Source organism: Adiantum capillus-veneris, chromosome 26 (genome assembly GCF_014529385.1).
Source record: "Adiantum capillus-veneris isolate H3 chromosome 26, ASM1452938v2, whole genome shotgun sequence".
NCBI classification, from domain to species: domain Eukaryota; kingdom Viridiplantae; phylum Streptophyta; class Polypodiopsida; order Polypodiales; family Pteridaceae; genus Adiantum; species Adiantum capillus-veneris.
In genome coordinates, this window is record NC_140956.1 from 84,517,555 (window position 1) to 84,661,733 (window position 144,179).

At 42.0% G+C, this 144,179-nt stretch overlaps 2 protein-coding genes and 2 pseudogenes across 2 annotated transcripts; 1 reads left to right on the forward strand and 3 right to left on the reverse strand.

The window, feature by feature from the left end:
- Positions 1–13,690: 13,690 nt before the first annotated feature.
- Positions 13,691–25,957, reverse strand: LOC147423756 (uncharacterized; annotated as a pseudogene).
- Positions 25,958–28,205: 2,248 nt separating this feature from the next.
- LOC147423757 (uncharacterized) lies at positions 28,206–31,004 on the forward strand. Its single transcript, XM_086501659.1, has 5 exons — positions 28,206–28,343; positions 28,417–28,453; positions 28,834–28,900; positions 28,992–29,015; positions 29,152–31,004. The coding sequence occupies exons 1-5, from the start codon at positions 28,206–28,208 to the stop codon at positions 29,237–29,239; spliced, it is 354 nt and encodes a 117-aa protein (XP_086357785.1). The 3' UTR covers positions 29,240–31,004.
- A 7,961-nt stretch (positions 31,005–38,965) lies between these two features.
- Positions 38,966–77,711, reverse strand: LOC147423758 (small ribosomal subunit protein bS6c-like). The gene is made up of 5 exons (XM_086502102.1): positions 77,220–77,711; positions 39,594–39,817; positions 39,331–39,361; positions 39,151–39,251; positions 38,966–39,076 (listed from the first exon to the last, which is right to left on the reverse strand). The coding sequence occupies exons 1-5, from the start codon at positions 77,532–77,534 to the stop codon at positions 38,986–38,988; spliced, it is 762 nt and encodes a 253-aa protein (XP_086358228.1). The 5' UTR covers positions 77,535–77,711; the 3' UTR covers positions 38,966–38,985.
- Positions 77,712–98,801: 21,090 nt separating this feature from the next.
- Positions 98,802–101,494, reverse strand: LOC147423759 (uncharacterized; annotated as a pseudogene).
- Between the last annotated feature and the right edge of the window lie 42,685 nt (positions 101,495–144,179).

Below are 144,179 nucleotides of genomic sequence, written 5' to 3' on the forward strand. Positions count from 1 at the left end.
GCCTCCCTCTCCTTGCATTGCATTGGCCTCCATCCCCACCTTCTGTCCAAGCCACTACAAGGTGCTTTAAAAGTACTAGAGCTTTGGTCTATCCCACTCCATTGCCTTCGACAATAGTTTGGGTTAAAGAGAGGTATAGATTCTTGCATGTGGACACACACACATCCCTAACTATCCCAAAACTGGACTGTTTTAGCAAATGTGAAATTGGGGTCTCTCTCTCTCTCTCTCTCTCTCTCTCTCTCTCTCTCTCTCTCTCTCTCTCTCGCTTCCCCCAACACCCTTGCCCCCGTCATTTGGAGGATGGGAATCACACTCAATTTTTCTAATTTCCTCTTATCTATATCTCAACACAATAATATAGTGCCATCCTCTATTGCCTTAGCAAACTTGAGGCACGATTTGACGCTGTGGTAGATTTCACTACAAAGAAAAGATCATCCAAGCTCACTCGGCAACACACAACATCACCAAGAAGAATACACAAGCAATCTTACAAGAGCGTCTTCTACAAGAATCCCTTGGCCTCAAGGTCAGGATTGGGGGACTTCCCTCACAATGGTGCACCGATGAGGACACCTTTGAAGAAGCCATCACCAAGCTCAACAATATCCTTCAACCAAGTCACATAAATCCCAACAACATTTCCTGGATGAATGATACACATAGGGAGGTGCCACCTAAGCATTGTACCCTCACCTTCAAGGACAAAGAAGAGAGAGTGAGGTTGCTATGCCAATCTCACCTTTTCAAGGGACAAAATCTTTGGATCACTGAAGAACTGACTACAAACTGTTGGGTATTCAAGCCCAGGTTTCAGTGGCATCTACCTGTGGGAACACCACTTATGCCATGCAGATAAGGTAAGTTAGAAGTTGTGTTTCTGCATGGAAAGGTCTCTATTATATGTAAGATCTCACAAATTAAGCTAGAATAACAAAAAGCGTGTGTTTTTTGCAATACTGTATCGACTTCTCTCTCTCTCTCTCTCTCTCTCTCTCTCTCTCTCTCTCTCTCTCTCTCTCTCTCTCTCTCTCTCTCTCTCTCGTTCTGCAAGTTCTTTTCTGCACTCGCCATGTCTGCAAGGCAGCATCCTCCCTAGCTCCACCCCCCCATCAACTGGTATCAGAGCCTTGAGGGCTTGTGCTCGAGGCTTTGCAGGACCGGCGGGTTGCAGAGGGGGACATGACCATGACGACCTGCATCAAACGACCTGCATCAAGCCGTGCATAGCCAATATCAATATGGTCTCCCGGGATGCTGATAACATCTTGTCATTGCAACTCTAGCCAACTCGGCCTGTACATGCTACTACTTCATCAACACGCCATCGCACTGTCTGCGTTACAGAGAGTTTAAAAAACTCGTTTTTCCTTTTGTTTTCATACACAAGGTTTTATTTGTTTACAAGTGGCCACTCCAATTTTGAGCAACCTTCTTATCTAAACCGTGTTTCCCACATACAAGCTCATATTGCTCCGATTTGCTACATCTCTGTGCATATTTGAGTTGAGCCTCTTGTTCCGGTGCGCTATGACTACACTATTTTGCTAGTGTGCAGAATTTTTCAGTTTTTCAAAAAATTTCAGAAATTCAATCATCATCAAAGTTGCTTCTCAGACATTCAACAGCTGCAAATTGACTCTTGAATTAAATTCAATTGTTGCCGACTCTTCAAAGTGGTGCTGAAGGTCGACGAACATTACTTACCTTCTCCAGCATAAAGCTATCATTGGCATATCAAATATGGCAACAAAGGTGGATAAATACAACGGATCCGGTTTCCACACTTGGAAAATTAAAGTAATGGATATCTGATGTGAAAAAATCTTTGGAGTGTGGTCAAGCCTCTGTCAAACTGACGAAGCGGGCACATCGACTGCAGTTACAAGAGCTTTATCTGCCGAGCAACAATGCAAGGAGGAGCAAGCATTAGATGAAGATCTTATAGTTGTTTTTCTGAATAACCTACCTGCAAAATTTTGTCAAATTGTCACTATTTTAAAGGAGAAGGATCTTTGGATGGTATTGTTAACTCATTGCAAGAAGAAGAGAAACGAGTACCACAAATTAGCTCTTTCGTACTGACTGCATATGTAGGTCGTGGTTGCACTTCAACCAGGCCTACTACCAGCACTAGACCTTGTGTGTATGTGGACGCACCAATCATCAAACCAAGGATTGTTTCAACAAAAATCCTTGCACCCACTGTGGAAAGACCAATCATCCTTCGGATAAATGCTTTAAGAAGAATAAGCGACAGATCAACATGGTTGAAGGTGATGAAGATGGTGTAGCACAAATGCTTCTCGTAGAAAATGATGTCCTGTAGTTTTTAGTTTGTCTTTATGTTTCCTTGATGTCAGTCATTTGTCAATAAAATGTATGGGTTATAGACACTGCCATAAAAATAAAAAGTGGTAAGACCGCCCTTTTGTTGTTTGGTCGAGTTCTGGTATGTCTCATACTGATAGTTGTTTGAGAGAAGTGCACACACACACAACTATGTTATTGTCAAGGGGGGGACTTCTACTCATAGTTCTAGGTGATTGGACTCTACCATGGTCTGTATCAAGTCCATAGCCAGTGGTTTGGGCTTGAGGGGGGGTTGTTGGGTATTCAAACCCGGATTTTAGTGGCATCTGCCTATGGGAACTATGCCATGCAAATAAGGTAAGTTAGAAGTTGAGTTTCTGCATGGAAAGGTCTCTATTATATGTAAGGTCTCACAAATTAAGCTAGAATAACAAAAAGCGTGTGTTTTTTGCAATACTGTATCGACTTCTCTCTCTCTCTCTCTCTCTCTCTCTCTCTCTCTCTCTCTCTCTCTCTCTCTCTTCTTCTGCAAGTTCTTTTCTACACTCGCCATGTCTGCAAGGCAACATCCTTCCTAGCTCTGGCCCCCCATCACAAACCAGCTGAAGACTAAAACAAGCGAGCTCAAGAAGATGCACGAAGCACACAAACAAGGCAAATGATCAGTCTATCAAGATGGTAAAGCCGTCATTTAGGAGTGTTGAACTCCCCAACCGGCTTCCCCCTCATCTAACCCCTCTTCATTTTTGTTCTTTTCTTTCCTCGTGTTCTTTTCTTTGCTCTTCCTTAACTGATATATACCTAATGCCTTCATTTAGAAGCACTGTTGTAATGCATTGTTTTTGGTACCATAGGTCATATTTGACCTCCATGGATGATAATTCAATCTCTCTCTCTCTCTCTCTCTCTCTCTCTCTCTCTCTCTCTCTCTCTCTCTCTCTCTCTCTCTCTCTCTTCGTCGCCCTTGCCCTTGTCATTCGAAGGATGGGTATCACACCCGCTCTTTCTAAATATCCTTCAATCTATATCTAAATCTAAACTTATATAATGGTAGCTGGAGTGGCCTCTTCACATTTTCAAAACTGCAACCAATGTGCATGGCATATTGAATTTCTTTGCAAGATGTTGTATGTAGATTTGACTACACTTGGAAACCTGCCCATGCTTGGTATATATATTATAAACCTCATTAATCCACTCATCTTTGAGCCAGTTCACATGGAGCAATGGTTTGCAACCCATCGCCAGTTGGAAACAAACAAGTCTTGAGTTCACATGGAGCACAAATTTTTTGGCACTACATAAAAAATGGAACTCTGTGTGTGTGCACGCTCTTTTACTTGCATACAACTACTTCCAGTTCTACCGATACCCACTCCCTCGATGTGGCCCCCTAGAGCCCACTTTCCTCCTTGCATTCAATTCTCAATCCTTACTATAGTTCTCAACTCTGCATTAGAGCCTTTACGCTAGGCAATGTACTACTGTCATGTTAAGGTGTAATGCACCATTAAGGTCATGGGGCAGGCCCTCCTAGCCATTCATAGATTTTCCTTTTTGAGCATGAATTTTTTGGCCCATCGTCACATGCTTGCCATGTTAGCACTGAGAAATTTGGAACCATGCAACCAATCATTGGATTTATAATTTGAACATTGCTCCGTAATCTGACACTGTGACTGAGCGATTGAGTGCAACTAAGTGCCATTGACTTGCCACATGCTTCCTAATAATCGCCCCCCTCCCCCACAACACTTGACAACTGCGAAAGGATGCTTACTTTCCTTTCCTGTAATTAGTGCCCTGCAATCACCCTAATTACTGGGAAAGGACAATAAGCATCCTTTCCCTACATTATCCTATCTGCGAGCGCGCGTGTGCGAGAGAGAGAGAGAGAGAGAGAGAGAGAGAGAGAGAGAGAGAGAGAGAGAGAGAGAGAGAGAGAGAGAGAGAGAGAGAGAGAGAGAGAGAGAGAGAGAGATGGATTGCTATGGTGGCCATAATTCAAAAGAATTTTAAAAAAAAAAATGACACTAGGGCCTCTCTCTTCTTGCATTGCATTGACGGGCAAACCCCACCTTTGGTCCAAGCCACTGAAAGGTGCTCTAAAAGTACTAGTACTTGCACGTGGAGACACACATCCCTAACTATCCAAAAACTTACTATTTTTAGCAAATGTGAAATTGGGGTTTGGTTCTCTCTCTCTCTCTCTCTCTCTCTCTCTCTATCGTCCTCACCCTTGTCATTCAAAGGATGGGTGTCACTTGTTTTTCTAAATTTCCTCCAATCTATATCTAAATCTAAACTTATAATATAATGGTAAATGAAGTGCCCTTTTCACGTGTCCAAAACTGCACGAATGTGCATGGCAAATTCAATTTCTTTGCAAGGTACTGTCTATAGCTTTGAATACACTTGGAAAAACGCCTGATTCTGGTGTATATATGTAAGAGAATCTAATCCTTACTTTTAGCTTCAACGGAATTTAGCTATGAAAGGAGAGAGTTTTTCTGAAGAGAGGAGACTATAGGTTGTGCCACGCTGATTGTTTTACACAATTACACATTAAAAACACTAAAATCACGCACATAATTTCAAGAGAATACCCAATTAAGATTGACAACTTGATGAGGATTGGCTTTTCTTGGAGCCGGTCCCCCCTCCAAAAGGTCTTTGTATTATAGTTCTCTCTTGAAGAGAGCTTTGATTACAACACAACTTGTACTCTTGAGGAGCTTTCCTTTGAACCAAGAAGATGGTGCTCTTCAAGAATGCATGGTATAACCCTCCTTCCCACGCCCTAAACACGCCAATAGGGAGAAAGAACTACGGGGTAAGAGGTAGATGAGGGTGGAAGAAGTATTTTCAAGCAAGAGAATTGGTACTCCGTATATCCTTGCTCATGGGCAAGCTCTTAGCATAGCTTAGCATAATAGAATAATAGCATAGCTTAACATAATAGAATAATAGAGATGATGAAGGACAAACTTTCACTTGCTTGGATTTGCATCCATGGGAGATCCATAGCCAAGTGCCATGAGATAGGGGAGAGAGAGAGAGAGATATCTTGCTTTGCCAACTTGGGCACTTGAGAGAGTATGTCCCTGCTTATATGATTATGCAATTAGGCAACTAGTATTCAATTGGGTTCCTTACCACTTGGCCAATGAGGTGTGAACACTCCATAATGCAACTCAAGCATGCTCATACACTTGTCCCCTCTAGCCATGCATGAAAAAACTTGTGCCCAGTCCCCCCCCCCCCCCCCCCCCCCCCCCCCCCCCCCCCCCCTTCTCTGGACTCTTCTTGGAAAGTGTACACCATACACACACTCACACACACTTGTTGAGTTCACACAAAGAAAGTATGTGCTACCTTGGACATGTGGCCTAGCCAAGCTTAGTAAAGAAGGATTAGAGTCAACTTACTAAATGAGGAAGGGTTGATCTAACCTTAGTCTTTAGCGTTTCCCTTTCATTTATTAAAAACGATAAAATTACCCTTTTATTAATTAGATGGGGTGCAAGACCTTTGCATAAACCTTGGACGCTTATGAAGTTGAGACGAGGCTATAGCCTACCTATTAATTTAAGACCTGCTAAATTAGGGTAAGCTTTGGTAAAAATAAAACTCACCCTTTGGGCTTTAAAAATTCACCGCATAGGCTTTAAAAATTCACCTCCTATGCGGAACCATAGCACAATGCATTGGAGGTGTCACCAAGCTTTTCCCAAAATCTGCTAAATTTAGATCTCCTAAATTTAGACAATTTGTGGCAAGTTATAATTTTATCGTAAGGCTTCCCAGACTTCATACTTGAAGTCTAAAGAGTTATTCTTATGACTCAAATTTAGCACAACTACTTTCTATTTTTAGACCCCTATAATTTCTCTCGATCATCTCCTTTGTCTTGTACCTTTGATCAACACTGCTTGGGATACATTTCTCCTTCCTTCATCTATACTTATGACTGAGATAACTAGATAGAAATTACCCTTGTTCTTTTATGGACTTTTCCTCTTTTGGTCCCAAGCCTTGATCGGGTTGGTCCATCCACACTTGATCAATTTAACTTTATTTTCCCTGGACTTAAGTGGCCAAATTAAGATGAAAAATACTTTAACAAGGTTAGAAATTAATATTCATGACATTACCTATCCCTTGAAATCATAGTCATCTTCGACTATGGGGTAGGGAAAATAAAGTCATAGCTAGTCCTGTTGCTTTGGGTAGAGGATACCTTTTTACCCATTGTCGACATTCTTCCACAATGGTGATTAACTCCACTTGGTGCTTGGAAGGATGAGCTATCATAAGCATGTATTTACTTAGCTCTGATATCTTTTATAATAAATTGGCAAGGTCTACTAGATACTTGAGGGACTAAGTTGTGCGCAATCTTGATTCAGGGTATTCATAAAACTAATGAACATTTGCAAGAAATCTTAGAGACAAAACAAGACAAAATTATTTATAAAATATACTTGATTTTTACCTTTGATAGGAGTCATTGTAAGTATTTACAAGATTTACATTATCCTTTAGCTGGATGTATTACATCCATGTTGCATCTTCAAAAGCATAATTTTTAAATTTGACAAGATATCATTGGATAGTTTTACCACTTTTTAAAGCCTTGTGTTCATGTTGTAGGATGCTCTGTGGCTGCAAAATCTCTTCTTGACCCTCAAACTTGGGTGGTTCTTCAATTACTTGTTCTTTGGGTGGCTCGCCCTTATAAGGTTTCAGGAGGCTCACATGAATTTTTTTATGAATGAGCCAGGTACTTGGAAACCTTAACTTATAAGCTATTTCACTGATAGGCTTAAGAATTTGAAATGGACCATAATATATTTTTGCTACCTTAGCATAATATTTTTGGTGACCCATTGGCCATCCTTGTGTTCCCTTGCATGTAGTGTGGCTTAGGCATGCTTTTGGAAAATTGAGCAATGCCCAATCATTTCCTTTGAAGGTCAAGGCTCGTCTATGCTTATCAACAATAGCGTTTTGCTTCTCTTGTGTGAGGTGAATATAGTTTCCTTAATCTTTTGGAAAGATTCTTTAAGGCATCTACTAGCAAATATCTTCCCTAGTGTCTTGACTATCAATGGGAGCTTGGGTATTCCTTCGATTACCTCGAAGGGTGCCTATTTTATAGAAGTATGGACAATGTTATTGTACGCATATTCAACTAAGGGTAAGTAGTTTTTCCATTGATCTCTTTGATCTACTTCCGTAACAAAGGCTTTAAGTAGATCAATATCTTACTCTGGCCATTTGTTTGTGGGTGATAGGCCGAAGAGAAATCCAACTTAGTACCAAGATTCTCAAAGAGACCCTTCCCAAAAATTTCTAGTCATTCTTGGATCTCTATCGGATACTATAGATGTTGGTGAGCCATGATACTTAAAGACTTGTGAGGAGATAAAGAGGGTTACCATATGGTGTGCTTTGATAATCTTTTTGACCAGTATGAAATGCGTTTCCTTTCTAAACCGGTCTACTATTGTCCATATTCTTGTATTCCCATGTATGGATTTTGTAATCCAAAGATGAAATCCATGGATATGCTTTCACATGGGGAATCATGTATAGGAAATGACTGAAGTAATCCAAGCTGCTCCCCCTTTCATACTTTATCCTTTGACATACAACACATTTGGCAACATAGTCCGGTATGTCTGCCTTCGTTGTTGACCAATAAAAGTACATCTCTACTCCCTTGAGAGTGGCTTGAATCCCTCTATGTCCCGTATAAGGTGGAACATGAGATTTGTAGATAACCTTTTCATGTAAACTATGTGTAACGCATAATTTGATGTACCCTATAACTTGGAGGACATGCACAACCACACGCTTATCGAGATAAGGGGTCATGGCCTCATGTGAACCTCCTCCAAAGAATAGTAAGAGAGATTGGCCAAGTCTCAATCAAGAAAGGGTTGGCGAGGTTGGAAGGAGGCACCGTCACAAGACATGAAAGGGGAGAGACTGATCAGCTTGATGTGTGTGTGTGTGGGGGGGGGGGGGGGGGGGGGGGGGGGGGGGGGGGGGGGGGGGGGGGGGGGGCTGACATTACATCTTTGAAGTTTTGATCCGCAGCGTACTCATTGATCTAGAGTATAGATCATTGTGAGTAGCTATTGATACAACATTCACCCTTTGCTTTTGTCAAAGAGCATCGGTCACTTGGCTGTGCTTACCAGCTATGTGAGCAATATGAAAATTAAACCTTATAGAGTGTTTTCCCACCTCATTTATTTATCACTTTATTTAGTTTGCGTCAAAAAGTATTTAAGACTTTGATGATCTGTGTGCAAAATGAATCGAGTGCCTAGAAGATAATGCTTCCAAGCATCTAGGGCATGTAACATAGCTAAAACTCTTTTTTATATATGCCTTGGTTCTTTCCTTGGTCATCCAATCTGCTACTTTTGTATGCTATGACATGCTCTTCTTGAAGCAAAACAACTCCAAGGCATTGTCCACAAGCATCACATTGGACTTCAAAAGGCTTTGAAAGGTGTGGTAATATTAGAACGGGTTGAGAGGTAAGCTTCGCCTTTAAATTTTCAAAAAGATTCATTCTCTTTCAGAGTCCATACAAATTTGAAATTCTTTTAGTCAAATCATACAATTGCCCTCCTATGAACGAGAATTTTCCTATGAAGCGTCTATAGTATACATACTTCTTATAAAGCTTCTCAACTTATATAGATTCGTTGTATAAAAATTTCTTTTATTATCTCCAACTTTTTAGGGTCCATTAGGATACCTACTTGAGAGATAATATGATATGAATACTGAATCTCTTTCAAGAGAAACTCACTTTTCTTTTGATTAATGTAAAGCTTATTGTCTCTCAAAACTTGAAATATTACCTGAAGATGTTGCTTATGTACCTTGATAGACCTTGAGTACATGATAATATCATTGAAGAACACACCCGTGAAGCTTTGATGAGGTCTAAAAAGTCTCTCCATCATTCAATTAAAGGTAGCCAACATACTGGTAAGTCTAAAAGGGAGTAGCAAGAATTCATATAGGCCAAAAGTTTTATAAAAGACCGTTCAATGGATATTTTGAGGCATATTCTTATATGATGTAACCACTTTTAAGATCGATTCTACTAAAGTAGGTAGACCCTTGTAGCTAATCAAATATATCTTCTATCATGGAAACATGAAATCTATTCTTTATGGTTATCCCACTAAGGGTCCAATAGTCCACACACATTCTATAAGTACCATCTTTTTTTTGTACTAGTAAAATGGTGAACAGGATATCAAAACCTAGCTCTGATACCAATGTCAAAGAATCTAAGTCCTTACTTTTAGATTCAATGGAATTTATTTATGAAAGGAGAGAGTCTCTTAAGAGAAAGATAGAAAGGAGACTATAGGTTGTGCCGTGTTGATTTCTTTACACAATTACACATCAAAAAACACTAAAATCACGCACATAATTCAAAGAAAATACCCAATTAAGATTGATAACTCGATGAAGACCAAATTTGCTTGGAGTCGGTCCCCCCTCCAAAAGGACTTTGTATTATAACTCTCTCTCTCTCTCTCTCTCTCTCTCTGAGCTGATTACAATACAATTTGTGCTCTTGCAGAGCTTTTCTTTGAACCAAGAAGATGGTGCTCTTCAATATTCCATGGTATAACCCTCCTTTCCAATCCCTAAACATCCCAACAGGGAGAAAGAAATACGGGGTAAGAGGTAGATGAGGGTGAAAGAAATATTTTTCAAGCAAGAGAATTGGTACTTCGTATATGATTGATCATGGGAAATCTCTTAGCATAGCTTAGAATAATAAAATAATAGAGATGAAAAAGAAAAATTCACTTGCTTGGATTTGCATCCAAAGCAAGTGCTTTCGGAGCATGATGGTCTCCTCTTGAGCTCCCATATAAGAGAGAGAGAGAGAGAGAGAGAGAGAGAGAGAGAGAGAGAGAGAGAGAGAGAGATAGAGATCTTGCTTTGCCAACTTGGGCACTTGAGAGAGTGTGTGAGAGGAGCAAGAGAGAAAAAATCCCAACGAGCCCCTCCTTATATGTTGAGCAATTGTGCAACTAGTCTTCAATTGGAATGCTTCAATTGGAATCCCCAACAAGCCCCTCCTTAAATGATTATGCAATTGTGCGACTAATCTTCAATTGGAATGCTTACCACTTGGCCAATGAGGTGTGAACACTCCATAATGCAACTCAAGCATGCTCATACACTTGTCCCCTGTTGCCATGCATGAAAAAAATCCCCCCCCCCCCCCCCCCCCTTTGGACTTTTCTTGGAAAGTGTACACACTCACACACACTTGTTGAGTTCACACAAAGAAAGTATGTACTACCTTCGACATGTGGCCTAGCCAAGCTTAGTAATGACTGATTAGAGTCAACTTACGAAATGAGGAAGGATTGATCTAACCTTAATCTTTAGCTTTTCCCTTTAATTTATCAAAATTATAAACTTACCATTTTATTAATTAGCTTGAGTGCAAGACCTTTGCTCAAACCTTGGAGGCTTATGAAGCTTACTTGGGGCTACAACCTACTTCCTAATTTAGGACCTACTAAATTAGGATAATCTTTGGTAAAAATAAAACTCACCCTTTCGGCTTTAAAAGTTCACCTCATGTATGGAACCATAGCATAATGCTTTGGAGCTGTCACCAAGCTGCTCCCAAAACTTGCTAAATCTACACAACTTGTGGAAAGTTAGAATTTTACCCTAAGGCTTCCCAAAATTCATTCTTGGATCCGAAAAAATTATTCCTATGACTTGAACTTAGCACAACTACTTTCTATTTTTAGACTCCTATAATTGCTCTCAATTATCTCCTTTGTTCTGTATCTTTAATCAAGGTTGCGCAAAATACATTTATCCTTCGTTGACCTATACCTAAGACCGAGATATATCTATCAACATATACCTTAGATCACTACTTTATCATTTAACTTTAGCTATAGTATTTATTTTTAGTTCAAATTTTTCTTTTCTAGGATGATAAAGGATACATCACGTATGTAGGTTGATCGAGTTCGAGTTCAACTTCTCGAAGACGTAAAAAAAATCTTTTTTTTTTTGCTCTCTTGATTGTTACTGTATCCTACCCAAGTTGTATGACTACTAATGACACTATGCATGTTGTCTTTATGTGTCATTAGCATTGCTAAGCATGTTATTGAGGCCCACAAACAACTATAGGGGTGCAACCAAGCACGTGAAAGTTGAGGCTCACAAATTACTAGGAATGCATCATTGGTGTTGCAAGCATCACACTGAGACACACAATTTTGATGAATTGCATCCACCTCCAACACATCTAACATGTGCATAGAGGCGCTTATCAACCTCTCTAATACGAGAGAGAGAGAGAGAGAGAGAGAGAGAGAGAGAGAGAGAGAGAGTAGGTAATTAGACGAATTTCACCTTAGAGCTACAATAAAACATGAGAGAGAGATATATACATAGACACTCTATTTTTGCAACAACCCATTACTTTAACATTTAGCCAAGCAACATAATTACAAGTGATGCCATGGTAGAAAAGAAAAGAGGGATTTTTTAATAGACAAATCTTGCTTAGTGGAGGGTTTTTGTCTTCCTTGCCAATGTCTTAGATAAAGAGGTATCCTGTTACTTGCTACCATCACCCACAAAAAAAACAAGAAATTGTTAGTTCATTAGGTGGAAGGCAGGTGTCATAAGATACTCCAACAAGGGGAGGTCATTATTGCCCATGGGTACAATGGGGGCTAGGAAGGTATAGAATCTGTGTAATGCATCCCTAACCATTTGTGTGTGCAGAGTAAAGTCCAAGCCTTGCAGTCTCTTGTTAGCCTCATCGATAATAAGTGTCTTGCATATTAGCGCGATGTTATTTGGTGGTTTGTCCAAGCAAGTTACAAAAAACATATTTTTAGTTGCTCAATTTCCATGTGTAAATCAGGGTAGTTTGTGTTTCCTTTTCCTTGGTACATAGGGCTTTGTGAGCTTCTATTAACACGAGTCCGATTGGGAGTAGGATACATCCAAAGTGCTTGAGCGTGTCTAGAACTTTACATAGCTCGTCACATGCTTGCAAAAAATCGGTAAAGTAGATGGTATACGTGATAGCCTGTGACTACATATCTTCAGCAATTCTGGCTATACACATGCTTGTACATCAGTGGTTGACACATGACCATATGCGGGATTAACCCCGTTTGTAATTGTTCACAAGGACACTTATGCATAGATTTATCATGTAGAGTAAACACAGTTTGGACATTACCAAGCTTAACTTTCAAAGGGGCCTCAACCAAGTGAACAAGCATTCTCCCCATAGTGGGGTGGTTATAATGCACATACCAAAGAAGAATAGTTCAAAAAAAGCTCTCGAATTGCAGAGATCTAACAAGGGGTTGACAAACCGAATTGGAACAAACATGCCTTTGTTTTGAGGCTTCTTCAATAAATGTAATCTGCCGTATACATCCCAAACAACTTGTAGCACATAGAAGAGGGAAATGTTTTAGTCATATAGTAGAGCTTTGGCACTCATAGCGCATTGTGTGCTGAAAGAGGGGCGGGAACACAATGGTGGGGGTTGCACAGAGGGCTATGTAGAGTAGGCAAGATAGGTTGGTGTGTGGGAGCTATTAGTGGAATTAGCAAGTGAGGCTTGTGATCATCGGGATCCAGTAGCAACATAATTGATTTGTCATTGTGGGGTGAAGGGTTGCCTCCCTTGGCTACGAGACTATCTCCCACGATCCCCTCGGGCTAGTTTTCCTAAGCGTCCTTCCTCGCTGTCTCTCCTAGGCATGATAGCCTTCTAGATGAATTTGTCAACTTCGAGATTAAGGCTAGCCGCAGGGGGTTGTTGGTTGAAGAGAACCTAATGCTTGATGGCTTCCTTCAACTTCTACCTGTAAAACAGGTGTACAAGCAAAGCTTTTATTGCATCTTGGGCCGCTTTTTCAATCCAACTAAGAAATGCAATAATGGATTTCTTCAATCTTGGACTTGGAAAGAAAGCGGGGAGATGATGCATTATCATCCATAATGCGTGGTCAAACCACACCACATTCCCCTCCCTGCACGGATCCGCCTGACCCACATGCTCACAACCACACTTCAAGAAGGGTCAGTGAATGTTCCATATCTGCATTGTATAATTTGTTTCTCTATCCGTGGTGAAGATCAGCCCTTTTACCTTACAATACACCAGAATAATGCCTTGCACCTATTTGTTTTGAAGCCCGCATGGTGAATGGGGTGGCCAATAGATAGCTTTCAATGATATTAGATGCATTTGACTCAAGAATCTGTTGTAACCCAAGTTTTAAGGAGAGCCTATCTTTATCATTGAGTAGTAGCAAGATTATTTCTTCCGAGAGTGGTGCCATGCTTGTGTGAGCATCACCCAACATGATTTCCAAGTACCTGCACGCAAGGGATATAAGGATCAATATATGCTTCAAATGGTTATTTTGAGAGATTAAGAGCTGGGCTGCTGATGATGAGCTATTGCTCCTCTTCATCCAGGTGGATAGGGATGAGAAAACTACTAGATTCTGATTGCAGGGAGAGAGAGTCTTCATTGAAGCCATTGAGAAGGTGTCGCTTCCGTTGACGGACAAGGGGGTCATACCTCAGATTCTTTCCATGGCTGTCCACGAATCTCCTCATGAGATGTGGGGAATTCTCAGCCCATTCCTTCTGTTATCTTGCATCCTCTTCACTTATTGCTTTTAGGTTGGCTGCCAGTTCTCGAAGCCTTTGTATCGCAACCCTGGGGTTTTCTTACGCAAGTGAATACAATCAAAACCACGCAAACAAATCCAACAAGTTGAGAAGCAGGAGGTTTGTATGGGCATCAAGTGCCATGGCCTTGTTTTTGAGCTCAATCAGAGTGCTATGAAAGCTCGTGTCTGTGATGCAGAGCATTAGCCCTTGCACCATTGACAGGGGTGCTGGGGAAACTAGTTCATACCCAAGTTGGGCTAATGCATTTTCCCAGTTGCTTTTTGCCTGCACACATCAAACAAAGTGTATTTTTAAGTAACTATTTATTGCCTACACACATGGTGCCGTGCGAAGTGTTTGTTTTGTGTGGGGTACACGATGCGTGGTCCTGCAAAATGAGTTGCTTTTTTTGGATTGTGACCTAATTGGCCCAGGCGTACACAAGTCCCTTTCCCAATAAGTGTGTGAGTGAGTGCACCCTTATACCAAGTAAATGCACGGGTAGGTATGCACTTTCCCAGGGAGGGCTGGTCATTAAAAAAGGAAAAATAAGACGGGCAGGCATCACCAGCTGATGAGTGGTACAAAGGGTGTTGTGAAAAAAAGTTAAAAATAAGAACACTCACTCAAAATAAACAGAGGCAATAGCTTCAAAATATATTTTATAAAGTAAAGCTCTAGAGAACTTATAGGCCATAGATAGGATTTCCTAGTAATTAGGACCCCTACTAGATCACTAGAGAGTAGGTAATTAGAAAAAATTCACCTTAACGCTACAATAAACCATGAGAGAGAGAGAGAGAGAGAGAGAGAGAGAGAGAGAGATAGAGATAGACACTCTATTTTTGCAACAACCCATTGTTTTGACATTTATCCAAGCAATATGATTTCAAGTGATGCCATGGTAGAAAAGAAAAGAGAATTCCAACCCCCCCCCAACACAAATTTTTTTTTTTTTTTTTTGCTTTGTGGAGGGTTTTTGTCTTCCTTGCCAATGTATTAGATAAAGGGGCATCCTGTTATCTGCCACCATCACCCACAAAAAAAAAAAAAATTGTTAGTTCATTAGGTGGAAAGCAAGTGCCATAATATACTCTACATATTATAGATGTCCATCTAACACACAAAGACAAAACAAAAGACCTAAACTTAGTTAGAAGAGTCCATTTGGGGGTTGTGTGTGAGGTGTGATGTTGATATCACAGTAGTAAAGTGCTACTCCCTTGTTTGGAATCTTGAAAAAAGGTCACCTCATATAGGTATCTCTCACTCTTAGTTTCCCTCCAAGAAAAATGGTCAGATAGAGAGAGTGGGGCATTTCTTTTGTGTAGAGGCGTAGTGATGAGTCAGTTAGGAGCATCTTTCAAATAAGTGCTTGTATAGATTTGAAAAAAATCTCACGTTTCCTCTTTTTCCCTAGTGTATAGGAAGAAAGGGTAAGGTGTCCTATTTATGGCTTTTTGGCCCTTCCAACAAACAAAGGGGTAAGGGGGTGTTTTCATGCTTACTAGCCCTTCTTTTCAAGAGGTGTTTTTCTTGCATCATTGGGAAGTAGTGAGAGAGAATCATTATTGGTGCCGGAGTTGTTTCAACCATATTGCCAATTGTAATGTTGATTAATTAATCCCTCTCCAACAATGAGAGGATTGTAAAGTTTGTGACTCAATGGTAATTGTTACCATACTTTGTTACTTCCTTTAAGATAAAACATTTCCAAATAAAAGGTTATCTTCACACTTAACGTAGAGCGCCCTACTACCACATGATATAGGTGGCATGAATAATTGCAAAGTGCATGTTGATGTGTGCATTGTATTTTGTAATTGGGCACTCAAGTGTCTTGACACACTAAAGTGTGATGTTTTCCTTTTAGGCTTTTGGATTTAATTTGCGAAGTTAGAAACAAATTGTGTTGTTAATCAAGGAGTTAGCCTATCAGCCAAAGATTATTTTCTACGTTAAATGAGCACTATACTAAGAGAATGATCATAAGTTTGAAATTGAGATGCCCACAAAAATTTCAAGCATTCTCTAAACAAAACTCATAAAAGGCTTATAACTTCTTGAAAAAATCTATTTCTCAAGTTTGTAAATCCTTGGTTATATATAATCATTATGAAAATAAGGAAGTTAACTTTAAAGGCCTAGTTTTCATGACTATTAAATGAAGTAAGCAAAACAATCAATCTTGAAGATGTTGATAAGGGGGCAAATTTTGGGATTTCAAAGCTTGTATCATTGTATCAAATAATCAATTCAATTTTAATATAGATCTACAATCAAAACTGAATCTATAGGTTAATACCAAGAATATACATATTTTTTGGGTGCCCATTCTTACATAAACCTCAAAAATCAAGTTGCTTTTCAAAAAATTGTCATGCATAATCTATCAAGAATATAAATTTGTCACCAAAAAACCATGTAAATGAGATTAGAGGTGCTGTTTTTGTGTTCTCATTGAGGAATTAGCTATGCTTTATTGAAATTGACAAAGAGTTTCAATATTATGTTGATTTTTCTAGTTTACCTCTTAGGTGAAAATAATTTTTTTTAGTAAGTACAATTTTGAGATATAAGAATATATTATACTTATAGCTTACTTGAATGGCTCCAATACTTTGCTAATGTATAATTTGGGATTAGAGATGCTGTTTCTGTGTTCTCGTTGAATTTCAAAATAATGTTGTTTGTAGTTTACCTCTTAAGTGAAAAATGTTTTTGAGATATAAGAATATATTATACTAATAACTTACATAGACAGCTACAATACTTTGCTAATGTATTATTTGGGACATTGTACATGAAGACTTCTCAAATCATGCAAATAAAATGTTCTACTTTGTATATAATCCCATCCCGGAAACTTGTGTGTTAATCCACGTGATGCAAAAGTCGATTTCATGTGCTCAATAAATAAGCATGCTAAAATCAAATTTAACATTGACAGTTTTATGGCTTGTGTTAATCCATTTCAAATGATGCAAGTTTCCACTTTGCAAGATCCCCTTGTTGATTCTCTGGCTATCTTGAAGTGACTATATGATTCATGCAGAATGCACAAAAACTTGAAATTTTTTAATTCATGCAAGATTAAAAAACAATCACGATTTTTTCTTAGCTAGCACAAAGAAATATTTTTTCTAGATCTAGACCTCATGGGCTTGATGTACACTATAAGAATAGACTCTAGTACAAAAATGGTGAAATATGGCTGGGTGGCTTATTTAGAAAATTAGATTTCAATATAAGTTGTAGATTTTTTGAGCCTTGTACATGAGTTTTGAGCCTGTTTTGAGTTTTGACCTCATAAGGGGGCTTATAGGCCAAAGTGGCTCTTAAGTTAAAATTTTTGATGGGTGTATGATAAGCCTCTATGGGAAAAAATCACGATTTTTTTCTCAACCTGGAGATATCAGCTCTGATTGATTTCCAGCTTTGTGGGCATGTTCCCCATGATGTTTTAAGGGTACCAAACCATATGTACCATAAATGAGGTCTCCCATGGAATATTTCTGCCACCTTTGGACTTTTGACAAGGTGAAACAAGCAGATTCTTGGCATTGGGTAAGCCCGATACATTTGGGGCTTCATAGGCATTAGTTTTTGGGTTAGGGTAAAACATTGGCTAAAACAAGATCTGGCTGTTATTCAGTGGCCGTTGTTCAACATGAAGAAGGCAGAGATAAACTCGCGATTTTTTTCTAACTAGCACAAATATAAAAAATTTCAATTATGTGACTATTTTCACATGAACATATACTCCCTTTATACACATTTGATGTGTGACTCCATCTATTGGATGCCATTATTGCTCCATTATTGCTATATTAGCCATTTTTGTGTCAATGAAGCTCTGACTATTGTCTTGGATTGTAGGCTGAAACTTGGCACTATGTATGATATGGGACTTGATGTCGTAGCCATGTAGAAGCTGTGTATTGAAGTGTGACTCCATTTTTTGTCATTTGGATGAATTTTAGAGATATTGATGCTTTCAATATCAAAGAGACTCTTTGCTTGCATCACTTTGTATGTAAGTTTCTGGTGAGACTCCTTCACAGAATTTGGTAGCTCTAATGCTCTTAATCTACAAGTCAAGTTTGGTCCTCATTTGACCAAGTTATCTCACTTTGAATCTTGACCAAATGACAATTGATTAGACTTTAGAAGTTCCTGTCACTTCATAGACTCTTCATGCTTGTATCCTACTTTCTTGCAATTTTCCCTGCTTTTTGCTTTTTTTTAATAAAAAAATTATAGAAAATAAAAAAACACAATAGAAAATAGAGAAAAAACAAAAGTAAGTTAAAAAATCGAAAATATGTACATAAGTACTCACACCTAAGGGCTCATATTTGACGTTTATTACTTACTCTTCATATACCTCATCTTCTCATGGCAAAAAGTAAAAAAATGAAATACAATGCAAATTACAACACCAAAATCGATAAAACAATGCCCTTTTCTCATTTGATCAATAGGTCTGCTTTCAAAATGCTTCCCCCCTCTTAGTTGGAGTTCTCCTAAACTACGATGAGCCGTCAGGGTTGTGCTATGCATGGGCATCAAAGCAGTGCCAGGCCTTGTAATGTGGCCCTATGGATGCATACTTCAATGCATGAAAAAATAAATGTTGTGCAAGAGGCGGGTCTTACGCTAATTGCTTAAGGGCATTAGATGGTGAGGTTGACTTGGCCCTACATTAATGAGCACATACCATGTAATAAGTGCTGTAAGTTGGCAACATTTTGTTGAATTGATGAAGATTTAAACTCCTTCTTGACTTGATTTGTGTGGGAATTTTAGGATGCCACACCATTATAGTGGCTTCTGACTTTGACACGTGTTGTGGTGCCTTGGAAGCACTTCTGGGTATTGTTGTTGCCATGGGATGAATATGACTTTGTTGTTTCAAAATCCATAGCCTATGTGTTGATTTCTAAGCAGTAACCAGTTGCTTAGGTACCCATACATGTTTGCATTTGACTACTTGTGTTTTATTGATCTTTGGAGTATGGATGACTGGTGGTGGATCACGCTTGGTTGCTCATCTTTCCTTTGTAGCTTTGGATGATGTTGACCGCCGGGTCAACAACACAACATAACGCAAGTTTCGTACCAAAGTTTTATCTTTTGCAAGTTATGAAATGCTGCGGATTATGGCTATAAACGTCATTTGTAATGAGTAGTTATTCTAGTTTTAGAAGCCGGGGTGCAATGGCACTTCCAGATTGTAAATACAAAGCCATTTGACCCTTTCAACCCCATTTTTGGTTAAACCTAAGGTAGCCTTAGTATATAAAGTACCTAGGTCATTTTGTAAAAAAGGACCTAGGTACTTTATATTGACTGTAATCATAATCAAAACTTTAGCGCTGCCATCTACTGTGTGTGAGAGAGAAAGAGAGTGAGCGTGAGCTTTATCCTCTCGCTACGCCCGACTCACTCAACACATTGGAGATCCGACTGCACCATTGTTGTAGGCTCGAGGAGAGCTACGCGACAACGCCAAGCATTCCACGCGAGAAGAAGCACACACGCCGACGCATCTACGAGCTATTTGTGGCCGTAAGTGTATCAAACGATGTCTGTTTTCTGCGTGCTAGTAGTCTATAAAATCGTGGCGACATAAGCTACGCATATGTACTCATAAATTTCAGTTTCAGGCACTTTCAAAATTCTCCTCTGTCATCCTACGCGTTTTTCGCAGATGGGTTTAGAGTGAGGGTTTTGAGTGTAGAAGCGTAGGGACAGGTGTATCCTAGTGAGGGGATGGTGTTCCTTAAGTTTCGTATGAATCTGGCATGATTAGGTGAGTTACCTTCCGTATGTGTGTATGTGGCTAGGTGGTGTAGTTGAGAGCAGTGAGGTTCTTGATTGTGGTTTAGTTGGCCTTCCAGAGTGTTGTATATGTAGGATGGTCTCAGCCTGACAAGCTAAAGAGATTTCCTCTGTGTGCCTATCGTGTCATCTGTGTCCTCGATTGACATTATGTTGATCTAGGTAGTGTTTGCATGCACTTTATGGGTGTGTGAGTCGCTCTTCCAACATTGGCGCCGCTGTCGAGGACACAAGGACCTAAGTAGGTTTCCTACTAACACTCGTGTGATGGTTTCTTGATTTAGTTTTGGCTAAAGAGAGCGTTTTTCTTAAGTGGATCTGGAAGAGGATATTCCGCGATCAAGTGGATAGCCAGGAAGCGTGTGTCTTGCCGAGGGTCTGCGACTAGATAGGTTTAGTTAGGATTTGTGGATTAGAGTAGTTGTTGGTGGTCGAGTGATTTGTGAGGTGATAAAAGCGTTTACTACTCCGTGGGTGGCAGTGAAGTGTTTTTCTACTTATAGATGCAAATCCCCATATGATTTGTAGGAGTAGCTTTAGGTAAGTGATCCGATTCTGATCTAGAGCTATTCAGTACTGAATTATTTGCTAAAGTGCTTGATTGCATTTGAAATCACGGAAAAGTGTGCTTTTGAGGGTAAAAATGCATTAAACAAGCTTTTGTGGATATGTTTGTATGACTGACTGATGTTGTGCATATAAAAGAGCATTTGCAAGGGTTCTGTGAAGAAAACCCGCAATTCTGTAAACATAGACATCCTACGCGTAGGATGTCTCAAGGGGGTTCTAGAGACCAAATTTGAAAATTCTGACTACACCAGTGGGTTTAGAGGGTAGTTTTTACCCTAGTAACATATTGACTTGAGTGTTTTTTCCTATTTTTGTTGACCAAAAGACAAAAGGCGGAGTCAGAAAACGTAAAATTTCAGAAAAGGCTTAAATTGAGTGATTTTTGCATGTTTTTGCAATTGTGAAGCATACTTGCACTTGCTGAGAGCATAAGGAAGCATCAGGGACACTTTAGTCTGAAAAAATAAGCAGTAGACATCCTACGCGTAGGATGTCTACAGGGTGATCTGGGCATTTTTTTGAAAATCTGAGGTTACCAGTGTGTTTAGAAGGTAGGTTCTACCCTATTTTCACTTGGAAAGTGGAAATTTGACCAAATTTTGATACATTAAAGCCAAAAGACGAGAATTGCCAGACATCCTACCCAAATTGTGCCCAAGGCATAATTTTTGAGACCAAACCATAGGGTGACTTCATGTGCATGTTATACATGATGTTTTGAGTGCATGTGAGAGTTTTTAGCTCATTTGGGTGAGAAAATTGGGTTTTAAGCAGACTTTAGCATTTTTGACTGAAAAAGGCTAGAACAGCTAGTTTTGGGTCTTTTGAAATCCAAATTAAAAACTAAGCATAGCATTGGGTTGCTGACATCAAGGGGAAGTTGTGGCTCAAGTTTGGGGCAATTCTAAGCACTTAGACATCCTATGCGTAGGATGTCTTTTTCTAGCGGGTAGATGGGAGAAAATCGCTCATCTGCTACTGCTTTTGGCAACTTTTTTCAACTTTTTCCAATTCCCAAGTGTTTGACCTTCTTTCAAGAGTATACTCCCCAAATTTCACACTGTTTGGTCGACTGGTTTGCGTTTAGTCCCAATTTAGCAAATTTTTAGTCTAAAAATTGTGTTTTGACCTCACACTCACACTATGAGTCCACATTCAATTTTGATTCGATGGCTTGATTTTTCAGGTCAAGTTGAACCCTTGTCCCAACCCTTGGCAAGTTTTGACTCCTATAGTTGGTGGCTGGGAGAGAAAATACGATTTTCTTCCTCTACTATTGCTCATGGTAACTTTTCTTAACTTTGACTTGATAGGGGTGATCCTTGCATCAAGGCCTCCCATTGAAACAAGTCTTGGCGAAAAAATCCTTTTCTAGATAGTAATTGGGAGAAAAACATGATTTTCTCATGTCAACAGACATAATCACAGTTTTTTCCAGATTTCACTTTTTCACAAGTTTTTGCTATCACTTTAGGTCTAATGTGTCACAAGAAATTAGAAGTTCAACAAAAATTGAACTCCTTAGGTAAATTTTCCTCTTTCCTCACTCTTTTTTATGGATTTTCACATGAAGCACATGCTAACACAAGTCTCAACCAAAATGCGAATAAAATCTCATCCAAATGCATCTACTTACCCTATTGCAAAAACAAGAGAAAAGAATACTAAAAAACAACAACTTCCTACAAAAACAGTGAATTTTTCTAGCCTAGTGCAAACTTCATTTCTGTAACAACCCACAAAGACACACCCCAAGCTCTAAACCCATTCTCAACACTTCACTCTATCTTCTAACTACTCTCATGGTGAGAAACTCACCACTAAAAACACAAAGACCAAGGATGCCTTGATCTTCACTTCTATCATACTCTATCTAACTAGTCTATCTAAGGTAACTCTACCGATTTTTTGTATGTGTATACACTAGTTTAGGTACTCATTTCCCGACAACGGCGCCAATGTCTGAGGGGGCTTTCACAACATTTGTCACATCTCACAAAGAGATGACCCCAAGACTAAAATGTCAATCCAAGGCAGCAAGTGACTCAATTAGGGCAAGGAGGCATGCCAACATGTCGTCAAATTGAACACAATACACTCCATGGAAACAATGTATGAACTCTTTAACTGCGGTGAACCTAAATTCTACCTCTCAAATCTAATCACACATCCACATGCAAAACCAATAGCAAATCAACTCTGATCAACATCAAACTTGGTAGGCACATTCCTTACTAGGTCAAAACACTTCTAGACCAACAAACCTTAGATCTGCACACTGAGGAAATCGTGATTTTCTCCAGCAACAAAGTTGAAGGTCATCAAATCTGATGTCGGACAAGCCTACTAGGTGCTCCTAAGCATTGGGAATCTAGTGCAATTGACGGAATCTCAAAACGATGCTAATCCTTCGTTAGTGAGGTATGTCACCTGTAAGGTCATGGGAGTCAACGCTCGAATCTCGCAAAATCTCGCAAAACACTTGCAATGTAGATATCGACGTGAAGAGCTCCTCGAGGCTAACGTGCTGATGCTCTTTTTGAGGCCTTGTAACTTCTTCCTTTTTTTAATAAAAATTTTGCTTATCGTAAAAAAACTAATATGCCTTGATTGATTCACTATGGCAATGGTGTGAATTAAACAGGAGGAGTAGTGTTGTAACTTTCACCTCATATTGTCTCTTATTCTGAAGGCTGTATAGCATCTCTCCTTGAAGCTGTCGCTAAAAACTCTATGACCTCGCATCACAATTGAGATTTTGTATTGAAAGATGTATGGAGGTGAAAATTTGCATGTTATAATAAAGATGGAGAGAGATGCATTTCGTGCATTTTCGATGCTTGTGTCCATAAAAAAAAGAAAAAACCATATGTATGTGTGGTGTGGAGTTGGCACCATTGTCGACATTTATAATAATATTGTAAGGAATGTACCCTTCCCCCGCCACTTTTATCCCCTCCAGTGTTGGAGGGGGACTTATGCTTCTCCTCTAGTGTTGGAGAGACTTTTTTATTGTAACAATACTATAGTTGTACAAGGAAGAGCTCATTACCAATGTTTTATGAAGACATGTATCATTCCACATTGCCATGCAGTGGTGTATTGTCTATGTGTCCCTTTGTTGGGCATTACAAAAATTCTTTAGCCCTTGTCACCTTCATCTACAATCTTTTGAATAAAAATGATATAAATTCATTGATTTAATGTGTATATGATGTAATCTAAGTACTTTTGAGATCACATAGAGGAAATCAAACTACAGAATATAAGTGTAACTTTGGTATTGGTTGTGTGGATCGACGCAGAGTCTTGGATGGATCGACAAGTAGATCTACCTTACATTGTCATTGCCTCCTTGCCATGTGTATACATTTTTCCATCGTCATCTCTTCGGTGACTTTTGCAAACATGTTGACTATCGCATTCACTTTTGCTATCATTCCTACCATTACCTTCACTACTTCTAATATTCTTGTTCTCACGATATGTTGAATCTATCGTATTGTCCATTCGTAGGGGGGCACGTGTGCACACACACAAACTCGTAGTATTTGGGACACCCCATCCCATCATGAACTTCAACGTCTTGCATAATGCCACATGCCTTCAAGAAGAAAGTATAATTGAATGAATGTGGAGAGATACACTCGCTTTGCATCCACTAAAAATAGCCTAGAGCTTTTTGTCCGTGCTCCCGTTGTGTGTATCCCGTAATTAGTGCATTCCAAGAGATGACATTCTGAACATGAAGCTCCTCAAGTAATTTTTGTGCTTTCTGAAGCGTACCACATTTGGCATACATATCGACCAAGGAAATGCCAAGCACGACCTCTTTTTTCAAGAGCCTTTGACTAACAATATTTACCATAGTAATGTTGGGAAGTTGAGGTATTCCAAGTGACGACATTAGTGAGAAGGGGTTTGGATCAGTAAGTTGATAGTGCATGACATGCATTTGCAGTGGTCTCTTTGGGGATGCCACTATTCAAACCCACGGCCTCACAATCTTTTGGCAACAGTGCTCCCTTCTAATCTCCTTGCTTAAATTGCAATCGTGTAGTATAGACACACGATAGCGTTGTTTTTTGCATGATGCTCGCTCATTTTAGACTACCTCCTCTACTTTTTACAATTCCCCCTCCAATCAACCAATGCCAAGTGGCATAGGGCTTTAGCCAACATTCCCTAAAATGGTATCACATAATCAAGGTAAAAACTTTACAAGTCTCCGAATGTAAGCTCGTGAGAACTTGCTATAGACCAAAGTAGGAGGCCACTATTTAAGAATATTGTGAAATGCTACAAACAAAACTGATGAAGATCTGCTCGCGGAATTTAAGAGGTTTGTTGAGTCAAAAATCTCCTAGAAAACTAGTCTTACTTGGTGGCATTGCTATAGAACCTAACAGGACATATGTAAATTGATATTAAGCATCTAGCAATGAAGTAAATGAAGTAAAATTGCATTGACAATAATAAAAAAAAAGAATTGCGTATATGATAACTAATTATTTCTATAGCTGTTTGTAAAATGGTCCAATTTCACGGCATTGACAAACTTTAAAAATGAAAATGCATGTGTATTTATTCTCCAAATCAAGCGTAGTCAATTTTCTCTTATTTCTCATAGAATATGTGTGTGTGTGTGTGTGTGTGTGTGTGTGTGTGTGTGTGTGTGTGTGTGGAGAGAGAGAGAGAGAGAGAGAGAGAGAGAGAGAGAGAGAGAGAGAGAGAGAGAGAGAGAGATAGATAGATTGAATTATCGTCCGCGGAGGTCAGATATGACCCATGGGACTGAAAGCAAAAAATTACAAATGGGTTCTTCTAAACGGGAGGATCATGCGATACATCTTAGTTAAGGATTGAGGGTTCAAAGAGGTGTCAAAAGGAAGAGCTAAAATGAACAAAACTAAGAAGGGGAAGGTGAGGAGGGAGCCGGCTTGGGAGTTCTAAATTCCTGGATAATGGCTTTACCTCCTCGATAGACTGCCCATTTCCCTCCTGTTGTGCGTGCTTCTCGCATCTTCTGGAGTTCTATCTTTTTTTGTTTGAGCTGGGCGGGTGTGAGATCTTCTGCAAACCAAATTCTAGTATCTTTGAGAAGCCTTGATTGCTCAAGGAGTTTGATTCGATCCGCCTTGGTCTTGAAAGTGAGGATTGCATGGTTGGTGCGATGCTCATGTGTAAGAGAGGTGATTGTTGCTGGATCCCATTGTACCAAGTGGGTTATTGCTTGGATATGGGCAAAGCACTCGTGAGTGAGATCCCCCTCCCCTTTCCAGTCACTTGGGAGCCCGCTGATGCAAACGTTGAGGGAGATGTCCTCTTGTCGTTGTCGCTCGCGTAGCGTGGATGCCACACGGTCTTCTGCCTTGCAAAGGATTACCTCCTGCACTTGAGTTTTGACCTCCTTTGTGAGTATGGACTCCACTTCGGCCTTTGTTTTATTGAGCTTGACTTCCATCTCTTCTTTCTTGCAGTTTTCCATCGCGGCAAGCCGTGTCTCGATGGCAGCAAGTCTTTGCTTCAGCTCCTCATTCTCTTTGTGAAGCTTTTCGACTTCATTTCAAAGATCGACGATGCTGTCGTGCTTCAGGGGTGTTGCTACAACCCCTGCAAAAGTGAGCTTGCCACGGGATGAAGCCCGAGTAGCCATGACTATTGTTTAGAAGACCCAAGGGGTGGGAAAGGCCGCTTAGTGGTTTAATAGCTAACTGTGTAAGCTTGAAAGTATGGAAAATGGAAACTGCAGAGGACCGTGACGAGGGCGGGTTGTGATGAGGCATGGTCGTGGCGAGAACGGGTATTGGGGGAGCCCGTGAGGGGATGCAGAAACTGCAAGGTGGTGCGAGAGTGTCGGAGCCCCCGATGGTGCTACTGGAGCCACGACATGATAGGTGTTGGGCAGTGCGAATAATACTGGGGTAGGGTGGAACTGGTTGTATCCGGACCCCCTCCTGTAGGGCAGCCCCTCGCCCAGGGGGAGGTCGATGAAGCAGAGGAGGGGGGAGTACTACCGCTAGGGTTTCCTGCCGCTAGAGAGAGAGATAGATAGAGAGAGAGAGAGAGAGAGAGAGAGAGAGAGAGAGAGAGAGAGAGAGAGAGAGAGAGAGAGAGAGAGAGAGAGAGAGAGTTACGTGTTGTCACAGTCAGAGGGAGCAAGGAGTTTTGGCTGCCGATCACACAACCTAGTGCAAAACATATTTGAGGAGGAAAACGCTAGGACAAAGGGTTGTCCTCGTGCTACCGAATGATTATGCAAAGGAGAACGTTGGGCTGCAATATATAGGATGCATTACCAACAAGGATGTTCGTAGATTCACATCAACCACCTAGGAATAAAGTAAACATGTGCAGAGTGCATTGAGTACTGTAGTACATAACTTGAATTGCCGAACTGTGAGAAATGAAATGTGTGTCTATTTGATTTATAGATTCAATGATCGAGATTGAGCATGCACCAATGAGGAAAACATGTGGCTAAACTAAACTTAAGGAAGCATTGGCAAGCTCAAAAAATACATAACGCGTCAACTGACTAAAAGTAGAAATGCACTACCGACTTGGTAATCATGTACAAGTGTTGCCTAAATGCACTACCGACCTGGTAATCGTGTATGGGTGTCGTCTAAATGTGAAATCCAGAGGTCGATGTTTGAATCAATCTACATAAAATGTGAGTAATTAAACAATTTATCTTTCAATAAAGCGTCACATAGTGAAAATGCTAAATATACAGTGCACGTCATGCAGAAGTGCCATACAAAAGTATGGTGGAGAGTTGGCACTATGGTCTCTCCAAAAATTATAAGAAACAAAATTTGTGCCTTGCCTTGTAGCATTTATGTATTGTATACGCATAGGGAATTGGAAACCGATAAAGGACCTTGCAACATTGTTGAGCTAGAGTCGTCAAAATGTCCACTATTGTGAATATACATCCTCTCTGTCTGACACAAAATAGGAGTGAAGAAAATACAAAAGATACAAGATTGTGAGTGTTTCAATCATCATCCCTGTGGCTACAATTCCTTAGATGTATTCTCTCATGCTCTCTTCATCTTTCATACCTTCCCTTTTGTCAATCATGTCTACCTCAATATCCATCAATGTGTAGATCATGTCTTCTACAGTCTACATTAGCATCTCTTCTACGACTTTTGCCATTGTGTTGACTATGGATTTCTCATTTGCTATCATGTCTACCATCACCGTTGTTCTCTCATCTTTCAACTTAGCCTCATGGTCAACCTCCGTGTGGAGGTCTTTGAGTTTCTCACTGTTACTAGTGGACTAAAAGCTTAGGGAAGGCTGAATTTGAATGCTTTCTTTTGGGTTTTTCCTTGTTTGTAATCTTGCTTTGAGGGCGAATTCTGATGAGCAAAAATTTGATGGATTGCTTAGGAAGCTCATCGCCACTCTCTTTAAGGCTTTCGGCAAATGTTTCCGACTTCTCACTCTTCTAGGCGAGATACATGATGAACTCTGCTAAGTACACTTTGTGGAATAGCTGATGGTAGCTTCTAGCTTTGTGCAGATCTTTGAAATGCATCAAAACTTTTGCCACAATATGGCTAATGAAATCAATCCCATCTGTTACTTTTCTATTGTGCCTATTTTTGACTTGTTTCTGAGTAGATACTATGTGAGGACAAGGGTTTCGTGGGACAGCTTCCCAAGCCAAAGTCAAAGTATAAGCACTAAAGATTAAAGCATGGAATTAAGTTAGATAGATTATGAGTAGCCATTGGCGAAGCGCAAGCTATCAGTGCCATAGACGATTGCAAGCTCCGCGGACCGGGAGAATCAATAAGCTCGTGCAGGGCCGACGTGCCAGAGGACTCACCGTATTCATACAAGAGGACGTAGAGGAGGTGTCTAGGATGGACCTGGACTTGATGGTGGAGGGAGGGATTTGAAGTGAGGGTTTCCAGTGGTGGCGTTTAGGATGGTGGTGTTGATCATGCCCGAAAGTGTCTCCAAGGTCATTTCCTCTACTCTTTGTGCTTTGAAGACTTGGGTTGCCTTCACAAGAAGATTGAGGAATTTTCTCATGTAGGAAAACCGAGTATATCTGTTTTTCATACAATGCATAACATCATGAGCTTCTGCTCGAGAGGCACCGCATACCTAGCTAGGTACGATTGGGGGCAGGGGACCCCCGGCCCCCCCATCGGGCCGGCGGGGCAGGGTACCTAGCTAGGTATGCGGCGCCTCCCTCACAGAAGCTCATGATGTTGAGGTAAGTGACAATGTGGCAAATATTGTGAGAATTTTTCCAAAACTTCTTATGCCATTGCGTATGACCACATTGCCATATCACCATCTCTGAGTCTTTGAATTGTGCAATTGTTGGAGTAGTAGCTCTGATGCCAGGACGTGAGGAGTGGGATGGCCATGGCATGAAGAATGGGAACAACAAAACAAAGACGTCTTATGTCTAGCCTGCAATTTCACTTTTCATGACTGGCCTTGCGGTGTGTCTGCTTGGGGTATTGGCCAAGGCGCCTTCAATGTAGCAGGGTACATGTGTCTCCACAATTAAGGTAATCCATAGGCAAAGTGTTAATGATATATATTGCCTTGTAGAAAAAATTTCAGGACAAGCATGTCATAAAGATGGCAGTGGTTGTGGCTTCTTGTGGCTTCAATCCAAATTCAAACCTGGTTACTTGTTGAAAGGAGACGAAGAAAGTTTACAGAGCTGCAAGCTTTTGAGCCCACAGAAGGACAAGCGTGTCATGAGTTAGGCAGCGGTTGTGGCCTCTGAATTAGTGGCTTCAACCAGAATTCAATGCTGGTCAGAAAGAGTGTGGTGGAGGTGCCGCTAGAGTGAGGCAAACGGGTAATAGTCCTTGCTCGTGGCCAAGCGGGGCGAAAGGGAGTGCGTGCAATGAGGACAATCGATCCTAGCTTCTTCCATCTCTGTGCAGACCCTTGAAACGAGGTAACACTTTCAATGTATTGTCGGCCTTTCACGTGCTAAAACTTGATCTGATCAGCTTTTCCTATGGCTTATGCTATGAGCCTGGTCGGCTGAGCCCGCTTTACAGCTCTACCGCGAGGCTGGGCGGGCAAGCAGCAAAATGAGCTGCTGAAAATAACTGGAGGTCGCGTTCACCCAGCGCTACTAGTTTGTAAATAAACAAAGTGGGAATTTTCAACCCTGCGCTGCTAGTTTGTAATAAACAAAGTGGTAATAAACACAGCGCGCTTGAAACCTGGTCGGCTCAGCCAAGGTAGCGCTACCAGTTTTGCTCGCCAACGTGCAACTACTCACGCCTTTCTGAGCGACCTTGGGTGATGAGGTAAAGCTGAGAGCCAAATTGCCTCTTGCTCCTAGTCGCCATTCACAGCCTGAACAATACCCCCATGAAAGTATGCTGTTGAGCGCCACTGGTTCATGCAGTGAAAATCATTCAGATCTTTTTCTTGAAGCTGGTACAATCAGCTATGCTTGCCCTTCAGTTTCGAAAGATAATGCAGCCTTCAGTCTTATGGTGCCAGTAACATGCTCATGTTTCTTGAGAGGAATCCGTGAAGATTTTGGGATGTATGCTGTGTGTGGATGCATCAGATTTTCAGCTGTTTACTTTGCATCACAAGCAGCTTGAATAATACCAAGCTATGAGAGCATGTAAGCGACTTGCGGAACCACCTTGCGCTACAGCTTGCAACTCCATACCTTTGAAGGAGTGTCACATGTAAGTAAGATGCCGAAGCAACCGACATGTGTGGTTCAAGGCAATGTGTGCCAAGGATTTTGTATTTAACAAAATTGCAAAACTGGGAATTGTCTTTAGAAGTGAACAGGGATAAGTTAATGTATGCTGCTTCAACAACTTGCAAGTTCTTTTGTCCCTGGGTATGACTTAATTGTCGAATATACTTAATAGAGCTTATGTTTTATGCAAACCGTGACATCCCATGAGATTGCAGACATGCGTATCGTGAGATTTTTGTGCAATTGCTGGGCCGAAGTGGCAGTCTGTTGTTGAGATTTTCTCTATTGTATGCTTGACTAGATGCATTGAACTATTGATCCTAATGACTAAAACAAAATCTGGCTAGAATTTGCAGATCATAGTATGCCAAGTCGGGGGTTTGAAATCATCGTCTGCACTTGCACTATGTTCACGTGAAAATGTCAATTATAAAGTATGGCCTCACAGCAGCAGCAGGTTCTCTTCTCAATTATGTGTGGTCTACTCTTTGTGCTTTTACAGCTGCTTCGGCAAAGGCAGCAAACACGAAGCCATCTTGAAGCTTCGCAGTTACTTGTTCGTAATCGCCGAAGAGGTTTATTTTGTAATAGAGATTGCAATGTCTTCATTAGTTCTTTCTCCTTGAATTTAGACAGCCACCTCTCATCGTAGCTTTCCGCCCGACTAACTTCTCCCAAGTCCCCACTTTCTGTGCTCCCTTTAGTCACAAGAAGTTTTGGACAAATTCTCACAATAATTCCCACATTGTGACTTACCTCAACATCATGAGCTTTTGTGAGGGAGGCACCGTATACCTAGCTAGGTACGATTGGGGGCAGGGAACCACCGGCCCCCTTGACTTACCTCAACATCATGAGCTTTTGTGAGGGAGGCACCGTATACCTAGCTAGGTACCATTAGGGGTAGGGGACCGCCGGCCCGGTGGGGGGGCTGGGGGTCCCCTGCCCCCAATCGTACCTAGCTAGGTATGTGGTGCCTCTCGAGCGAAAGCTCATGATGTTATGCATTGTATGAAAAACACTGAAAAAGACTCCGTTTTCCTACATGAGAAAATTTTCTTGTGTTTTGCTTTATGTAGCCTTTCTCCTTTCATGCTGTCGACCCCTTCATGTGACAACCACCTTAGGCCACCATCTGTCCATGCCCTTCCTTATTCCTTCGAAACTTGCTTCCTTGGTCCCCTCTGCAAGTTCAGTTCTTACTTGCTAGCTCTCCCTCAGTAGCACCTCCTCTATAACGCCTTCTTATTTATCTGATGCAAGGCTTGTAGCCTGCCCCTTGTGCTCCTCTGGAGCGCTCAAACTCCTGCGGCTAGCTTGCCTCCAAAAGCACCTTGCCTTGCTTACGGGTAAATTTCCCCTTCTTATGTGACCTCTCTCTTCTTATGTGCCTTCAACCCTAGCCTCCCCATGCAACTTGCCTTCCTTGGGGGTTAAGGCCATAGTGATGTGTTCCGTCTTTGTTAGTGAAAAAGGGAGAATATTTTTAAAAAAATGCATAAATTTTTGATTGGCCAAGCACCCAGAGGATACTCATTGCAAAGACAACAGTGAATCATGAAAAGGCATCATGGACCATGGTTATACTCGCATTTCACGATTTTCTAAATTGATAATTTTTATTGGCACATGAAGTTAGTGGACACTTATTTCATTTGTTGGAAGGGAATCGTGAATGAGATCTTCAAGATATGCATCAAAAGATGAACATACCATAACTGAGGATACGAGACTAGAGAAAATGTCGACACGGGCAAAGCTCATGCAAGTTTGGCAGGCATCAAATGAGTTGTCATCCGGCCTCAGGACTAAGTAACACACAAAAATGAATGTGGAGTGGTGAGGGGATCCATGGTTGCGAAGTCCACACATGAGATTTTATGCAATCGTAGCCCCAACAATCCTATAAAAAACGAAACCCGACCACAAATTGCACCCCCTAAACCCGGACAGTGCATGTTTTTAAGCATAATACATCATAAAAACATGCCTAAGTACAACATGTGCGCGCGGGTGAGTTGGTTAGCCCATGTGACCCAAAATTCGGTGGAGGCCCGAAATTTTCGTTGCTCGGGTTTCGATTGCCTGATTGTCGCGCTGCCTGGGTTTAGCCCGCCTCGTGGGTCATCCAGTGCAGATGGAGTGGCCGGTTGTAAGCGACATTGGCAGCTCTCTTGAGGGCAAAGCTACCGGATGGATGCACTACGAGGTAACAACAGGCGCAGTGGAGGAAGCAATTTCAGGCGCTATCGGCAGCAATGCAAGGTGAGGTTGGGCGCCTAATCTAGCCCAAGTGGCTATTGACAAGGGCTGTAGACAACCAGGGTTGAGAGCTTGACGATGATGGGCAAACGCAGAGGAGAGGAGAGAGTTGCCGAGAGAGTTCGAAGAGACAGAGGGAAGGATAGCTCACATGGGAGGGAGAGATTATACTGGCTATGATCCCTTTACTAATCAATTAACTCTCCCCTCAGATTCTGAATGTATCTGAGATCTCCAAAAATTCCCTGCCCTTATCGCCATCGTTGGCTCTGCAGATGGCCCCTTCCCCCTCGCCATGGCTCCCTTGTATGGATAGTACTAGTCCTCTTTGCCTTCCCACTTCCCCCCACTCCTATCTGTGCCATGCCGCCTTGCAAAGGGAGCGCGGAGGTGGATAGTAGCACATGGTAATGGCATGGTGACAAGCAGGATGACGAGAGCAGCGCAATTGACAGGGCCTGGCAATGGCATATTGTGAGGGGCAGCGACAAAGAAGGAACACAAGAGCATCACGAGACACATCTCTGTGTGCGTGTGTCTGAGCGCTTGTGTTGACAAACGGCATTTCTTCTCTCTCTCTCTCTCTCCCCAAGACATGACATCATCTCCTCTTAATGGAGTTTTAAAGGTTCATGGGGGGGGGGGGGGGGGGGGGGGGGGGGGCGGCATCCTGTCGGATATAATTAGTGGCAGCAGAGCAGCATGCAATGGGGCGAAGCAGGTGATCACAGGCATCAAAGAACCGTGAAGGATGGGGCAGGGGCACTGCAAGGTAGGATGTGGTGGTTCGTTCTGCAGTAGAGTGATGGCAGGGGATGAGGGCATGTGGATGCTTTAGAGCAAAGCCTTGGGGGCATACATTGGGCACTTGGTGCAGCAGCTAGGCGGGGAGTAGGCTTCCCATGTTCGGTACACCACCTCCTGGACGGATCCCACCAGCTCCCTTGCTGTTGCCCCGACCCTGAGGCCCGACTCCTCTTAAACGTCGATGCTCTTCTATTTATTGGCCTTTTCAGCCTGCAATGTTGCCTGCCCGCCCTCTGCCCTGCTCCATTTGAGATCCAGCACAGAGGTCCTTGTATAGCATGGGAATGATGTCGAGGATTTGGGGCGGGGCTGTAGGCGTTCGAGGGCCTCCTGAGGCCATGAGAGGTTCCAAGTCGCCAAGCCAATGTGCAGTATACGGGTGGTATGACAGACTCCCAGACAAGAGAAATTAGGAGGGGGGCAACGTAATGAGGGCAGAGAGATGCTTGCCAACTGGTGTCAAAAAATGACGAGACTAGACCTTAGGAGTGAGATTGGGCTCACATTGGGGAGGTGGAAGAAACACTCCAAAAAGTGTTTCTTGGGGTGGAAGAGTTACAAAATGCACACTTCCTCCCACCCATTTGTCCACATAGAGGGTGGAACAAAAACAGACTCGATTTTTTTTCGTCGTCTGTTGTGAACATTGGGCGGCGGCGGAACAAATAGTAAAAAGAAAAATATTTATCAAGTGTACCAATAAATCTTGGGAAAATTTCCAAAATACTCCTCTTATTTGTGAAAATTCCCAAAATAGCCCTCTAATTTCAAAAATTCCAAAAATATTGTCAATAGTGTGTCAAATTGCCAAAATGCCCTTCAAATTTTCGGAAATTTCCTTTGGCTGTGGGAGTAAATTTCTCCCAAAAAAATTTAATAATAAAAGGGTATTTTGGTAATTTTCATAAACCTTAGTGAAAGAGGGGGTAATGAAAGTTTATTTTATTAATAGCTTAACGTTCTTAATGTTCATGACGGTGAGCCTTTGACATGGCAGCCCACGTGGAGGGTGGAAGTCCTTTTGGGGGGGGAGGGGCGAAAGAAAAACGTTGAATGGCTTCCATGAGCTGGCACGCCTTTTTCAGTGTTTCCGCTGTGCTATCTGAACACCCCATCCGACGTGCACCCCTGCGATTGGCTCTGTGCAAGCGTCTCTGTGTTGTCGCGGCCTAGTCTAAACCCACCCTAAGTAAGTCTATAGTCACGCTAGGCTATCTAGCTCTCCTTCCTTGCTTTACTCTCATCTACTGCACTCAGCTATGCACACCCGCCATTGCCTGCCCTTGTCACCCTCAGTTGTGCTCCCAGCTCTGTGGGCCCATGACTGCTGCAGATCAGCAATCTGCCCTTTGATCTGCACACATCTATGCTATCACCTGTGCTTGCCTAAGCCTTGTGCCCATTGGGTGCCAGATTGCGCTCGCCCCTTGCTGTAGAAAAAAGCAAGTGCGCCATGTCCACAACGTCAAGCTTTTCTGTGTCTTGTACGACTCCAAGCACCCAAAACTGCTCAGGCCCACCCTCCCTTGCATGTTGCCCACTCTTAACTACACTTGCTTCTCCCCCTCCACAATGCCCATAACCTACACCGTCTGCACCTCCTCTCGATTGATCCACGCTACTGTCAACCTCCCAATCTCGCCTCAAAGATCTGTTGTGCTATGGTGGCTCATCCTTGTATAGCCCATGCCTCTGTCCGCTGACAAACCTTCTCCCCCCTTGCAGAGCCCCACTTGCGCGCTTCGTCCTGAGCTCCATCAAGATCGGTGCCACCCACTACCATCCTGGCGACCACCATTGTTTTGAGACATTAGCTGTTGTTGCCGCCTCGACCTCCTCCACAAACCCTCGCTAGGTTTCACACCACGAACCCGGTGCCATCCAATATCATCCTGGCGACCACCATCGTTTTGAGCCACTAGCTGTTGTCGTCACCTCGACCTCCTCCACAAAACCTCACTAGGTTTCACACCATGAGTGACCAGCACTAAATGCACGTGTTATTGGTAACTTTATCAATAAATACATTATACTCCCCTGTGATGTTAAAGCTAGTAACCAACTCTGTCCTCAATCTGTATGCTCCCTCCTCGAGCATGTCGATGTAACTTTTTGTCTCTTTCTATTATAATCACCAATAAATACATTATACTCCCTTGTTGATATTAAAGCTAGTAACCAACTCTGTCCTCAATCTGTATGCTCCCTCCTTGAGCTTGTCGATGTAACTTTTTGTCTCTTTCTATTATAATCACCGCCTTATATTGGTAAAAATAAATACATTATACATCTATACTTGTCTACTTTTGCTATGGATTTTGAAGTAAATTTTTAATGCTCATTGCGACATTCTTTTCTCGTTTTAGTTGTCTCTTTATGGTAACTTTCTCAAGATGATAGACTATTACACTCACATACCCAGCTTGTATAACTCATTTCTAAACTTATACAGCCTTGTCCTTGTTAGGCAATGGTCACACGAGGCATAGTTAGTTACTTTTCAAATAACTAAGCCTCGTTCGTGGTCACGCATTAAATAATGAGCAGGCTTAGTACTACGATGCACCTCGCTTTCTTACTGTGCCAATTTTGGCATAGTTGTCTTTGTAGCCGGGCCAACCATTGAATGCTTCTATTGCATAAAGCCTACAACAGGCCCGAACGGCACTTTTTTGCTACGTGACCGCGTCACACTTGCTCGGGTGCTGCTTCTGTGCAGAGTGGACCTGGCAGCCACCACCTCGACAGTGTCTTTATCGACTCAGCAAGGTCAATTCAATGATGGCCACCTCCATGTGTCCGCGCTGTTTGATAAACTATGCTATGTGTGACCATTCAACTCGAAAAGTTTTAGTCTCATTTATTAACGCATGCTTAGTTGGGCATAGTTATGAAAACAGATAACTATGCCACGTGTGACCATGTCCTTACTTGGTGCATCTCATCATCATCAACCGACCTTGTGATTTTATCACTTGTATTTTTGATAGGCACAAATCATTTCCATGGAAGGCCGCTTGATTTTATCACTTGTTTAGGTTTTGTAATAAAAATAGCGATAGAAGACTTTAGTAAATGGCTCTAAAAAAATTAAAAGGCTTTCTTAATGGCTCTAATGGCTTGAAAACGTTAGGGGAAAGAAAATTAAGAAGAAAACACAAATGTACAAATGTGTAAGTGCATTCGATCATCTCTATTTATATGCACACAAAAGATAATTTGGCTTTCCACCTCCGTGGTTTCCTAAACACTTATGCACTCGAGATGTTTTGAAAGGTTTTTTAATTTTCCGAGATTGGGGAGACTTAATAGCGCTGTTTTGTAGCGCTTGAGTAAAAAAGGTGCGAAAGTTGACCGACTCTCTCTCTCTCTCTCTCTCTCTCTCTCTCACACACACACACACACACATACACACAGCAAGCAATGCTGCCGTTTGCACGGTAGTGATTGCCCTTGTTCTCTTATGATACTGTGTGGTCTTTCAGCCCCTCCAAAACTCCTTGCTTGTTACTTGTTCCGTTACCCCGTGGCCCTCCATGCAAGTCTCTCCCATGCAGTCCCCAAAGAGTTGGTCTAACGGTAAGGCTTTGGCCTCTCAACCTACGGGTTGGGGGTTCAAATCCCCTGTTGGGTCACACTCTAGAGGGACACCTTGTGCTCACCTGGTGTTCACGTTGCTAGGGCTCTTGCCCTTGGACACTCGAGTGCATCCTCCTCCTGGGGTGGGTCACCCGAGGAGGAGGTTCCTAGCTGGTTGCTACGAGTTCTCTCCGTCGTTCCCAGCATGTGGTGCATCAATTAGGTGGCCATGGTGATGCCTACGCGTGGCTCTTGCCCGATGGTACGCGGCCCTTGCCCGACCATGTAACATGGCTAATATTTGGAAGGGATAAGCACCTCCCCCTGTGGGCCCTCTGGTGTGTCGAAAAAAAAAAAAGTCTCTCCCATGCATACTCTAGTTTTAGGTTTAGATTCTCTTTATTGAAAAAATTGTCTTTTGCGTGCTGAAAAGCATATAACGTAACTACTTGTAAGCTTGAGGCTTTTGGCCGTGCGATCTGCCTTGTCTCTAGCACCCTTTAGGATCATGCCAAGTGGCTTAATACTGTGGGCTTATTTGAAAAAAGCATCTTTGGCTTACCAAGTAACCAGGTTCCTGCTGATCCACCCTTTAGGATCATGCCAAGTGGCTTAATACTGTGGGCTTATTTGAAAAAAGCATCTTTGGCTTACCAAGTAACCAGGGTTCTTGCTGATCCCAAGTTTGGTGTCGGTCAAAATCTTTCCTTCTTCCTTACAATCGGCTTGTCACGTGGTAGCTTTGAGTTGAGGCTCAATTAGCTATGGCGGTTTGAGGTTTGGCTCTATACCATGTAGAAAAGGCGGATTGGCTATGGAGGTTTGAGGTCTTAGGCTCTGATACCATAACTCTCATCGTTTGCAAAGGCCCACATTCTATATATCCTGCATGTGGAACTTGCGATGATACCCATGCAAACACCACGGACCCAAAGACATATCAACAGGTTCCATTCCATGTGGGGATTGTTGTTATGTATTTGTGTTGCCAAATTGACCTCTCTTGAAGAAGTAAACACTAGCTTAGTGGCGAAATTGCAACAAATTGTCATTTTGACCCAAGGGAGCCAAAGTGATCCAAATACATCTAAAATGGAACAAAGGGATAGGGAAGCTTGACCAACAAACTGGTACAAAAATTGGCTTTATAACATAACTCAAACATTATGTGTTGACATAGCTTCAAAAAGACGACCCATTAGGCACAATAAGACACCACAAAACCATACAATACAAATGGAATCATAGAAGCAACCAGTCAATATTACTAATATTAATATAGTTATTGACTAGTATATCTTGTATTCATGCTAGCAACTAATAACTGAAATTGCAACAAGGAGATACACGGATGAACAAAAAGGAAAAAACGTAAGGACATGACCCTAATACAAAGGGTCGGCGCCAATCAAGTAATCTTGGCCTTTGCAATGCTTGATTGGCTTGCAAAAAAAGGTCCTAATTCCATACTATGACCGTCAAAGCACAAAATACTATGAAGAGTGCTCATCCAGAATGTATAAAGAAGACATCCCTCACAACATCAAGCCATTATTGTGAATACAAAAGATAGGTTCATCTCCTACAAAAGCTAGTAAAGAAGACATCCCTCACAACATCAAGTCTAGCTGTTATTCGCATGAATTTAAACCCTATGTCAAATGACAATCCTGCATTACAAACAGGGAACATTGCTGTCACAATGCAAAATGGAGATGGCTAATAAGGGCAAATCATACTGAATAATTCTGCCAAAACCATTTGCATTATAAATCACATGAATTTGCCTTCACTTAGCATTTCCAGTCTCCAGGATAAATTTGAGCCACAATGTGCTTGGCCGTTTATTTTTAGCTATGAGTGTGTGTACTTCTATCTTGTCATGTGCGCTTTCTTCCTTGGCTAATAGATGATTCAATTTTTTAATGAAAAAACGAATGAAGGAGATGATGTAATGTAGCATTCACATTCGGACTATTGCTGAAGTCTGCGTATTGATGACTAAAATTTTTCCTTGCCCATGATACTATGTAAAGAGTACGTGCACTGGAAAAGTAAAAAGCTCACATAATCCATTGTGCTATGTTGAAGGACTCAGCATCTAATTGACACATAATAAAAAATCTTATAAGCTATATCTTACATCATGCAATTGACACAACTCTAAAGCTTGTCATTAATTGGGTCAATCCAGAATAATGTGCACTTATAAACCATGATTTTGCTATGAGTTGCCTGACAAAAGAAGCAAATTAATACAAGAAACTCTGATCTTTACTGCAGAAGACCACTAAAAGCAAGGCAGGTACCTTAGGTTTTTGATTTTGAAGCTCGACGTTTCTCTAGTAATAAAAAGTGTCATGCTCCATTTGTTGGGCGTTTGATGTCGCCCAATATCACCCAAAATCTCCTACTGTGTATGCACATTTAGCATTCTGTTTTTAGTTACAAAAGTTGAAGACTCCAGTCCTCCCTGGAACTCGCAGAACCTCCAGAAACAACCAGCGGTCTCTACGCAAGCTTAGCCATAAAACAAGCAAACCTATAATAAAGAGTAGACACTGATCCATCCATGGAGCTCAACAAGTTACCAAGAATCTACTTTAGGCTCGAATCTGAGAGTGCTCTGATGGCAGCCATGACTTGACAAAGGAGAAAAATGGATGCCTCTTTTCATTAGCAATCTATCGCAGCCTTGCAATTCAAGGCCCATTGGAGCAGGAAAAATGAGAGAAAAGAAAGAGTCTCTTACTTCAGTAGCATCGTGATGCTCCGGATCACATCGTCATCCTGATTGAACCTCTTTTGCAAATCAAGTTGACATTGGGGCTTGGTAATGTATGCAATATGCATGTAGACACCATCTAGGTATGTTCTGGCCACTCCTCCCAAGTCTTTTTTCTTTATGCTGTATGTAAGGGGCAAAATACCACGATTCGAGAATTCCACACTTGTTGCACCTCCTGCAATTATTGCCTGAAGAGAGACAGAATCAATAATGGGTATACTGGATAATCAAAGATGACTAGGAATTATGCACTATGAAAGTTCACGCAAGTAAACAATGAGCCACAACCAAGAGAATCCAAGTGCATAAACTGGAGATTTTCTTTAAGCCACCAAGCATTTTGGCAAACCCATTCTCTGACACAAAAAGAAGCATAACTGAACTTAAGTTCTAAAGCAAAAATAAATTGTTCGGCGCCCTATTTTTATGCTTTTTGACCCTTAGTATTCCCATCTATTTCACATGGGTTGTTTGAGGTGTAGATGGGTTGCTCCCCCATAACCGGAGGGGGAAGGGGGGGGGGGGGGGTTGGCATTCTGGAAGATCGTGGTGATCCAGAGCATTGTACTCTCTTGTTTTGTCCTGCAGGGCTCGCGCCTCTCTCTCTCTCTGCCCTAGCTTTAGGCCGCTCCGCTTCGCCCTGTGCAAACCATGTCCTTCCCTGGGCGAGGGCAGCCCTTGGGAGGGCGTTAAGACCTTAGCCCTGCCCCCCTTGCCTCAGTTCGACAGCCTGCGACACACACACTTCGCCTCAGTTCGACACGCAGGCCGAGCAGTTCTACAGAGCACTTTGATTGTGGAGCTTCTTGTACAGAGCACTTCGATTGTGGAGCTTTATAGAGCAGTTCGGCTGCCTCAGCCCATTTTACAAAGAGCGTGTTTGCTAATTAATAAGCATTAATAGGGCTTAACACAAGCCCTCGATCTCACCACTCTGTTGGACACAGTTTCGAGCAGTAACATTCAACTCAAGCACCGCTTTGGTCCAATAGGAGCAGCCTTTGCAAGCCGGATTTGCAACATCGATGGCTTCCTTTAGCACCCCCGTCTCGCGCAAGAGTTTTCTTGCGGTGGCAACGGCGCCAAGGAAGGACCCCATTGCCTGCCAAGAAACAAGGATCGCAGCCCTTGAAAGAACTCATCGGGGAAAATGGGCGGCTCAAACAATGCTTACTCAAGCTTGAAGACGCGCAGGAAGAGAGCCAAGTTTTGCTTGCAAAGGCTCACGAAGTCGAAGCCTCCATCACCAAAAATGTCATGGCGGCTCAGAAGGAATCCCATGACGCAACACACAAGAAGATTGATACCAAGATATATGCGGTTTTACAAGAATGCCGGCTACAAGAATCTCTTGGCCTCAAGGTCAGAATTGGGGGGCTTCACCCACCGTGGTGCACCGACAAGGACACCCTCGAGGAAACAATAACCAAGCTCAATGACATTCTTCAACCTATCCACATCAAGCCCGACGCAGTCTCTTGGATAAACGACACACATAGGCGTGTGGCACCTGAGCATTGCATCCTCACTTTCAAGGACAAAGACGAGCGGATGAAGCTGCTTCAACAATCTCGACTTCTCAAGGGAAAAAAGCTCTCGATCGCTGAGGAACTAACCACGAATCAACTCAAGAATAAAGCAAGCGAGCTCAAGAAGATGCATGAAGCACGTAAACAAGGTAAATGGGCAGTCTATCGAGGTGGTAAAGCGGTCATCCAAGAGTTTCGGACTCCCAGATTGGCTTCCCCATCACCTGACCCCCCTTAAGTTTTTCTATTTTTCTTTTGGTTTTTCCCTATCGATGGTCCCTTAGACCTTAACTAATATGTATTCCATGCTCTCACTCAAAAGAAATTGTTGTATTGTTCTGTTTTGGTCCCATAGGTCATATCTGACCTCCGCGGATGATAAATCAATGTGTGTGTGTGTGTGTTCCCTTGTCCCCGTTCCTTTGCAATTTGACATGGTATCAAAGCCTAAGCTCGACGAGTCTAGTGGATCCAAGGCACGAGGAGGGGATGATCTGGGGTGTGTTTTTCAGCCAGCAAGAGTGTGGATTCCTGCTACATTTTCACGCCGAGAGCACCGTTGGACCATAGTTTTCCATCAAGAGGGCTGATCTGCTGTCTCAGCAACATTTTTCTTGTGAGGATGTCACGTGCACATCTAACCCTATGTGTACGTGGACAAGCTACTTTATGACATGGGTTCAGTTCAGTTAGATTAGGAAGTGATCTGGCACTTTTGTGAGTCTGTAGGAAATGATCTGGCACTTTTGTGAGTTTGTTCGCAGACCGTGCATGTCCAACACTTATATTAGATGCATATCCTCTGGTTGCACACAGCATGACCATCATATTTCAGTCAAAACCCATCAAGAGCATTTTTACAGTGCATAGACCTATTTTTTCTATTTTTGACATTTTTCACTTATTATTTTATAGTGACTTTTGTTGGGAACTAGGTAGGGCAAATTAGCCTAGGAAATATATAAGCAAACCTAGCGCTAGCACTTTCTGACAGAAGAGGCAGCGGGAGCACTTGCTCAACAGGCAACTTCTTAGCAGGACCCCCAAGATGCCCCAGCGTTTTTGCATCACAGCAGAGAAGCTAGCGTTTTTCGATCAAGAACAGCCCTGGCGTTTTTGTACAGCAGATCAGCCCGGCGACAACACGACACAGTAGATCAGCCCTAGCGTTAGTAGATTCCACAACAGACAGTTTTCAGCCCTAGCGTTTTTGCATCAGCACGGCGTTTTACAGATTCACCGCGACAAAACACCAAGAAGCACCAGCGTTTCAGTTTTCAGCAGTCAGACATCGCAATAAAAGTCCCAAACCTCGCAGATCTCATCTTCCCGCAGCAGATCCTCGCCGCACGGTCAGATCCAACACCGTTTGCAGTTTCAGCCCGGAAAACGCAGATTTCAGCATCTCTGCATCTGCGTTTTCAGCGCGTCGTCATTTCATCGTCGCCATAGACATCGTCACCGACATAGAGTCAGAATTCAGTAGATAAAGATTTGCAGATTTCAGCCCGTCTCGTCGTCGTCCTCATCGTCGTTGACATCGTCGGCAAGTCCAAAGCATTGTAGAGATTTGTGCAATCAATAGTAGACCGCTCTCGCCATAGAGAGTGGGGCCTTCGGAGGAGGTTTTGACAACATTCTGGTGTCGTATTCTCTTTTCTCTCTATCTCTCAATCTCATGCACCTTCATGCACAGTGTTTACCACTTTGTTTGTGATCATTGCACTCTCTCACTAAAGGAACGGAAGGCTCTCCCTTCCGTAAGTAAAAGGAACCTTGAGCACAGTTCGGAACACTCATCTTCAGCAAAGTTCAACATTCGCTTCCGCTGCACCTTACATTAGTATCAGAGCTTTGGCAATGTTCTGTATCACTCAAGGAAAGAACCATAAGGATTTTTTTTGCTTGTTGCTGTCACACGCAACCCAAATCTACTTGGGCATGTCGATTCCTAATCGTGTTTTTGAAGAGAGAGGAAACCCTAGATAGAAGGACTTGTCCAGCCTCCCCTTGTGCCTCTTTTCACTCATTGAGAGCAGACCGTGCACTTAGCGGCCGGCCGAGGTGGGAAAAAGCAACCTTGGTGTGAGCGCAAGGCCGCCAAGGGGTGCGCCCGCGAAAAAGAGAAGAACTTGGGTGAAGAGAAGATCCTTCTCTAACACAGATGCAAGCTAAAGAAGAACCTCAAGACCCTCAAGAACCCCAAGACCCTCAAGAACCCAAGTTCCTCCTGAACTTAAGAACCCAAGACTTCAGTGGTGATGAAGCGGCATGGATACTTCGCATGGAGGTGATAAGCATGAAGGTGGTGAAGAAGAATTTTCCCCACCAGGAGGTTTTTCCGACCCTCCCCCTTCCCCATCTACGCCAAGGATTGCACTAACTCCTATGGAGGAGTTGAAGTAGTTGTTTATGGACAGGAAGTTAGAACGTGAAGCAAGGAAGTTACAACGCGAAGAAAGAAAGGTAGCTATTGAGCGTGAGCAAGCGCGCTTGGCGGCCGAAGAAAGAGAATGGCAACCATAGAGCGTGAGCACGAGCAAGCACGCTTGGAAGCCAAAAAAAGACAAGCCAAATTTGATCGCGAGAACAAAGCAAGACAAGCAGAATTTGATCGCGAGAACAAAGCAAGAAAGAAAAGAGCGACCAACACATGAAAGAGTTCTTGCGACTCTTTTCTATTGTGCACGTGCAATTGAACAGAATCAGAAGAAGGAGACTCTCTCGGTCTCTTCTTCTCCAAAGCATGACACACATGAAGAATTGCATGATGATTTGAATGATAATGATAAGCATGATGATTTGCATGATAATAATTTGCATGATCAAGATGTGATTTCTCACAAGCATGATGATTTGCTGGAAGAGGATGTGATTGTTCACAACGATGATGGTTTAGTTGATACTTTTTCTAGTGAAGCTAACCTCATTGCAGATTCGATCAATCACGAAGAACCGATCTTGGCTCTCGAGTCGAGGTCCAAAGAACCCCCACAAGAAGTATTATGTGTTCGAACGAATGTTTCATTTGTGATGCTTTCCTGTATTTTAGTCACCGTTTTTATGTGATCCCTTTTCATAGGCATAACATATTGTACGCTGAGCACGATTCCCTCATAAATGAGCACGGACGTATGCGGATTACTTATGAAAAGATGAAATGTTTGCACCCAAGGAAGTCACATTCCATGTCTCTTCCTTGGCATGACACAGTATCCGAAAGAGCACAAGAAGGATTGAGCATCAAGCATGGGCATTTCCATTGTGATTTGCCACAGTTGATTGATTTAGATCGTAAGACAAGATTCGACCCCATTGTTTGCGTGTGTTTGATGAGCAGTTTGGCACTCCATCACTTTGTTCATCTACATTGCATGCATAGTTTTTTCGAAAGACTATAAATTTTCCAGTCACTTTACATGGAATGGGTATGTTCATGATTTTGTGTTGGAAGTGGTTTCAGGAATTTTCAGCCTCAGAGATTCTTGAAGAAGGTGGACGCATGACTATAGACGAAGATGAAGCATTGAAGGAGCCACAAATGACTTTGTGTCGCTTTCGGCGCGGCCCAAAGAAGCAAGCGTTACAGACCTTTATGAGGTTCAAGTATCGCATGACCCACGCATCAGAGTGGGCCGGCGAAGAGTCTTTCACAGGATTCCAAACATTGTTGGCGATCTCCCTCGACGCCATAGAGTTCGGTACCAGTACCTCACTTTGAAAAGGAGAGGATGTCACGTGCACATCTAACCCTATGTGTACGCAGACAAGCTACTTCATGACATGGGTTCAGTTAAGTTAGATTAGGAAGTGATCTGGCACTTTTGTGAGACTGTTCGTAGACCGCGCATGTCCAGACACTTAGATTAGATGCATATCCTCTGGTTGCACACTGTCATGGATGCAGCGTAACCGCGAAACGCGTTTCAGAAGGCCTCAAACGCGAAACGGGTGAAACGGCCGAAACGTTTCACCTGCAAGGTGAAACGCCTGAAATAAAAATTTTACTTTAGAGAATTTGGCCATTAAATAGTTATTTATTTATTACGTATATGCTATTTCAAGATTAACATAGTATGTGTCTCTACTCACTGCACTGTGAACACCTATTTTGTCAATACATAACTCTATATATTTGGTGTTTCGGTCAGACGTTTCAGTGAGGCCTTAACCTAGGGTGAAACATTTCGGAGTGAAACGCCATGTTTCGGGGTGAAACGTTTCGGGCCTGAAACGTTTCGCGGTTACGCTGCATGGATGCTTGAGAGTTAGTCCTGCCTGCATCATCGCCTATGTCATCGCCTACATCATCGCTAGAAGGCTCTAGAAGGATCTAGAAGTTCTAAAAGTATCAAGGAGGTTCTAGAAGTTTCTAGAAGCATGGAGAAGATTCCGAAAGAATCTAGAAGTTTCTGGAAAGCTCTAGAAAGTTGAAGAAGGTTCTAGAAGAACTAGAAGGATCAAGAAGTTTCTAGAAGCTTGGAGAAGATTTCGGAAGAATCTAGAAGTTTCTGGAAAGCTCTAGAAAGTTGAAGAAGGATCCAGAAGGTTCTAGAAGAACTAGAAGGATCAAGAAGGTTCTAAAAGATTCTAACCTCCTCAAGAAGAACCTAGAAAGTCCTAACCTTCTCAAGTAACCTCCTCAAGCACTAGTATAAATAGGGGTCTTGGGCCACAAGCCCCTCAGTCTTGTGATATCGAAGGCTTGGCTCGTTTAAAATTATCCGTCAAGTCAATCCAATCACCTATCGACTCCGATTGCCCTCATCCATGAAAATCCATCCGGTCTTTCATATCTCGGTCCTAGAACCTTGTCACACATCTAAGATCCCAGAAAGAGCCCTACAGCCACCTCCTCCGGTTGAGATTCAAGGACATGACGAATATGAGGTCGAGAAAGTCCTAGATTCTCGAGTTTCGCGTGGCAGGTTACAGTACTTGGTGCATTGGAAAGGCTATGATGTTAGTGAACGAACCTGGGAACCAACACACAATCTACAACATGCATCTCTCAAAGTCCAAGAGTTCCATCAACAACATCCATGGAAGCCCAACTCAAGGACCACCATTGCTCCTCGTGGAACTCGTCGCTAGAGGAGGGGTTAATGTCATGGATGCTTGAGAGTCAGTCGCTGCCTGCATCATCGCCTACATCATCGCTAGAAGGCTCTAGAAGAATCTAGAAGGATCTAGAAGATTCTAGAAGTTCTAAAAGTATCAAGGAGATTCTAGAAGTTTCTAGAAGCATAGAGAAGATTCCGGAAGAATCTAGAAGTTTCTGGAAAGCTCTAGAAAGTTGAAGAAGGATCTAGAAGGTTCTAGAAGAACTAGAAGGATCAAGAAGTTTCTAGAAGCTTGGAGAAGATTCCGGAAGAATCTAGAAGTTTCTGGAAAGCTCTAGAAAGTTGAAGAAGGATCCAGAAGGTTCTAGAAGAACTAGAAGGATCAAGAAGGTTCTAGAAGATTCTAACCTCCTCAAGAAGAACCTAGAAAGTCCTAACCTCCTCAACTAACCTCCTCAAGCACTAGTATAAATAGGAGTTTTGGGCCACAAGCCCCTCAGTCTTGCCAACACCAGGTGTGAGGCTCCTATGAGGAAATCCCTCTTCTAGTTCTTGTCTTATGTTCAAGCCTTGTCCTTGCAATCAAGCTTTGTCTTGTACTCAAGTCATGTAATCCAAGTCTTGTATCTAGCTCTCTTAATAAAGTACTAAGTCTTATAATCAAAATTAAGCTTATCATCAAGTCCAAGTTCTTGTACATTGTGAGCGCCTCCTCTTGCTCTCTTCTAGCTCTATACGCGCTCATAACACACACAACATGACCATCAAATTTCAGTCAGAACCCATCAAGAGAATTTTTACAGTGCATAGACCTATTTTTCCTATTTTTGATAATTTTCACTTATTATTTTTAAGTGACTTTTGTTGGGAACTAGGTAGGGCAAATTAGCCAAGGAAATATATAAGCAAACCTAGCGCTAGCACTTTCTGGCAGAAGAGGCAGCAGGAGCACTTGCTCAACAGGCAACTTCTCAGCAGGACCTAGTGTGACATAAAAACGCGTTTCGGCCCTATGAAACCCCGAAACGCAGAAACGTTTCCGCGAAACGGACGAAACGAGTTGGCTTTTTTTTTTGGCCCCCTTTTGACCAGTTGACCTTAAACCACCCATTTGGGGATTTTTAAAGCCAAGCCGCTTCACAAAATCGATACCTTGTTTACTCGTGACTCAAGTCTCACATCCATATTTTGGTATTTCACATGTTTTGGGAGGTAAATTTATATATATATTCAATGTATAATTATAGGTACATACATGTAAAACGAAACATGTGTTTCGCTTTCTTTGAGTCCTGAAACGAAACGTTTCAGAAACCTCGAAACCCCAAAACGCACGAAACCCCGAAACGTTTCATGTCACACTGGCAGGACCCCCAAGATGCCCTAGCGTTTTTGGATCAAGACTAGCCCTCGCGTTTTTGTACAGCAGATCAGCCCTAACGTTAGCAGATTCCACAACAGACAGTTTTCAGCCCTAGCGTTTTTGCATCAGCATGGTGTTTTGCAAATTCACAACGACGGAACACCAAGAAGCACCAGCGTTTTTAGTTTTCAGCAGTCAGACATTGCAATAGAAGTCCCAAACCTCACAGATCTCACCTTCCCGTAGCAGATCCTCGCTGCATGGTCAGATCGAGCGCCGTTTGCAATTTCAGCCCAGAAAACACAGATTTCAGCATCTACATTTTCAGCGCTCGTCATTGCATCGTCGCCATAGACATCGTCACCGACATAGAGTCAGAATTCAGCAGATAAAGATTTGCAGATTTCAACCCTTAGCATTTTCAGATTTCAGCCCGTCTCGTCGTCGTCCTCATCGTCGGCAAGTCCAAAGCATTGTAGAGATTTGTGCAATCAATAGTAGACCGCTCTCGCCATAGAGAGTGGGGCCTTCGGAGGAGGGTTTGACATAGTTCGGAGCACTCATCTTGAGCAAAGTTCAACATTCGCTTCCGCTACACCTTACAGAGGAAGACTTCTGTGCTTACGTGTTTCAACCAGTAGACGACCAAGGAGTGTTGTTGATTTTCAACATGGAGTTGGGATGAGATCTGGGTTGCGTTTTAAGGACCAGAAGGTGATTCAAGTGCAGATTTATGGAGTTTGCATGGTCTTCTCAAGTGGATGTGTTGCTAGAGATGGTTAAAAGTGGTCTTATCCCTTGTACTTGTTCTCCTAGGAAGGTGATGAGTTCTGTCCTATGCAGCCATATGTGGCCTCTTGGTGTCAGGTGGAGTGGCTACTTTGCCAGAGGTGGTGATGCGATGTGGGATCTTGGAGGAGCCAGACATCTAGTCCCGGTTTTCCACATAGCCCCTTGTTACCCTTGGATGGTGGTCACGGATTCTTGTTCAAAAAGGAGGATCATTGTGTTACATATGATGAAATGGAACAACTAGATTGATGATACTGGCTCAAAGGTATTGCGACTAGCTTTTGACACGTGCTTTATAGCCAGAGGAGGTCAACACCTCTTCCACAGATAGCATATCTGGATACATAAGCAGGTTTTCTACTCACAAAAGGATGATATTTCTAGTACTCTTGAAAGATCCAACAAGGAGGTGATAGGGGTATATTCTAATGGATTGCCTGAAGAAGTCAAATTCAGATTGGTAGTCTGGTAATGAGGCTTCGGTTGCATACGTTCCCACTCTTGTACACTTGGTTGACCTACCCTCATCTTCATCAGGGACTCACAAAGACTTGCGGATGGATTGTACTCTTGTCAGATTTCTTTCTTAGCGACATGCTCAAGCGGTGGCTCCTACTTCCTTGGCGCAACCTAGAGTATCTATTCAAACTTCGGAGGATTGTGACAAATGAGTCAAAGGTTGTACATCTTTGTGCCAAGCTGGAGATCCCACTGAGGGGCCTAAACCCTAGCAGAAGAAGAAGAAGAAAAAAGACTAACCAACTTACTGAAGCCGGCCGAGTGGTCTAAAGGATAGAAGGGGTCAAAATCCTAACCCAACCCAACTTACAAGAACTGGCGGAGGGGCCTAAAAAACACAAACTCGACTGATGATGTGGCATGCTGTCACAAGACGGGCACCACGTGCCAATAGAAAAGAGCAGACTGAACAAACTTTTAACACTTCAATAACAACTAAACTGAAAGAGAGAGATGACACGCGACACGGAGTGGTGGAATTCCACCCCAGAGAGTATTGGCCCCAAACCTTGGCGCCCCTTTCGGTATTTCTTTATATTGCATCAACCCAGTACAAGCCGATACTCCGGACTTTGCACCTTCTCTAGGAAGCATGCCAAAGAATGAGCCCTAACCTCATATTTAAAGGCCGTTGGCCTAAAAAGCACTTTACAGTAAAAAGCCTTCAAACTTAAAAGCATTTGGTCCAAAAGCAAAGCCAAAAAGCTGCCAGCGTAAATCACGGAAATCCGTACATCTTGCCACGTCATCAGCCAACGCAAAACACGGAAATCCCTACACCCTACCACATCATCATGTCAGCGCAATTTTTGGAATTCTGCCACGTCATCAGTTCTTGTGTGTGTACGCAGGTCCTGCTTTATTTTAATCCTTTGTCCCTTGGGAGCCCATCGAACGGGGTCCCCATAAGTTGGTAGGACGACTTCTGTTAGTTGTTCTTCTTAGGGTTTAGGCCCCTCGGCCGGCATCTGTAAGTTGGCTCCATTCTTTAGGCTTTAACACGTCAACAGTTTGTTACGTCTCCCCTTCTTGAAAGAGAATCGTCCGCGATTACAGCATATCTGCAAAACAACTTAAGTTAGCTCAAAAATTTCCGGAGGTCATTTCGAGGGACAATCAATTTGCTCTTTTTATTAAGGAGTTAGCTTCTCCTTTCTGCTCTTTTGATCAAGGAGTTAGCTTCTCCTTTCGGCTGTTTTGATCCAAGGAGTTAGCTTCTCCTTTCGTCCAGATCGGAACTCTTGATATTCCGACGTAGTAAAATTAACCATCACACCCAGACCGTATTGATCTTCCACGGGTGTCTTGATGCACTAAAAAATTACATACCTAGGCAATCTCATCCAATTAGGAATATTCAGTAGCTGGCACATCACAATGCAACACAAATGCTTACATATGCATATTACAAGACATAGAAACATAAAGCCGTTGTTGAACACTCCTCCCGCATAACCTAACAAGGTCCAGGCCGGGAGATATTCAACGACTCCCTCATCACTCCTCCCGCATAACCTAAAAAGGTCCGGGCTGGGAGATATAGAGGCCTTTTACAACCAAACACCCCCTAGACCACAGCCTGCGTCCTTTGGAGGTGCTGAGAGTAACCACTGCTCAGACTTCTTAATACTCCTCCCGCATAACCATCCAAGTCCGAGCCGGGAGTCACAACAACAATACTCCTCCCGTAAATAACCACAAGGGTCCGGGCCATGAGTAGACAACACTTTTCAATCATTCAATACTCACCCCGCAAATAACCACAAGGGTCCGCGCCATGAGTATGAACAAGCATTCTCAAACATAATTTCTCACTACTCCACCTGGAAGTAAAATCACCAATCATTGAAACCAGTATTAAAACCAGAGTCGAACAATTCAAATCGACACCAAGAGAGGTTCAAAAGAGATACCATCCATTTCAAACACATTCCAAACGGGATCACCAAACAAGTTCTCAAACAGATTTCAAACTTAAAAAGCAATCTCGACATCAATCGAGTTCGAAAAGTCGACTGACTTTCCATCCTGAAACCTGCACCAAAAAATTTAGGTTAGGTTCATTCCATAGGGTCATAGCCGAGCACAACATGGTCCATTAGCTCTTGGACAAACAGTTATATACCTTCATAAGTTCAGAATAGTCTGAACTCACGAATTATAAGAGGAAATAAAGCACTCATAAAACTATAAAAGCAAGGGACCAAGAAAAGAAAAGAAAAACAAAAACAAACAAACAAAACAAACTAAATCACTTTGTTTACTACGAAACAAAACTAGATAAAACAAAACATTATTAACTTAAAAATGTTTATAGAAAAGATATGTGTAAAATAAGTTGACGCAACTTACTTGGCTTAAAACAAGTACTCAACTTTAAGCAAAAAAGGATAAGACATCTTCAAAACTTAATCCTAAAAATCAAACTTCACACAACAACTTCTAACGGAACACATTCTTAAGTCCTCAGGTAAGCTAAATACGAAATCGAAAAATGAATACTACTACAAACCTACGAAGAGCAAAGAACCAAACTTGACAATATGTGATCTCAACTTCGCTGCTTGTCCAAACAGGAAGAATAAGATTATCACCTTTATCATGCATAGCTTGGACAACAGCTATGACATCCCTACTCACATCGTTAGTGCCCAGGAGTAGGTGCAGGTTTATATAGAGGTCATTCATGCTTTGAACGTACTCTACAAAACCAACAAGCTGAGTTTCTATCACCCTCCGGAGGTGATGGGCATACTCAGCCATGATAAAGGCTATCAATTTGTCAAGCTATAGTAAAAATACTAGAAGCGCTAAAGATCAAAACAACAACATAAGGTGTTATTAAGCCAAACAATAAGTGGGCTTTTTAGCTCCCCACTTCTATTGAATTTACTACTAATTATCTTGAACATTCCAAAGGAAGAAACATTAAAAATAAACTTACTACGATGCAAAAATGAACGAACGTTTTTCATGATTCTTTTGAATGAGTATCCTTTTTCAACTAGTAAAGAAATAAGATGGCAAGATTTAACAACAAAAGCAGATTTACTAGAACAAAGACGAGAAAATCTAAATAGTTGAGAGCAAATGACACCGTACTTAGCTAAAAGAGAAATGTTCGAAGAAATGTGAGGCATACGGATGATTTTTAGATTGGCATATTCTGGTTCAAGGCGCTTATCATAGATATCTACTTCTAATCCCAAGGGAGTCTGAAAAATCTTAAGGTCTAAAAAGGCACAACAATCACTATTTGTGGTACAGTTAAGTTCACAAAACCTCCTTGGGATAAATTCCTCCGCCTACAGAACTCGAATTCAAGTACATAAAATCTTGAAAAGAAGAAACGTCGGGGACAAAAAGATCATCTACAAAGCGTCTTACATTGCATAACTTGTGCAAAAATATTGGGCAAGTGTTAGCGAGGACAAGACGCTCCATAAAATCAAACTCATAAGTAAAAAGATAGAAATTAGCAAGAAAAACAACACAATTGGTGCCCATAGGGATACCAATTGTTTGCTTGAAAAGAGAGTCGCCGATGGTTATATATAAATTGTCCAAAAGAAAATCTAACCAAGATATGATGTCAATGTCATCTACAATCCTGGTGAATCTCTTTCTTCCTTTGTCTACATCTACATTCTTACTTTTCAGCCATAAGAAGTCAAAGGTCAAGGCTCACTTATCTACTAGCAATGCCTTGTACCTATCCTTCTCAAGCTTGTACGCAAAAACTTTTGAAATAAGAGACTTGACTCTAAATTTAAGGTCCTCCAAATTTAGCTTCGTGTATAGCGTTGTAAAGTCAAAAGTTTGGAGACATAAAGGAGAAGCTTTCTCCTTAAGGCTTCTTGAAGAGTTCAAAAACTTTAAAACAAGAATCACATCTATTGAATCATTTAAAATCCAACTTGAATCGGTAGGTACGTCTGCTTCCTTTAGCATATTTTTCCACAATTCATTTACGCTAGGTAAAATGGCTTTGAAACAATAACTAAGCCATTTGGAAACCTCAGTCAAAGAGGTGTTACAAGAAGCAGCTATAAATCTAGGCTTTATAGGGTTCTTGTGGAACTTCCAAACGGTATATAAAAAAGGTAATTTAGGTTGGCACTTGAAACCAAAAGACTTACAAAAGTCTTGATGTTTCAAGATAACCTCTTGCATTGAAAGATCACAATCAATGTAAATCTGAGAGTTTACTTCACCTAACCAGCATTCTAAATAGAACGTTTTGCACGTAACAACGAAGTTATTAGAGCACTTATCTACATAAGAGATTACAAAATCACGATGAAATTTCCTAAGAGCATCACGATCAGAAGAAGATATGCTATTCCTTCCTGAAGAAACGTTCCGTAAGCAAGATGCTAATTTCAAAGAAGCTTTCTTGAGGACTACAGACTTCCAATGGGTAAAAATACCTTGAACTCCTAAAGACTCCTCAAACTTTACAACAAAACTAGAAATTCCTTTTTCTATGGCTTTGAGAAGGCAAGAGGCGTTTGAGGAAGGGAGCCTATATTTAGTACCTCTTGAGAAAAGGTCTTTCAAGGAATCCGAAGGAAGGATAGAACAATCGGCAGGAACTACATGACCCAAAGCTCCATTTACGTAAGAAGAAAAGGCAGTTTTACTACAAGGGCAATCAATACTTGAGATTGCTAGCCTTTCTTGCTTTTTAAGATTACGTCCTATATCACTATAGTTGAAAGCTTTTTGTCCTAAAGTTTTCACATATTTGAAAGCTACGACAGGATGGTTCCATACCTTTCTCACACAAGAAGGGAGAGCATCCAAAGCTTCTTGAGATCTCAAAATAGAGCTTAATCCAATCTTGTCTAAGTCACGGGAGGTAAAGATAGTTATCAACAAATCTTTCTTTCCAACCAAGGGATTTTTCATACTAGGACCATTTGGACTTCAAAAATTTGCCTAACAGTACTCGAAGTTGAGTACTATGAGACTCTCTTAGCTCCAAATCTTCATAAGAGTAGTTCTCAAGGGTATACAAGAGCTTAAATAGGATCCTTATATTATACCTTTCAAATAATTTATAAGCAAAAGAAACCAATTCCATGGCTCTAGATAGGTAAATCAATCTCCGTTTGAAATCTCTATTGGCAAAAATTCTAAGGTTTGAAGGGTCATCACTCTCAATTCTAGAGATTGAAGCCCTAGGGAGACCTTGTACTCTACATAGTGTTGTGCAAAACAATTGGATTGATTTCAGGGATAGAAGGCGGATCTGAACAAGAACCTTTAGGAATCCAAGTTCTTTTAAACTGACTTGAAGGGAGAACTAACTCGGGTTTGGGATGCCTTCGCCAAAGCATAGCTTTCTTATGGTAAATTATCTTATTTTTACGTAAAGAAGACTTTCCTTCCAAGTTGAAACCTTTAGGGAAAAAAGTATGCAAAGTTCTCATCCAAAACAACTCTCGAGGCCATGCTGATTTATAGAACTCTTTAGAGTTTCTAAAATTACCCTCTATGTGCTCAATGGGAAAACAACGGAAAGACTCAAAGCCATGTTTTGCTATTGCCGCATACAAGGGTTTCACACTTTCACGTACGGTGCTCTTACTTTGAACTTTTCTCGCTTCTGTTACATGTTCCTGAAAACGAACAAAAGCTGTTTGAAAAGTTTGGCCAACATACATCATAGAACTATCGTGGATACTATAAATAACATAAATAACTTGAGAGGTATGAACCGGACTTAGAGGACGATTTACCCCAAGATGTTTTTTCCTTAAACACCTCAAACGATTGAGGGCTTTTATGGAAGAACTTGCGTAATGAGTACTAACTAAGACATTCTTAAAAGAAGCCCAACGAATAGGACCATCACCAAAAACATGCAAATTCTTCAAATTAGACTTAGCTAAAAACTTAAATCTTTCTTGATACAGATTAAGACTACTTCTAGCTACCGAAAAGAAAGAAGGGTCGAAAAGACGTACCTGAGAGTCATCAACATTGCTCGTTGAAGCTGAAGAAGAAGTAAAAGTGTTTTTCATTTTTGTAGTAAGGTCAGTGTTTCATATCAACGCCCGCCTCAAGGCTAAAGATCCTAAGGCTAGATTGGTGCTAGCCACACCCCTCATTTGTATAGCAGGGCTGCTGCCAAGCAGTGAGGTCCTCAAATAAGGTTGCTTGCTACACTCAAAAGATCATCGACAATAGCGTGCAATCGAGTGCCCGTGATCCCTTGCTAGAATCACTACTCAACCTCTCCTCTCACAAGAGATATTTCATGAAACCACACAAGAAACCCTTGATCCAAGGGACCCAAATTAAGATGTTATTTTTATTTTTTAAGAGTTTTAAGAGAAAAGAATTATTTATTAAAAACATGCAATCTACAAAGTTAGATTTATAACTTTCTCACAGCAACCACCACAAAAAAACACACACACACACACACACAATCAAAAGCAAAAAACAACAAATACATAAATCAAAACAAATTAAAAAATAAAAGACATGACACTCAAACAAACCAAAAATCAAGACGAAAAGAAGCTCTACACAATAAATCAAGATACAACCAAAATTACAAAAAGACCCGGTTCTTATTATTATTATTATTATTATTATTATTATAATATATATATATATATATATATATATATATATATATATAGGAATAAAAGTAACACACATAAAATCACATCGACACATGAGTATAAGATCGGTAGCTATTGGGGTAAGATTTGCATGTCCGTAAGATGACTGAAAAATATATCTTCATAAGTTAAGAATAGTTTGAACTCACGAATTATAATAGGGAATAAAGCACTCATAAAACTATAAAAGCAAGGGACCAAGAAAAGAAAAGAAAAACAAAAACAAACTAAATCACTTTGTTTGCTACGAAACAAAACTAGATAAAACAAAACATTATTAACTTAAAAATGTTTATAGAAAAAGTATGTGTAAAATAAGTTGACGCAACTTACTTGGCTTAAAACAAGTACTCAACTTTAAGCAAAAAAGGATAAGACATCTTCAAAACTTAATCCTAAAAATCAAACTTCAAACAACTTCTAACGGAACACATTCTTAAGTCCTCAGGTAAGCTAAATACGAAATCGAAAAATGAATACTACTACAAACCTACGAAGAGCAAAGAACCAAACTTGACAATATGTGATCTCAACTTCGCTGCTTGTCCAAACAGGAAGAATAAGATTATCACCTTTATCATGCATAGCTTGGATAACAGCTATAACATCCCTACTCACATCGTCAGTGCCTAAGAGTAGGTGTAGGTTTATATACAGGTCATTCATGCTTTGAACGTACTCTACAAAACCAACGAGCTGAGTTTCTATCACCCTCCGGAGGTGATAAACATACTCAGCCATGATAAAGACTAGCAATTTGTCAAGCTATAGTAAAAATACTAGAAGCGCTAAAGATCAAAACAACAACATAAGGTGTTATTAAGTAAAACAATAACTAGGCTTTTTAGCTCTCCACTTCTATTGAATTTACTACTAATTATCTTAAACATTCCAAAGGAAGAAACATTAAAAATAAACTTACTACAATGCAAAAATAAACGAACAGTTTTCATGATTCTTTTGAATGAGTATCCTTTTTCAACTAGTAAAGAAATAAGATGGCAAGATTAAACAACAAAAGCAGATTTACTAGAACAAAGACGAGAAAATCTAAATAGTTGAGAGCAAATGACATCGTACTTAGCTAAAAGAGAAATGTTCGAAGAAATGTGAGGCATACGGATGATTTTTAGATTGGCATATTCTGGTTCAAGGCGCTTATCATAGATATCTACTTCTAATCCCAAGGGAGTCTGAAAAATCTTAAGGTCTAAAAAGGCACAACAATCACTATTTGTGGTACAGTTAAGTTCACAAAACCTCCTTGGGATAAATTCCTCCGCCTACAGAACTCGAATTCAAGTACATAAAATCTTGAAAAGAAGAAACGTCGGGGACAAAAAGATCATCTACAAAGCGTCTTACATTGCATAACTTGTGCAAAAATATTGGGCAAGTGTTAGCGAGGACAAGACGCTCCATAAAATCAAACTCATAAGTAAAAAGATAGAAATTAGCAAGAAAAACAACACAATTGGTGCCCATAGGGATACCAATTGTTTGCTTGAAAAGAGAGTCGCCGATGGTTATATATAAATTGTCCAAAAGAAAATCTAACCAAGATATGATGTCAATGTCATCTACAATCCTGGTGAATCTCTTTCTTCCTTTGTCTACATCTACATTCTTACTTTTCAGCCATAAGAAGTCAAAGGTCAAGGCTCACTTATCTACTAGCAATGCCTTGTACCTATCCTTCTCAAGCTTGTATGCAAAAACTTTTGAAATAAGAGACTTGACTCTAAATTTAAGGTCCTCCAAATTTAGCTTCGTGTATAGCGTTGTAAAGTCAAAAGTTTGGAGACATAAAGGAGAAGCTTTCTCCTTAAGGCTTCTTGAAGAGTTCAAAAACTTTAAAACAAGAATCACATCTATTGAATCATTTAAAATCCAACTTGAATCGATAGGTACATCTGCTTCCTTTAGCATATTTTTCCACAATTCACTTACGCTAGGTAAAATGGCTTTGAAACAATAACTAAACCATTTGGAAACTTCGGTCAAAGAGGTGTTACAAGAAGCAGCTATAAATCTAGGCTTTATAGGGTTCTTGTGGAACTTCCAAACGGTATATAAAAAAGGTAATTTAGGTTGGCACTTGAAACCAAAAGACTTACAAAAGTCGTGATATTTCAAGATAACCTCTTGCATTGAAAGATCACTATCAATGTAAGTCTGAGAGTTTCCTTCACCTAACCAGCATTCTAAATAGAACGTTTTGCACGTAACAACAAAGTTATTAGAGCACTTATCTACATAAGAGATTACAAAATCACGATGAAATTTCCTAAGAGCATCACGACCAGAAGAAGATAAGCTATTCTTTCCTGAAGAAACGTTCCGAGAGCAAGATGCAAATTTCAAAGAAGCTTTCTTGAGGACTACAGACTTCCAATGGGTAAAAATACCTTGAACTCCTAAAGACTCCTCAAACTTTACTACGAAACTAGAAATTCCTTTTTCTATGGCTTTGAGAAGGCAAGAGTCGTTTGAGGAAGGGAGCCTATATTTAGTACCTCTTGAGAAAAGGTCTTTCAAGGAATCCGAAGGAAGGATAGAACAATCGGTAGTAACTACATGACCCAAAGCTCCATTTACGTAAGAAGAAAAGGCAGTTTTACTACAAGGACAAACAATGCTTCTTTGGCGGTGATGGTAGTCCCAAGATAGCAATCGCACTGGACCTCCAAGGTCATCTGATCGTGAAGAGACATCCACTGAGAGATGTCGAGAAACTTCAAGTTATAATCTGCTAGGGTTTCCATGGCAAACATTTTAGGATACCCCACTCTACAAGAAGCTGCACTCCGAAGGAAGATATCAGAAACCATAAAACTTCGGGCAAAAAAAGTTTCTTGAAAGCTTGCCAAGTCCTTGGAAGTGTGCGGCTTGGTAGCTATAGACATCAACATCTGCATGGCACTGCTTCTAAGAAAAACAGTGACTTGAAACAAATCTCGATCCTTCTCTTGCAAGTAAACTTTATGGCTTATGCCCTGTAAGACATGAGCAGTGAAGACGGAAGCGCGCCCGATGTGCGATGAAGTAAGGGTGGGAGTGGCTAATAAGTCCGGGTTGGAGGGCGAAAGATACCTCAAATAAACTTCCAATAGCTGTGTCTGCTTGTTAGGTACAGCGGAATGAATGTTTGAAGTTTGCTCAAGACGAGTGCTCCGAACTGTGCTCAAGGTTCCTTTTGTTCTTATGGAAGGGAGAGCCTTCCGTTCTTAATGAGAGAGTGCAATGATCACAAACAAAGTGAATGGACACTGTGCGTGAAAGTGTATAAGACTGAGAGATAGAGAGAGAAGAGAAATACGACACCAGAGACGACGTATAACCCTCCTCCAAAGGCTGCACTCTCTATGGCGAGAGCGGTTAATTTATGATTGCACAAATCTCTACAATGCTTGGACTTGCCGAAGATGTCGATGACGGAACGGGCTGAAATCTGAAAACGCTAAGGGCTGAAATCTGCAAATCTTCTATCTGCTGAATTTTGACTCTATGTCGGTGACGATGTCGATGGGGACGATGCGACGGCGACGCGCTGAAAACGTAGATGCTGAAATCTGCGTTTTCCGTGCTGAATCTGTAAACCTTGCGGAATCTGACTGTGCGGCGAGGATCTGTTGTGCGGGAAGGTGAGATTTGCGAGGTTCGGGACTTGATCTGCGGTGTCTAAAGGCTGAAAACTGAAAACGCTGAAGTTTCTTGATGCTCCGTCGCGGTGAATCTGCAAAACGTTGGGTGATGATGTAGATGCAAAAACGCTAGGGCTGAAAGTCTGCAAATCTGTCGCCGGTTGTTCTGCAAATGCACAACGCTAGGCTGATCTGATGTTCTATTGTCGCCGGAATTTGCAAGTGCAAATCGCTGGCTGATCTGGTCCAAAAACGCTAGGTGGTTGCTGTGGAGCAAAAAAGCTAGGACTTGGGGTTCTGCTGAGAAGTTGTCTGTTGAGCAATGGTGCTCCTGCTACCTCTTCTGCCAATTAGTGCTAGTCTAGGTTTGCTTATATACAAACTTACTCAATTTGCCCTACCTACTTTCCAACAAAAGTCACTTAAGAATAATAAGTGAAAAATGTCAAAAATAGGAAAAATAGGTCAAATACACTGGAAAATTCCCCTGAAGGATTCTGACGGATTTTGATGGGAATGCTTATGATCATGCTGTGTGCAACCAGAGGATATGCATCTACACTAAGTGCCTGGGCATGCACGGTCTGCGAACAGACTCACAAAAGTGTCAAAACACTTGCTAATCTAGACTGACTGGACTGACTAAACCCTTGTCGTATTGTAGCTTGTCCACGGACACATAGGGTTGGATGTGTCACGTACAGCCCCTCCTTTTCAGAGTGAGGTACTGGTACCGAACTGTATGGTGTCGTGGGAGATCGCCAACAGGGTCTGGAATCGGAAAGGACTCTTCGTCGGCCCACTCTGATGCGTGGGTCAAGCGATACTTGAACTTCATAAAGGTCTGCAACGCTTGCTTCTTTGGGCCGCGCCGAAAGCGACACAAAGTCCTCTGTGGCTCCTTCAATGCGTCAACTTCATCTAGAGTCATGCTTCTTTCTTCTTCAAGAATCTCCATGGCTGAAAATTCCTGAAACCATTTCCAACACAAAACCATGAACATACCTATTCCATGCAAAGTGAGTGGAAAAAATCTTGTCGTCCTAATAGACTGTGCATGCAATGTAGATGAACAAAGAGACGGAGTGCCAAACCGTTCATCACACACACGCAAACAATGAGATCGAATCTTGTCATTCTGATCTAAATCAATCAACTGTGGCAAAACACAACGGAAACGCCCATGCTTGATGCTCATACTTTCATGTGCTCTTTCTACAAATGTGTCATGCCAAGGAAGAGACATGGAGTGTGACGTCCTTGAATGCATACTTTTCAGCTTTTCATGAACAATCCGCATACATTCGTGCTCATTCATGAGTGAAACGTGCACAACGTACAATATGTCATGCCTAAGAAAAGGGACCACATAAAGACGCTGACTAAAATACAGGAAACGATCACGAATGAAACACTGTGTGCGTATCAATCATGCGAACACATAATACTTCCTGTGAGGGTTCTTTGGACCTAGGCTCGAGAGCCAAGATCGGTTCTTCTTGAAGAGGTTCTTGGGACCTACGCTCGAGAGCCAAGATCGATCCTTTGTGAGTGATCGAATCTGCAACGAGGTTAGCTTCGCTAGAAAAAGCACCAACTAACTCATCATCCTTGTGAACAGTCACCTCATCTTCATGCAACTCATCATGATTGTGAGAAATCACATCTTGATCATGCTCATCATTATCAACCAAATCCTCATGTAAATCATTGGCATTCAAAACATCATGCTCATCATTATCATTCAATTCATCATGCTTTTCACAATCATGTAAATCTTGTGTGTCATGCTTGGGAGAAGAAGAGACTGAGAGAGTCTCTGTCTTCTGAATCCCTTGCATTTGTTCCTGCACTTCAGAAAAGAGTCGCACGAACTCTTTCATGTGTTGGTCGCTCTTTTCTTGTCTTGCTTTGTTCTCGCGGTCATATTTTGCTTGGCTTTCGTTGTTCTCGCGATCCAATTTGGCTTGACTTTCTTTTTCTTCCAAGTCGTACTGACGCTCTATGGCTGCCATTTCTTCTACGTAGGCCTTTCTTTCTGCTTCTCTTCCTTCGCGTTCTAACTTTCTTTCCATAAACAACTGCTTCAAAGCCTCCATAGGAGTTAGTGCTATGCTTGGCGTAGATGGGGAAGGGGGAGTGTCGGAAAAACCTACTGGTGCGGAAAATTCTTTTTTGCCTCTCTCATGCTCTTCACCTCCATGCAAAGTATCCATTCCACTTCGAGTGATGACCATCCACTGAAGATTTTGGTTCTTGTGGATTCTTGTGGTCTTGAGGTCCTTAAGTTCACGAGGAACTTGGGTTCTTGGGGGTCTTGGCTCTTGGGGTTCTTGAGTTCTTGAGGTTCTTCTTTCGCTTGCAATCTGTGTTAGAGAAGGATCTTCTCTTCACCCGAGTTCTGCTCTTTTCTACGGGCGCACCCCTTGGCAGCCTTGCGCTCACACCAAGGTTGCTTTTTCCCATCTCATGTCGATTGGCCGGCCGGTAAGTGCACGGTCCGCTCTCAATGAGTGAAAAGAGGCACAAGGGGAGGTTGGACAAGCCCTTCTTTCCTTGGATTCCTGTTACTCTTCAAAAACATGATTAGGAATCGACACGCCCAAGCGAACTTGGGTTTGTGTGACCGCAACAAGCGAAAAAATTCTTGTGATTCTTGTGGTTCTTTCCTTGAGTGATACAGAACACTGCCAAAGCTCTGATACCAATGTTAGGTGCAACGGAATGAATGTTTGAACTTTGCTCAAGATGAGTGCTCCGAATTGTGCTCAAGGTTCCTTTTGTTCTTATGGAAGGGAGAGCCTTCCGTGCTTAATGAGAGAGTGCAATGATCACAAACAAAGTGAATGGACACTGTGCGTGAAAGTGTATAAGACTGAGAGAGAGAGAGAGAAGAGAAATACGACACAAGAGACGCACCCCTTGGCGGCCTTGCGCTCACACCAAGGTTGCTTTTTCCCATCTAACGTCGATTGGCCGGTCGCTAAGTGCACGGTCCGCTCTCAATGAGTGAAAAGAGGCACAAGGGGAGGTTGGACAAGCTCTTCTTTCCTGGGATTCCTGTCACTCTTCAAAAACACGATTAGGAATTGACACGCCCAAGCGAACTTGGGTTTGTGCGACCGCAACAAGCAAAAAAATTCTTGTGATTCTTGTGGTTCTTTCCTTGAGTGATACAGAACACTGCCAAAGCTCTGATACCAATGTTAGGTGCAATGAAATGAATGTTTGAACTTTGAGATGAGTGCTCCGAACTGTGCTCAAGGTTCCTTTTGTTCTTATGGAAGGGAGAGCCTTCCGTTCTTAATGAGAGAGTGCAATGATCACCAAACAAAGTAAATGGACACTGTGCGTGAAAGTGTATAAGACTGAGAGATAGAGAGAGAAGAGAAATACGACACAAGAGACGTTGTATAACCCTCCTCCGAAGGCCCCACTCTCTATGGAGAGAGCGGTCTACTTATGATTGCACAAATCTCTACAATGCTTGGACTTGCCGACGATGTCAACGACGATGAGGACGACCACGAGACGGGCTGAAATCTGAAAATGCTAAGGGCTGAAATCTGCAAATCTTCTATTTGCTGAATTCTGACTCTATGTCGGTGACGATGTCGATGGCGACGATGCGACGACGATGCACTGAAAACGCAAATGCTTAAATCTGTGTTTTCCGTGCTGAATGTGTAAACCATGCGGAATCTGACTGTGCAATGAGGATCTGCTGCGGAAAGGTGAGATCTGCGAGGATCGGGACTTTATCTGCGGTGCCTAAAGGCTGAAAACTGAAAGTTTCTTGATGCTCCGTCGTGGTGAATCTGCAAAACGCTGGGTGATGATGCAGATGCAAAAACGCTAGGGCTGAAAGTCTGCAAATCTGTCGCCGGTTGTTCTGCAAATGCAAAACGCTAGGCTGATCTGATGTTCTGCTGTCGCCGGAATCTGCAAGTGCAAATCGCTGGCTGATCTGGTCCCAAAACGCTAGGTGGTTGCTATGGAGCAAAAACGCTAGGGCTTGGGGTTTTGCTGAGAAGTTGCCTGTTGAGCAATGGTGCTCCTGCTGCCTCTTCTGCCAATTAGTGCTAGTCTAGGTTTGCTTATATACAAACTTACTCAATTTTCCCTACCTACTTTCCAACAAAAGTCACTTAAAAATAATAAGTGAAAAACGTCAAAAATAGGAAAAATAGGTCAAATACACTGGAAAATTCCTCTCAAGGATTCTGATGGGAATGCTTATGATCATGTTGTGTGCAACCAAAGAATATGCATCTACACTTAGTGCTTGGGCATGCACGGTCTGCGAACAGACTCACAAAAGTGCCAGAACACTTGCTAATCTAGACTGACTGAACCCTTGTCGTGTTGTAGCTTGTCCACGGACACATAGGGTTGGATGTGTCACGTGACACTGCTCTTATGTAGGACCGGTATGCTTTCAGAAAAGCACACGCCTGATGCTCTGATACCACTGTCACAAGATGGGCACCACGTGCCAATAGAAAAGAGCAGACTGAACAAACTTTTAACACTTCAATAACAATTGAACTGAAAGAGAGAGACGACACGCGACACGGAGTGGCGGAATTCCACCTCAGAGAGTATTGGCCCCAAACCTTGGCACCTCTTTCGGTATTTTTTTATATTGCATCAACCCAATACAAGCCGATACTCCAGACTCTGCACCTTATGTAGGACCGGTATGCTTTCAGAAAAGCACACGCCTGATGCTCTGATACCACTGTCACAAGATGGGCACCACGTGCCAATAGAAAAGAGCAGACTGAACAAACTTTTAACACTTCAATAACAATTGAACTGAAAGAGAGAGACGACACGCGACACGGAGTGGCGGAATTCCACCTCAGAGAGTATTGGCCCGAAACCTTGGCACCTCTTTCGGTATTTTTTTATATTGCATCAACCCAATACAAGCCGATACTCCAGACTCTGCACCTTCTCCAGGAAGCATGCCAAAGAATGAGCCCTAACCTCATATTTAAAGGCCCTTGGCCTAAAAAGCACTTTACAGTAAAAAGCCTTCAAACTTAAAAGCATTTGGTCCAAAAGCAAAGCCAAAGCTGCCAGCGTAAATCACGGAAATCCGTACATCCTGCCACGTCATCAGCCAGCGCAAAACGCGGAAATCCGTATAGCTTGCCACACCATCATGTCAGTGCAATTTTCGGAATTCTGCCACGTCATCAGTTCTTGTGTGTGTGCGCAGGTCCTACTTTATTTTAATCCTTTGTCACTTGGGGCCCCATCTAACGAGATCCCCATAAGTTGGTAGGAACGAGATCCCCATAAGTTGGTAGGACTTCTTCTGTTACTTGTTCTTCTTAGGGTTTAGGCCCCTCGGCCGGCATCTGTAAGTTGGCTCCATTCTTTAGGCTTTGACATGTCAGCAGTTTGTTACACATGCTCCACGGATTAGCCCGTTATTTGCTAAAATAGCTGATGACGTGGCAGGAAGTGGACCTCTGCAACAGTGTCTCGTGTGGATTTTTCTCTCTTTCAGTTCAGTTGTTTTGAGGTGCTAAAAGTTTGTTCGAGTCTATTCTTTTCAAATGGTACATGGTACCGTCCCGTTACAATGGTATCAGAGCTTTAGTCCTGTGCTTTTCTGAAAGCATATCAGTCCTCCCAAGAACAGACATAGTAAGATGGTGTTTCTGAACTCTTTAGAGGACCTGTACTTTCTTACTATGTCTGTTCTTGGGAGGATTGATATGCTTTTAGGAAAGCACGCTCTTTAGAGGACCTGTTCTTTTCAGCTGGCACGTGGTGCCGTCCCGTTACAGTGGTATCAGAGCTTCAGTCCTGTGCTTTTTTGAAAGCATATCAGTCCTCCTAAGAACAGACATAGTAAGATGGTGTTTCTGGACTCTTTACAGGACCTGTACTTTCTTACTATGTCTGTTCTTTGGGAGGACTGATATGCTTTTAGAAAAGCACACTCTTTAGAGGACCTCTACTTTCTTACTATGTCTGTTCTTGGGAGAACTGATATGCTTTCAGAAAAGCACACTCTTTAGAGGACCTGTACTTTCTTCTCGACGAGCTCCGTGACATACTCTCGAAGCATCCTCGGCAAAATCTTCTAGTTTTGCAAATTCGTAATAGTAAAAGAATATGTTTCGCACAACAGCAAAACCCTAAGCAACATTATAGAGATTAGAGGAGTCACAGTCGTTAGCAATAGAGTGTTGATTAGGCACAAAGACATGTAGGTTGTCACAAGTTCTGCCGTGGCAATACCCTAATGATGAAGGGCCTTAGGGGGGTTAGGGTTTTTGATAAAAACCTAACCAACCTAACTTGACCAACTTAATGGAGCATTCATTGGCTAAAGGTGCTGGCACCAATCCCTAAAAAACGTGAAAAAAATGGAGACCTGACGGGCTAACCAAAATTTGCTGAAGTGGCACATGTACGTCAGGTGCGCAAAACACGAAAGCATGCTGATGTGGCAAGGCACCTTGGGTGCTAGTTTTGGTTTTGCTTTTTGGGTCAGATGCTTTTGAGCATCCTTTGTACTGTTTATAAGTCTTAGGGGCTACTTTGTGCAAAGCATTTAGATGAAGAGTCGTAGAGAGTTGGACCCTTGGGAGTTGTACCTATGTGATCGGCAATCAATAAAGAAATACTAGAAGGGGTGCCAATTTTTGGGCCAGTGCATCTCAAAACGGAACCCTGTTGTTCCATGTCGACTCTCTCTCTCTCTCTCCAGGTTCAATTCAATTAATTGCAGTTTCTCTTCGTGTGTTGCTATTGATTTCTCGCTTGGAGTGTCCAAGCCTGTAGCAATGACATTAGAACTCGGACGATTTTCTTCTTCTATGGTGGATGCGATCCTTTTCTACAGCACACATGGATTCTAGCAGTGAAACTGACAAAGACGACGCCCCTATGCCTAAAAGCCTCCTTTTGAGGATTCGGGAGATCATGGCAAATTCCCAAAAGGGGATCTCGACAAGACGGAGTATTGACGTCAACCTGCTCAACTGCAAGTTGACACGAGTAAAAAGATTGATGTGACTGGTTTTAGGATTATGGTTTCTGCGTCGAGGTCATAGACGCATTGGTCCAATGCATTCATTTGGCCCACCCTAGAGTCACTCTCCAATCTCTTGGTCAAAGCCAGAATCCTTTGTGCCATGATCAATTCTCTCTACGTGGTATTTGTGATCATCTGCATAGCTCTAAGACATCTGAGTGACCTTCGGGTCTTGAACTAACTTCACTGAGTTTTGCAAGAACCAGTCGAGGGGCCTAAAGCCTACAACAAGAAGAAGAAGCAGAGAAATACCAAATTATAAAGTCTTGCCGAAGGGTCCTAAATCATAACAAGGACACACACAAAAGTCTTGCGTCAAATGTGGCAGTTGTAGGGAATTCCGCAAACTGCGTTGGCTGATGATGTGGCACTGCTGTACGGATTTCCACGTTTTTAGCTGGCTGATTTTGGGCAGTTTTAGCGCTAGCTCTTTGGAGAAGATGCTTTTAGGAATTAAGTGCTTTTAAATCAAGTGCTTTTGGGGCTTTGCTTTTAGCATCCCTTGTACTCTTATTAGTGCCCCTAGGACCATTCTTTCAGGCATCTGAACGCAGAGCTGGAAGATTTGGATCCAATGTGAGTTGTACTCTTGCAGATCAATAATAAAGATATACCGAAAGGGGTGCCAATCTTTGGAGCCAACGTGTAAGGTGCAGCGGAATGAATGTTGTATTTTCTCAAGATTAGTGATCCTTATTGCTCAAGATTCCTTTTAGTTCTTAGGGAAAGAGAGAGCTTTCCGTCTGTAGAGTGCTGTGGTCACGAACAAAGTGAGTGGATATTGTGCGTGCAAGTGAATGAGACTGAGAGAAGGAGAGAGAAGAGATACGACACCGAGACGTTGTAAAACCCTCCTCCGAAGGCCCCACTCTCGTCGACGAGAGTGGTCTATTCTTTGATTGCACAAAGGTGTACAATGCGTATGCAATGGACTTTGCAACTTGGTCTATGCCGATGACAACGACGATGACGACGACGACGACGATCGCTGAAATCTGAGATCTTCTAATCGCTGAATTTCGGGACTGTTTCGGTGGCTGAAAATGACTGTTTGGCTGCGTTTTCTGAGGTAAATCTTGGGGGATCTGCTGCAACCAATGAGGGCTGAATCTGCTGCTCTGCTATAGGCTGAAAACGCTGCTGTCCTGATGTCGCTAAGGCTGAAAAACCAAAACGCTGGTTTTTAGGGTTTTTTGCATTTTTAGGGTTTGCTGCGTTTTTAGGGTTTCTGAAAAACGCTGAAGCTTCTGAAGTCAGAAACGCTGGCCTTTCTCTTCTTGCTGGCGATCTCTGGCATGGGAGGAACGCTAGGGAGAGAGAAGTGAATTGCCGGTGATGGTGCTGCGGGGAGTGGCCTCGCCAAGGGAATGGAGAGGGTTCTTGCTGAGAAGGTGCCTGTTGAGCAAGGTGCTCCTGCTGCCTCTTCTGCAAGAAAGTGCTAACTTGGGTTTGCTTATATATTAACTTAGCAAAATTGCCCTACCTACTTTTGTAGGAAAGTCACTTAAAAATAATAAGTGAAAATCCCAATAAATAGGAAAATAGGCTAAATGCACTGGAAAATTCCCCTAACTGATGCTAATGGATTCTGATGGGAATTCCGATGATCATGCTGTGTGCAACCGGAGGATATGCATCTATGCTAAGTGATTGGGCATGCACGGTCTACGAATAGACTCACAAAAGTGCCAGATCACTACTAATCTAGACTTGACGGAACTGACTGAACCCTGCTGTGGTGTAGCTTGTCCACGGACACATAGGGTTGGGATGTGTCACGTGACATCCCCTCCTTTTCAAAGTGAGGTACTGGTACCGAACTGTATGGCGTCGAGGGAGATCGCCAACAGCATCCGGAATCCTGGAAGGGACTCTTCGCCGGCCCACTCTGATGTGTGGGTCGTGCGGTACTTGAACTTCATAAAGGTCTGCAACGCTTGCTTCTTTGGGCCGCGCCGAAAGCGACTCAAAGTCTTCTGAATCTCCTTTCTTACTTCAACTTCGTCTAGAGTCCTGCTTCTTTCGTCTTCAAGAATCTCCATGGCTGAAAATTCCTGAAACCATCTCCAACACAAAACCATGAACATACCCATTCCATGTAAAGTGAAAGAAAAAAATATTGTCTTGTCTAAAGACTGTGCATGCAATGTAGATGAACATATAGACGGAGTTACAACCCGTTCATCAAACACATGCAAACAATGCGGTCGAATCTTGTCTGTGTGATCTAAATCAATCAACTGTGGCAAATCACAATGGAAATGCCCATGCTTGGTGCTCATACAATCATGTGCTCTTTCGGAAACTGTTTCATGCCAAGGAAGAGACATGGAATGCGCCTTCCTAACATGCAAACTTTTCAACTTTTCATGAACAATCCGCATACATCCGTGCTCATCCATGAGAGAAACGTGCTCAACATACAGTATGTCATGCCTAGAAAAAGGGATCACATAACGATGCTGACTAAAATACAGGAAACCGTCACGAATGAAACACTCAAACAATGCGTGCGTATCAATCATGCGAACACACAATACTTCCTGTGATGGTTCTTTGGACCAAGGCTCGAGAGCCAAGATCGCTTCTTCTTAAATGATCGAATCGTCTTGTGGGGTTTCTTTGGACCTCGACTCGAAAGCCAAGATCAGATCTTCGTGACTGCTCGAATCTACAATGAGGTTAGCTTCGCTAGAAAAAGCATCCACTAACACATCATCCTTGTGAACAATCACATCTTCTTCATGCAACTCATCATACTTGTGAGAAATCACATCTTGATCATGCAAATCATCATGCTTGTGAGAAATCACATCTTGATCATGCAAATCATCATGCTTGTCATTGTCATCCAAATCATTATGCTTATCCTTGTGCTTCAAATCATCATGCAAATCATTATCATTCAATTCATCATGCTTCTCATCATGCAATTCCTGTGTGTCATGTTGTGGAGAAGAAGAGACTGAGAGAGTCTCCTTTTCCCGATTCTGTTGCATCTGTGTCCGAGCTTGTGAAAAGAGTCGCAATAACTCTTGCATTTGTGCTTTGTTCTCGCGATAAAATTCTGCTTGTCTTGCTTTGTTCTCTTGATCAAATTCTGCTTGTCTTGCTTTGTTTGCTGCTTGTCTTTCTGCTTCGGCTTCTGCGTGTCTGCGTTCCATTTCTTTGAATTCACGATCCAATTTGGCTTGTCGTTCTTTGGCTTCCAAGCGTGCTTGCTCGCGCTCACGCGCTATGGCTGCCATTCTTACTGCATTTCTTGCTTTGCGTTGTAAAGTCTGTTCCATAAACAACAGCTTCAACTCCTCCTTTGGAGTTAATGCAATCGGTGTCGTACATGGAGAAGGGTCAGAAAAACCTCCTGGTGGGGAAAATTCTTCTTCGCCTCTCTCATGCTCATCACTTCCAAGCGAAGTATCCAATCCGCTTCGAGTGATGACCATTCTGAAGTCGTGGGTTCTTGTGGGTTCTTGGGGGTTCTTGAGTTCACGAGAAACCTAGGTTCTTGAGGTCCTTGATTCGTGAGAATCTAGGGTTCTTGAGGTTCTTGAGTTCTTGGGGGTCTTGGGTTCTTGGGGTTTTCTTTCGCTTGCAAATCGCGTTGGAGAAGGATCTTCTCTTCACCCGAGTTCTACTCTTTTCTGCGGGCGTACCCCTTGGCGGCCTTGCGCTCACACCAAGGTTACTTTTTCCCCCCTCACGTCGATTGGCCAGCCGCTAAGTGCACGGTCCGCTCTCAATGAGTGAAAAGAGACACAAGGGGAGGCTGGACAAGCCCTTCTTTCTTGGGATTCTTGTCACTCTTCAACAAAACACGATTAGGAATCGCCACGCCCAAGTAAACTTGGGTTTGTGCAATCACAACAAGCAAAAAAAATTCTTGTGGTTCTTGTGGTTCTTTCCTTGAGTAATGCAGAACACTTCCAAAGCTCTGATACCAATGTTAGGTGCAGCGGAATGAATGTTGTATTTTCTCAAGATTAGTGATTCTTATTGCTCAAGGTTCCTTTTAGTTCTTAGGGAAAGAGAGAGCTTTCCGTCTGTAGAGTGCTGTGGTCACGAACAAAGTGAGTGGATATTGTGCGTGCAAGTGAATGAGACTGAGAGAAGGAGAGAGAAGAGATACGACACCGAGACGTTGTAAAACCCTCCTCCGAAGGCCCCACTCTCGTCGGCGAGAGTGGTCTATTCTTTGATTGCACAAAGGTGTATAATGCGTATGCAATGGACTATGCAACTTGGTCTATGCCGATGACGACGACGATCGCTGAAATCTGAGATCTTCTAATTGCTGAATTTCGGGACTGTTTCGGTGGCTGAAAATGACTGTTTGGCTGCGTTTTTTGAGGTAAATCTTGGGGGATCTGCTGCAACCAATGAGGGTTGAATCTGCTGCTCTGCTATAGGCTGAAAACGCTGCTGTCCTGATGTCGCTAAGGCTGAAAAACCAAAACGCTGGTTTTTAGAGTTTTCTGCGTTTTTAGGGTTTCTGAAAAACGCTGGAGCTTCTGAAGTCAGAAACGATGGCCTTTCTCTTCTTGCTGGCGATCTCTGGCATGGGAGGAACGCTAGGGAGAGAGAAGTGAATTGCCGGCGATGGTGCTGTGGGGAGTGGCCTCGCCAAGGGAATGGAGAGGATTCTTGCTGAGAAGGTGCCTGTTGAGCAAGGTGTTCCTGCTGCCTCTTTTGCCAGAAAGTGCTAACTTGGGTTTGCTTATATATTAACTTAGCAAAATTGCCCTACCTACTTTTGTAGGAAAGTCACTTAAAAATAATAAGTGAAAATCCCAATAAATAGGAAAATAGGCTAAATGCACTGGAAAATTCCCCTAACTGATGCTAATGGATTCTGATGGGAATTCCGATGATCATGCTGTGTGCAACCGGAGGATATGCATCTATGCTAAGTGATTGGGCATGCACGGTCTACGAATAGACTCACAAAAGTGCCAGATCACTGCTAATCTAGACTTGACGAACTGACTGAACCCTGCTGTGGTGTAGCTTGTCCACGGACACATAGGGTTGGGATGTGTCACGTGACACAACGTGTCTTGGCTCGCAACTCCGCCGCCGTGTCATCTTCTCTCTTTTTTTTTGCAATTGTTTGCGAAGTGCCAAACTGTTGCCAAGTGTCTAGATTGCGGTCATCTCTGTGTTTCCGTCAGATGCCTCACGGGAAGTGATTACAATGGTATCAGAGCTTCAGGCGTGTGCTTTTCCGAAAGCATACCGGTCCAACCAAAGAGGAGATTGTAACAAACTGCTGACGTATCAAAGCACTAAAGAAGGGAGCCAACTTGCAGATGCCGGCCGAGGGGCCTAAACCCTAAGAAGAAGAAGTAACAGAAGAAGAAGTCCTACCAACTTATGGGGACCCTGTCCGATGGGGATCCACATGCCAAAAAAATTATTAAAAAACTGATGACGTGGCCGATTTTGAAAATTGCGCTGGCAGCTTTTTGGCTTTGCTTTTGGACCAGATGCTTTTGAGTTTGAAGGCTTTCTACTTTAAACTGCTTTTAGGGCCTAGGGCCTTTAAATATGAGGTTAGGGCTCATTCTTTGGCATGCTTCCTGGAGAAAGTGCAGAGTCTGGAGTACCAGCTTGTACTGTATTGATGCAATATAAAGAAATACCGAAAGGGGCGCCAAGGTTTGGGGCCAATACTCTCTGGGGTGGAATTCCACCACTCCATGACGCGTGTCGTCTCTCTCTTTCAGTTAAGTTGTTATTGAAGTGCTAAAAGTTTGTTCAGTTTGTTCTTTTCTATTGGCACGTGGTGTCCGTCTTGTGATAGAGATAGAGCAAGATGGCACTTCCGATGTCACGTGACACATCCAACCCTATGTGTCCGTGGACAAGCTATAGCATGATCAGGGTTTAGTCAGTCAAGTTAGTCTAGAATAGGAAGTGATCTGGCACTTTTGTGAGTCTTCGTAAACCGTGCATGCCCAGTCACTTAGTGTAGATGCATATCCTCTGGTTGCACACAGCATGATCATAAGAATTCCCATCAGAATCCTTCAGGGGAATTTTCCAATGCATTTAGCCTATTTTACCTATTTTTGACATTTTTCACTTATTATTTTTAAGTGACTTTTGTTGGAAAGTAGGAAGGGCAAATTGAGTAAGTTTGTATATTAGCAAACCTAGGCTAGCACTAATTGGCAGAAGAGGCAACAGGAGCCAAGCTCAGCAAGCAACTTCTCAACAAGACCCCTAGCGTTTTCTTCAATAGTCTAAGCCTAGCGTTTTTGAAGGAGCATCAGCCTGGCGTTTTGCATCAGCAACATCGCCACAGTACCCCCTTGCCCTAGCGTTTTGCATCAGCATCATCGCCACACACATACCATCAGCCAGCGTTTTTGAAAAGCTACATCAACCTAGCGTTTTTGATAGTTTTCAGCAGCATTTTCAGCCACAGCAGTGCAACGTTTTTCAGCCGTGAAGAACCTGCAAAAGTCAGCCCTAAAGAGTAGCAGATTCAGCCCGGAAGGACCATCAGTTCTCAGCCTAAAGAAACCTCAGTTTTCAGCCCTAAACCTGCAGATTTTCAGCGTCAAAGACCCACAGAAACAGCCCCAAAATCAGTGTTTTTGGACTAGTCGCAGATTTCAGCCCATAGCGTTTTTGGACAGCAGATACCACATTGCAGATTTCAGCCCTTATGTCGGTGTCGTCATCCCCGTCGTCATCGTCGACATAGCCTAGACTTGCATCAGTCTCATGCATACCGTTTGTACCAAATTGTGCAATCATAAGTAGACCTCTCTCGCAAAGAGACCAAAGAATCTTCGTGTCCGTGCCCTGGACTTACTAGCCACTCCCACCCTTAGTCCATAGCAGATTGGGTGTGCTCCCATCTTCATCCCTGTCACAAGACCAAGCGCCATGTGCCAACGGAAAAGAACACACTAAAAAGACTTTTAGCACTTCAATAACAACTAAAAGAGAGAGAGAGAGAGAGAACACTTGACACGGAATAGCGGAATTCCACCCGAGAGAGGACCGACCCCAAACCTTGGCACCCCTTTCGGTATTTCTTTATATTACTTGAACTCAGTACAATGCCGGTACTCGCGCTTTGCACCTTCACCTTGAAGAGTGCCAGAGACTGAGCCCTCTGCACATATTTAAAGGCCCTTAGCCTTGAAAAGCGATAAAATAAATCACGAAAATCCGTACAGGTTGCCACGTCAGCAGGTCAGCATGAAATGCGGAATTCTGTACAGGCTGCCACGTCAACAGGTCAGCACAAAGTGCGGGAATCCGTACAGCTACCACATCATCAGATCACCGCGTGTGTTTCTGTGTGCTTGCTTTATTTTAATGCCTTTATGCCACTTGGGCCCCATTGGACGGGGTCCCATAATTTGGTGGGAACTCTTTTTTAAAAATAGGCCACCAAACACTCCCTAGACTGCAGCCTGCGTCGCTTGGAGGTTCAAGCATACAACCAAACGCTCCCTAGACATCCCGTTTGCGTCGTTCTGAGGTTTTCCAACATACAACGAAACGCTCCCCAAACACCCCATCTACGTCGTTCCGAAATTCAGACAATACCAAAACAACATTTCTCACTACCTTACTCGGAGTAAATTACCAATCAATGAAACCATTAATTAAAACTAAAATCAAACAGTTCAAATTGGCACCAAGACACGTTTAAAATAGATACCATCCATTTCAAACAAATTTCAAATAATACTTCCTCAAACAGAGTTCAAAAGTATCTAACTACAAAACAACTCGAAAATTCATTCAGGTTTTTGTTCGGACAACCGAACTTTGAGGACAACTGGCTTGTCCTTCTGCATCAGGGTAATGGTTCGGTTCCGGGTGTGGAGAATCGTATCATTCTTGTCGGGCCAAGGCATGCCCAAAAGAACGTCGCAATTGTCCAACTTCATAATATGAAAATCGGCTTTTCCATGATAATCTTGGATAGTCACTGGAAGAGCACCAATGAGCGGTACCACTTTCTGAGTTTGCCTCGTGGCTAGCTCTTACCTTCTACTTCTCCACCCTCTGCATCATAATCAAAGTGCACTTGCTTCAAGAATTTTGGATGGATGAAGTTCTTTGTAGCTCCAGAGTCAAAGAAAATAAGGGCTTTCAAGCCGTTGACTTTGCCATATGCTTGACATAATTCACTTGTACTTTCAAGGCATGTGCCATAGATATCAAGGACTAGTCCAATAGCGGGTCTAGCTCTCTTAGTTGGAGGTGGCTATGAGGATTGTTCTGTTGTGGGAGCAAAAGGTTGCTCTAAAGACGTCGAGGCTCGCTCAGGACATGTAGTGAATGTATGCCCTGTTTGAAAACATTCGAAGCATCGAGCTTCTTGTAAAAGGGTCTCTTGTTGACGCTATGTCAGACGAGGCCTTTGCAGTTTGGTTTCACGAGACTCCCGAGAATTTGTTCATTGTTGTCGAGAGGTTTGGTTGGTGGTCAGAGTTGAATCTGTGGAAAACTCCAACTTTCCCTTCATCAGTTTGTAGCCGACTGCGGCATGGTCCATAAGTTCTTGCATGGTTGAGACTTGCTTGGATAGACAATATTCTTGCAATGGTGATGCTAGTCCAATGGTGTATCGCTCACATTGGTCCTCCAAGGAAATGAACTTAAAGAAGGACACCGGAATGTAGACGTCGAGAAGCCTTTGGTTATAGTCGTCTATGGTCTCTGTGGCAAGCATTTTCAAGTTGCCCCATTCTGCCAAGATCCGGACTTCATAGAGAGAAGTCATATAATTGCGTGCAAATATTGTCTTGAAAGCTTGCCAAGTCCTTGGAGCATGCGCTTGCGTCGCGATGGAACTCCACCACTGCATGGCATTACATTTAAGAAATCCCGCTGCTTGAGAAATCTTGGATTCTTTTGTATAGTTCCCCAAAGCATAGATGTTGTCGAATTGCTGTAGGAACTGCAATGCTTTCTTTCGACCTTTCATCCTGAAGAAAGTGAAAAATTTGACTATCATGCCGTCATCCTTGAAATCTTTTGGTTGGTTAGGTGCGTATCTCGGGTACGGATAATAAGGGTATCCATATGGACTCCAACCCTGGTGGTGGTGGTGGTGGTGGTGAGGGAGGTGGGGGCAACGGCGGTTGCACAGGATCAGGGTCAAATGACAGCACCATATTCCTGAAGACTCCCCCGATTGGAACAGACGGCTAGGAAGGTTGCCAGTCGAAGCTCTCGTACTTTGGTGCCAGAGGAGGAGGTACCACTTGGGGCATCAGAGGGGGTAACATGTAATTCAGAAACTGTTGAAAAATGTGGCATCGAAAGATTCTCCTGAGGATGCCGTGAAAGAATGTCGCGAAGCTGGTCGAGGAGAAACTACAAGTATTCTGTTGAATCCATGAACGCCATGTCTTGACACGTCAACAGTTTGTGACAATTGCTCTGTCTTATGGGGCATAAGCCATAAAGAACCCAAGACCACTTGGCCTCTGTAGACCGGAGAATGATCTTGTTGACATGGATGGAGATCAGAGAGATTCTACATAAGTTATCTATTTTTTTCTCCTTTTTCAGGAGAAAATTGATCCTACGTCAACCTACACATGGGAGCTATGGAGTGGGATGAAGAAGAAACGAGAAGAGAACGAGGAAAAGTTGAGCGTGCCATTGCAACCACGTGTAAATTTGAGTGCAAGTGATTGCCTAAAAACTAATGATGCAACCAATGCTATGAGGGGAGTACCTTCTACTTCAGCTTGCCGCTCTCTCATGTATGCTATGGTTGCCACTAGACCTGACATTGCTTATTCAATGGGAGTCAAGAGCAGGTTTACACGTGAGAAAACTAAAAGAATTGAACAAAACTAAAAGAGAGACGACACGACACGGCGAAGTTCCGTGCCCAGAGAGCCTGGCCCCAAAGAGATCGCACATCTGATTGTATTGGGTCTGTTGCTCATGGTAGTCATGGGGGGCTGATCGCCCCCTCTTCACCATCTCTGGCGTTTATGTCTACTCTCTCTCTCTCTCTCTCTCTCTCTCTCTCTCTCTCTCTCTCTCTCTCTCTCTCTCTCTCACGCTTTTGCACACGCGCACTCACACTTTTGTAGGACATGCATAGGACTTGTGTCCCGTCTGGAAACATTTAAAGCATCTGCCTTCTTGCAATAGTGTTTCTCGTTGGCGAGGTGTCCAACGAGGTCTCGTTGGTTGAGTGGCGTTGTCGCAAGAATCCTAAGAATTTATGCGTGGTTGTCAAGGATTCTGAGTATTAGTCGGTTGATCTTGTTACATGCTTGGACATTCCAAGCAAAAAATCAATAGCAACACACAAACAAAATCTAAAAATAACTGAACTTGAGAGAGAGAGAGAGAGAGAGAGAGAGAGAGACGACAAGGACCAGCAGAGTTCCATTCCCAGATGCACTGGCCCCAAAGAGTGGCACCCCTTTCGGTATTTCTTTATGATTGCTTCGCAAAGGTCTTAGGCCCAACTCTCCCAAGACTGCGTCTAGATGCGCCCTGAGAGTGGCCCTCTGGGCACTTATAAACAATACAAGGGGATGCCCAAAAGCATAGCCCCGTCCACACTCAACCATTAGAACTCGCAGTTACCACTCTCCTTGCTCTACTATGTGTGAAGAGAAGACGTAGAAGGGATGGCATCAAAGGTCTATTAAGTTTTAACTCATGACATCCTTCAAAAATCAAGTGTCTCTTTTTACCCATTTGGTCTAGTGAGAAAACACACACATGGTGCGCAAAGCATCAAATACCATTCATTCCAAAGGCTGCATTATCCACTTCATCCACTTCATTTAGTATAAAGGAAGATAGACAGTTGCAATACACTAAAGGGCACGAGGTGTCACCCAATTGTAGCTGATATGTCTACTCGTGTAGTCGATAGGAAAGGTTGCAATACAGAAAGGGGCTAATATACAAAATGGAAAAGGCTGTGTTACACACTGAACGTTTGAAAATGCAACATCAGAAAGAGGCAGTACCTCATCGTATCGCTGGGTCCATGCAAGCCTTTCCTCTTCTGTGATGTCAGGGCGCAAGACCACAGTGGTCTCATAGCGGCGAAGACCCCGGGGGAGTGATTCCTTGGGAGGGCGCTTGGACTTACGGGAGGAGGGAATTGCTGCTGGGTCCGGCGGGGGATCGGAGGAAGCGCTGCCGTTGCAGCAACGAAAGGCAAGGGTGTGCTTGCTGTTGAGAGGCCGCACGGGGTAATGCAAGCGAGGCAAAGTAAATGAGGGCGCTGCGGCTACGCATTCCGAGGAGCCGAGGAGTAGACGGCCCCCAAAGGAGCCCATCTCGTTCCCTCTGCAACTCAGCACGCCACCTTCGGCCCTCTTCTATCACTTCCTGCATGAGTCCTTCCAGAATCTGCCATTGCACCTTGAATGGAATTGAGCCGTTTAATTACGTTGGTCTCAACCCAGCACAAGTTACTAGTTACTCAGCTGGACAACGTCTTGAGTTCAAGCTGCATCCTCTTGTATGGTCCCCTCTACATCCCGGGTCACGATGTGCATGTGTGATTCCCTCTATGGAAGCAACCACTTCTCCACTTGAGGCAACTAGAGTTTGGGTCCCTTGGTAAACATCTTGAGTTCAAGTTCCATCCTTTCAATTTGTCAACGTGCACGTTCCTGTTGCACCTCCCGAGTTGAATAGCTATGGCTCTCTCCTAACCATTAAATGAAACGATCCTATGTTGTTGAATTAACCTTCATCTCAAACAAGCTCAATTGACCAAAACAACATAAAAAATATTGTTGGCTCCCTCTACAATGCTCTTATAGATGCAATGACTTCTCTCTACCTAACACAATTGAAGAAGGGAAACATGCATCTGAATCGAAACCTTGTTCACACATATACTCTTGCTCCTTCTTAGAGATCATTGTTATCCTATTGCTACAAATATGTGGTCCAATCACATTGAAAGTTATCACCCACATTACTAAAAGGTTGAGAATGAGGACAAAGGGATGGCATGTGTTAGGGGAGAATTGACTTGCTTACTAGTAGAAATCTCGGGGGGTTCACCTATAGGAAATCATCTACATCATATGCGTTCAAAGGGTATTAAAAAAATCATTGTTCATACATTTTGTGAGGTAATAAAACAACCCCTTCCTCTTAAGAAAATGATATGATTTTTCCCAAAATACAATAAAAACTCATTATGTAAAAGTAAGCATGTTAAAGTTTTAAAGGTTACCAAATAAAATACCCCTTCTTTGACTCACATGCTATTCTTAGAATTTTTAGGATGCACCACTGAGATAGAAATACGGTATCAACAAATAGGATAAAATATTGGATATGCAAAAACTCTCTAGTCTTTCTCAAGCCCCATTTCTCCAGACTCAATTGTACAGGAAAAGCGAATGCCACTAAAATCCTCTAGTGCACTAAACCAACAGGGACCTAACAAAGTAAAAATGTTACCACGAACCACCTCTTCCACAAAAAGTGCTAAACCATTGCACCGATTTTTTTTTTGCAAAACCATAATAAAGGATGGGTGAGTGAAGTCAAAGGTGCCACCAAATGTTATAGATGCTATCATAAAATCTAATATCTAAACAACCCAAATGATTTTCTCATATTAAACTGATCATTTAGTGTGGGAGAATAAACGAGAACAAGGGTTAGGATATAGACATGTGCTTATAGATCTATCTCAACACGGGGCCAATGGTAATGGGGCCCAAATGAGAGATGGTCTATCAAAGAGCAAGGCTAACCAATGGAGCATAAAGACCTTAGGGTTAGCTTCATTGAAGCCCTCCAATAGTTAGTGTTAAAAGTCCTTTGACCTTAGGTAAGCTAGGGTTGTGCTTGAGGTGGGAAACCGGACCAAGCTTAAGGTGTTTGGCATGCCTGATGATTGAGATGCTTGAAGTGCTTGATGATTGAGATGCTTTAGGTGCTTGTCATGCTTGAGATGCTAGGGCTGTACTTGAGGTGAGAACCCAACCCAAGCTTGAGGGGCTTAAGCGCCAAGCTTGTGATGAGAACTAAGCCCAAGGTTGAGGGGCTTGAGGTGGCACAAAAGTCAAGCCCCTAGCTAGGTTACCCTCATGGTGTGCCTAAAGACTATTGGTTGGCCTTCCAAGGGGTCCAATGGTAATTTAGTGGATTTAATTAATTGTTTTAGCATTTATCAAGCCCTCTCTCTCAAAGGGGAAAGGGGGACACTTGTCCCAAGGCTACCCTTGTTGCTTGGTATGACTCTTGCTTGTGATTGGCTAGGCTTGGAGGGGTCCAATGAGCTTCAAGCATGAGCTACAAGGAGGGGTTGACCAAAGCAAGTAGGGGGCTTGCTTAGGGGGTATACTCTCCCACGCACACTTACACACATTCTCATTGTGTAAAGTGAAAAGTGCAAGAGCTCCCTCTCCTTCTCCAAGCAAGTAGAGAGGTTGAGAGCCTACACCAACACTCTTAGCTATGGAATGCAAATCCAACCAAGAGCCATGCTTCAATGCTTAAGCTTGCCATCTTCTCCGTCTTCATTACCTATTATGTATGCTAGCAAGAAGAGTGATGATAAGTGAGGAACTAGTTCTTTCTCCTATGAAATGTTTCTTCTTCCTCTTCCCTACCCTCATTCCCTGCTAGCTCTTTCCACCTTCAAAGGTGTTTGAGGTCTTGCCTGAGGCTTTGGATAGTTAAAGCTTTCCACAAAGTTTATGTTATGCTTGTGATGCATGAATCTTTCCATCTTCATTGCATTACCTAAGTCACATGGAACACAAAGATTGTATTGTAACAAGTCTCTCTTGATGGGAGAAATCATAATACAAATGCCTATTGGAGGGGGGACCGGCTCCACATAAATCCGGTCCACAACTATTGTCATGTTCTCAAATTCTCTCTCTCGCAAAAGTATTGTTCATGCCAAGTTAACTAAATGCTATGTTTATTTTGCTATCTTCAATTATGATCACCTGCTATGCTCACAAAGTAATTTTCTAAAAGTACTCTCTCTAATTTCCGCTACTTTCAAGTTAATAGGCCAATTCCATTATATTGGTATCAGAGCATTTGGTTTCTCTTTTCTTGCTTAAGAAGAGAGGTCCTTAAGTAGCCTATAAATGGTTGATTTTTTTAATTATATTAGGGTAAGTGGAACTAGGATATAGTATCTGTTTTGTTGAGCCCGCTATGCGGGATATGGTGCACACCTCGGGAGCTTTGGACTTAATGGAGTCTTTTTAGACTTGCCTACGGCATTACCGTTATTGAGCCATAAGAAGTCCAAAAGGAGCTAGCTCTCGGCAACTCTGCTATGTTAGACCTACTCCACTACTCTCTATAATTAACCACTTCGAGCCATGGGTGTAGATACTTAAGAGCCAATTTTCAAAGGCTAAGAGGAGTGGCAACTAAGGTTTTGTTAACATGGCTGACAATAACCAAGAGAGTAGAATGAACATTGATAGCTTTGATTTTGCACATGAAGGTGCTAATGATGATGCCCCCATGTTTGTGAATTATCTTGTAACTAGATTGCAGCAAGCTATGGGCAACCCTGCTTTGCAAGCCGAAGTTACTCAACAACTTCGTGCTTATGGGATCTCCCTTCCTCTCCAAGAGGAGAGAGAGCTTAGGAGGCCTCTTGAAGAGAACCCCAAAACAAGACTCTCTCCCATACGAGAGGAGGAATCCAAAGAGCAAGAAAGCAATGAAACTTTAAGTTCCTCTAAAGATGTAGCTCCACAAAGATGGCGGTCTAGAAGATCGCCAACTCCTCCCAAGAGGAAAAGATCAACACACAGTCCTTCTCCTTGTCGATCATTTCGAAAGGGAAGAGAGGAAACAAAGGAAGAAAAGGGCAAGAAAGAGGTCACCCTCTTCTCCTTCTTCTTCACCTTCCTCGTCTTTCGATGAAAGCTATGGCTATTCTCCTAGAGAATACAGGAGGGGAGGACATCGCATGTAACATTTAATGGCCTAGTAACTTGTTTGTAGCAGAAAATAGCATGAACATAGTGAGAATTTCATTAGAATAGATTCCTAATGAGCATAACAAGAGTGCTTGGGTGGAGAGAGCAACAAAAAGTATAACACCTAGTTAGATAGGCATGAACAATACTTCGAAAGAGAGAGAAATTAAGCTATTGACAATAGTTGAGGACCAAATTTACATGGAGTCGGTCCCCCCTCCAAAAGGCTTTGTATTATAGGTTTCCTCCATCAAGAGAGAATTTTACAATACAATTCTTTGTGGTCCTTCAATAGCTAGCTAGTGCAATGAAGATGGAAGCTTCAAGCACTAAGCAAAACACTTATAAAACACAACATCAATTCCCTCACGGTCTCAGATCCAAGACCTCACACACCGTCGAAGATGGTGAGAGCTAGCGGTATGAGAGTAGATGGAGAGGAAGAAGGAGTAGTCTTACGAGAAAGATGTACATCTCCTCACATAATCACTCATATTAGCATAGCATAGCTTAGTAATTAGCATGGTAGAGGAGATGAGCATGCATTGAAGCTTGGCTCTTGGTTGGATTTGCATCACAAAGCCAAGAGTTGTTGGTGTAGGCCTCCCTTCTCACGAGCTTGGAGTAGGTGATAAGCTTTCCATTAAAGCTTGAGAAGGAGAGAGAGAGAGAGAGAGAGAGAGAGAGAGAGAGTCTTCTTGCTTCACACATGAGCTAGTGTGAGTGTGTGTGGAATAATGCCTTGAGAAATTCAGCCCCCTCTCTCTCTCTTGGTCAACCCCTCATGCAAATTACTCATGTTGACACCCCATTGGACCTCTTCAAGCTTAGCCAATGAGAATTAAGTTGCATAAGTGATAGCCTTCTGACATGTGTCCCCCTTTCCCCTTTTGTGAGAGCTTTAAGTAATTAATTGATGTAACTAAACTCTCATTGGACCCCTTTGTCTTCTGGCCAATAGGAATCAGGCAAGCCAGTGGGCTGTTGAATGCTCATTGGACCCCTTGGGAGACTGTCCAATAGTCTTCTAGAGAGCTTAATTCTTATTGGTTCTTTTATAAAGTGTTTTTAAATTAATTAAACTAGATTTACTCTAGCCTAATTCTTGGACCACAACCTTTGAATTTTAGGACCTTAGCATTTTGGAAGTCTTAATGGGCTGAACCTCAGGGTCTTTAAAGCCCATTGTTGCACATTGCTCTTTTGCAGATGGCCCCCCCTTTGGATCCCTCTTTTCCCTCCTTTGGATCCCTACTGTGGTCGGTCTGCCAGCTTAACCAATATTCTAGCTTTTTCTCCCCTGGTACTTTCCCATATTAAATGATTAGTTTAACATGAGAAAATCATTTAGGAGAATTATATATTACTTATTATGACATTACCTCTCTTGAAATCATAGTCGTCCTCGACTATGGGGTAGAGAAGATAAAGCCTATTCATTAGTCCTTTTTCTAGCGGGTAGAGGATCCATATCTTACCCTATGACATCGTTCCAAAATGGATGACTAGTCCATTTGGCGCTTGAGAGCCTAAGCTGCCGCAAGCATGTCTGCACATTAGTCCTATCAATCTTCCATAGTAGAGTGACAAAGCTCTACTTGGTGTTTGGGAGACGTCGTCTCCGCAAACTTGATTCTAAGCATGCATACTACTTCACATTTGTGCACAATAAAGAAAAAGAGAGTCTTAAAAGACAAAAACTTTGTTCATTTTAAACATTTGTACGTTTGCTTACTCTACGAAAGCATTGTAAGCATTGACAAGGTTTAGGTTATCCTTTAATTGTATGCCTTGTATCCATCTAGCATTTTCAAAAGCATAATTTTTAAACTTAATAAGATATCGTCGGATAGTCTTAACGCCTCTTAATACCTTGTCTTCGTGTCGGAGAATGGACTCGGGCTGCATCACCTCTTCTTGGTCCTCAATCTCCGGTGGGTCTTCAATAGTTGGTTCTTGAGGTGGCTCTCCTTTGTAAGGCTTTAGTAGGCTCACATGAAAAGCATTGTGTATGAGCCAATGGCTGGGCAACTTGAGTTGGTAGGCCATCTCATTGATTGGTCTAAGAATATGGAAGGGACCATAGTACCTTTTTGCTAACTTAGCATAGTAATTTTGGTTGCCTGTAGGATTCTTGCCCGTCGTGTGCCTTAATCGAGCCTTGGGAAATTTAAGTAAGACCCAATCATTTTCTTTAAAGGCTTGGGCTCTTCTGTGCTTATCAGCAGCAACCTTTTGCCTTTGTTGTGACATAGAGATAGCATCCTTAATCTTTTGGAAAGATTCTTGTAGGTCTTGGCTATACTCATCTGCAGCGAAGATCTTCCCGTGTACTTTTAGTAGTAGCAGGGGACTTTTTGATCTTCCCTCAATTACCTCAAGAGGTGCTTTTCCCATGGAAGTATGTACAATGTTATTCTAGGCATACTCCACTAAGGGTAAGTACTCCTCCCGTTGGGACTTTTGATCTACTTCCGTTATATAGGCTTTTAGTAAATCAAGAATTGTTAGGTTAGCTATTTCACTTTGGCCATCCGTTTGCGGGTGTACACCAAAGAGAAATTTAGCCTTGTCCCTAAATTCTCAAAGAGACCCTTCCAGAAATTACTAGTAATTCTAGAATCTCTATCTGACACTATGGATAGTAATGGCAAACCATGGTACTTGAAAATTTGTGAAATGAAGAGGGTTGCCATCTGATGGGCTTTGATAGTCTTTTTGACAGGTTTAAAATGAGCTTGTTTACTAAACTTGTCTACTATCGTCCATATTCCCATGGATAGACTTAAGCAATCCAAAGATAAAATCCATGGATATGCTCTCCCATGGTGAATTAGGGATTGGTAAAGGTTGAAGCAATCCAGGTTGCTTCCCTCTATCAAACTTCGTCTTTTGGCATACCACACATTTAGAAACATACTCTTGTATCTTTGCTTTCATGGTAGGCCAATAGAAATATGTTTCAATACCTTTTAGGGTAGACTAAATCCCTCTATGCCCCACATAAGGAGGAGCACGAGATTCATACATTACTTTCTCACGTAGTGAGTTGGTAACACGTAGTCTATTGCCATAGAGAAGATAACCATCTTGTAAAGTAAATGGTTCCTCTTTCTTCCCTACTGCAAGGGCTGAAATCACATCTCTAAAATCGGGATCAATAGCGTACTCATCTATCATAGTTCAAGATAGATCGTTGTGAGTTGCTATGGAAATCGCATTCACTCTCGGCCGTCTTGAGAGTGCATTGGCTACTTGATTATGCTTGCCAGTAATGTGAGCAATGTGAAAATGAAATTGCAAAAGGAAATTTGCCCACCTCATTTGTTTGTCAGAGAGCTTGGTCCGCGTCATGAAGTAATTAAGGCTTTGGTGATCCATCCACAGAATGAAAGGAGTCCCCAATAAATAGTGCCTCCATGAGTCTAAGAATTGCGAGGAGCGGTTGAATGTGGCTGGTGCATTGGTCAAGCCAAAAGGCATGACAATGTATTTGTAAGGACCAAACGTAGTGCAAAATGCGGTCTTTACAATGTCTTGATCAACTAACCTTATTTGATGATGATAGCCACTTTTTAGGTCAATCCTATTGAAGTAGGTGGACCCTTGTAGCTTATCAAATAAGTCTTCTACTCGTGGAACGGGAAACCTATTTTTGATAGTGATCCTATTTAGTGCTCTATAGTTGACACACATACGATATGTGTCGTCTTTCTTTTGCACTAGTAACACAGGTGAGCAAAATGGAGATGAGGTAGGCCTAACCATGCCCTTCTCACCTAACTCATGTGCTTGCCGCATAATCTCCTCTTGTTGACCTTGAGAAACTCTATAAGGAGGTTTATTAGGCGGTGAGCTTCCTGGAAGAAGTTCAATTGCATGGTCATCTTTGCCTTGTTTAGGAGGTAGTTCACAAGGGATGTCGTCAATAAAGACATCTTGAAACCCTTGAGAAAATTGGATAACTCTAATTCCTTGTGATTGTGTATATTTTCTTTTGCTAAAGCATTAGGTTCATTTTGAGAATCTTTAACAAAAATCATGTACATGGAAATAGAGCTCTTTATTGACTTATTGAAAGCTTGCATATGTACAATGGGTATGGTGTTACCCATTTCCTTAGCATCTATGTACATATCTTTTTTCCTGTACTTAAAAGTAGATTTTCCTTTTAGGGAATTTAACATTGGCAGCCATGCAATCAAACCATGGTGCCCCTAGGATTACATCCTCGTGCTTGAGAGGAGAGATAAAGAAGTCCTCTTTGTCCACATAGCTTTGGACATGGAGCCTCAATTTCCCAATTAAGTGAGTGACTGAAGCTTCTTGCCCCTTGAAAGCACCATCTGCGGGTAGGACATCTCCCATCTCATAGGCTTGGATGCTTAGCTTGGTGGCCAACTCTGCGGATATGAAATTGTGAGTAGAACCAGGGTCAAAGAGAATAAAAGCATCATGTTCTCTTACCTTTCCCCAAGCATGGCATAGAGGAGATCCTTTGCGGTGAGCTTCCTCTTCTTGGATTTCGACCAAGGTAGCTCTAGGAGGCTCATGGTGGGTGTTGTTTTGGGGACAAGTGCGGTACACATGCCCTTGCTCGCCACACTTGAAACAATGGTTATCCTTGCAATAACGCTCAAGATCTTTAGGAGAGAGTTTATTTTTGCCTTTGTAAACTCCCTTCTCCTTAGCATTGTTGTTATTGGAATTGCCCTTAGGAGACTTTTGGACATTGTCCTTCCCCTTAGGCTCATTGGAACCCTTGTTTTCCGTGGGCTTAGGATTTCTCTTAGCCCCTGTTTGAAAATTGATTCGAGAAGCCACCATAGTATGGTGTATAACCGCTCCAGATATGGTGCGTGGCCTTTGTGAGTTGACATACTTCGCCATTTCTTCAGTTAAGCCTGCACAAAATTGTTGCTTTTGCTCTCCAAAATCCATCTTTTTGAAGATAGTGGCTTTGAGATGCAAGGCTCAAAACTTGTCTACATATTTATGAATGGATTTGTAGGGAGAGAGCTTCAAGCTTCACCATATGGTGAGTACTTTGTCTTTGGCATCGGTGGCCAAAAACTGCTTCATAATGGAAGCTCTTAAAGCTTTCCATGTTCGTGGAGCTTCACCATTTGCTCGTAGGCTTGTTCGTAGGCTAGACCACCATTGCTTGGCGGACTTTTGAAAGTGCATAGCTACATGGCGTAGCTTAGAGGACTCCGTGAAGCCCTCATCTCCAAACGCTGCATCGAATTGCTGGATAAAGGCCAAGACTTTGTCCGTAGCACCAAAGGTGCCATCGTAGGTAAGGAAAGAGATACTCTTTCCTCCCTTTTTGAACTTCTTGAGCTTGGCCTCTTCCACGCGGCTGGACGCTTCTTTTTTATGGTTCAAAAGTTGCACCATCGCTTTCTTCAGAAGATGAAGAATTTGAGGAAGATGGAGAAGAGGGTGACCTCTTTCTCGCCTTTTTCTTGCCTTTTTCCTCCTTGTCGGCACCATCACTTTCCTTATAAGAGGAAGAGGATGAAGAAGATGGAGAAGAGGGTGACCTCTTTCTCGCATTTATATTCTCTTGCTTTTTATCATCCCTCTTTGAATTATGGTGTGGAGAGGTGTGCGATGGTATTTTCCGTTTAGGAGGTGATGGAGAGCGTTTTGCCCGCTGTCTTCATGGAGCCATCTCCATCGAGGTGGCAGGAGACTCACTTCTTTCTTGTTCCTTCGGTGGTAGCTCTTGAGTTCTCCTTTGGGATGGAGATGCGTCATCAAGAAGCAAATTTCTGAGCCCTTTGTATGGATCCTCTTATTCTTCTCAAATCGGCGAGAGGCGTCTTTTGGGAGTCTCGCAAGGAGGCTTCCTAGGTACTCTCTTGTCATGGTGGCGAGTTTGGAGAATCCCATGAGCACGAATTGGTGGATACAGGTGTATGCACACCAAACCTTGTAAACACTCACTCGATTTTCGAGGAAAGCCGTGTAATTCTGCTTATGATGATTTGTAATTGTGATGTAATTTGACAATACCCTCTCAACCTCTCTGAGTCTACACCCTTGTAAGTGGCCGAATGGCCATGGGAAAGCTACCTTAACTTTTAAGTCAAAACCCTTAGTTTGGACTAGAGGGATATGATTAGCTTGGAAGATTTGAAAACATGCACTGTGGGGAGCCTCTTGCTGCTACAAATTGTAATCCTCTTTTCTCATGAACTGGTAATCATAATTCATTTTTGAATAGCACATTGCATTCCTTGTCTCTTGCTCTACAATCTAAGTGTAATCATTTTCAATTTTGATGCGGTTTGCAATGCTTTGTTTGTGAGCTAAATGCATTGATTTGGAGGTTAAAATGGTTTTTTTTTAATGTTTTGACCATGGATAAGTGTTTCTATGCTTAAGGAGGACCTTTCCGAGTACTTTTGTTTCAGTTTTTTGCACACTTTTTGTGATGGGTCGTGATTTATGTACCTTCCCACATGGTGACAGAACTTTGTTGGATTGTGCCCTCAGGTGTTGTGATACCTCTCCTTAAGTTTCGTTGCATTCCGAATTCGTTTGGATGCTGAAAAGACGTGATGACCTAGAGCGGTGAGATTGGATGCATACTGATTGCCTGACTAGGAAGTGGTTTATTTGCTTTTGTCGTAGAATGAGTAGCCCTCTGAGTTCAGTTTGGTGAGATCGACACTCTCATTAAGTCTCTGTGCCCCATCCCGAGTCGCTTCCTTGCATATTGACATTATGTTAGTACAAAAGAGCTATGATGTAGACGTGTGTCGTGGCGATCCGCTAACATTGGCACCGCTGCCGAGGAAACCGATCCTTAGGTGCTGAGTGATTCAGTGTATGAAAAAATCTCCCTTCAAAGCTTTTGACACCCATTCCGCTTACACATAGACAGTGAAGCAGCTAGACGTAGGTTTAGTGCTTGGTAGAGATTGGAGTCCGAGACTAACCAGTGCTAGTCCTTAAGAGCAAAGAAAGCTGTGAGTAAAGTACAAGACAATATTTTGTTCTTTGATTTTCCCATGCTTGGAAAGGACTGTTCCACCACACACTCCGTTGTTATTTTTGTACTGTTAAGTTCATTTATGTTTGCAGATTTATTTTAGTTTGTAGGAGTAGGTTAGGAAACAAGTTACACCATCATTTGGGGCCAAAAGGATTGACGAAAAAACTGTCAAAAACCTTATTTTGGTGTTGAAGACCATAACTCTGAAAAGTTGAAGAAGTGATGGTCAGAGCTTCAAAACTGAACCAAACGCATGAATGGTCTGCCCAATATGATATCGAAGTTGCTGCTCTCATCAAAATTCATAAGAGCAAAAGTGTGTTCATATGCAATTCCGCAAGAGGTTACCACAATCTGTTCCAAGATGCCAATGGGTCTTTCCAGATACCCATCTACCAATTGAAGTTTCATTCTAGTCTTTTGAAGAGCAGGTTTTGCCCATTTTTTCCACATTGCTTTGGTAGCTATGGCTATTCCAGCCCCACTATCCAATATTGCTATCGACTTGACCTCTTTGTACTCCACCGGTAGGGTAGTATTTCCTTCTTAACCTTCACAATAATCCCCTACCTTGTTTACTGGTATTGGCTCATGTTTAGTTTGTTTCGAGGGTTGTGTCTTCAGTGTGTTTGGAGAATCATTGGGTGGCAGAATTACCAACCCTATTTTTTCCAAAAAATTTCCGACCTCATCCCAAAGATGCGGTCTGATTTGCAATAACTCTCGAAAGAGTTAATGAAAAACAGATAGGGGATGACATCAGCTCGTGAAGAGTTCTAGTATTCATCATCTTATGATTGGCTTTTCATTGAGATGGTACTTTCTTCACCTCTGATCAAGTTTCATGGTTACCAATGAATGAAGGTAAAGTCTTCAACAATTGTGGTTTATTGTTTTCCAATATCATCGTACCTGCATCCCATACAGTGATCTGATGTCATTTGGGTAGAGCTCATGCTCCAAGTGAATCTTTGGGATGGGAGCTTATAGAAGTGTAGCACTTCCATCTTTTCTATTCCTGATCTGTTCCCATAGCTCATGAGGCCATTGTTCTTCTACTTCCAAAATTGGCAGTGGTGCTTGAGAATACATTCCATCTATTGTATTGGTTGCGACCCTTGTATCCAATGGTGTTTTGTCTATAGAATCTGGTCGGTCTTTCTTTTCAATTCCCAGTCCCTCTATCTCTTGAATCTTTTCTCTGATTAATGCATCAATTTTTGAAGCAGTAGGAAGTGATGGTTTTGTAAGCGCTTGAGCGGTTTGGATGAGCTCCTTGCACATATTTAACCTCTCTTTCTCATAGCCCGGATGACGGTACGTTAACCACCTATCCTCTTGGGTTTGGTTAGGCTTTAGCCTTGCCTCGTAAGCTTTTAAAATTGTGTCCAAAGGTTTGGACACCTTGTCTACCAAGACAGACCCTCCCGATGGTATATCCAATGGTTTTTTATCTCATTGTTTCTCTTAAGGTCTCTTTCCCTTTGCAGCTGTTCCTCTGTTTTTAGTAATTTTGGTTTCCAATGCCGTTTTTTCTTTTTTTTCTTTTGGCTTTCATCTTGTCTCGTTTTGCCTTCCAGGATTTCCTAGGGGTTTGGACAGACAAATTTTCTATCTCTGTTTGGCTGGCTGGGACGTTCCTTACTGCCTCATGTGCTTGAGCTCTAGTGACCGCGTTTATTGAAATGTTCGGTTTTGTTTCTGATGCACTTGATCTTGGCACAATCCCCATTTTGTTCATGGTTGCTTTCCCTTTGTTGTCAGGGTTTTTTGGACAGTGTGGAATGAGATGGTCAGTCGTACATCCATCACAGAATCCAAAAAGTTTTACCCGTTCTTCTTTGTTTGGACAAACTCTCGCCCAATGATCACAGCCACATCCATAGCATGGTCCTACAGGGTGGATAAGCTTGTGGAGCCCCCATCAGTTGTCTTGCTCTAAGAGGATACCCACTAGGTTTGTAGCCCTGATTTGCCATGAACATAAGCATTTTCTCATCGACCAAGTATTGGTTTTTAGTTGGCTGTGCTATGTATGAGGGCTCGGGCATCTCTTCAGGAATTATCCATGGATTGTGTCCCTCTGGAGCATATGCGTTCCCATCAAATCCCCTCTCGTAAGTATTGTTTGGATCTTCTCAATATGAGACTACTTGGACCATACTCTGATCAGAAGGTGGTTCTATGGGTTGAGAAATCCTTACCATAGCCCTATTTTCCTGGGGTAAGGGAGGTTGATGTCCCAACACAGGTTGGGATTTTTCCTACCCTAGGATTGCGTTATTTGGCCCTACTTGGTACCTTGGAGGGGGTGGAAATTGTTGCCCTCCATGTGGTTTGTATTGTCTCTCTCTAACATAGTTCCGATTATAGAAACACTCGTGAGTTTCATGGTTTGTCCATTTTTGGTAGACACCACTTCAATACTCACTATGCGTTTACTCGTGGCCTTTGTTGAAGGTTGCATCACTGGGTTGGATGATCTCCTCCACATGTCTTGCATTTTTGGGTGGGTGGTTGTCGTGTGTTTGGGTTCGTCCTGTTTCCTTGGTTTATCCTTCTAGTCACTTCCTCGATCATTTGATCAACGTCTGGCATAGTTGGGTTTTGCCCTCCCAATTTTGTTGTGGACTCACTAGTGGTTGAAGAGGTGCTACTTGTCCCCTGATCTGTGTCTTCAGTCACCTCCCCATAGGCCTTGCAGTTATCTACCAGCAGATACAACGCCTCTTTTGTGACTTGCTCAAAAGTTACACATGCCTTCAAGTGCAAGTCCTTTTTTAGCATGTCATTTTGCAATCCTTCTATGAAAAGGACTGACAGTCTTTCATCCTGAGGTAGTTCTTGAGCAGGGCATCTTTCTATGTACTACTTGAAACGAAGCGATGCTTCTTTCACTTTCTCTTTCTCCTTTTGCCTAAATGCATAGATCTGAGAGACAGTGTTATGCTTGATCCCCCTCTTTGAGAATTCCTCAGTGAATTCCAGAAGAAGTTGCTCGATACTTGGTAATTCCAAGTTGTTTAATGGTTGGAACCAAGTCAAAGCAGTCCCTTCTAATGTCAACCCAAAACCTTCATATTGAGTATGAAAATTAGTTACCTGTTCCGCTCTCAACACTTGTTTGAAGATCGAAACATGGGCATACGGATCTCTTGATCCATTATAATTTTTGGGCACGCATTTTGCCACCTGAGATGGTCGCATACATCTGGTCTCTGCAACCATCCTAACAACACTTGGTCCGCCTGGTGTGGCTTCTCTAGGTTCATAATCTCCTCTTGGCAATACTAGTGGTATCCTATCCGCTATACGTTCGTCAAGTCGATCTCGTGTAATAGTCGGAGGGACTCTAGTGGTGTAAGTGACATCAGGAACAGTACTGCCCCTATATGTGTTCATGGAAGCCCTGGACGTCGTTGATCCTAAAGGCCCTGTGTTTGGAACTTGTTCATGTCCAAAAGACGACTCCACCCTAGTTCTCACTGGGCTCACATGTACAGTCTCAGGTGTTGTGTGAGTAGTCGTGGTTTTTACCTCTTCTGGATTTACATAGTATTGGTGGAGTGGTCCTCCAAAATATGTATATCTCTCTAATTCCTTACCATCCATTGGAGAGTACTTTTGGCCATACTTGTCTATTATGACCACCTGGATACTTCTCCCCTCCGTGTACATGTAAACATACAAGTTTTTACGGTCAGTCAATTCCTTGATGCGGGGCTCGTCACATCTGTAATAGAGTGTTTGTTCTCCATTATTGAACTTATATAGCCCCACATACGTGTTGTCTATATTAAGGTACTTTGTCTCATTGGTACGTCTAAGTACCACGTTTTGTTTCTCCATTTTGGGTGGTTCATTGGCCAGCTCATTATCTACCTTGTCCTTGCTGCCAGTCATTCCCCATTTATCCACAATAAAAGGGTTATGAACCACTAGGTATATTATTCCCTCTCGATTAAAATATCTATCCCCGTCATAATCAACATCTACAAGGTCTCTGAACTCACTCGGCTTATTTTCCAACTTAACACAATAGTGGTCCATTCCATCCTTATAGATTTTGGCCTTAAGCACATTTTCAAATTGAAACTTCAAATACAACAATTTTACATCAGATGCAGGCTGAGAAAGACCGGTCCCCATCGAATCTGTTCCCTTAGGGTTTGACTTGTTAGAATCTTTAGTCATGAGGCTGTATGATCTCTCTAACAAAGTGTTATAGAAGCTCTCCTCTAAAATGGGTTCTAAACGTGGCAATGGTCTCTAATTCACACTTTCCTCCGTCGAGTGATTGCTGCCTTGGTCAAAGATGTTGGGATTTCTATTCTGGTACAATCTTTCTGATCACAAATTCATGAAGAATTGGTAATACAAAATCCAAACCCAGTTACCTCATTAAAGTTTGAATCTCCCGTTTGATCTTGCTTGCTGGGTAGTATCCTCTAGTACCTGCAACCTGTCAAAAATTTGCTTGATAGCTGTGAGCTTACAGTCGTTCTTGTTTTTAATCGACAAAATTTAGCTAGGTTTTTTAGTAGCACACAATTCCTCACACAACCTCAAGAATTTAGGTCCAATTGCAATTTTGAAAGAACCATCAAAATACTGTGGACTAGCTCTTTGTGTGGTAAAATTATGTTTTTATTGTGACTCAGAGGTACATGAATCGCGATCCATGTTGGGAATCCAAATGAACTTTTGTTGATACCATTAGGTTCAACATCATTATGAGGTCTTATGTTATCAAAATTTCTAGTAATGACCCTCTGGGTTGGTTGCTAGATTCTGTCACTTTGTCAGAGCTCCTGTCGGTTTTGGGCTTTTGGGATGGTTTTTTTGCATCCAAATTCAATTTTGGAAGGACCAATAGACTCTTTGTGATGCTCTCTAGCTATGGTACCAGTTTGATGTCAAAATGTGTCAGGGGAACATGGATCACGATCCACGTTCCTTAGTGTCAGTATGCACTGAAACTTGGCCCACAATTGATAGATCCTGAGGTCTGTCAGCACACGATACCCCTTAAGAGTGATGCCAGACCATGCAAACAACACCCTTACACGTACAATGAGACTTTTTCCAAGAAAATTAAGGAAGAGATAGACAAACTGAAGGACGACGAGTTTATCTATGAGATTGAACAGACTGATTGGGTGTCCCTTATTGTGATGGTACCCAAAAAGAATGGCAAACTGTGTGTCTCTGTAAACCTCAAACAGGTAAATGCAGCTATCCAGGATAACTATCCCCTGCTAATAATAGATCATGTTATAGAGAGGGTAACAGGGAAAGACACCTATAGTTTCTTGGATGGGTTGTCAGGATACAACCAGTTAACGATTAAGACGGAAGATCAACATAAGATATCTTTTGCGACAGAGTGGGGTGTATTTGACTACAGGGTAACGCCTTTTGGCTTCACCAATGCCCCTGCTACATTTCAAAGACTAATGAGCCACGCATTCAAAGAATATCTCAGACAATTTTTGGAGATTTACATAGATGATCTTTGTGTTCATTCTACTCGAAGAAGTGACCACATCACTCATTTAAGAAAAGTCTTTGAAAAGTGTAGAACATATCGTATTTTCTTAAACCCGGAAAAATGCGTCCTCATGGTAAGACAATGTAAAATTTAGGGCCACATTGTGTCCAAAAACGGGATTTCAACTGATCAAGAGAAGGTACAAATAATTGTTGCACTACCGAGACCAACAAAGATGAAAGAAGTGCAAGCATTTATGGGGCATTGCAGATACTAGAGATGTTTCATATATATATGTATGCTGTAATAGCTAAACCATTGTACGCCCTCATTCCTAGTTCGAATGGATGGAGGAATGTGAGCAGGCTTTCCAAAAATTGATGCAGCAATTAATTTCTGCTCCAATTTTGCAAGCCCTTGACTGGAGCAAAATCTTTCATGTTCATGTGGATGCATCAGCCTATGCCATCGTGCATATTAGCCTAGCCAGGAGAGAAGAAAATGAATTTTCCCATTTGCTACTCTAGTCAGCAGCTAAACAATGCAGAGAAAAAGTATACCACTACGGAAACAGAAGGTCTGGGGATGATATATGCTGTCAAAAATTTTAGACACTACCTTCTAGCAAACAAGTTTGTTTTCTTCGTGGATCACCAAGCATTGCTATATCTAGTAAACAAACCTTGCAACACTGGAAGAATTGTTCGTGGTTTATACTATTGCTTGAGTTTGACTTCACGATAGTCGTGAAAGAGGGGACTACACACACATACACACAAGAAAATCATCTTTCACGATTGTTTCATGGGGAAGCACCTGAGGGTGTCGATGATGATCTTCCAGATTTGTATCTGTTTAACATCAAAATGGTACCAAGATGGAGTGAAGAGGTCATTCCTCTACTCACAATCGGCTCATTACAGATAGAAAGACAACCATCAATTATACATCAAACACAAAATCTCCAGCTTTTAGCAGGATGGCTGTACAAAGACAGTACGGATGGGATATTGAAACTATGTGTACAGCCCGAAGAATCCACTTACTACCTCAAACAGGCTCATATACAAAATACGGAATTTCACAATGGAGAAACATAGACATGCCAACGGTTAAAGAGACTGGGAGTCTACTGGCCAAACATGGAACACAGCGTCCATACACATGTAAAATCCTGCGGTAGCTGTACAACCTCCAGTGGAACATGCCACCCTGTTTAGAGTAGTACAAGCACCTAGATGGAGTACTCACATAGTTGAGTACTTAAAAAACAAAACCTTCCCAGAGGAATGGAGCAAAGCAAGAATAAAAATCGTAGAAGAAGAGGCCAAACACTATCTGCTCATTGCTAACCAACTGTATAGGCGGGGAAAGGACAAACAACTACGGCTGGTGCTACAGAAAGAAAATATTATGTTATCTTAGATCAAGCACACTCAGGACAGCCAGGGGGACATTTCTCAGTTGATAGAACGGCAAAGCTCATGCTACACTCAGGCATATGGTGGTCAATTTTGTTTATGGATGCAGAGACATATGCCAAACGATGTGATGAATGTCAACGCACAAACCACCCCAATGGAGAGATGAAATGCCACTGAGGTCAATGATGGGGGTACGTGCTTTTGCCAAATGGGACATTGACTTAATTGGTCCCATCATACCTCCAGGCTACAGGACGCACGCACAATACATCATAGTAGCAACAGACTACATGACAAAATGGGCGGAAGCAAAAGGGACCCAAAAAAATGATGCAAGAACTACAACTCAGTTCCTTTTCGAACACATCTTTACGAGATATGGACTACCTATCAAAATAGTGAGCGATAGGGGAACACACTTTTTAAACAACGTCATTGAAAGCCTCCTTGACAAATTCATGGTAGTCCATCGCAAATTGGCACCCTATCATCCGCAAGCTAATTGGCAGGTAGAGAGTACCAACAGAATCTTATACACAGTACTCATCAAAATAGTCAATGACTCAAGAAATGATTGGGATCAAAAGCTACACATAGCCTTATGGGCTTACAGAGTCGCCTTTAAACTTCCATTGACACGACTCCCTTTAACCTGGTATTCAAAATTAATGCGATCCTACCATTGGAAATCCTAATCAAAACCTTAAGAGTGGAAACACAATTAGGATGGATGGGCCATGAGCTATCGGAGAGACTAGACACCGTGGAACAATTAGATGAAACCCAACTTAGAGAGATAGCTGGGATATATGCTCAGAAAAAACAAATGAAGGCTTTCCATGATCAACACATGATCGGCAAGGAGTTTCAAAAAGGGGATTACGTTTTAATGTATACCCTCAAACAACACTCCAAAAAACTCAAAAAGCGAGGGATGGGGCCTTTTGTAATACATGATATATCACAAAGTGGAGCCATCAAGCTTGCAACATTAGCAGGAGAGGAGATGCCTAATTGGATGAGTTGCTGCAGATTAAAGAAATGTCTTCTTCCGCTGACACCAGAAGAACTCACCACACTACATGCAGCAGCTCAGCGAAGAAGTCAAGCACAAGACATTCGGAAACAAGCACAGCAAGAAGCCAAAATTAGAATATCAGCAAGCAACAAGAAAACTTTCACATGAAAGCACAACAAAATAATGCTCTCGATACTGCTCTGATAGCATCCATATACAAACGACAGTTACATGGTTAGGAGGAATGGATCTACGCATTAATTTACAACTTGCCGATGGCGCCACCGAGCGAGCATTACTGGACACTGGGGCCATAGCTAATGTGATTAACTACTCCACTTTCAGAAAAATCACGCGGGAGCCTCTAAGGCCAAACACTATGGGATTCAAAGTAGCAAACAAAGGCACTATGGATAGTCTGTGCCACATAAATTTACCAATCACCATTGATGGAACAGATTATCCGCATCAATTTCAGGTGGTCGATGATCAACATCTTAACGAAGTAGTTATTTTGGGAGTGCCGTGGATGCGCACTTATCAAGCTTTGCCAAATTGGCAGGACAATACCTTACTGCTCAAACAAGCAGACCAATCTTTTGCCACACCCTTCGTACAAACAGACCATGTATGAGAGCCTCTACCATCACCACATGTACCAACTTCCACAACCGTGGTCAAGAAAATATGGGTTAAGAAATCTATCATGCAAATGAATCCTAAGCAATTGTGGATACCAAAACGACAAAACAATACACGTCCATCTACACTACCTACTCAAAAATCAGACCTCGCCAAATTGCCTACGGCTTTTGTCAAACGACCTAGGCCAATGGAACACCACCCTCGACAACCAAACAATGTCAAGTGGGTATGGAAACCGAAACAAACTCGCTCACCCGATGCCTCTTCTAGTGAATCCACAAGCAAGCAATTTCAATGGCAACCAAAGCGAAGCCAACAAGCAAAACAACCAACAACATCACAACTTCTGCAGGTCACTGTCAAACACAGGGCGCGACTTCTCCAATTGCTACTATTCGGACCATGTAGATTCAATGCGACCTCGCCACCAGCAGCAGCCACTGAACATATTTTTCAGCACCTCTCTTATGCACAACATTTTGTTTCCTCATGCATATCCTCCATCAGCATCATAGAGCCACACTATATGGCTATGCATAGACACGTGCTTTGTTCCCATGCACTCTGACACATGTTTGTTGGGGATGACTCACTCTAGGAAGGGGAGAAAATGCGGCAGGATTATCATCTGTATATATTATTATCATCAATTTCTTTTCTTTTTTCTTCTTCTTTAAAACAAGTTTTTCAGAGCCTTATAAACTCTTAGCCAACATAATCATAAGCCAGACTATCACCATCTAATACCAGGATAAAAATATGTATATAAGAGAGGTTACACTAATTTTGGCTAATTTTTGGCCGACTAATAATGATTGTAAATAATTTTCTTTTATAAAAAAGCAAAAAACGACAGATAATCAACAAAATTTGATAAGTCAAGCCAAGAAAGTTGGAATTGACTTTTGAAAGCAAATGCTGAAACTTCAAAGCAAGGAATTCGAACATGGCAAAGATGGAAAGATTCGAGACGATGGATTTTGAGCCAACTTCTAAAGGATCAAAATTGCAGATTGAACGCCATCTGTCAACCTAGCGTCATAATGCTGAACGGTTCTAACCACAGGTGATATGAACAACAAGATATGATCATTGGATGTAAGTATAAATGGGGCATTCAGGGTAGACTAGGAACATATAGTCAAATGGGGCAACATAAGCTCATTTACATTCACACACACAGAGAGAGAGAGAGAGAGAGAGAGAGAGAGAGAGAGAGAGAGAGAGAGAGAGAGAGAGAGAGAGTTGGTGGTCATAGCACATCGCACAACCCACCGACATAATGTCAATCCGGTAGATCGGAACCCGGCTAGTGCATGGAGGCATGGATGCACCTAATGCGACGGAATGAGGACTCTAGGAAGAGGGGTAAAGCAAGAGAGGAGAAAAGGGAAAGCCGATGAAGCAAGATCTATGCACACACACTCTCAATCTACACTTTAACTCTCTTATCATGCAGACAATGGTGTATCCCTTTGCTCTAATCTCAAGCACACACACTCTAATCACACATTAAGCATACACAAAGAAGCCTAATGAGAGAAATGTATGCAGCCCACATACAAACACACACACTAATCTAGCACACATGTGAAGCAAGAATGCTCAAACAAGAGGGAAAACTTGAGAGAGAAGAGACGATTAATACTAATCATACACCATTAACACACATAAGCTTGAAAGACAAGAGAAAGTAGAGAGAACTTAGCTTCCATTAATCCCAATGACTACTACATATGATGTGGAAGATCCAAGCTCCATAGCCACTCCTCTTCTTCTTCTCCACACTCCCTCACACTCTCTTCTCTAAGAATGCCCTTTCACATCTTGTGAATTGAATTATATACAAGAACTTTTAAAAATGGGCGGCCGGCCAAAAAATGTATAACATGCTGCAGGTATCTAGGCTCATCTAATCATCAATGTACAACTTGGAACCCACTGTGGAGCCCGTAGATACCTGCAGCATGTTATATGCATACACATATGTGTACACACCAATGGAAGCATAATGCATGTCGTTGACGCTTGCCCGTCAACACTCTCCCCTTCCAAAGCTTTGTCGTCCCTGACAAAGCCATGTCGTGGTAGATGCTTGAGAGAGAATGTGCCTGCAAAAAGAAAAAGGTGGATGAGATAGCAAGCTCAAATATATGGTGATAAGGCATAAGGAAAAGGCAAAGCACATGTAGTAATGAGGAAATGCAAAGAATTATGAAATGTTACACTGCCATTAAGGAAAAATAAATTGCACTTGCTGAAATTAATTAATCAAGAGTTTTGGGCTTATGAATGAGTCTATCAATTAGTTAGCTACGACTAAGGGTTAAAAAATTTACTCTAGTACTAGCTAAGTTAGTAAATTTATCCCAATGCAAGATTCCCTAATTATGTATGTCATAGATTAGCTAACTAACTCTCACAACTGGAAACAAAAGCTTGAATTTTTTTTACTTGAAGCTCAATGGAAGTCTTTCTCATTTCATTTTTCTTGCTTTTCATTTGTTATTTTTCACATTTTGCAAAATCATTTGACGTGTGTGCTTATTTGTATACTCGGGGCTTTTTGCTTCTCAAAAAAAAGCACCCACACTGGGAACCTCTAGGGCTCTAGTACCATAGGCGATACATGTGCGTGAAGTACCAAATGAAGCCAGGATTTCTCTTCCAACTTAAGCTTTAACACTTGTGGCACTTTTATTTTTCTTCCATTTCCTTTGTATTTTCACTAGTTTTCTTTGTTGTTTGGGTGAGAAAGCCTCTCTATGCTTAAAACACTCCTAAGGTTTCAAACACTCAAATAATTTTACCAACTAGGACTAGTAGTCAAGTAAATGAGTTAACCTAAAGTCACGGCCTCCTAACCTCAAGGCTCATCAATAAAACTAAACTCTAAGTCAATTAACTAAAGAAAGGAAAAGTTTATACATCTTTAATGGCAGATAACAAAACATAATTGAATGCACTTAATCAAACCAAGAAGAAGCCACAATCAACAAATATAAATGTACAAAACCGTATAGCATAGGAAGGAGTATACCTGTGCATGGGCTCGATGAAGAGGTCGATGTCATGGAAGCTCCTCGTGTCTGGAGATACATCATGTCTACATGGTCGTCTAATCTCCATGGGCAAGCTAATGTCTGTCTACGTGCTGCATCAAAACATCAACAAAAGCACTGTACCTCCAAGAGGTATGTCAGCAGAAAGATAAAATAACAAAAGTAACAGAATAATAAAATAAAACATCTAAGCTAGGGTCTAAAACGTGGATATCCAGAGGGAAAAAACCCAAAAGGGAAAAAAGTGCCTATGGTATATGCACATAAATCTAGTGCACATATCAATGTGTACAAATCTCAAATCTCGTGCAACTAGGAGTCAAGAGAGATCTCTCACCATGAAGCATGATCTGCAATCTCTTAGCTCGATCTCTAATAGTCAAGGGCTGGCTAACACCTAGCTCCATACGTAAAGTCTGCTCAACAGCACAAGGAATGGTTGTAGGGTGGGCATCAGCCTCTACTCGAATAGTCTGTGGAAGGCTCTTCGGTAGCCAAATCTGCAATGCTCGCGCTCTCATAGGGATGCGAGTTTGAGCTCTCTTAGCGTGTCCACGTGTGCATCTAGCTCTAGGACATACTATCTGCTGTGAAGGTACCGACCTCTCTAGGGGTAGTCTCATCTCTCGACATTTGGCTCATGGAGGTCTCGCTCTAGGGTATGATCCTGTATGCGTCGGGTGTGCTACCGCTCATGGCCTAGGTACCCAAACATGTCTTTGTCCCTCAAAGTAATCATGTGCCTCAAGTGATCGTCTAGATGTGAGCCAACCATGTGAAAGTCCGTCGTCGGTCATATGGCTCTTTAGAAATATGATCGTGTCATCACAAGGTAAAAATCTAGCATGTATCTCGTCACGGGGAACAAATACCTGTTGGGTTGTCGTGGAAGCTCTACGTGGAGAGCTATGTGCCTGATCTATCATGTGTCGCTCCTCAGTGGCACTACTCATCGTAGCAGAGCCTCTGCCTAGAGAAGGCTCTACACATGGCTGAGATGCCTGTGTATGTGGTCTCCGAACAAGTCTAGCAGGCGCTATTGTATCCCTACATAGGGTGTCAGTAGAGGTCACTCTAGTCCGTGTACGTCCATATATCTGTGGTGTAACATCTATCTTTGTGGTGTCAGTAATGTGGTCTCTAGGAACCTGATCTAGAAAAGTACGGCTCGTGGCTGGTCTCCGCTCAATCGGGTGATCTGTCGTGAATCGACACTCGTAGATGGCACTAGGGCAACATCTATATGTGGTGGCTGCTCTCTCTGTGACTCACTGGCTATGAAACCGCTATGCAAGCTAAAAGAGTGGGATAGCGATGCTGTCGGCTCTGCATCTTCTCTCATAGGGGGATCTACTCTCGTAGATGGCTCTAGCTCGACAGCTATCTCTAAGGGCCTCTGTGAGGTCGGCAGATCTAAACAAGGATGCTCAAGGGCAGGTAGAATCTGTGGAGTGGTCTCATCTATAACAAAGCCCTCGGAGTCACTCATTCTATGACTCTGTGAGATCTCTCGTTGTGTGGTGGAAGTCTCGTGGATAAGTGTGGTAGGTGGTGTAGGCTCCCTAACAATACTCTGACTGGGCTCTAGTCTCAGGGGCTCTACCTGTGGTGGCAGGCTAGGTGCTAGTGCTATCTCTCGTGGCACACTATCATCCTCATCTGGCATCTCCCAAGGTGGTAGAATACGACGTGACAAAAGAAGCCTAGGAGGTGATCTCTCTAGTGGTGTCTCTCGAGGACTCAAAGCTCTCAGTAGCTGTGGAGCTAGCGTGGTCGTCGTGGTAAAACATAAATCATCATGTCTAAGTTGAGGGGAGTAGGGTAGACCTATAATCAAAACATATACTGCATGATCTACATCCCTATAAACTCGCTCACGTGGATCTCCTATCAAATATGCAAGAAGGCGGGCTGAAGGATCTCTGGATCCACCACTCGTCAGGCGTCTGTACCTACGACCAAGCTCATCTAGATAGGTCACGGTCTGCTCAACTCTCTGAAGCTCCACTAGCCTAGGATGTATCTGTGTGTCTAGGCTATCATCTGGGTGTGCTCTCTCAATGTCATCAAAATCAAGGGTCTCAATCAAGAGATACTGCTCTCTGAGCTCATCAATAAAAACTGCTCTATCTGCCTGTGGGTAGGCTCTCAGAATCTGCCTAAGTGTAGACATCATGCACTGCGGGGTGGCTAGCCTCACAAAGGGGTGATCATAAGTGTCAACATAATATGCAACCCCTCGTGGAGATCGGCCTACTCTATGCAAGATGCTGACCGTCTATATCTCTCATGCTATCCCTAGTCTCTCTGGTCTCGGACAGTGTCTGAAGGGTGGGGCTCAGTGGTCTAGGGGCACTCATATCTACAATGGGTGATCTACCGAGCCCTACCTCTAGTGCTCTCAACTGGGGTGATGTGGTCATCATAGACTCTCTCGTATGCTCTCTAATCTGTGTCATCAAAGGCTGGCATGGGTCTCTAGATGGTGCAAGGTGTCGAGGTTGAGACTCTCTAAAGTACGTGTCTAGAAGGCTCTGGGTCTCTATCTGTGGCTCACTTTGAGTGGTATGCAAAGTGGTAGCAATCGCCGTGTACATCGCTCTAGACTCATGATAGCTCAAAACGCTTGGCGACAAATCAAGTCTAGGTGAGGAGAATCCTGGCGGTGTTTTCTTGAGTGATGTAGGTGATGGCACTGTGTCTAAAGGAGGTGAGGCACTCCTACTTGAAGTAGGGCGCTTGGTCGGTCGAGGATCGTACGGCAATCCACAAGTCAAAAAGTAAAGCTCAGTGCCTGTGGTGCTCATGTAGCATCTGTCTTTAGGCTCGCCAACTAGTGTCACAACATCTATGGATAGGCGTCTACTAGAAGTGCGACACTCTAATCGATATATGCACTGAGCACTATCTATATGGATCACTCGAGGACCTACCCGCTGTAATGTAACCTGCACGGGATGGTCGAAGGCCTCAAGGCAATCATCTACGTGTACTAGCTCTATCTCCTCTAGCCCAATCAAATGGTCGACCACAGACGTGGCGCGATAGTCATCTCTAAATGTGCCATCCCGCGTGTCGTCGGGAAGAACTCACACTACCCGGAGGGTCTGTGTGGGGCCAAAGGAGGCGTGGCATTGCACAAAGAAATGTCCATATGTGTCCGTGTAAAAGGGCCGGCCTCTGTGCTCGCCTACAAGTGTGAGCAATGTGTACTGACAGCACGAAGTGGTCATGGCCATCATATGTGTGCTCTCGGCATGTGATAGGCCTCTAAACCTCGTCAACTCGTCGAACATAGATTAAAATCAAAATCTGCACTATATTGAGGTTTACGCGTACAATCGGACTCAAATCTGGCAAAATCTGGCAAAACCTAACTCTCGGACGTATCTGCTCTAAATGTGTCTAATCGTGTATACATGCGCGCGAGCGTCGAGTATGTGGGGCGTGTGATGCGTGTGGAATATGTGTGAGAAGCAAAGAAAGAAAGAAAAAAAAATCATTTTTTAAAATTTTGTTTTGTTTTGTTTTTGTTTTTTGGGCGTGTGTGTGTGTGTGTGTGTGTAAATTCGAGTGAGAGAAAGAGACAAAAAGAGAAAATCAAGGGAGTGTTTAATGGAGATCTTTTGTGTGGGTGAGTGAAAGAGGGCAAAGAGACAAAATGAGAAAATGAAGGAGTGATTAAGGGAAAGAGACAAAGAGAGAAAGTAAATGAATATTTAAGTGGGGGGTCTTTTGTGTGTATGTGTGTGGTGTGTGAGAGTGAAAGAAACAAAGAGAAAATCAAGGAATATCTAAAGGGGGGTGGGTTTTGTGTGTACGTTTTTTTTTTTGATTTTTTGATTTTTTGATTTTTCTTTTTTGACGTGTGTGTTTGTGAATCCGAGAGAGCGAAAGAAAGAAAATTGAAGAGGGGTGTATGTTTGTGTACGTGTGTGTGTATATGTTTGTGTACGTGTACGTATGTATGTTTGTGTGTGTGTGTGTGTGTGTGTGTGTGTGTTTAACACATCAATTGTCAATCAAACCAAGACCCGTTTTAACCTCTTTTTTGTCCATTTTTGGCCCAAAAATTAGCGCAATTGGTAGTTCAATTAGAAAATTTTTACGCATACACTTGTTTACCACTAATCCAACATCACAATACAATCATAAACACTCCAATTTGCCACTTGAAAGTAGTTTAATTATGTGTGTATACACAAGCACAATTAAGCCTAAAATGCACCAATTAATCACACAATTCTACCAAAATTTGGACAGCAGTTCGGTGCAAAATTGGCAATCGAAAACCATAAACCATATCAACATAATGACCATAATCAATCAATGGTTTTGCATCAAACACATTAGCATCAAAATTGCCAAAAAACAAGCATCAATTTGTACATAGTTGCCCTCACGTTGGTATACACTAGTGCACATAGATTTGCACCGATTAAGTGCACCTAATCAATTCTCAAACCTGCATTTTAATTTTATATTTTAAAGTGGGTTAATGCACTCACATTACAACAAGAATCGCGTCGATTTCTCCACTCCAATTGACGATTACACACGTGTGTGTGTGTAGGTACCGCTTCACCGCATCTCCACCTACAAGCACCAATCACAAAGCATCATGTGTAGCATCATTTTTTTTCAAATCAAACACATAATCATGAAGGCAAAACATCCAATTAGAGATTCATTCAAGTGTAGCACCAAAAACACATAATATTAGTGAGTAATTAGACATCAAAATTAACATAAATCACACATAATTACACACTTTCTAATCACTTAAATCATGCAAAATTGATGAAATTTCAACCCGCAAGAGTGATACACAAGCCTCTAATTAGGCACATAAACATGTAAAACACTCCAATTGTTAGCGGATTAGTAGTAAATTAGTGATCAATTAGTGAAAATGAAGAGAAAACATGAAAATTACACACAACTTTTGTAACAAAATCTCATCACAAATCAACCATTCACCATAAGCAATACCTAATCTTAATGAAAATTAGAAACTCAAACCATCACACGGGTGATCCTCTAGCTTAGGCGCTCGATCCCCGGCAACGGCGCCAATGTTGGTGGTCATAGCACAACGCACAACCCACCGACATAATGTCAATCCAGTGGATCGGAACCCGGCTAGTGCATGGAGGCATGGATGCACCTAATGTGATGGAATGAGGACTCTAGGAAGACGGGTAAAGCAAGAGAGGAGAAGAGGGAAAGCCGATGAAGCAAGATCTACGCACATACACTCTCAATCTACACTCTAACTCTCTAATCATGCAGACAATGGTGTATCCCTTTGCTCTAATCTCAAGCACACATACTCTAATCACACATTAAGCATACACAAAGAAGCCTTATGAGAGAAATGTATGCAACCCACGTACACACACACTCTAATCTAGCACACATGTGAAGCAAGAATGCTCAAACAAGAGGGAAAACTTGAGAGAGAAGAGAAGATTAACACTAATCATACACCATTAACACACATAAGCTTGAAAGACAAGAGAAAGTAGAGAGAACTTAGCTTCCATTAATCCCAATGACTACTACATATGATGTGGAAGATCCAAGCTCCATATCCACTCCTATTCTTCTTCTCCACACTCCCTCACACTCTCTTCTCTAAGAATGCCCTTTCACATCTTGTGAATTGACTTATATACAAGGGCTTTTAAAAATGGGCGGCCGGCCAAAAAATGTATAACATGCTGCAGGTATCTAGGCTCATCTAATCATCAATGTACAACTTGGAACCCACTGTGGAGCCCGTAAATACAAAAAATATATGCATACACATATGTGTACACACCAATGGAAGCATAATGCATGTCGTTGACGCTCGCTTGTCAACACACACACACAGACACACACACAAAGACACACACACACACACACACACACACACACACACACACACACACACACACACACACACACACACACACACAGAGAGAGAGAGAGAGAGAGAGAGAGAGAGAGAGAGAGAGAGAGAGAGAGAGAGAGAGAGAGAGAGAGAGAGAGAGAGAGAGAGAGACACAGAAGTATAGAGTTTTTGGATTTGTTCTGCCCGCTGCGACCACCTCAGTGGATCTTACTATACCAGATTTGACAAATATGATCATTAACCTTGCAAGAGCATGTGTGTATGCCCCATAGTGCATCAACATTGTCAAAACAACAGATTAGAGCAGTACAAAGTCACAAAATTGGCAAACTAACAGGGCCAATGGGGAAGTCCAAAACCCATCAAAAACCAAAAGTATTTCACCAGTAGACTCCAAATAGCTGATAGAATCAGGCAGGACAAAAACAGCAGCAAAAGGTGGTGGAACATGGATCGCGATCCATGTTCCTCAAACCCTAAAATCATAGAAATTTCTACAGGAGCAACCGTAGATGGCCAGGAACAACAGGGCCAGGAACAAACTCCTATAAGTGGATTTTCAAAATGCATCCCAACATGGATCGCAGTCCATGTTCCATTTTGCCAAAATCAGGGCAGAAGTGGCTCACTAGCTGGGCAATGCAAAAATAGTAATGGTGTTACAAAAATGATCACAAAAAGTGCTCTTAAGATCATCAAATCTTCCTTGTTTTCTACCTTCAATCAAATGGTTGTTTGGTCATTTTCAAAAGGAAAAAAAGGTGGGATCCCATAAAAAAACTCATGAGAGGTCAAATGCTGGGATGCCAGCAAGACTTATGAAGAAGGGCTAAAGACAGAGTTCTTGACAAGTTTTCAAATTGCTACTAAAGCCAATTGGGAGACTTCACACTCTCCTCGGAGCCTATCAAGAAGCAAATGTAAATTAAGGATGGTGGTAGGATCAAAACTAAGCAAAGGATTACTTGCAAAATGGTGAAAATTGTAGGAATCAATTTGTCTCCTCAAATGGATTCAATTTTTGATGGAATTTGACAGGGAGCCAGGCAAATCTATAACTACAGACCTAAATAATCAGGAATCAAGACAATGATAGATCTCAGGCAAACATGTGTCCAACAATGTTTGCAAGAAACAAATATGGTCAAAATAGAAAAAACATGGCCATAAACTAGGAAATGGGGCAAACTAAGGAAAAACATGTCCAAACTTGAAAATATTTCACTAGTGTACTAGGAAAACCTATAGAAACATATGTGCAAAAGAACTGTATCAAAATTCTGTCCAACATGGATTGCAATCCATGTACCTTTTTGCCCAATCAAAGGAAAAACCAAGCCATCTGACCTAGTATACTAAAAAAAGCCAAGCCATGGAGTTTCAAGCCATTTGAATCCCAAAATCCACTTCAAAATACCAAAAATCTCTAAGTCTGCAAAAGATTTTCAAAATTTAGCCCAAGTGTTAAACCATTGATCCAAATCCTAAATTTTTTGGACCAAGGCATCACGTAGATGAACCCTACCAGATGGCATCATCAAATTTCCAAAATGTTGCCCAACATGGAGCGCGATCCATGTACCTCAAACCCTTAATCTAGAGAAAATTGCACAGTAGCACCCCATATACCCATGAACAATTTCCCCTAGTTGGAATTTCAAAGTTCTTCCCAACATGGATCACGATCCATGTTCCTTTTTGCCAAAATTCATCTATTACATTACATCCTTGTGCCTATAGTGATCCTAGATGCACTGGTGAAATTTGGTCAAATTTGGGGTAGTTTTGACAAAATTATGCTCAATTTTCATTTTATCGTCAAGTTTACACTTTCCAACAGTTCTGATCAATGGCTAAAACCTATTTTCAATGCTAAAATTGACCGCAGGATGTCTCAAAGGAAATCACAAAGGGAGTGGAATGATGCACCCTATGAGATAACCGATATCTCCTCAAATGAGAAAGCTCACATCACCGAACAGGTACTTGAAGCAATTCAGGATAACATCTTCATAGGAAGGTTTCAAGCAGCAGATGGAGAAATAGTAAAGGCCGCAATCTTTCCACAGAAATGTGGACATTGCACCAAAAGCCAGAAGTGCAAGCAGGGTGCAGATGCCTACAATTAGACAGATTCTTACAATTGCCTCCTTGGGGAACGGACTTTAGACGAGCTCACGAGCTCATAAGTTCAATTCAGTACAATGGGGAAGCAACTCTGATCGACAAGGATGGGACAGTAGTCAAGGTAAAGATCACAACAAAAATTATCAATGAAGCCCTCCACCCGCCGCAATGGACGCACAATCTCCTGCAAAGACAAAGGCAATAGATAATGATAAAGCCTTCCTGAAGCAACAAGGCCACAAGCTGACGTATCAAGATTTGATATACTCAAAAACGGAACTGCCATTGTGCCTAATACCGCAACACTTCAAAGTGGAAAAGCCGCCGAGATATATAAGACATTGTTGCACATGGCCGTGGTAATGGCAATAGGCTTGGCAGAGGGAAGAGTGGTCAGTTGCGACTTCGACAATTATCTTCTTGACAATATTGTCGAAGCAAACCTAAACGGGAGCCAAAGAAGGAAAGCTTACATGAATGGGGGACCAATGCTGGTGCGTATTGCCTATCAGGCACTGGCGATGATCGATGATCTACCACTAGCCAAAGTGTAGATAGATCTAATCCACAGATCTAAAAAAACAGTAAGACCTGTGGCAAGACCATCCACCAGGCCAAAACCAGAAGTTAAGCAGACAAGGCAAAGTGCACCTTTAAAAGATTTTGACAGCAAAAAGACAGAGTTAGATGCATGGAGTATCCAGGAAGCGGGATCCCAACAGAGAGACAGTCCTTCGGAGTACCAGTCTTCGAAGGAGGAGCATGACAACCAATACACTCTTGGATATACATGATTGAGAAAGAAAGCTATGCACGTGGTAGAGGCTATTCCCATTACTCATGCCAGGAGGACAATGGAAGAAGCTCATGCATTGAGGGAAAGGCTTCACCAACAAAAGCATGATGAGAAACAAACCCAAGGAACCGAAGTTGATGACGAGAAAGAGGAGGAAGAAGCAGAAAACATTCCACTGCTACGCAAGCAAACAACTGCTTTAGAAAGGATTAAGCAGCAGAAGAGGCATGAAGCTAAAGAAAAACGTGATATTGCCAGCACCATGCGGCAACGAATCCATAATGAACTCAAGAGAAATATGGAAAAAGAAGAATCAAAGAAGCCACGTATCAATGATCTCAAATCATTTGATGAATCTAATTGAAGCAAAAAAGAGGAAGTAACTCCTCGCAAGGGGAGGACCAACAAGAAACACAGGACCAGCAAGGTCAGGAGTTTGGTTCTCCTAAGGACACTGGGGCACCTCCAGAGACTGCGGAAAAAGGGAAAGAAAAAGTTGAGGACTTGCTAGAACAAGGAGCAGAGAAAAGGCTGTCGCAACTAAAAGCAGATAGCAGATCAAGCTACAATTTCAATGTCAAAGGGCTCTTTACAATCTACGCGATCTAGAGTTGGAAGGTACAAAGAAAGAAGCATCTTAGACGGCAATAGATTCCTTGCACCTAAAGCAAAGAATAGAGGCATTAGAGAAGGCACAACTCCAGGCACAATCGGAGTTGCAAAGGGAACAAGAAAATGCAGCCTACTATTACAAAGAGGCGCAAAAGTATAACAATGCAAACTCCACACTGCAAGTCAAGTAGCAACGTCTCAAGGAGGAGCTAACCAACGAAAGAGAACAAAATGAGAAGCTGCAAGGCTCGTATGCTATAGTTAGAAGATCTCTGACTCAGCTCCTTGCCATACAAGAGACCCCCTCCTCCTCAACGACGACTGCAAGATCTGCCTCATTGAATCAATAGATTAAAGATTTGAAAGAAGCCCTGGCTCAAGAAAAATATGATAGACAGTTCATGACAGCAGGACATAGGGCCCTACAACGAGCAAAGGACGAAGAAATTGAAGAATTAAGGAAGCAGTTGGCTGAGGCAAGATGGGACTTAGAGACTCTGAGGGCCAATCAGACAAAGCATCAGCAGGCCCCAATAGAATTTGAGCAAGAAGGAGGATTTGAATCGTCCATGTTCGAGGCTCATCAAACAGAGGTGCCCACTACCAGCACGAGAAAAGGAACGCAGGAATCTGAAGATCTAGCCACGACATCCACTTCGGAGTCGGCCAAAGAAGAAATTCAGTGCTAGCTCTCAGAAGTAAAGGATCCCTCGCACAAAGCTTATATGCAGTATGAACTAAAAGTGTTGGAATCGGCTGCCCTCCTCATGATTACTCCAGATGAGGTGGTAAAGAATCTCGGGCATGAGATGATCGCCTTGCCATTGATGCGGCAAGAGGCTAGGCTATGGCAGCAAAAAATGCTACCAAATCTTGAACCAAACAACAGAGGGGATTACAGGGAGGTTCCTATCACGACACTCCAGATTCAGACAATCATTGATAATCAACCCCTCTGGCAAAAGAAATGGTTTGATCAAAGGCCAACAGATGAAACCTATTACAGGAACACTCCTTAGCATCTCAGGATCGTCCCAACTTACTATCCCATCAATAGACGACGATCCTGAGATAGCTTTTACACTTGGCAAAGCAAAAGGTCGGCAGTGCTAAACTACCCGATCAAAGCCACTCAATAACAACCCATCGTCTGAGCAGTATATGGTTCAAACTCTTAAATGAGTGATCAACATGATGAAGGAGATCCCGAATCTTGCCTGTCAGATGCTTATAAAGATTGCCAAGATGCTCATCACCTGCATTACAACATTCAATGATATAGAAGCAGCATAGCATCCCTCAAATCTTTGTCGAAGGCACGCGAGGCATTTGCTGGAATATGGAGACCGAAATCCCAAGCAGGAATGTCATCATGGGATTATATGCAAGAGACACGTTCCTGCCCTCTCATTACATGCAGACCTTCAAAGAGGCGTTCATGACAGGCTTCTTCGAAGTAGACTCCTCCATATTCAATCCCATGACAAGAGATCTCCCAGCCCGTCACATCGCCTAGTACTCACGTCCATGTACCTCAACATCAGAATTTGCTGAAAATTGGTATATAGCCTGCATATGACCTTCTATACACACAATGAAAATTTGGAAAAATTTAGAGATTTTTTTTTTTGAGAGGAACATGGATCGTGATCCATGTACCTCGAGCATTGTGGGGGTATCTAACTTCATGATCTTGTAGACATACTTGAGAACATTCCAAATCTCAAGTTTGAGCTAAAAATATCTTATGGAGACCAAGATACAAGCCAAAGTTTCTGTGTTCTAGTCCTGAGATTGTTTTGAGTTCTGTTTCAAGTGCAATTCACTAAAAGTGCTCTAACTTTTGATAGAAAACTCCAAATTGAGTTAGGTATAGCCAGGAAGAAAGCTTGCGGGCAAGTTTTGGTTTTAGACCTGGATTTTTCTAGGTTTCCTAAATCCAAACTTTTAGGATACCCAAAACTAATTTTCAAAGACCAAAAAATCACAAATTCCTGACTTTTGAGAGACCTGATCAGGGGCAAAAAGGGATAAGTTGCACAAAGCCAAAGTGGGCTTGTTAGAGACTACCTTGAGAGATTTGAGTGAGCCTTGACCATGACAAATCATCCATGACCCGAGTTCTCTACTCCACTCAGAGACATGAAAAATGTTGCAATGCCTATGAGGCAAGCTTTTCCATGCATGGTAACCCCCCATATATTTTTGCCATTTTACCAAAATATTTCCTATTATATAAGTTACTTTTGATTTTTTCTTCCTTTTTCACAAACGTTTTAGCCTTTATTAAATAAATAAAACTTATGCTAATCAATCACTATGTAGCATAAATAAGTAAGCTTTCTTTGTTGATCTCTCTTTTGACCTTAAATATTAAATATGTACATTCTAAATTACATTATATATTTTAGTATTTTCTAATATATTTTTCATGTATGTTATATTATTCCACCCTACCAAATATTTTATTCACTAGTTTTCATTTTCAAACCTCAACCCCACTTTCAAATTTCAATAATACCTCCATCTAGATGATTGCCAATCTTTTCAAAACTCTAGGTCATGTTTTCATACACATGAAGGAGCTCACACTTGAAGGCAAGAGAGAAGTCCACTCAAAGGGGACCACCAAAAGACCTTTGTAGCCACAAATAATACATTATTTGACTGAATTTTTTAAGTAGAGAAGAACCCCGAATTTGAAGGAGCGTTCAACATGAAAGATGTAGCTCGTGATCTCAACTTTTAGCTCAATTTTTTTTCAGAATTTTTGGAGTTAGGAACACGAAGATATGATTTTTTGTAGTGGACCCCAGTTTTCTCGTGTAATGGTGACACAGGCCATCCCCAATTTTCTTCCCTCTAGAATGGCTATGGTTCTACAAGTCTTCAAGTATGATTACAAGAGACAAGGCTCTTTTAATGAGGTCTTGGCAAGTCTAGAGTGATTCTATCACCATTTTTGGAGGATCCATCCTCATCAACAACTATCCACCTTCGACAACCTCTCTTGTAAATTTCTTACCTCTCTCTTTTCTCCCTAATAAGCTTATGTCTAGCCAAAGCTAGACTATTGTAAATATCTCCTATCCTCTACATCCTACCCACATTCTCTCATCTTCTCTCTCTATTGAATCTGGTATTTTAAATAATGAGGAGACAAGATGGGAGCCACAATCACATGCACCCCATTTTTCTAGTTACCAAAGTGGGACACTCACCTCAAATAGAAATATTGCTAAATCCTCGCCTCCTTCCCTATATAAGGAGGCCATGAGAGCTCAACAAAAAACAAAAAACACACACACACACACACACACACCTATCCATACACACTCTTGTGCTACATGCTTGTAGCATGAACCCTAATCACATAATCACAACACCATCATCATAACCATCACCATGCACAAAAGATGAGCACCACACCTCCACACCACTTGTAATTAAGGGTTGAAGGCACAATTTCAAGAAGAAGAAGGGTGGACACACTCATGATATTCCTCGCCATCAACTCCCATCTCTCCATTATGCCTCCTACCATCTTGTCCCCTTCTCATTTTCCTGCCATACGCTACCTATTGTATTCATCTTTTGCAAGAAATCAACACACTCCATCTTGGTGCCATACTTTGCGTCGCTTTGGATACATCTCATTGTGAGTATGGTATATGCTTGTTCCTTGCCTTTTTTTTTTTCTACTTATGTAAAGGTGTGCGGATTCGCCACCATACACACACACTCTCTCTCTTCCTCTCATATTCCTATCATCTTGCTACTTCCATCTTGAGGTGTGCGGATTCGCCACCTCTTGTATGATAAGTGAGCATACTCGCAAGTTTCCCCTACCTCATTATCTTCCTTACTAACATGCACGAGTAGCAAGCCCATTCTCACTCATTCACCACTCCTCTCACCTTATTCTCCGACCACCCCATTCCACATTTGGACGTGGATCTTGAAATTGTTTTCCATGGCATGCTTCATTGTGTATATGTATGTGTCCTAGCCGCATATCTTGCTAGGTGGTGCCCCTATTGTGTATCCCCCATGATGAGGCCATTGTGCATAGTCTTGGTGTAGAGGCCACCGGGTCTATTTTTCACTTCCGCCTCTCATTTGGTGTCCCCACTGAGGAAGGCTCTTGAAACCTTCAGTTTACAAGGTTGACATGTTTACTTCTCTTCATGGACGAGTGGCTTTTTGAATTCTCTAATTGGACCACTGAAGAGGAGGAGCTTCAAGAAGGTTTGGCTCAAGTCATCAGGACACTCTTGCCAGGGTGTTGTATTGTTAGCATAGAAGAAGTGGTAAGACCCTCTTTCCCTACTCAAATTGTTTACATTTCTCATCATCCCCGCAAGTGTAAAAGCAAGGCACAAGCTGCATCATGCTCACATTGTAGCCAAAAACCGCACCTTCGACATGAGTGCAACCCAAAGTGAAGAAAAGGCCATCATTTTCTCCCTCGACATCCGCACAGGCGTTCTCACATCAGTAGGCTTTCAAGTAGCACCAGGCTTCTGTACATCTATGTCCCCATCTTTTCCACCTATTCCACCTACATCCACATCAAGCCTTCACAACTTGAAGAAGCTACTACGAACGCGTGGTCCCTCCCTCTCCCTTGCACCAAAAGATTCAAGGGTTTTCCAGCGTCGACAATCACCCCGTCTCCAAAACAAAAGGGTAAATCCTCCAAAGTCTTTCTATACCTCACTCTCATCTCATGAGCCAGGAACTAGAAACAGCAGCATGGATTCTACGTCGTCTACCGAATGAAGTGCCGGAGCTTGTCATCGACAAGGTCTTTGACACAGGCTTTGCTTGGCGGAAAGACAAGACCCTCCACCTTCATAGGGTGTTGCTTGTGAATCAAGGCTATGATGACAACTTTACAGCTTGCTATGTATCCATCCAACTTGGATTAATACAAGTGGTAAGACTCACCACCTACCTCATCACACGTGTGTATACACTAGACGGCACTCTATCTTGCAGGAAAGTGAAGTTTCTCAAAGAGAGAGAGAGAGTTCAAGCTTTTCCAAGAGCTTGCTAGAGGGACAGTCCTAGAGCTAGAAGACGAAGACAACCTTGTCCTCTGGTACTATAAATTTGACCTTGACTACCAAGAGCTCTACACCTCCGACTATAACCTTCCACCACGAAGGGGAGAGCCTTTCCGAATTATTATGTGATGGACCTAGCGCATCAGCCTTTTGCAAGGAACCAAACTTATGCACCACAACGAATTCAATCAATCAAAGTAATCTTGGACCGCAAGATGTTTTATCAGCAGATCATTACAACCATGTTTGGTAGAGAACGACTGCAAGAGATAAACACCTCTTCTCTACCCTTTATCCTCCCTATGATTAATCATGAAGTGTCTTTTGATGTAGTTATTTTCATCCTTGTATAGTATGTTTTCCATCCACCGAGCACCCAGGTATTGAATCTCTATAAAATAAAAAAATTTAAAAAATCTAAGTCAAGTTAATTTTCTCACTCTCACAATGGCAAGTGTAGCATTTCCAACCTTTACTGGTAAGGTGGGTGAGGATGCTGCAGACTTTCTAGACAACTTGGAAATAGCATGTGTCATCTCTGCGAGAGATGATGATGCTTCACGCTTGCGCATCTTCCCACTTCTAATGAAGGTGGAGGCAAAATCATGGTACAATGCCTTGGCACAAGCAACCAAGGAACAGTGGGACTTATTAAGAGCAGCCTTTGTCAAGCGTTTTGGAGAGGGCACAACATCAGAGAAGCTATGGCAATTGTTGACAGAGTTGAAGCAGGGCAGTATGCTGGAATACGCATCATATGAGTCAAAGTTTGTATATTTATGGGGGCGATGGGTTGCATCGCTAAGAGAGGATGAGGGGGCACCTGATTTCCTAAAGAAGGATCGGTTTGTGGCTGGGTTATGGCCAACTCTTAAAGAGAAGGTGAAGGGAAGGTTTTCTGCTACGTATGAGCTAGCAGTTGAAGTGGCCCGCCTTAAAGACAAGAAGTTGCACCTACAAGCCAGGAATATCGATGAAGAGGAAGCCGTTAGGACCCGACCACCTCTAGCACCACCTACAACAGCCACCCAGAGGATTCAACCACAAGAACCAATTGAAGATCAGCAAGACCTGCTCAATCGAATCACCAATCAACTTGAGAATCTCTCAGTCCATTTGATACAACAAGGGCATGCACACAATCGCAACCAAGAGCAGGGAAGAGGACAACGAAGGCAAAACCAAGAATACCACTGCTACAATTGTGGGGAGGATGGTCATGGCATGTACTACTGTCCACACCCAAGGAGGCATAATTTCAACAAAGGAGCCAGGCAAAACCAGGTTTCACCACCGAGAGCAAGACCACCACCACCGAGGGCACCACAACAAGCACCACCCATGCAAATCCTACAACCACCCATTCAACCACAACCACCACCACCACCACAACCTCTCATTCCACCCTTACCTCCACCACCAGTTGGCAATCAAACAGTAAGCGTCATCAGTCTTGAAGGTAAAGGAAAGGAGAAAGTGGAGGAGGATATCAAGGGAGTAGCAAAAGGTAAGACCAAGGTTAAAGGAGTAGATGCCATAGGGGTAAAACGTGGTAGGCATGGTGAATCTTCCCAAAAGGAAGAAAAGATGAAGACTAAAAGAGAATCTAGCAAAAAGCCGTCCAAGTCACGACGTAAAATTGACATTGTAGATTTCTCTTTGGGTGAATGTTCTAAACCATATGATTTGGTTCAAGATGTTTCTGTGCAGGGCCCAAAAGTCACCTGGCCCCAGTTACTCCACCTAGCACCTAGGGTGAGGAGACAATGGACAAAGATGGTTAGCACGAGAAGACCAAAGCCAAAGATAGCTGGGGCTATCTCTGGGAGGAATCTAGATGACATACTACCAGTGATGGATGCTTACATCAAAGGGCAACACATCTCCAATATCTACATCGATGGTGGCGCACAAATATGCGTCATGAGTGAAAAAATGATGCACCGTTTGGATTTAGAGGTGTGTCGGCCGGCACCATGCCGAGCCAAAATGACAAATAATGTAAAAGTTCAATGTGTTGGTGTTATAAATGCAGTTAGGATAAGGGCTTTCAACACCGAGGTAGATGTGGACATCTTTGTCATGCCACACAAAGGGAAGGGCTATCCTATGATTCTAGGGAGGCCTTGGCTTATGGCTATGAGAGCTAAGCAGGGCTGGGACACCGGCATAATCCAGATGAAGGATGCAAAAGGAAGGCCAATACTTTACGACATGAAGATAGGTCAACAACGCAACATGGATCTAGAAACCTCCGAGGATGAGTTTTCTAGTGGTGACTCTTCAACCACTTCAGAGGAGGAGTCAACAGTGAGTGAAGAAAGTGACAGTAGCATTGAGGTGATGGGGATCATTCTCAAGGACCCTAAGAAGATGGAGCAACCTGATGCCTCATCATCAAACCAAGGGGAGACACCAGGTATACAACTTCTGGTAGCAGCAAGTAAGCTACATCAAATGCTCTCTAGTGAGTTGTGTGGGAAGGAGCGTGAAGATTATATTTTGATGCTAAGTAATTTTACCACATTGTTCATTGATGAATATGATAAAATCACTGGCATCACAGTAGTTCAACATCACATTAAGCTCAAGGAGAGAAGTAAACATGTAGTGCAGAAGCTCAGGCGGCTAGGAGTAATTCAACAAGACGCCCTGCTCAAACAGGTGAGGAAATTGCTAGAAGCCGATTTTATCTATCCTGTTGAAGACTCAGAGTGGGTTTCTCCAGTGGCAGTCACACCAAAGAAGAATGGTAAGTGGAGGGTTTGTGTTGATTACAAGCCTCTTAATGCAGCCACAAAGAGGGACCATTTTCCTCTTCCTTTTCAAGACGAAATTCTCAATGAGGTAGCAGGACATGAGCGCTACACGGTATGTGATGGCTACTCAGGCTACTTCCAAATTAGTATCGCTGAAGAAGATCAAAAGAAAACAACCTTCATCACACCATGGGGATGTTTTGCTTACAGAGTTATGCCTTTTGGTCTCACTAATGCTCCAGCCACTTTTCAGCGATATGTGACATTTGTTTTTCAGCCATTCTTTGGAAAATCAATCCGTGTTTTTATTGATGACTTTTGTATCTATAGCTCTCGCTCTCTTCATTTGGAGAAAGTTTATGAAGGTCTAGCTAGGCTACAAGCTTTGGGGAGCCAACTCAATGTGGAGAAATGCTACATTGGTGAAAGCAAGGTTACTCTTCTTGGCCATGTGATCTCGGCCAATGGCATTGAAGCTGACTCAAGCAAGGTTCAAGCCTTGCTGGCTTTGACCTCTCCCACCACAACAAAGCAGTTGGTCTCTTTTCTTCAAAAGGTGAGGTATTTGAGTAGGTTCATTCACTTCCTCTCCCAAGTGGTTCTTCCTTTACAACAAGTTACCCATCAAGAGATTTTCAGTTGGAGTGAAGAAAATGAACAACAATTCAATGAGGTAAAACAAATTCTAGCTTCACTTCCCACCATAGCACCTCCAAAGTGGGAGGAGCCATTTTATGTTACCCTAGTGTGGGCAATGACACACTTGGGGCTGTATTGATGCAAAAGGATCCTCAAACTTCGTTCATGCGTCCTATCTACTTCTCTAGTCGAATGATGACTCCATCAGAAAAGAAATACACGGCAGTGGAGCACATGGTGCTTGCAATAATGTTTGCTACCACCAAATTTCGCTCTTATTTATTGTCTAGACCATTCATAATCTTAACAATGGAAGAAGTATTTCCTTATGTAATGCAGCACATGGATGTTTCTTCTAGGATTTCCAAATGGCTCACAAGGCTGCAAGAGTTTGACTACACAATGCAAGTGGATAACTCCACAAGGGCCAGTCTAGGAGGTATTCTCACTCATCGCCACTATGAAAAGAAGCTAAAGATAAAGACAAATGATCAAGATATTACACCTGTGCTGGAAGTCCCTAAGGTAGAGGAGGCTCACTCTCTTTTCTTTGATGGAGCCTACAAGAGGAAAGTGGATAAAGCTGTAGCAGGCATTTTCATCCTCAACGAGCAAGGGGATAAAGTTTTCTCCATTGGGAATCTCTTGCATTCTCCCTCTAACAATGAGGCAGAATATGCAGCCTTAACTCTTGGGTTAGAGTGGTGTGTGACACAGGGCATTCAACGGTTAAATGTATTTGGTGATGCCATGCTTTTAATAAAACAAATACAAGGAACTTGGGCTTGTAAAAATCATAGCTTGCTAGTCCATTTGCGCAAAGTCAAGGAACTTTTAGGGAAATTTCAAGTTGTACAATTACATCATGTCCCTCGAGCAGAAAATCAAGAAGCAGATGCTCTAGCTAGAGAGAAGTTGCAAGATGTTTCAATGGTGGGTGCTATCAAGTTGAAGCTGCCTCTCTTCCAAGGTAGCGATGCTATGCTTGACATCATGAGTTTCTTGGACACAGGAGAGTGTCCTAAAGATCTTACTAAGGGCCAAAAGCAGTGGCTTGTGCTTATCAATGACGACCTCTACTGCAAGGGTAAGGATCAAATTCTTAGGCGTGTACCTCTCTCTAGAGAGATCACTGAAATCATTTCAAGTTGCCATGATGGTGTTTGCGGAGGACACTTTGCACTTGACATCACTAGTAGAAAGATTCTACAAGCCGGGTTTGTATGGCCTAGTCTACATAGGGATGTGCATCATTGGTGTAAAACATGCAAGGAATGCCAAAAGGCAGGGGATAGGAGGCTCACATATGAGCCACAGACTCCTATAATCTCATATGGACCATTTGAGAAATGGGGAATTGATGCTATTGGGCCTTTGCCAAGGAGCCAATCAGGTAAATTTTATATCATCATGGGTGTGGACTACATGACCAGGTGGGCTGAAGCAGTTGCCACCACCCGGATTACAGCTAAGGAAGTGGCTAAGTTCGTATTTGAAAACATTTGTTGCCGTTTTGGCACTCCTCTTGAAATAATTTCTGACAGGGGACCAGGTTTTAGAGGAGACCTTGTAGGAGAGCTAATGGAGAAGTTAGGTATCTCACGACAACACTCAACTCCCTACTACCCACAATGCAACGATTTGGTGGAAAAGGTAAATGGTATGATTTGCAAGATCATCACTAAACATGTAAACAATCACAAAAGTGATTGGGACAAGCATCTTATGGCTGCACTTTGGGCTTATCGCACTTCATTTCGCACATCCCTTGGGTTCACACCATATCACTTGGTGTTTGGTAAGGAAGCCATTTTACCCATTGAAGTACAATTGGCTAGTCTCAGGGTGCTAGTTGGGCACGTGGAACGTCCTAATGCTCATCTCCACAACCACATTCTTGATCTAGAGAGGCTTCAACTAGACAGAGAACATGCTATCAACTATTATGCAGCACATGCAGAGAAACGTCGACTTACCTTCAACAAGGGACTTAGGGAAAAAGGTCTCAAGAAAGGTATGTTGGTCCTACGGTATGATAACAAGTTTGACACTAGGAAGGATAAAAAGTTTTCACCCAAATGGGAGGGGCCATTTGTCATTAGAAAGCGCTACGCCAATGACAGTTACCGATTGATGGATGCAGATGGTAGGCTCCACAAAACACGTGTCAATGGATGGAGGTTGAAGCAGTACATTTTGAGGTTTGATCAAGCACCTATGATGGAAATCCCTGAGGAGGGAGACTCCTCGACCTCAATTGAAGAAGGATCAAGTACAGCGCTAAAGGCATGAATACCTCTAGCCTTAGGGGGAGGGCTAATGAGGCAAGATTTTCCATGCATGGGAACCCCCCATATATTTTTGCCCTTTTACCAAAATATTTCCTATTATATAAGTTACTTTTGATTTTTTCTTCCTTTTTCACAAACGTTTTAATCTTTATTAAATAAATAAGACTTATGCTAATCAATCACGATGTAGCATAAATAAGTAAGCTTTCTTTGTTGATCTCTCTTTTGACCTTAAATATTAAATATGTATATTCTAAATTACATTATACATTTTAGTATTTTCTAATATATTTTTCATGTATGTTATATTATTCCACCCTACCAAATATTTTATTCACTAGTTTTCATTTTCAAACCTCAACCCCACTTTCAAATTTCAATAATACCTCCATCTAGATGATTGCCAATCTTTTCAAAACTCTAGGTCATGTTTTCATACACATGAAGGAGCTCACACTTGAAGGCAAGAGAGAAGTCCACTCAAAGGGGACCACCAAAAGACCTTTGCAGCCACAAATAATACATTATTTGACTGAATTTTTTAAGTAGAGAAGAACCCCGAATTTGAAGGAGCGTTCAACATGAAAGATGTAGCTCGTGATGTCAACTTTTAGCTCAATTGTTTTCAGAATTTTTGGAGTTATGAACACGGAGATATGATTTTTTGTAGTGGACCCCAGTTTTCTCGTGTAATGGTGACACAGGCCATCCCCAATTTTCTTCCCTCTAGAATGGCTATGGTTCTACAAGTCTTCAAGCATGATTACAAGAGACAAGGCTCTTTTAATGAGGTCTTGGCAAGTCTAGAGTGATTCTATCACCATTTTTGGAGGATCCATCCTCATCAACAACTATCCACCTTCGACAACCTCTCTTGTAAATTTCTTACCTCTCTCTTTTCTCCCTAATAAGCTTATGTCTAGCCAAAGCTAGACTATTGTAAATATCTCCTATCCTCTACATCCTACCCACATTCTCTCATCTTCTCTCTCTATTGAATCTGGTATTTTAAATAATGAGGAGACAAGATGGGAGCCACAATCACATGCACCCCATTTTTCTAGTTACCAAAGTGGGACATTCACCTCAAATAGAAATATTGCTAAATCCTCGCCTCCTTCCCTATATAAGGAGGCCATGAGAGCTCAACAAAAAACAAAACACACACACACACACACACACACACACACACACCTATCCATACACACTCTTGTGCTACATGCTTGTAGCATGAACCCTAATCACATAATCACAACACCATCATCATCACCATCACCATGCACAAAAGAGGAGCACCACACCTCCACACCACTTGTAATTAAGGGTTGAAGGCACAATTTCAAGAAGAAGAAGGGTGGACACACTCATGATATTCCTCGCCATCAACTCCCATCTCTCCATTATGCCTCCTACCATCTTGTCCCCTTCTCATTTTCCTGCCATACGCTACCTATTGTATTCATCTTTTGCAAGCAATCAACACACTCCATCTTGGTGCCATACTTTGCGTCGCTTTGGATACATCTCATTGTGAGTATGGTATATGCTTGTTCCTTGCCTTTTTTTTTTTTGCTTATGTAAAGGTGTGCGGATTCGCCACCATGCACACACACTCTCTCTCTCCCTCTCATATTCCTATCATCTTGCTACTTCCATCTTGAGGTGTGCGGATTCGCCACCTCTTGTATGATAAGTGAGCATACTCGCAAGTTTCCCCTACCTCATTATCTTCCTTACTAACATGCACGAGTAGCAAGCCCATTCTCACTCATTCACCACTCCTCTCACCTTATTCTCCGACCACCCCATTCCACATTTGGACGTGGATCTTGAAATTGTTTTCCATGGCATGCTTCATTGTGTATATGTATGTGTCCTAGCCGCATATCTTGCTAGGTGGTGCCCCTATTGTGTATCCCCCATGATGAGGCCATTGTGCATAGTCTTGGTGTAGAGGCCACCGGGTCTATTTTTCACTTCCGCCTCTCACCTATAATAGGGAGATTGGGAGAATACCTAGAGGAAAGGCATCCTTTGATCAACAAATCGAACATGAGATTCATCAAAGCCAATGAATCCATGAGAGTGCTTATAGATTACCCTCATGAGGGCATATACAGTTTCACAAATGGAGATCCATATATCTTCTACAAGTGTGTAGAGCCCAATGCTAGAGAGTTAACCACCCATAAGAACCTCTATGCATTCACGTATACATATGTCCATGGAGTGCAAGTTTTGATGGTAGATAAGTATGGACGTGAGTACAAACTTGTCAATCTAGTCGACTTAGAATGATACACATACAAGGGTACTCCGATCTTTACTGAATTTCAGCCCAATTACGATACTAGAGCACATATCAGAGAGGATTCCGTCGGGATTTTCTCCAAGACGAGATGGAGAGACATCTTTCCAAGAGACCATAAATTGGTTAGTTTAGTGACTGAACCACAACAATTAAGACCATATCAAGTGACTCAATGTGTCAAAACAAAGTACAATGGGTCAGGGGATCCACATGCTCATGTCTCTCTCTTCAAACAAATTCTGACACAGCTGAACAGATTGCAGATTTCCATACTCAGTATGAGGGATTCGGATTGAATTGGAAGGAACAGCCTTGACGTGGTTCCAACTGCTAAACAGAGATGATTTTCAAACATAGCACAACTCTTACAAGAGTTTCTAGAGGAGTTCTCAAAAAGGGGAATCAAGCACAAATCTACGCTTTCAAACAAAAAGCTAACGAAAGACTGAAGGAAGCTCTACTTCGATTCAAACAATACATTGAGAGAGTTTCCTGTGAGAGAGCTACCATAAGATGAGAGGCTATCAGTTCTCTTCATAGAGGGATTGAGGAATGAAACTTTAAAAAAGGACCTACATCTAAAAGGATGCAGGACATTTGAGCAAGTCAATAGAGAAGCTTTGTATCTAGTTGACAATTACAAGGCCTACGGAGAGGTGATTGAAGATACAGACAACACGACTAGTAGTGCCTCTTCTCAAAAGAGTGAACCCACCACAAAGCAAGATGTTCAAACTCTTTGGGAACCAATCATTGATCAAGTGGTCGAGGGGGTGATTAGAAGAATAAACCAAGGCTACAAATAGAACCTAAATGTGTGACAACCTCAATTGAGGATATGTAATACTTGTGGAGGGGATCATTCCATGTCCAAACAAGGGTCCACAAATAAAATTATTTGTATTCTGTGAACGTTGTGGGATAGACCATCTACGCCAGCACTGTGCTAAAAATCCAAACTACAGCAGGAAAGCAACAATGAATGTTGTAGGCGTGATGCCTTCTTCAAGCGAATTTGAGGTAGACCCTACAATTCCTTTAAAGTTGATGACTCGAGCTCAAGCTCAAGAAGCTGCTAAAAACGCAATCGTTGACGAGGAACCCACATTGCCACCTCAAATAGAAATAAAAAACTTATTGGTGAGAACAACAAGAAAATCATGGAAAGCCAAAAGGGACAAAATGAAAGCAAAGAGGCTATATGAGAAAGCTTCTTTGGAAACTGAACTGCACCAAACCAAAGAACAACTTAAACATGAGCAAGAAAGCAAGAAAAATGCAAAGGGACCTAAAGAGTCAAAGACTAACTGAGGAGGTTCAGTCTTGGTTGACAAAGTCTTTGAACCTTTGGATGCGACCTTGAAAGCTTATGATGCTAGGTTAAAGACCAACCAAACCCAAGAGGAGAGATGGTTGACGTATCCTCATCCAAGGTTGAAAAAGAGAGGTTGAAAATGTGCAAGGAGCTCATCCAAAAGGCCCAAGCTCTTATGGAACCACTTGTTCCAGATGCTCCAAAAATGGAGGTGCTAATCCGCAAAAAAATCCAGGAAATGGAAAGTCAAGGTATTGTAAACAAAGACCAGGAAGAGCCAGGAGTTGAGGCACTTTTAGATACAAGGGAAGTAGCCAATACCACAGATGGGGTGGGCTCACAAGCAGTGATGCCTATTCTGGAGGTAGAAAAACCGTGGCCACAATCCTTGTGGGAATCAATCAGAAACAGAAAAGATGGTAGTGCTACTTTACAGTCAGCACCTATCTCTGAGATAAACATTCATCATGAATTTTTTCCCAGTGGATATACGATCTCTATATGGGGATGTCGGGTCTCTCGCATCTGAAGAGAGTAAACCATGCTCTCTACAAACTTTGCCATCTTTCATAGGAGAACTTGAAATGAAATCTGAGGTTAAAATGGTACCTTATCAGTGGAAAGCAACACCAAAAATGATGAATACCAAGAGCTTGCATGAATTGATGTCTTCTCCTATACAATGCACACTTTATCTCTCAGAGCTACTAAAAATTGTATCTGTGGGGCCAAATGGGCAAACACCTAGAAAAGATGGGGTTGAAAATCCCTTCACATGACCAACTTGTAGACAAAAACATGGATGAAACCTTGCCTAAGAAGCCACAGACAAAGCCAATACCAGTAAATAAGGTGGGTGACTTCTGTGAAGGAGAAGAAGGAAACACCACCTTACCACTTGAGTACAAAGGCATAAAGACGGTTGTTATATTAAATAGTGGGGCAAGAATTTCCATTGCAACCAAAGAAATATGGAAAAAATGGGGAAAGCCTACTCTTACAAAAACTCGAATGAAATTGAAATTAGCAGATGGATACGTGGAGAAACCGATTGGAATATTAGAACAAATCATTGTATCCTCGTGTGGCATAGAGTATGAGCACACCTTTGCCGTATGAATTTTGACCAGAGCAGCAACTTTGACATCATATTGGGCAGACCATTCATGCGTCAACTCAAAATGGTACAAGACTGGGGCTATGACTATATCTATCTGAGACACAAAGAGGTCACTACAAAAATTAGTATCAAAGATCATAGTTATAGAGATGTAAAGCGAACCCCGGGGGAAGAATTAAACTCCACAACTGATTTGAAAGCAAAGCGCATATTTGGATGTACGGAGCTCCTAAGAGTGTAAGTCTGAGGAAGGATGATTGTATTCTCGATTGATCTGTGGAGAACACACATTATATTCGAGAACCATTTCCAAAGGAGTTAGTTGAACCCTTTGGATGGGATCAAATACTAGCCACTCTTGATGTGTGTGTAAATGAAGTGACCCTGGCTAAATTTTGTGATGAAGATGGCTATGATATAACTCCCTTATTTACAATGAAGCTATTGAAGTTTGTGAGTGAGAAAGCAGAAAAGGTGAGACAGATAGCAACATCATGGAGCATGATGCCAAGGTGCAAATGAAGGAAGCAGAGCAACCATAAGAATATGTCATCATTGACATACTTGAAGAATCACCAGAAGCTATTTCAAAGAAGTCGACTACAGAAAAAGCGCAAACAAAAGCAGATGAAGGAGCAAAGTTTTCAAGCTCAATAGAAAATCTTTAACAAACGCAAGATCAAAAGAAGAACATGGATAAGGATGAAGGTCAAGTGTCTCCTACGATGATCAAATTCAGCATATGCGGAGAAACAGGACTCAAAATCACATGTTTGGCTGTGATAGATCCTGAAGCGACAGAGAATCTAATGTCTTTGGAACATAGATAATGATGGGAAAGCCACCAATCAAAGAGCTAGAGGACATCATGTACACAAGTTCAAGAATACTGATTCCTAGCTTCAGAGTACAGAAGCTGTACTCAAATTGAGTACCGGGGAGTATAAAGATACTTTCCACATAATCGACTCCCATCGCATCAAAGAGAGTCTGGTCCTGACAGAAAGCTGGAGGAACATCTTCTTTCAACAACAATCAAAAGCTTCAACAACAACAACTGTAAGAGTTCATGAAGCTTCTCAAATCCATGCGGAGAAAGAATCGTTGACCATCGCGGAAAAGGGTAAAGCTAAAGTAAATACTGAAGGAGATCAACCTCGCAATACAACTTTACCCTCAATGACGAGGTTCCGTCAAACTTCCCACGAAGCCTCTACATCAAGAGCCAAACCATCGGCAATGCAATGGAAACCAAAACAAAAAGTCTATCAACCAAAGTTTCCATCACCAAAAAGCATCCAAAAGAAGCCAAAGTAAATCAACCATGTCCTAGTACCCAAAGATCACATCTAAGTCAAAGACCCAGTTTGGATACATGAAGCACAAGTTCAGCCTCAACAAAAAAAAGTGACAGGGTGGGGAGCATCAAACGAGTCAATCACTACTCAGGACTACTTCCAAGGAAACGCTAATGTTTGGGCCAAAAAGACTAAAGTAATAGCTTGGACCTACCCACCTCAACCAACGTGTTCTACACAGAACAAAATGCGCTATAAACGCAAGACAAACAACTCAAATAGGAGAAAGAAAAACCACAAAAGGTAGACGAAAAGACCTTCCAAGAAAGCAACGCAACAAGTATGGGTACCAAAGTTAGACTTCAACCGAGCTACCCAACCTAGAAACCGAGCTACCCAACCCAGACAGATGAAGCAAAGGATGATTTGAGTCAAGCTACTCAAAGCACAAGGATTTTATGAAGGTGACACACAAATATAGTTACCAAAAAATTTAGCTCAACCTGGAACAACAAAGATCAATCAAGAAGCACAAGGCTCCACCCAAAGGCACACAATCAACAGGAAGAGCCAACAACCTATCACCACTGATAATGCTAACAACTCTAGATGGATACCTCGTTATCAACTCCAAAATCAAGGCTTCTACAAAGGAAATTGTTAGATATGGATACCAAAGCCTAGTGTCAATCAAGCCAAAGAAGCAGAGAAAATTCCAAAGATGGTCACAGACGGACCAAAGACAAGGTGGGTTCCAAAATCTCTAGTCGAAACTCAATCACAAAGAACTCACACCTCTCGACAACCGCTTCTCATGGAAAATAACGGAAAGGCTACATCAATCCCTACCAGAGCTGAAGAACTTGTTTCACAAAGTAGTGACAACATACAACAAGCAAGACAAGAGGATCCAACATATGCCAACCTACTCGACAAAATGGTGGCATCCAAAGACCAACACAATGGAAGAGGTCTAAATTTTTTGAACTTATGGAATTGGTTTCTTGTATATATTCCTTCTACATCAACAATAAGGAAATGGCTACCCAAATCAATCGCCAATGACTTGGAGCAAACACAGCAGGTCTCCATATGCTTATCAAGAGCGTCTTTTATCTTCAAGGGCGACAACAAAGCTCCATAAAAAAATGGCAAGTTAAAGAATGGCTTACAACGACAAGCAATGAAAAATTTAGCAAGCAAGCTATCCACAACAACCATACATAGCTCACACAATGCTTCAACATCGGCTACCTATGGTGGAAAACTCAAATTGCAGTGGACCTTGAAAGAAAATCCATCCTAAAGTCCACACTACAAAGAGGATTAGTTCTACAAGATTAGACACATCAACATCCATCTTTACATCCGCTAAGATTGGTAACAAAGAGGCGAATGCACAACAAGAAGAAAAGTTGACACGATAATCCAAGATCAGGTCTGTATTAACAACATGGTAGATATGAATCACTCAAGGAAGGGGGGAACGTCATCAACGACAAAGTACTCCCCAAGATGAAGTCCAACCTTGAAGACAAAGCTGAAGACAAAACTATGACAAGACTGCACAAGGTCGTGTCAAGGGACGACACAAATTAGGAAGGGGAGAATGTTTGAGGACAGATCAAATGGGCGTCCACCTAGCTGGACACATAGCTGGACACCACATTTGTACTTTATTCATTGTTTGAGCTAGTGTAGTGATACTCTATGTAAATCCTAATTCTAGATTAGCAGCTCAATTACCTGAGTTGTAATGATTTCATGATAATTGTAAAGGTCCGTGTGAGCCGACCATTGGCCATTTAGAATGCCCTAGGTATAAAAGTCAATAACTTTAATGTGAAAGGAGGCTTATATTTAGAAGAAGAAGGAGCTCTGAAAACGTACGCTCAAGCTACGAGCTGCTACAAACTTGTAATCATCGTAGCTAATGATTTGGTAATCCATTTTCAATTCAGAAACTTGCATTGTGTTCCTCTCTCTTTGCTCTTTAATTCAAGTGTAAGCATTGTCAATTTTGTTGAAGTTCGCGACTACATGTCTGTGAGCTGTAAATGTAGATTTGAGTGCTTAAATCATTGTTTATAGTCGTTTTGACCATAGGAGAGTGTTCCTAGACCATAGGGCGACCTTTTTGGACTCATCTGTTACAGTTTTCAGGACCTTTTTCATGATGGATTGTGATTTTGGTACCTTGTTGGATTGTGACAAAATTTGCTAAGGATAGTGCCCCTAGGTGTCCTTGACCTCCTCCTAAAGTTTTGTTGCATTTCGAGTCCGTTCGAGTGCCGAAACGGCGTGATGACCTAGAGCTGTGAGAAAGGACATAGGCAGATTTGCCTGATCATTGAGTGTTGGTTTGCTAGTTGAGCTAGTGTGTTTCCTTGTTACGGTTCACATCTCAAGATTAGCAGGTCGCCGGACAGACGTCTGCAACATAGCTCTTTTGTACTAACATAATGTCAATATGCAAGGAAGCGACTCAGGATGGGGCACAGAGACTTAATGAGAGTGTCGATCTCACCAAAGTGAACTCAGAGGGCTACTCATTCTACGACAAAAGCAAATCAACCACTTCCTAGTCAGGCAATCAATATGCATTTAATCTCACTGCTCTAGGTCATCACGCCTTTTCGGCATCCAAACGAATTCGAAATGCAATGAAACTTAAGGAGAGGTATCACAACACCTAAGGGCACAATCCTACAAAGTTTTGTCACCAGCTGGAAAGGTACATAAATCACGATTCATCACAAAAAGTGTGCAAACATGAAACAAAAGTACTTGGAAAGGTCCTCTTTAAGCATAGAAACACTTATCCATGGTCAAAACATAAAAAAACAACCATTTTAACCTCCAAATCAATGCATTTAGCCCACAAACAAAGTGTCGTGAACCACAACAGAATTGGAGATGATTACAGTTAGATTGTAGAGCAAGAGACAAAGAACGCAATGTGCTATTCGAAAATGAATTCTGATTACCAGTTCAGGAGAAAAGATGATTACAATTTGTAGCAGCAAGAGACTCCCACATTGCACGTTTTCAAATCTTCCAAGCTAATCATATCTCTCTAGTCCAAACATAAATGAACTTAACAATACAAAAATAACAACGGAGTGTGTGGTGGAACAGTCCTTTCCAAGCATGGAAAAATCAAAGAACGAAATACTGTCTTGTACTTCACTCACAACTTTCTTTGCTCTTAAGGAGTAGCACTGGCTAGTTTCGGACTCCAATCTCTACCAAGCACTAAACCTACATCTAGCTGCTTCACTGTCTATGTGTAAGTGGAACGGGTGTCAAAAGCTTTGAAGGGAGATTTTTTTGTACACTGAATCACTCACCACCTAAGGATCGGTTTCCTCGGCAGCGGTGCCAATGTTAGCAGATCGCCACGACACACGTCTGCAGCATAGCTCTTTTGTACTGACATAATGTCAATATGGAAGGAAGCGACTCGGGATGGGGCACAGAGACTTAATGAGAGTGTCGATCTCGCCAAAGTGAACTGAGAGGGCTACTCATTCTATGACAAAAGCAAATCAATCACTTCTTAGTCAGGCAATCAGTATGCGTCCAATCTCACCGCTCTAGGTCATCATGCCTTTTCGGCATCCAAACGAATTCGGAATTCAAAGAAACTTAAGGAGAGGTATCACAACACCTAAGGGCACAATCCTACCAAGTTCTGCCACCATCTGGAAAGGTACATAAATCACGATCCATCACAAAAAGTGTGCAAAAAACTTAAACAAAAGTACTTGGAAAGGTCCCCCTTAAGCATAGAACACTTATCCATGGTCCAAACATAGAAAAACAACCATTTTAACCTCCAAATCAATGCATTTAGCTCACAAACAAAGCATCGAGAACCGCATCAAAATTGAAAATGATTAGACTACTCGGAAATGAATTTTGATTACCAGTTCAAGAGAAAAGAGGATTACAATTTGTAGCAACAAGCGGCTCTCACAGTGCATGTTTTCAAATCTTCCAAGCTAATCATATCCCTCTAGTCCAAACTAAGGGTTTTGACTTAAAAGTTAAGGGAGCTTTCCCACGGCCATTCGGCCACTTACAAGGGTGTAGACTCATAGACGTTGAGAGGGTATTGTCAAATTACATCACAATTACAAATCATCATAGGCTGAATTACACGGCTTTCCTTGAAAAATCGAGTGAGTGTTTACAGGGTTTTGTGTGCATACGCCTGTATCCACAAAACAAAGCTGCCGTTGCACTTCACTTCGGAGGGATGGATTGCCCATGGCTTGTTGAAACCTAGAAACAAGGTAGTTAACAAGCATAGGGACACCATTAGTAGCCTGCTCATTAGCAAAATCAAAGCTATCAACATTTATTTCACTCTCTTTATTATTGTTAGCCATTCTAACAACTTTTAGGTGTAAACTTTTTTAGGCGTACTTTGACACTTCAAGCCCTGGTTGCTACTCCTCTTTACCCCTTTAAAAAAGCACTCAAGCTACTGTACCCGTGGCTCAAATACCATTAATTGCAAGGAATAGAAGAGAGGGTCTTTCAACACCAAAACAACACCGGCTCCTGTCAAGCTTCTAATAGCTCGAGCCGAAGGCAAGCACACTGTAAGGCTAGAAAATCTACCTACTCAAATGCAATTAATAATAACAACCATTTATAGCTAGCTTGACGACCTCCCTTCTTGAGCAAGAAAAGAGAAACCTTGTGCTCTGATACAATTTTAACATTTAATGGCGTAGTAACTTGTGTGTAGCGGAAAATAGCATGAACATAGTGAGCATTTCATTAGAATAGATTCCTAATGAGCATAACAAGAGTGCTTGGGTGGAGAGAGCAACAACAAGCATAACACCTAGTTAGATAGGCATGAAAAATACTTCAAAAGATAGAGAAATTTGGCAATTGACAACAGTTGAGGACCAGATTTACATGGAGCCGGTCCCCCCTCCAAAAGGCTATTAGTTTCTCCCATCAAGAGAGACATTTTACAATACAATTCTTTGTGTTCCTTCAATAACTAGCTAGTGCAATGAAGATGGAAGGTTCAAGCACTAAGCAAAACACTTATAAAACACAACATCAATTCCCTCACGGTCTCAGACCCAAGACCTCACACACCTTCGAAGATGGTGAGAGCTAGCGATATGAGAGTAGATGGAGAGGAAGAAGGAGTAGTCTTACGAGAAAGATGTACATATCCTCACATAATCACTCATATTAGCATAGCATAGCTTAGTAATTAGCATGGTAGAGGACATGAGCAAGCATTGAATCTTGGCTCTTGGTTGGATTTGCATCACAAAGCCAAGAGTTGTTGGTGTAGGCCTCCCTTCTCACGAGCTTGGAGTAGGTGATAAGCTTTCCATTAAAGCTTGAGAAGGAGAGAGAGAGTCTTCTTGCTTCACACATGAGCTAGTGTGAGTGTGTGTGGAATAATGCCTTGAGAAATTCAGTCCCCTCTCTCTCTTGGTCGACCCCTCGTGCAAATTACTCATGTTGACAACCCATTGGACCTCTCCAAGCTTAGACAATGAGAATTAAGTAGCATAAGTAATAGCCTTCTGACATGTGTCCCCCTTTCCCCTTTTGCGAGAGATTTAAGTAACTAATTAATGTAACTAAACTCTCACTGGACCCCTTTGTCTTCTGGCCAATAGGAATCAGGCAAGCCATCGGGCTGCTGAATGCTCATTGGACCCCTTGGGAGACTGTCCAATATTCTTCTAAAGAGATTAATTCTTATTGGTTCTTTTACAAAGTGTTTTTAAATTAATTAAACTAGATTTACTCTAGCCTAATTCTCATTGGTCCACCTTCATGGCCATCCACCAATAGGATTTGAGTGCACCTTGTGGGCATCTGGGCTAGGGAGTTGACATGTATCCCTCATTCCCTTTGTGTAAAGGAAGCTTGTGAGTGTGTGTGCGTGTTTCTCTCTCATCCCCTACTTACAAGACTCGCCCCCTCCTATGTAGGAATCATGAAGACTTTTTGTACACACACAAAGCATCTAATTTTATAAGCTTGACCATTGGACACAACCTTTGAACAATTGGTAGTACAAAATCCAAACCGAGTTACCTCATTAAAGTTTAAATCTGCTGTTTGATCTTGCTTGCTGGGTAGTATCCTCTAGTACCTGCAACCTATCAAAAATTTGCTTGATAGCTGTGAGCTTACTGTTGTTCTAGTTTTTAATCGACAAAACTTAGCTAGGTTTTTCAGTAGCACACAATTTCTCAGACAACCTCAACAATTTCTCAGACAACCTCAACAACTTAGGTCCAATTGAAATTTTGAAAGAACCATCAAAATACTCAGGACTAGGTCTTTGTGTGGTAAAATTCTGTTTCTGTTTTGACTCAGAGGTACATGGATCGCGATCCATGTTGGGAAGCCAAATGAACTTTTGTTGATACCATCAGGTTCAACATCATTATGAGGTCTTATGTTATTAAATTTTTTAGTAATGATCCTCTGGATTGGAAGCTAGGTTGATTCTGTCACTTTGTTAGAGCTCCTGCCAGTTTTGGGCTTTTGGGATGGTTTTTTTGCATCCAAATTCAATTTTGGAAGGACCACTAGACTCTCTGTGATGCTCTCTAGCTATGGTACCAGTTTGATGTCAAAATGTGTCAGGGAAACATGGATCACGATCCATGTTCCTTAGTGTCAGTATGCACTGAAACTTGGCCCACAACTAGTCCTTGGCCTAGTGATGCTGGCTATATGGTTTTTGAATGTTTTGGAGTTTTTTAGGTCAGCCAAAAGTCAATTTTAGGGTTTGTTGCAGTGGTTTCTCCCTTGATCTGATTTTTGCCCCCTTTTCCCCTGCTTTTGAACTTTTCTGATAAGGGTCTCTTGGGAGAAAGTGTTTCAATTGTTATCACTTTTCTACTTGCCCATTATCAACTCAAATTTCCAAAAAGGTACATGGATCGCGATCCATGTTTGGCAAGATTTTGGATCGATACTTTGTGAGCTGGTGACACAAGGTCTGGTGATGCTATTCCCCAAACCTTTTTGGATTTGATCATCTTTTTCCAAGTCAAAAGTAAGATTTTGTGTCTGTTTTGCAGTTTTTTGCAAAAAACTCCTTTTTTGGTATTTTAATAAGGTTTTTTCACTTTTTGTCTATGGCTCCTTTTGGAAAAGTTGTCCAACTAGTAATCAAGAGTACACTGGTCAAATCTTATAGTCAGATGTCTACCTGGATTATGGAATCACGATCCATGTTGAGAAGCATCTGGACTGGATTTTTGGTTCCTTGCTTCTAGTTGATCCCAATTCTCTTCCCTCTTTGAATTTAGACAAGTAAAAGTTTAGTTTTTCCCTATTTTTCTCAATTTCCAAGGTTTTGCTATGTTCACTCCAATATTTTGATTTTAGTGATCTTCTAGCACTCTATTTCTGACCAAACTCAAGGTTCTGATGTCTCAGAGCCTGTTCTAAGCAAAGGAAATAGTTTTAGCACAATTTGCCAAAAAGGCACATGGATCGCTATCCATGTTGGACAGGCAAAATGGAAGTTTTCTGCATAGTCTGTTTTCAGCCAGTGTTTTTATCCTCTTTTTGAAGGTTTTGCTGGGTTTGGTTCAGTTTTGAAGCTCTGAGCATCACTTCTTCAACTTTTTAGAGTTATGGTCTTCAACAACAAAATAAGGTTTTTGACAGTTTTTTTCTCAATCCTTTTGGCCCCAAATGATGGTGTAATTTGTTTCCTAACCTACTCCTATAAGCTGAAATAAATATGCAAACATAAATGAACTTACTAGTACAAAAATAACAACGGCGTGTGTAGTGTAACAGTCCTTTCCAAGCATGGAAAAATCAAAGAACGAAATACTGTCTTGTACTTCACTCACAACTTTCTTTGCTCCTAAGGAGTAGCACTGGCTAGTCTCGGACTCCAATCTCTACCAAGCACTAAACCTAAGTCTAGCTGCTTCACTGTCTATGTGTAAGCGGAACGGGTGTCAAAAGCTTTGAAGGGATATTTTTTCGTACACTGAATCACTCACCACCTAAGGATCGATTTCCTCGGCAGCGGTGCCAATGTTAGCGGATCGCCACGACACACGTCTGCAACATAGCTCTTTTGTACTAACATAATGTCAATATGGAAGGAAGTGACTCGGGATGGGGCACGGAGACTTAATGAGAGTGTCGATCTCGCCAAAGTGAACTCAGAGGGCTACTCATTCTACGACAAAAGCAAATCAACCACTTCTTAGTCATACAATCACTATGCGTCCAATCTCACTGCTCTAGGTCATCACGCCTTTTCGGCATCCAAACGAATTCGGAATGCAACAAAACTTAAGGAGAGGTATCACAATACCTAAGGGCACAATCCTACCAAGTTCTATCACCATCTGGGAAGGTACATAAATCATGATCCATCACAAAAAGTGTGCAAAAAACTGAAACAAAAGTACTTGGAAAGGTCCTCCTTAAGCATAGAAACACTTGTCCATGGTCAAAACATCCAAAAACAACCATTTTAACCTCCAAATCAATGCATTTAGCTCACAAACAAAGCATCGCGAACCGCATCAAAATTGAAATGATTACACTTAGATTGTAGAGCAAGACACAAGGAACGCAATGTGCTATTCGAAAATGAATTCTGATACCAGTTCAGGAGAAAAGAGGATTACAATTTGTAGCAGCAAGCGGCTCCCACAGTGCATGTTTTCAAATCTTCCAAGCTAATCATATCCCTCTAGTCCAAACTAGGGGTTTTCACCTAAAAGTTAAGGGAGCTTTCCCACGGCCATTCGGCCACTTACAAGGGTGTAGACTCATAGACGTTGAGAGGGTATTGTCAAATTACATCACAATTACAAATCATCATAGGCTGAATTACACGGCTTTCCTTGAAAAATCGAGTGAGTGTTTACAGGGTTTTGTGTGCATACGCCTGTATCCACAAAACAAAGCTGCCGTTGCACTTCACTTCGGAGGGATGGATTGCCCATGGCTTGTTGAAACCTAGAAACAAGGTAGTGAACAAGCATAGGGGCATCATTAGTAGCCTTCTCATTAGCAAAATCAAAGCTATCAATATTAATTTCACTCTCTTTATTATTGTCAGCCATTCTAACAACTTTTAGGTGTAAACTTTTTTAGGCGTACTTTGACACTCCAAGCCTGGTTGCTACTCCTCTTTACCCCTTTAAAAAAGCACTCAAGCTACTGTACCGGTGGCTCAAATACCATTAATTGCAAGGAATAGAAGAGAGGGCCTTTCAACACCAAAACAACACCAAATCCTGTTAAGCTTCTAATAGCTCAATAGTGGTTAAGCCGTAGGCCAGCCCTGTAGGACCCACTATTAAGACCATAGCTCTCGACGGTGACGCCCCGTTATCTGCACGAAGGCAAGCGCACTGTAAGGCTGGAAAATCCTATTCTACCTACTCAATTGCAATTAATAATAACAACCATTTATTGCTAGCTTGAGGACATCCCTTCTTGAGCAAGAAAAGAGAAATCTTGTGCTCTGATTCCAATTTAACATTTAATGGCCTAGTAACTTGCGTGTAGCGGAAAATAGAATGAACATAGTGAGTATTTCATTAGAATAGATTCCTAATGAGCATAACAAGAGGGCTTGGGTGGAGAGAGCAACAACAAGCATAACACCTAGTTAGATAGGCATGAACAATACTTCAAAAGGGATACAAATTAAGCTATTGACAACAGTTGAGGACCAGATTTACATGGAGCCGATCCCCCCTCCAAAAGGCTATTGGTTTCCCCCATCAAGAGAGACATTTTACAATACAATTCTTTGTGTTCCTTCAATAACTAGCTAGTGCAATGAAGATGGAAGCTTCAAGCACTAAGCAAAACACTTATAAAACACAACATCAATTCCCTCATGGTCTCAGACCCAAGACCTCACACACCGTCAAAGATGGTGAGAGCTAGCGGTATGAGAGTAGATGGAGAGGAAGAAGGAGTAGTCTTACGAGAAAGATGTACATCTCCTCACATAATCACTCATATTAGCATATCATAGCTTAGTAATTAGCATGGTAGAGGAGATGAGCATGCATTGAAGCTTGGCTCTTGGTTGGATTTGCATCACAAAGCCAAGAGTTGTTGGTGTAGGCCTCCCTTCTCACGAGCTTGGAGTAGGTGATAAGCTTTCCATTAAAGCTTGAGAAGGAGAGAGAGGGAGTCTTCTTGCTTCACACATGAGCTAGTGTGAGTGTGTGTGGAATAATGCCTTGAGAAATTCAGTCCCCTCTCTCTCTTGGTCGACCCCTCGTGCAAATTACTCATGCTGACAACCCATTGGACCTCTCCAAGCTTAGCCAATGAGAATTAAGTAGCATAAGTGATAGCCTTCTGACATGTGTCCCCCTTTCCCCTTTTGCGAGAGATTTAAGTAACTAATTAATGTAACTAAACTCTCACTGGACCCCTTTGTCTTCTGGCCAATAGGAATCAGGCAAGCCATCGGGCTACTGAATGCTCATTGGACCCCTTGGGAGACTGTCCAATATTCTTCTAAAGAGATTAATTCTTATTGGTTCTTTTACAAAGTGTTTTTAAATTAATTAAACTAGATTTACTCTAGCCTAATTCTCATTGGTCCACCTTCATGGCCATCCACCAATAGGATTTGAGTGCACCTTGTGGGCATCTGGGCTAGGGAGTTGACATGTATCCCTCATTCCCTTTGTGTAAAGGAAGCTTGTGAGTGTGTGTGCGTGTTTCTCTCTCATCCCCTACTTACAAGACTCGCCCCCTCCTATGTAGGAATCATGAAGACTTTTTGTACACACACAAAGCATCTAATTTTATAAGCTTGACCATTGGACACAACCTTTGAACAATTGGTAGTACAAAATCCAAACCGAGTTACCTCATTAAAGTTTAAATCTGCCGTTTGATCTTGCTTGCTGGGTAGTATCCTCTAGTACCTGCAACCTATCAAAAATTTGCTTGATAGCTGTGAGCTTACTGTCGTTCTTGTTTTTAATCGACAAAATTTAGCTAGGTTTTTCAGTAGCACACAATTCCTCACACAACCTCAACAATTTAGGTCCAATTGAAATTTTGAAAGAGCCATCAAAATACTGTGGACTAGGTCTTTGTGTGGTAAAATTCTGTTTCTGTTTTGACTCAGAGGTACATGGATCGCGATCCATGTTGGGAAGCCAAATGAACTTTTGTTGATACCATCAGGTTCAACATCATTATGAGGTCTTATGTTATTAAAATTTTTAGTAATGATCCTCTGGATTGGAAGCTAGGTTGATTCTGTCACTTTGTCAGAGCTCCTGCCAGTTTTGGGCTTTTGGGATGGTTTTTTTGCATCCAAATTCAATTTTGGAAGGACCACTAGACTCTCTGTGATGCTCTCTAGCTATGGTACCAGTTTGATGTCAAAATGTGTCAGGGAAACATGGATCACGATCCATGTTCCTTAGTGTCAGTATGCACTGAAACTTGGCCCACAACTAGTCCTTGGCCTAGTGATGCTGGCTATATGGTTTTTGAATGTTTTGGAGTTTTTTAGGTCAGCCAAAAGTCAATTTTAGAGTTTGTTTCAGTGGTTTCTCCCTTGATTTGATTTTTGCCCCCTTTTCCCCTGCTTTTGAACTTTTCTGATAAGGGTCTCTTGGGAGAAAGTGTTTCAATTGTTATCACTTTTCTACTTGCCCATTATCAACTCAAATTTCCAAAAAGGTACATGGATCGCGATCCATGTTTGGCAAGATTTTGGATCGATACTTTGTGAGCTGGTGACACAAGGTTTGGTGATGCTATTCCCCAAACCTTTTTGGATTTGATCATCTTTTTCCAAGTCAAAAGTAAGATTTTGTGTCTGTTTTGCAGTTTTTTGCAAAAAACTCCTTTTTTGGTATTTTAATAAGGTTTTTTCACTTTTTGTTTAGGGCTCCTTTTGGAAAAGTTGTCCAACTAGTAATCAAGAGTGCACTGGTCAAATCTTATAGTCAGATGTCTACCTGGATTATGGAATCACGATCCATGTTGAGAAGCATCTGGACTGGATTTTTGGTTCCTTGCTTCTAGTTGATCCCAATTCTCTTCCCTCTTTGAATTTAGACAAGTAAAAGTTTAGTTTTTCCCTATTTTTCTCAATTTCCAAGGTTTTGCTATGTTCACTCCAATCTTTTGATTTTAGTGATCTTCTAGCACTCTATTTCTGACCAAACTCAAGGTTCTGATGTCTCAGAGCCTGTTCTAAGCAAAGGAAATAGTTTTAGCACAATTTGCCAAAAAGGCACATTGATCGCTATCCATGTTGGACAGGCAAAATGGAAGTTTTCTGCATAGTCTGTTTTCAGCCAGTGTTTTTATCCTCTTTTTGAAGGTTTTGCTGGGTTTGGTTCAGTTTTGAAGCTCTGAGCATCACTTCTTCAACTTTTTAGAGTTATGGTCTTCAACAACAAAATAAGGTTTTTGACAGTTTTTTTCTCAATCCTTTTGGCCCCAAATGATGGTGTAATTTGTTTCCTAACCTACTCCTATAAGCTGAAATAAATATGCAAACATAAATGAACGTACTAGTACAAAAATAACAACGGCGTGTGTAGTGTAACAGTCCTTTCCAAGCATGGAAAAATCAAAGAACGAAATACTGTCTTGTACTTCACTCACAACTTTCTTTGCTCCTAAGGAGTAGCACTGGCTAGTCTCGGACTCCAATCTCTACCAAGCACTAAACCTAAGTCTAGCTGCTTCACTGTCTATGTGTAAGCGGAACGGGTGTCAAAAGCTTTGAAGGGATATTTTTTCGTACACTGAATCACTCACCACCTAAGGATCGATTTCCTCGGCAGCGGTGCCAATGTTAGCGGATCGCCACGACACACGTCTGCAACATAGCTCTTTTGTACTAACATAATGTCAATATGGAAGGAAGTGACTCGGGATGGGGCACGGAGACTTAATGAGAGTGTCGATCTCGCCAAAGTGAACTCAGAGGGCTACTCATTCTACGACAAAAGCAAATCAACCACTTCTTAGTCATACAATCACTATGCGTCCAATCTCACCGCTCTACGTCATCACGCCTTTTCGGCATCCAAACGAATTCGGAATGCAACAAAACTTAAGGAGAGGTATCACAATACCTAAGGGCACAATCCTACCAAGTTCTATCACCATCTGGGAAGGTACATAAATCATGATCCATCACAAAAAGTGTGCAAAAAACTGAAACAAAAGTACTTGGAAAGGTCCTCCTTAAGCATAGAAACACTTGTCCATGGTCAAAACATCCAAAAACAACCATTTTAACCTCCAAATCAATGCATTTAGCTCACAAACAAAGCATCGCGAACCGCATCAAAATTGAAATGATTACACTTAGATTGTAGAGCAAGACACAAGGAACGCAATGTGCTATTCGAAAATGAATTCTGATACCAGTTCAGGAGAAAAGAGGATTACAATTTGTAGCAGCAAGCGGCTCCCACAGTGCATGTTTTCAAATCTTCCAAGCTAATCATATCCCTCTAGTCCAAACTAGGGGTTTTCACCTAAAAGTTAAGGGAGCTTTCCCACGGCCATTCGGCCACTTACAAGGGTGTAGACTCATAGACGTTGAGAGGGTATTGTCAAATTACATCACAATTACAAATCATCATAGGCTGAATTACACGGCTTTCCTTGAAAAATCGAGTGAGTGTTTACAGGGTTTTGTGTGCATACGCCTGTATCCACAAAACAAAGCTGCCGTTGCACTTCACTTCGGAGGGATGGATTGCCCATGGCTTGTTGAAACCTAGAAACAAGGTAGTGAACAAGCATAGGGGCATCATTAGTAGCCTTCTCATTAGCAAAATCAAAGCTATCAATATTAATTTCACTCTCTTTATTATTGTCAGCCATTCTAACAACTTTTAGGTGTAAACTTTTTTAGGCGTACTTTGACACTCCAAGCCTGGTTGCTACTCCTCTTTACCCCTTTAAAAAAGCACTCAAGCTACTGTACCGGTGGCTCAAATACCATTAATTGCAAGGAATAGAAGAGAGGGCCTTTCAACACCAAAACAACACCAAATCCTGTTAAGCTTCTAATAGCTCAATAGTGGTTAAGCCGTAGGCCAGCCCTGTAGGACCCACTATTAAGACCATAGCTCTCGACGGTGACGCCCCGTTATCTGCACGAAGGCAAGCGCACTGTAAGGCTGGAAAATCCTATTCTACCTACTCAATTGCAATTAATAATAACAACCATTTATTGCTAGCTTGAGGACATCCCTTCTTGAGCAAGAAAAGAGAAATCTTGTGCTCTGATTCCAATTTAACATTTAATGGCCTAGTAACTTGCGTGTAGCGGAAAATAGAATGAACATAGTGAGTATTTCATTAGAATAGATTCCTAATGAGCATAACAAGAGGGCTTGGGTGGAGAGAGCAACAACAAGCATAACACCTAGTTAGATAGGCATGAACAATACTTCAAAAGGGATACAAATTAAGCTATTGACAACAGTTGAGGACCAGATTTACATGGAGCCGATCCCCCCTCCAAAAGGCTATTGGTTTCCCCCATCAAGAGAGACATTTTACAATACAATTCTTTGTGTTCCTTCAATAACTAGCTAGTGCAATGAAGATGGAAGCTTCAAGCACTAAGCAAAACACTTATAAAACACAACATCAATTCCCTCATGGTCTCAGACCCAAGACCTCACACACCGTCAAAGATGGTGAGAGCTAGCGGTATGAGAGTAGATGGAGAGGAAGAAGGAGTAGTCTTACGAGAAAGATGTACATCTCCTCACATAATCACTCATATTAGCATATCATAGCTTAGTAATTAGCATGGTAGAGGAGATGAGCATGCATTGAAGCTTGGCTCTTGGTTGGATTTGCATCACAAAGCCAAGAGTTGTTGGTGTAGGCCTCCCTTCTCACGAGCTTGGAGTAGGTGATAAGCTTTCCATTAAAGCTTGAGAAGGAGAGAGAGGGAGTCTTCTTGCTTCACACATGAGCTAGTGTGAGTGTGTGTGGAATAATGCCTTGAGAAATTCAGTCCCCTCTCTCTCTTGGTCGACCCCTCGTGCAAATTACTCATGCTGACAACCCATTGGACCTCTCCAAGCTTAGCCAATGAGAATTAAGTAGCATAAGTGATAGCCTTCTGACATGTGTCCCCCTTTCCCCTTTTGCGAGAGATTTAAGTAACTAATTAATGTAACTAAACTCTCACTGGACCCCTTTGTCTTCTGGCCAATAGGAATCAGGCAAGCCATCGGGCTGCTGAATGCTCATTGGACCCCTTGGGAGACTGTCCAATATTCTTCTAAAGAGATTAATTCTTATTGGTTCTTTTACAAAGTGTTTTTAAATTAATTAAACTAGATTTACTCTAGCCTAATTCTCATTGGTCCACCTTCATGGCCATCCACCAATAGGATTTGAGTGCACCTTGTGGGCATTTGGGCTAGGGAGTTGACATGTATCCCTCATTCCCTTTGTGTAAAGGAAGCTTGTGAGTGTGTGTGCGTGTTTCTCTCTCATCCCCTACTTACAAGACTCGCCCCCTCCTATGTAGGAATCATGAAGACTTTTTGTACACACACAAAGCATCTAATTTTATAAGCTTGACCATTGGACACAACCTTTGAACAATTGGTAGTACAAAATCCAAACCGAGTTACCTCATTAAAGTTTAAATCTGCCGTTTGATCTTGCTTGCTGGGTAGTATCCTATAGTACCTGCAACCTATCAAAAATTTGCTTGATAGCTGTGAGCTTACTGTCGTTCTTGTTTTTAATCGACAAAATTTAGCTAGGTTTTTCAGTAGCACACAATTCCTCACACAACCTCAACAATTTAGGTCCAATTGAAATTTTGAAAGAACCATCAAAATACTGTGGACTAGGTCTTTGTGTGGTAAAATTCTGTTTCTGTTTTGACTCAGAGGTACATGGATCGCGATCCATGTTGGGAAGCCAAATGAACTTTTGTTGATACCATCAGGTTCAACATCATTATGAGGTCTTATGTTATTAAATTTTTTAGTAATGATCCTCTGGATTGGAAGCTAGGTTGATTCTGTCACTTTGTCAGAGCTCCTGCCAGTTTTGGGCTTTTGGGATGGTTTTTTTGCATCCAAATTCAATTTTGAAAGGACCACTAGACTCTCTGTGATGCTCTCTAGCTATGGTACCAGTTTGATGTCAAAATGTGTCAGGGAAACATGGATCACGATCCATGTTCCTTAGTGTCAGTATGCACTGAAACTTGGCCCACAACTAGTCCTTGGCCTAGTGATGCTGGCTATATGGTTTTTGAATGTTTTGGAGTTTTTTAGGTCAGCCAAAAGTCAATTTTAGGGTTTGTTTCAGTGGTTTCTCCCTTGATTTGATTTTTGCCCCCTTTTCCCCTGCTTTTGAACTTTTCTGATAAGGGTCTCTTGGGAGAAAGTGTTTCAATTGTTATCACTTTTCTACTTGCCCATTATCAACTCAAATTTCCAAAAAGGTACATGGATCGCGATCCATGTTTGGCAAGATTTTGGATCGATACTTTGTGAGCTGGTGACACAAGGTTTGGTGATGCTATTCCCCAAACCTTTTTGGATTTGATCATCTTTTTCCAAGTCAAAAGTAAGATTTTGTGTCTGTTTTGCAGTTTTTTGCAAAAAACTCCTTTTTTGGTATTTTAATAAGGTTTTTTCACTTTTTGTCTAGGGCTCCTTTTGGAAAAGTTGTCCAACTAGTAATCAAGAGTACACTGGTCAAATCTTATAGTCAGATGTCTACCTGGATTATGGAATCACGATCCATGTTGAGAAGCATCTGGACTGGATTTTTGGTTCCTTGCTTCTAGTTGATCCCAATTCTCTTCCCTCTTTGAATTTAGACAAGTAAAAGTTTAGTTTTTCCCTATTTTTCTCAATTTCCAAGGTTTTGCTATGTTCACTCCAATCTTTTGATTTTAGTGATCTTCTAGCACTCTATTTCTGACCAAACTCAAGGTTCTGATGTCTCAGAGCCTGTTCTAAGCAAAGGAAATAGTTTTAGCACAATTTGCCAAAAAGGCACATGGATCGCTATCCATGTTGGACAGGCAAAATGGAAGTTTTCTGCATAGTCTGTTTTCAGCCAGTGTTTTTATCCTCTTTTTGAAGGTTTTGCTGGGTTTGGTTCAGTTTTGAAGCTCTGAGCATCACTTCTTCAACTTTTTAGAGTTATGGTCTTCAACAACAAAATAAGGTTTTTGACAGTTTTTTTCTCAATCCTTTTGGCCCCAAATGATGGTGTAATTTGTTTCCTAACCTACTCCTATAAGCTGAAATAAATATGCAAACATAAATGAACTTACTAGTACAAAAATAACAACGGCGTGTGTAGTGTAACAGTCCTTTCCAAGCATGGAAAAATCAAAGAACGAAATACTGTCTTGTACTTCACTCACAACTTTCTTTGCTCCTAAGGAGTAGCACTGGCTAGTCTCGGACTCCAATCTCTACCAAGCACTAAACCTAAGTCTAGCTGCTTCACTGTCTATGTGTAAGCGGAACGGGTGTCAAAAGCTTTGAAGGGATATTTTTTCGTACACTGAATCACTCACCACCTAAGGATCGATTTCCTCGGCAGCGGTGCCAATGTTAGCGGATTGCCACGAGACACGTCTGCAACATAGCTCTTTTGTACTAACATAATGTCAATATGGAAGGAAGTGACTCAGGATGGGGCACGGAGACTTAATGAGAGTGTCGATCTCGCCAAAGTGAACTCAGAGGGCTACTCATTCTACGACAAAAGCAAATCAACCACTTCTTAGTCATACAATCACTATGCGTCCAATCTCACCGCTCTAGGTCATCACGCCTTTTCAGCATCCAAACGAATTCGGAATGCAACAAAACTTAAGGAGAGGTATCACAATACCTAAGGGCACAATCCTACCAAGTTCTATCACCATCTGGGAAGGTACATAAATCATGATCCATCACAAAAAGTGTGCAAAAAACTGAAACAAAAGTACTTGGAAAGGTCCTCCTTAAGCATAGAAACACTTGTCCATGGTCAAAACATCCAAAAACAACCATTTTAACCTCCAAATCAATGCATTTAGCTCACAAACAAAGCATCGCGAACCGCA

Bases quoted from the DNA above. Each gene is read 5' to 3' on its own strand.
- LOC147423757 (XM_086501659.1), top strand. From the start codon at position 28,206: ATGAGTAGCCATTGGCGAAGCGCAAGCTATCAGTGCCATAGACGATTG. The intron at 28,344-28,416 runs GTGTCTAGGATG...GGTGGCGTTTAG, and splicing joins TACAAGAGGACGTAGAGGAG to GATGGTGGTGTTGATCATGC. The intron at 28,454-28,833 runs GTCATTTCCTCT...TTGGAGTAGTAG, and splicing joins TGCCCGAAAGTGTCTCCAAG to CTCTGATGCCAGGACGTGAG.
- LOC147423758 (XM_086502102.1), bottom strand. From the start codon at position 77,534: ATGGGCTCCTTTGGGGGCCGTCTACTCCTCGGCTCCTCGGAATGCGTA. The intron at 39,818-77,219 runs GTACTGCCTCTT...GTCTCTCTTCAG, and splicing joins GGACCCAGCGATACGATGAG to GCAATAATTGCAGGAGGTGC. The intron at 39,252-39,330 runs GTTCTGCGAGTT...CATACACAGTAG, and splicing joins ACCGCTGGTTGTTTCTGGAG to GAGATTTTGGGTGATATTGG.